General features: G+C 51.3%; 43 protein-coding genes and 1 non-coding gene across 44 annotated transcripts in view; 23 read left to right on the top strand and 21 right to left on the bottom strand.

The window, feature by feature from the left end:
- The window catches only part of crzA (putative C2H2 transcription factor Crz1), a 2,555-nt gene extending 1,989 nt beyond the window's left edge, over nucleotides 1–566 (bottom strand). Inside the window, exon 1 of the mRNA XM_025690259.1 lies at nucleotides 1–566. This exon is cut by the window's left edge and continues 792 nt beyond it. Within this exon, the coding sequence (XP_025548657.1) occupies nucleotides 1–478 (478 nt within the window). The 5' untranslated portion in view covers nucleotides 479–566.
- BO97DRAFT_165462 (uncharacterized protein) lies at nucleotides 567–1,074 on the bottom strand. Its single transcript, XM_025690256.1, has one exon. It carries the CDS (start codon nucleotides 985–987, stop codon nucleotides 655–657), a length of 333 nt encoding a protein of 110 aa, XP_025548656.1. The 5' UTR covers nucleotides 988–1,074; the 3' UTR covers nucleotides 567–654.
- A 1,645-nt stretch (nucleotides 1,075–2,719) lies between these two features.
- BO97DRAFT_479946 (arabinogalactan endo-1,4-beta-galactosidase) lies at nucleotides 2,720–4,004 on the bottom strand (the record flags this gene model as incomplete). The annotated part of the gene is made up of 2 exons (XM_025700720.1): nucleotides 3,520–4,004; nucleotides 2,720–3,448 (listed from the first exon to the last, which is right to left on the bottom strand). The coding sequence occupies exons 1-2, from the start codon at nucleotides 3,841–3,843 to the stop codon at nucleotides 2,720–2,722; spliced, it is 1,053 nt and encodes a 350-aa protein (XP_025548655.1). The 5' UTR covers nucleotides 3,844–4,004.
- A 1,075-nt stretch (nucleotides 4,005–5,079) lies between these two features.
- On the bottom strand, nucleotides 5,080–9,502 carry BO97DRAFT_165417 (putative serine/threonine protein kinase). The gene is made up of 2 exons (XM_025690255.1): nucleotides 8,294–9,502; nucleotides 5,080–8,192 (listed from the first exon to the last, which is right to left on the bottom strand). Exons 1-2 carry the CDS (start codon nucleotides 9,010–9,012, stop codon nucleotides 5,267–5,269), a joined length of 3,645 nt encoding a protein of 1,214 aa, XP_025548654.1. The 5' UTR covers nucleotides 9,013–9,502; the 3' UTR covers nucleotides 5,080–5,266.
- A 5,192-nt stretch (nucleotides 9,503–14,694) lies between these two features.
- On the top strand, nucleotides 14,695–14,765 carry BO97DRAFT_t221. Its single transcript has one exon. It is a non-coding gene; the product is annotated as a tRNA-His (tRNA).
- A 3,160-nt stretch (nucleotides 14,766–17,925) lies between these two features.
- Nucleotides 17,926–21,342, top strand: BO97DRAFT_436797 (uncharacterized protein; the record flags this gene model as incomplete). Its single annotated transcript, XM_025697811.1, has 4 exons — nucleotides 17,926–20,701; nucleotides 20,762–20,908; nucleotides 21,173–21,176; nucleotides 21,318–21,342. 4 exons carry the CDS (start codon nucleotides 17,926–17,928, stop codon nucleotides 21,340–21,342), a joined length of 2,952 nt encoding a protein of 983 aa, XP_025548653.1.
- On the bottom strand, nucleotides 21,314–23,345 carry BO97DRAFT_374566 (bifunctional chorismate synthase/riboflavin reductase [NAD(P)H] ARO2). The gene is made up of 3 exons (XM_025692942.1): nucleotides 23,084–23,345; nucleotides 22,632–22,993; nucleotides 21,314–22,575 (listed from the first exon to the last, which is right to left on the bottom strand). Exons 1-3 carry the CDS (start codon nucleotides 23,116–23,118, stop codon nucleotides 21,737–21,739), a joined length of 1,236 nt encoding a protein of 411 aa, XP_025548652.1. The 5' UTR covers nucleotides 23,119–23,345; the 3' UTR covers nucleotides 21,314–21,736.
- Nucleotides 23,346–23,663: 318 nt separating this feature from the next.
- BO97DRAFT_445398 (putative lipoate--protein ligase) lies at nucleotides 23,664–25,304 on the top strand. Its single transcript, XM_025698547.1, has 3 exons — nucleotides 23,664–24,727; nucleotides 24,788–24,898; nucleotides 24,979–25,304. The coding sequence occupies exons 1-3, from the start codon at nucleotides 23,711–23,713 to the stop codon at nucleotides 25,222–25,224; spliced, it is 1,374 nt and encodes a 457-aa protein (XP_025548651.1). The 5' UTR covers nucleotides 23,664–23,710; the 3' UTR covers nucleotides 25,225–25,304.
- Nucleotides 25,305–25,568: 264 nt separating this feature from the next.
- Nucleotides 25,569–28,486, bottom strand: BO97DRAFT_374562 (uncharacterized protein). Its single transcript, XM_025692941.1, has 3 exons — nucleotides 28,299–28,486; nucleotides 27,398–28,240; nucleotides 25,569–27,339 (listed from the first exon to the last, which is right to left on the bottom strand). The coding sequence occupies exons 1-3, from the start codon at nucleotides 28,422–28,424 to the stop codon at nucleotides 25,741–25,743; spliced, it is 2,568 nt and encodes an 855-aa protein (XP_025548650.1). The 5' UTR covers nucleotides 28,425–28,486; the 3' UTR covers nucleotides 25,569–25,740.
- Nucleotides 28,487–28,650: 164 nt separating this feature from the next.
- On the top strand, nucleotides 28,651–29,808 carry BO97DRAFT_396142 (glycosyltransferase family protein). The gene is made up of 2 exons (XM_025694072.1): nucleotides 28,651–28,937; nucleotides 29,005–29,808. Exons 1-2 carry the CDS (start codon nucleotides 28,857–28,859, stop codon nucleotides 29,770–29,772), a joined length of 849 nt encoding a protein of 282 aa, XP_025548649.1. The 5' UTR covers nucleotides 28,651–28,856; the 3' UTR covers nucleotides 29,773–29,808.
- A 168-nt stretch (nucleotides 29,809–29,976) lies between these two features.
- On the top strand, nucleotides 29,977–31,325 carry BO97DRAFT_165233 (SDR family NAD(P)-dependent oxidoreductase). The gene is made up of 9 exons (XM_025690254.1): nucleotides 29,977–30,182; nucleotides 30,320–30,406; nucleotides 30,467–30,529; nucleotides 30,590–30,697; nucleotides 30,749–30,800; nucleotides 30,852–30,940; nucleotides 30,995–31,057; nucleotides 31,113–31,191; nucleotides 31,237–31,325. The coding sequence occupies exons 1-9, from the start codon at nucleotides 30,180–30,182 to the stop codon at nucleotides 31,257–31,259; spliced, it is 567 nt and encodes a 188-aa protein (XP_025548648.1). The 5' UTR covers nucleotides 29,977–30,179; the 3' UTR covers nucleotides 31,260–31,325.
- BO97DRAFT_479939 (methionyl-tRNA formyltransferase) lies at nucleotides 31,236–32,790 on the bottom strand. The gene is made up of 4 exons (XM_025700719.1): nucleotides 32,500–32,790; nucleotides 32,370–32,440; nucleotides 32,193–32,320; nucleotides 31,236–32,132 (listed from the first exon to the last, which is right to left on the bottom strand). Exons 1-4 carry the CDS (start codon nucleotides 32,774–32,776, stop codon nucleotides 31,391–31,393), a joined length of 1,218 nt encoding a protein of 405 aa, XP_025548647.1. The 5' UTR covers nucleotides 32,777–32,790; the 3' UTR covers nucleotides 31,236–31,390.
- Nucleotides 32,791–32,958: 168 nt separating this feature from the next.
- Nucleotides 32,959–35,838, top strand: BO97DRAFT_374549 (uncharacterized protein). The gene is made up of 5 exons (XM_025692940.1): nucleotides 32,959–33,242; nucleotides 33,302–33,395; nucleotides 33,451–34,786; nucleotides 34,851–34,882; nucleotides 34,937–35,838. The coding sequence occupies exons 1-5, from the start codon at nucleotides 32,998–33,000 to the stop codon at nucleotides 35,714–35,716; spliced, it is 2,487 nt and encodes an 828-aa protein (XP_025548646.1). The 5' UTR covers nucleotides 32,959–32,997; the 3' UTR covers nucleotides 35,717–35,838.
- Nucleotides 35,839–36,462: 624 nt separating this feature from the next.
- Nucleotides 36,463–36,848, bottom strand: BO97DRAFT_165036 (uncharacterized protein). The gene has a single exon (XM_025690251.1). It carries the CDS (start codon nucleotides 36,763–36,765, stop codon nucleotides 36,529–36,531), a length of 237 nt encoding a protein of 78 aa, XP_025548645.1. The 5' UTR covers nucleotides 36,766–36,848; the 3' UTR covers nucleotides 36,463–36,528.
- A 538-nt stretch (nucleotides 36,849–37,386) lies between these two features.
- rho1 (Rho family GTPase RHO1) lies at nucleotides 37,387–38,332 on the bottom strand (the record flags this gene model as incomplete). The annotated part of the gene is made up of 5 exons (XM_025691991.1): nucleotides 37,387–37,539; nucleotides 37,599–37,733; nucleotides 37,825–38,022; nucleotides 38,163–38,190; nucleotides 38,265–38,332. 5 exons carry the CDS (start codon nucleotides 38,330–38,332, stop codon nucleotides 37,387–37,389), a joined length of 582 nt encoding a protein of 193 aa, XP_025548644.1.
- A 1,230-nt stretch (nucleotides 38,333–39,562) lies between these two features.
- On the top strand, nucleotides 39,563–39,980 carry BO97DRAFT_165043 (uncharacterized protein). Its single transcript, XM_025690252.1, has one exon. It carries the CDS (start codon nucleotides 39,700–39,702, stop codon nucleotides 39,943–39,945), a length of 246 nt encoding a protein of 81 aa, XP_025548643.1. The 5' UTR covers nucleotides 39,563–39,699; the 3' UTR covers nucleotides 39,946–39,980.
- A 2,261-nt stretch (nucleotides 39,981–42,241) lies between these two features.
- Nucleotides 42,242–43,578, top strand: BO97DRAFT_374545 (mitochondrial 54S ribosomal protein uL24m). Its single transcript, XM_025692939.1, has 2 exons — nucleotides 42,242–42,692; nucleotides 42,764–43,578. The coding sequence occupies exons 1-2, from the start codon at nucleotides 42,276–42,278 to the stop codon at nucleotides 43,400–43,402; spliced, it is 1,056 nt and encodes a 351-aa protein (XP_025548642.1). The 5' UTR covers nucleotides 42,242–42,275; the 3' UTR covers nucleotides 43,403–43,578.
- A 270-nt stretch (nucleotides 43,579–43,848) lies between these two features.
- Nucleotides 43,849–46,116, top strand: rtt106 (putative negative regulator of DNA transposition (Rtt106)). Its single transcript, XM_025694071.1, has 4 exons — nucleotides 43,849–44,156; nucleotides 44,307–44,669; nucleotides 44,733–45,089; nucleotides 45,154–46,116. The coding sequence occupies exons 1-4, from the start codon at nucleotides 44,042–44,044 to the stop codon at nucleotides 45,735–45,737; spliced, it is 1,419 nt and encodes a 472-aa protein (XP_025548641.1). The 5' UTR covers nucleotides 43,849–44,041; the 3' UTR covers nucleotides 45,738–46,116.
- A 3,639-nt stretch (nucleotides 46,117–49,755) lies between these two features.
- On the top strand, nucleotides 49,756–51,303 carry BO97DRAFT_351701 (casein kinase I; the record flags this gene model as incomplete). Its single annotated transcript, XM_025691992.1, has 5 exons — nucleotides 49,756–49,884; nucleotides 49,941–50,010; nucleotides 50,062–50,210; nucleotides 50,262–50,667; nucleotides 50,723–51,303. 5 exons carry the CDS (start codon nucleotides 49,756–49,758, stop codon nucleotides 51,301–51,303), a joined length of 1,335 nt encoding a protein of 444 aa, XP_025548640.1.
- Nucleotides 51,304–57,864: 6,561 nt separating this feature from the next.
- Nucleotides 57,865–58,889, bottom strand: BO97DRAFT_164623 (uncharacterized protein). The gene has a single exon (XM_025690247.1). The coding sequence runs from the start codon at nucleotides 58,589–58,591 to the stop codon at nucleotides 58,040–58,042; it is 552 nt and encodes a 183-aa protein (XP_025548639.1). The 5' UTR covers nucleotides 58,592–58,889; the 3' UTR covers nucleotides 57,865–58,039.
- Nucleotides 58,890–60,412: 1,523 nt separating this feature from the next.
- Nucleotides 60,413–62,316, top strand: BO97DRAFT_164631 (regulator of G-protein signaling domain-containing protein). Its single transcript, XM_025690248.1, has one exon. It carries the CDS (start codon nucleotides 60,847–60,849, stop codon nucleotides 61,963–61,965), a length of 1,119 nt encoding a protein of 372 aa, XP_025548638.1. The 5' UTR covers nucleotides 60,413–60,846; the 3' UTR covers nucleotides 61,966–62,316.
- A 558-nt stretch (nucleotides 62,317–62,874) lies between these two features.
- Nucleotides 62,875–65,467, bottom strand: BO97DRAFT_164805 (RUS1 family protein). The gene is made up of 7 exons (XM_025690249.1): nucleotides 65,073–65,467; nucleotides 64,862–64,977; nucleotides 64,795–64,807; nucleotides 64,644–64,707; nucleotides 64,228–64,568; nucleotides 64,109–64,153; nucleotides 62,875–64,016 (listed from the first exon to the last, which is right to left on the bottom strand). Exons 1-7 carry the CDS (start codon nucleotides 65,232–65,234, stop codon nucleotides 63,114–63,116), a joined length of 1,644 nt encoding a protein of 547 aa, XP_025548637.1. The 5' UTR covers nucleotides 65,235–65,467; the 3' UTR covers nucleotides 62,875–63,113.
- Nucleotides 65,468–66,155: 688 nt separating this feature from the next.
- Nucleotides 66,156–66,580, bottom strand: BO97DRAFT_351590 (alpha-ketoglutarate dehydrogenase subunit KGD4; the record flags this gene model as incomplete). Its single annotated transcript, XM_025691986.1, has 2 exons — nucleotides 66,156–66,439; nucleotides 66,505–66,580. 2 exons carry the CDS (start codon nucleotides 66,578–66,580, stop codon nucleotides 66,156–66,158), a joined length of 360 nt encoding a protein of 119 aa, XP_025548636.1.
- Nucleotides 66,581–68,276: 1,696 nt separating this feature from the next.
- Nucleotides 68,277–69,151, top strand: BO97DRAFT_351740 (mediator of RNA polymerase II transcription subunit 18; the record flags this gene model as incomplete). Its single annotated transcript, XM_025691994.1, has 2 exons — nucleotides 68,277–68,749; nucleotides 68,827–69,151. 2 exons carry the CDS (start codon nucleotides 68,277–68,279, stop codon nucleotides 69,149–69,151), a joined length of 798 nt encoding a protein of 265 aa, XP_025548635.1.
- Nucleotides 69,152–69,473: 322 nt separating this feature from the next.
- BO97DRAFT_407635 (putative DNA 3'-phosphatase Tpp1) lies at nucleotides 69,474–72,356 on the top strand. The gene is made up of 9 exons (XM_025695681.1): nucleotides 69,474–69,671; nucleotides 69,745–69,902; nucleotides 69,979–70,091; nucleotides 70,157–70,462; nucleotides 70,514–70,641; nucleotides 70,716–70,855; nucleotides 71,060–71,120; nucleotides 71,328–71,473; nucleotides 71,937–72,356. The coding sequence occupies exons 1-9, from the start codon at nucleotides 69,578–69,580 to the stop codon at nucleotides 72,099–72,101; spliced, it is 1,311 nt and encodes a 436-aa protein (XP_025548634.1). The 5' UTR covers nucleotides 69,474–69,577; the 3' UTR covers nucleotides 72,102–72,356.
- Nucleotides 72,131–72,734, bottom strand: BO97DRAFT_164389 (uncharacterized protein). Its single transcript, XM_025690245.1, has one exon. It carries the CDS (start codon nucleotides 72,631–72,633, stop codon nucleotides 72,316–72,318), a length of 318 nt encoding a protein of 105 aa, XP_025548633.1. The 5' UTR covers nucleotides 72,634–72,734; the 3' UTR covers nucleotides 72,131–72,315.
- Nucleotides 72,735–72,978: 244 nt separating this feature from the next.
- BO97DRAFT_164473 (uncharacterized protein) lies at nucleotides 72,979–75,034 on the bottom strand. The gene is made up of 2 exons (XM_025690246.1): nucleotides 74,508–75,034; nucleotides 72,979–74,398 (listed from the first exon to the last, which is right to left on the bottom strand). The coding sequence occupies exons 1-2, from the start codon at nucleotides 74,809–74,811 to the stop codon at nucleotides 73,203–73,205; spliced, it is 1,500 nt and encodes a 499-aa protein (XP_025548632.1). The 5' UTR covers nucleotides 74,812–75,034; the 3' UTR covers nucleotides 72,979–73,202.
- Nucleotides 75,035–77,063: 2,029 nt separating this feature from the next.
- BO97DRAFT_479928 (uncharacterized protein) lies at nucleotides 77,064–77,537 on the top strand (the record flags this gene model as incomplete). Its single annotated transcript, XM_025700718.1, has 2 exons — nucleotides 77,064–77,407; nucleotides 77,483–77,537. 2 exons carry the CDS (start codon nucleotides 77,064–77,066, stop codon nucleotides 77,535–77,537), a joined length of 399 nt encoding a protein of 132 aa, XP_025548631.1.
- A 1,164-nt stretch (nucleotides 77,538–78,701) lies between these two features.
- Nucleotides 78,702–80,264, top strand: BO97DRAFT_407632 (M20 family metallopeptidase). Its single transcript, XM_025695680.1, has one exon. The coding sequence runs from the start codon at nucleotides 78,823–78,825 to the stop codon at nucleotides 80,077–80,079; it is 1,257 nt and encodes a 418-aa protein (XP_025548630.1). The 5' UTR covers nucleotides 78,702–78,822; the 3' UTR covers nucleotides 80,080–80,264.
- Nucleotides 80,263–83,037, bottom strand: BO97DRAFT_396104 (glycoside hydrolase family 47 protein; the record flags this gene model as incomplete). Its single annotated transcript, XM_025694070.1, has 3 exons — nucleotides 82,086–83,037; nucleotides 81,355–81,999; nucleotides 80,263–81,296 (listed from the first exon to the last, which is right to left on the bottom strand). Exons 1-3 carry the CDS (start codon nucleotides 82,594–82,596, stop codon nucleotides 80,263–80,265), a joined length of 2,190 nt encoding a protein of 729 aa, XP_025548629.1. The 5' UTR covers nucleotides 82,597–83,037.
- A 492-nt stretch (nucleotides 83,038–83,529) lies between these two features.
- rpt4 (proteasome regulatory particle base subunit RPT4) lies at nucleotides 83,530–85,255 on the bottom strand. Its single transcript, XM_025695679.1, has 4 exons — nucleotides 84,880–85,255; nucleotides 84,378–84,764; nucleotides 83,861–84,317; nucleotides 83,530–83,792 (listed from the first exon to the last, which is right to left on the bottom strand). Exons 1-4 carry the CDS (start codon nucleotides 85,094–85,096, stop codon nucleotides 83,672–83,674), a joined length of 1,182 nt encoding a protein of 393 aa, XP_025548628.1. The 5' UTR covers nucleotides 85,097–85,255; the 3' UTR covers nucleotides 83,530–83,671.
- A 1,604-nt stretch (nucleotides 85,256–86,859) lies between these two features.
- aspf22 (enolase acuN) lies at nucleotides 86,860–88,410 on the top strand (the record flags this gene model as incomplete). Its single annotated transcript, XM_025691995.1, has 5 exons — nucleotides 86,860–86,983; nucleotides 87,045–87,101; nucleotides 87,166–87,505; nucleotides 87,564–88,004; nucleotides 88,056–88,410. 5 exons carry the CDS (start codon nucleotides 86,860–86,862, stop codon nucleotides 88,408–88,410), a joined length of 1,317 nt encoding a protein of 438 aa, XP_025548627.1.
- Nucleotides 88,411–89,479: 1,069 nt separating this feature from the next.
- BO97DRAFT_310078 (uncharacterized protein) lies at nucleotides 89,480–89,806 on the top strand (the record flags this gene model as incomplete). The annotated part of the gene is made up of 1 exon (XM_025691207.1): nucleotides 89,480–89,806. A coding segment is annotated over one exon (327 nt), but the record flags the coding sequence as incomplete, so codon positions are not given.
- Nucleotides 89,807–90,898: 1,092 nt separating this feature from the next.
- BO97DRAFT_396093 (eukaryotic translation initiation factor 3 subunit J) lies at nucleotides 90,899–92,409 on the top strand. The gene is made up of 3 exons (XM_025694069.1): nucleotides 90,899–91,065; nucleotides 91,181–91,254; nucleotides 91,440–92,409. Exons 1-3 carry the CDS (start codon nucleotides 91,047–91,049, stop codon nucleotides 92,145–92,147), a joined length of 801 nt encoding a protein of 266 aa, XP_025548625.1. The 5' UTR covers nucleotides 90,899–91,046; the 3' UTR covers nucleotides 92,148–92,409.
- Nucleotides 92,410–92,576: 167 nt separating this feature from the next.
- BO97DRAFT_407625 (14-3-3 adaptor artA-like protein) lies at nucleotides 92,577–94,622 on the bottom strand. Its single transcript, XM_025695678.1, has 8 exons — nucleotides 94,418–94,622; nucleotides 94,205–94,212; nucleotides 94,091–94,137; nucleotides 94,005–94,024; nucleotides 93,933–93,944; nucleotides 93,578–93,852; nucleotides 93,417–93,504; nucleotides 92,577–93,356 (listed from the first exon to the last, which is right to left on the bottom strand). Exons 1-8 carry the CDS (start codon nucleotides 94,427–94,429, stop codon nucleotides 92,997–92,999), a joined length of 822 nt encoding a protein of 273 aa, XP_025548624.1. The 5' UTR covers nucleotides 94,430–94,622; the 3' UTR covers nucleotides 92,577–92,996.
- A 1,918-nt stretch (nucleotides 94,623–96,540) lies between these two features.
- Nucleotides 96,541–100,220, top strand: BO97DRAFT_374504 (calcium-transporting ATPase). The gene is made up of 5 exons (XM_025692938.1): nucleotides 96,541–96,758; nucleotides 96,842–96,999; nucleotides 97,068–99,383; nucleotides 99,446–99,768; nucleotides 99,822–100,220. Exons 1-5 carry the CDS (start codon nucleotides 96,641–96,643, stop codon nucleotides 99,919–99,921), a joined length of 3,015 nt encoding a protein of 1,004 aa, XP_025548623.1. The 5' UTR covers nucleotides 96,541–96,640; the 3' UTR covers nucleotides 99,922–100,220.
- A 527-nt stretch (nucleotides 100,221–100,747) lies between these two features.
- Nucleotides 100,748–102,596, top strand: BO97DRAFT_351542 (putative l-fucose permease; the record flags this gene model as incomplete). Its single annotated transcript, XM_025691983.1, has 6 exons — nucleotides 100,748–100,882; nucleotides 100,949–101,049; nucleotides 101,115–101,332; nucleotides 101,394–101,738; nucleotides 101,810–102,040; nucleotides 102,235–102,596. The coding sequence occupies 6 exons, from the start codon at nucleotides 100,748–100,750 to the stop codon at nucleotides 102,594–102,596; spliced, it is 1,392 nt and encodes a 463-aa protein (XP_025548622.1).
- Nucleotides 102,597–103,286: 690 nt separating this feature from the next.
- Nucleotides 103,287–106,482, bottom strand: BO97DRAFT_163876 (non-specific serine/threonine protein kinase). Its single transcript, XM_025690244.1, has 5 exons — nucleotides 106,311–106,482; nucleotides 106,116–106,144; nucleotides 105,940–106,057; nucleotides 105,732–105,879; nucleotides 103,287–105,681 (listed from the first exon to the last, which is right to left on the bottom strand). The coding sequence occupies exons 1-5, from the start codon at nucleotides 106,362–106,364 to the stop codon at nucleotides 103,397–103,399; spliced, it is 2,634 nt and encodes an 877-aa protein (XP_025548621.1). The 5' UTR covers nucleotides 106,365–106,482; the 3' UTR covers nucleotides 103,287–103,396.
- Nucleotides 106,483–108,056: 1,574 nt separating this feature from the next.
- Nucleotides 108,057–110,146, bottom strand: cdc43 (protein geranylgeranyltransferase type I subunit CDC43). The gene is made up of 5 exons (XM_025698546.1): nucleotides 109,359–110,146; nucleotides 109,212–109,257; nucleotides 108,781–109,157; nucleotides 108,612–108,720; nucleotides 108,057–108,551 (listed from the first exon to the last, which is right to left on the bottom strand). The coding sequence occupies exons 1-5, from the start codon at nucleotides 109,947–109,949 to the stop codon at nucleotides 108,409–108,411; spliced, it is 1,266 nt and encodes a 421-aa protein (XP_025548620.1). The 5' UTR covers nucleotides 109,950–110,146; the 3' UTR covers nucleotides 108,057–108,408.
- A 132-nt stretch (nucleotides 110,147–110,278) lies between these two features.
- BO97DRAFT_407623 (uncharacterized protein) lies at nucleotides 110,279–111,346 on the top strand. The gene is made up of 3 exons (XM_025695677.1): nucleotides 110,279–110,473; nucleotides 110,587–110,988; nucleotides 111,084–111,346. The coding sequence occupies exons 1-3, from the start codon at nucleotides 110,336–110,338 to the stop codon at nucleotides 111,147–111,149; spliced, it is 606 nt and encodes a 201-aa protein (XP_025548619.1). The 5' UTR covers nucleotides 110,279–110,335; the 3' UTR covers nucleotides 111,150–111,346.
- Nucleotides 111,288–112,292, bottom strand: BO97DRAFT_407621 (CFEM domain-containing protein). Its single transcript, XM_025695676.1, has 3 exons — nucleotides 112,082–112,292; nucleotides 111,859–111,991; nucleotides 111,288–111,779 (listed from the first exon to the last, which is right to left on the bottom strand). Exons 1-3 carry the CDS (start codon nucleotides 112,166–112,168, stop codon nucleotides 111,439–111,441), a joined length of 561 nt encoding a protein of 186 aa, XP_025548618.1. The 5' UTR covers nucleotides 112,169–112,292; the 3' UTR covers nucleotides 111,288–111,438.
- Nucleotides 112,293–113,709: 1,417 nt separating this feature from the next.
- Nucleotides 113,710–115,795, top strand: BO97DRAFT_436768 (putative MFS transporter; the record flags this gene model as incomplete). The annotated part of the gene is made up of 7 exons (XM_025697810.1): nucleotides 113,710–113,752; nucleotides 113,808–113,941; nucleotides 114,007–114,396; nucleotides 114,456–114,968; nucleotides 115,031–115,439; nucleotides 115,496–115,663; nucleotides 115,725–115,795. 7 exons carry the CDS (start codon nucleotides 113,710–113,712, stop codon nucleotides 115,793–115,795), a joined length of 1,728 nt encoding a protein of 575 aa, XP_025548617.1.
- An 8-nt stretch (nucleotides 115,796–115,803) lies between these two features.
- BO97DRAFT_374492 (uncharacterized protein) lies at nucleotides 115,804–117,520 on the bottom strand. The gene is made up of 4 exons (XM_025692937.1): nucleotides 117,506–117,520; nucleotides 117,392–117,395; nucleotides 116,270–117,033; nucleotides 115,804–116,201 (listed from the first exon to the last, which is right to left on the bottom strand). Exons 3-4 carry the CDS (start codon nucleotides 117,020–117,022, stop codon nucleotides 116,148–116,150), a joined length of 807 nt encoding a protein of 268 aa, XP_025548616.1. The 5' UTR covers nucleotides 117,023–117,033; nucleotides 117,392–117,395; nucleotides 117,506–117,520; the 3' UTR covers nucleotides 115,804–116,147.
- Nucleotides 117,521–117,927: 407 nt separating this feature from the next.
- Nucleotides 117,928–121,110, top strand: BO97DRAFT_407619 (uncharacterized protein). Its single transcript, XM_025695675.1, has 4 exons — nucleotides 117,928–118,329; nucleotides 118,467–118,550; nucleotides 118,642–119,940; nucleotides 119,999–121,110. The coding sequence occupies exons 1-4, from the start codon at nucleotides 118,242–118,244 to the stop codon at nucleotides 120,940–120,942; spliced, it is 2,415 nt and encodes an 804-aa protein (XP_025548615.1). The 5' UTR covers nucleotides 117,928–118,241; the 3' UTR covers nucleotides 120,943–121,110.
- Nucleotides 121,111–121,540: the final 430 nt, after the last annotated feature.

Genomic DNA, 121,540 nt, shown 5'->3' with positions numbered 1-121,540 from the left:
GTCCGTGAGGATCAAGCATCAGCGGCGAGTCGTATTCGGGAGCGGCCGTGCTGTTGGGGCTGGGGTTCTGATAGAGGGCAAAGTCGAGATCGGCTTGGTTCGAATTCAGCAGTGTGGAAAAATTCTCCTCTGAAGGTAGTTGCTGCTGGTGCATGGACAACCCGGCCGACTGGTCCAATTGATGGACTAGGTTGGAATTGAAAGATTGAGGCAGCTGAAGGGTTTGGGAGAAGCTCTGCGAGGCCGGCGCCAGTGTTTGCGCGGAGAGATAAGCGGCGGGGTTGTAGCCGTAAGAATCGGGTTGGGAGACGTTGGAGAAGGCAGGAAATTGAGCGGTCGTTACGACCGAGACATCTAAGGTCAAGCCCGATGAGTGATCATTATAAGGATGTTGTGAGTTGTGAGCCGGACTGGCGCTGCGATTTTGTCCATTGGCGGGAGACGGCCCCGATTCGCGGAGCGTCTCTTGAGAAGTCATGATGACGGACGGGGAAGATCCCAAAAATAGATCCCACGCGATGGAGACTGTGATCGCGAAGAAAATAGATCAGATCCGATTGAGTCTCACCCAGCCGGGAGAAAGGAACAAAGGTTAAGAAGAGGCCGAGAGGGGGAAGAAGGGCAGGTTGTCGTAGGGTGAGGGCAGCAGACGAGTCAGATGCGGCGGAAGGAGGAGGGGGGGGGAGTGGAGGAGGGGAAGACAAGCAGGGCGGCAAGATGAGTTGAGTGGTTCGATTCACGGCCAGGCACAGCAATAGCACAAGGGGGGGGGGATGCGATTTGAGCTGTCATTCGCGTGAAGAAAGGGAGGCACCGTGGATCAGAGGGAAGAAAAAATGACCGCAGCAAAAAGAGAGGAGAGTTAGCGAGGCAGAGAAGTAGGAAAAGAGACACAGAAGATTCAGCCTCGTGGCGCAAGCATGAACGGTCGGTCTGGAGGTCTGGAGGGGGGGGGGAAGTTTCACATTCTCGGGCAGCAGGGGACATGCGTGTAGCAATCCAGCCAATTCTCCCACGGCTCAGCTGTTCCCAACCAAGGGAAGAGGAAGAAAGTCAAACTTGTGAGCTGACAAGCAAGTTGCAAAGGAAAGTAGTTAATTATAAGATATAGAAAACCCCAAGCCGGAGCAAGGGAGGGGGGACAAGAGGGAAGACAGATAGATTAATTAAAAGGGAGAAAGAAGGAAGAGAAGACAGCTGAGGCAGGACGGACAGGCGCCTGGATGCCTGAATGGGCGCGGCAGGCACGTGCAGATGAAGACGACCTCATTTTGTGACCCAATGATAATATCATTCTATAAGCAAGAGCAATAATCTACGTAAGTACGGTATTCTTCATCTATCACAGTATCCAATACTAGTCTATCCACGTACATGAGTACATTGCTTTCTGTGATCATCATTCTTGATCGCATCTCAATCAACCCCAACAGAAAGTTGGCGCATCCCTTCTGCGTGACGCCGGCCACTTCAGCTGCCGGCAAGGCAGATTTCCAAGATCGGCAACAGACTAATAAATCTACATTACGATGCGACTAGTGCATAGGACCTGTGGTCAAAGCACTCCGGAATATCCGAATAATCCTCAACTCTAACCAACTCCCTCCTGTACTCAGGGGGAGACTCTATGTGATCATTCTCCATTGTCCCAACGGGCGAGCCGCTATCGGGAGGAATTAAGGCTGCAACCGCCATGCCCAGAGTTGGGGGCGGGCTCCAGTCTACTGCGTCACAATTCACAAAGAAGCGTCGTTCTCTTGTTTGATCTCCCTGATTCCATAAATCAAGACAATTCGTAGACTCTTTCTGTTCTGGGATCGAGTTGCAGCAGGTCACTACTGCTCCCAGGTCCGAATCGATTCGCCCGCAAGGCAGTAAGCAAGTAAGAATGAGTTAGGTACCTAAGTTACCATCCCCAATTGAATAATACGGAAACCTATGCCCTCACTCCTTCATGCATCAAAGGAAAAACAAATCGAATTCAAAGGAGAAAAGAAAAATGTGCCCCCAAAATTAAATCAGGGCCTCGTATTCCTCCTGAGCGTGCGACAAACAAACCCCTCCATCCAATCAGTAATACCGGAGTAGTTAGTCGCGTTCTCCATCGCTCATCACTTACCAGAGACGGTCAAGCCACTCAGCCTCCCCTAAGCAAACTAAAAAGACAGCTCAGTCTGGCGTTGTGCTAGGCACTGACAGCTCTGGTTAGAATCTGAGCTTTCCCAGCAGAGCTCCGTCACGATCTAAGCCTTCTAAGGTACCTTGGTTCAAGCTCCTGGGCATAGAAATAGGCTTCGAATGCGACAAAGGGCTCAATTGCCGCACCGCGAGTGGGCAGCGGACAAGCTTTGGGTCACGTTTGCACAGCCCGCCCATGCGAAGAGAGGGTGAGATAAAAATAAGAACTAGAAGGAAAAAAAAAAAAAAAAAAAAGAAAGCGATTTCAAGGCAGAAGAACAAGAAGAACAGGGTATAACCGCTTCCTTGATTGTTCGAGGCTCTACTCCATGGTTTAGTTTATCTTTTATCGAAACCAAGATGAGCCCGGGCTTTTTCCTTACCCAGCCCTAATTCACCCGGCAGTACTAGTCAAGTAACCATTGTAGCACATGTCATCATCGTCCGAATTCAATAACTAGCTAAGCGAGCAACTGATATTCCAGCGGTTCCAAACGCATCGACACACTAATTCATCCTATCATGAAAACTGAGGACACCTTCAGAGCTCCCCGAGAGTATCAATGCTCTCGTACACTTTGTCCGTGGACGTGTCCACCATCAGATTATCAGCACAGCTCGACCCCAACCCAGCATTGGTGATCCAGGCCGGTTCCCAATAGTACACTCCCAGACCATCCGTGGTGGCCTCCACCACGGCGGCCAGCTTCTCGAGGAATTGTTGCTGGCCTGCCACCGAGAAGGGGATCGAGCTCAGATCCGATGGGAACGAGTACGCCGGGCTCGGGCATGAGACTGGCCAATTCGTTTCCACAACCACCACCGGCTTGTTGTAGGTCGACTGCAGTTTCGCCAGGCTAATCTTCAGAGATGCCAGAGTCGCTGACGCGCCGTAGAACGGGTAGTAGGAGACGCCAAAGTAGTCGAAGTCCGTGGACAAAAGCTCGCCCGTGGCCAGAACGGTCTTGTAAAAGTAATTCTGCTGGTCCCAACTCCAACCGTCATCCAGATGTATCATAATTTTAGGTTTTGTCGCCAGGTTGGAATCCTTTACGCCCCAGGCTCCCGAGTGCAGCAGGGCGCCGATGTTCGAGTAGCTGCTTGTCTCGCCAAGGGGCCAGAGAAGCCCGGCACGAATCTCGTTGCCGATCGAGATAATCTCGATGTCGATGCCGTTCTCCGCGAAGGTGTTGCAAACCTCGAGAGTATAGTTGTACAGCTGCCACTTCAGTGTACCGAGGTCGGTGGTGGACCAGCCGGAAGGGGTTGTCTAATCGTCACGGCCACGGTTAGTCCTTGATCCTTACCGACTGGGCTGTCCAGACAAAGGAAGCAACTCACCTGGTGGCTAGGGTCCGCCCAAGTATCACTCAGATGCAAATCCAGGTAGATGCTCATACCAGCGGCCTTAACCCGCTTGGCTAGCTCCAGGTTGTAATCCAGATCATAGGTGCCATCGCTGGGATTTACCCACAAACGCTGCCGAACAGAATTGATGCCAGCATCGGCGAGAATCGCCTCTAGTGCTTGGGTCTTGCCGTTAAGGTTCTTGTAGCTATAGCCCTCATCTTCCAAAAGGAGGAGGGAAGAGATGTCTGCACCGCGATAGGTGAGCGCGGCGTGGGTAAGCAAGGGCAGCGCAGCCAGCAACAGAGGAGCAAACATGTTGAGTGAGCTGAGCAGGAGTCTCAGTCTGACAGATATTCAGAAAGCAACGTGAGAGAGCCGGGATCCCATGCGAGACTATATGGGCTCCGCGAAAGTGGGATCGATGGGCAGATGGGCAGTCATGTCCACTTCGCCGACGGCCAGCCCGTGGTACGGAGCATAATCCGTGAAGAAGTAGGCCTCTCCATCTAGCGTGTCCCAAGTTCCTCAGGATTCTCCACGTTTTAATCTAACCTAGCCGAAGCATAACGCTTGGGTACAGTAGCCTGAGCTGCCAGACCCGAAGGGGATTTGAGTGAACTCTGAGCAGCAGAGTCATTGGTGGAGGAATAGGATGAGCGGCCGGTGGGGAAGGGCCGGTGGCACGCCGGTGGCCTCATCGTGACCTTGGTCAGAACTCCCAAACAACCTCGCTTAGCCAGTGAGGCAGGAGAAGTGGATGCGTGACAGCAGACAGTCAAGCAGCATACGTCGGCTATGTAGGCACTGGACACTGTATAGCGATGAGTGGGAGTGAGTGAGAGTCTCCGAGAAGGTCCGTCCTCGGCATGGACTACTTCTTTGGGCGGCAGAATCACCAATCCACCGCTCTTGGCTCGTTTCACCCTCTGTTTCACTTGGATAGGCCAGGGGCAGAGAAAACGTCTCTCACGCAGCAGTTCATTGATAATAGGTACTGTAGATCGGCTCGCACCTTGGTCATCAACATCAACATCATCATCAGGTCAATCCGTCATCTCAACACATCCGCGTCTTGCGCGCGCAGTCACTCAATCAAAAGCCCGACTCTAAAGAATAAAGCAAAACAGAGAATCATAATAAAAGGGTAAGCCACAGCAATATTCAGGTGCAATGTATATATCCTGATCCCACGTCCCAAGTCAATCACTACATACAGGAAATCCCGGACCCCAGACCCAATGCAACAAACAAATCGGAGATATATAGAAGCAAATGAGAGCGAGGTAAGTAGAGCAATCCCTCCTCATGCCTCTCGAGCAACAAGCTAAATGTGAAACCCAGACCAAGTATGATCATGCCACCCATGCAATTATATGTACAAGCAATGTATTCGTGGTCCAACAGACACGCAATCCCAGAAAAAGAATTCCCAGATGCCAGGGAAGAGATGCAATAAGCCGGTAAAGGGAAAGGGCGGGGAACTAGAGAAATAGAACGGGGGGAGAAATCCGTCCAGGGGAAAGAAAACGACTAAAATGATATACATGCAAGAAAGGGTAATCCCCGCCGAAAGAGAAAAAGCCCCGGCGGGAGAAGCTTGATCGAAAAGAGAAACCACGGTATTCATAGGGGGTCATTCTCTATGGCAACCGCGACGTCAGAAACTGGTGAGTAGGCAGGAAGAATCCCCGTTCCGGTGATTCGAGAAGGTAGATAATATAGGAAATGCACCGCTGAGTTAGGACTTTGACTGTCCGGGCCGGATAATAGGCTTCTGAGGCGTAGCCCTCTTTTTGCCAATCACAAGACCTTCGTCTTCCGAGTCTTCTTCAGACTCTTCCTCATCATCGCAGTAATATCGGGATTCATCGTCCTCGGTCGAGCGCGACAGATTGAGAGGCGGGGCTTTCACCGTGTCATCGGTACGGAGGATTGAGGGGATTTTTGCCGTGGAATCACAATCCCTGTCTCTCGCACCACCCTCTCCCGAGATGGAAGACGCCCCCGACACCACGGATGGGATGCTTGCATGAGATGTTCGCTGAGACATTCCACTAGTATACTCATCTACCGAGGACGAAGAAATAGTAGCAGCTGAAGGCGGTGAGGTTGTCAAACAGGACTCGCCGGAGATGAAATGTTCAACCGAGGGGCCGGTAGCCTGCGTGTAAGCCTCATACGGCGGGACAAGTGTATCATGGAAGTCTGATCCATGTGGGCCACGGGTCGGTGCAGGGTCCATATCGAATGTCGATTCAATGCCGCTCCGTCTCTTTCGTAACAAGGCTTCTCGGGTGATGTGGAAGGGCTCGGAATGTCTACCTGGAAGCTGATGAGAGCGGTTGCGTCGATGTCCCGGGGATGTGGACAATGAAGTGTCATGGGGGATCGAAAGCAGATCTTCATTGGAACGCAGGGCAGAGTGTTGCATGTGGCCGACCGCAGAAGTAACACTGACGACCAGACTGGGCTCGGAGTGGCGGTCGCTGTCTAAAGATGCTGTCTCGCCAGAAACAGACCGATCGAAGCGCCAGTCCTGGGGCTGAAGTCCACGTGCTAGCCGACGGCTTGCGCCGCCAAAAAGCCCACCCAGGCTGGTAGTTCCTGAGTGTTCTACGCGAACAGGCGTGCCAGTCCGTTGTGGCAAAGGTGAGTTCCTCGAATCATGTGGCTTCACGGTCTTTGCAGACTCGGCTGTGGACAGGGTTGATGTTGCACGCTCAGGTGGGTCGGGGCGCACGATCCGCTCATGCGACGGAGCAGACTCGGACTGAATGAAGTAAGAGGTCTGCTCGTCCCGGCCGACCGGACTCGCAGTGACGCTCTGCGATAGGGGGTGTTCCCCATCCCTCAGATAGCGAAATGAACGCGACATATCTTCGTCACCCCTAAGACTCAGACGGCGACCCTCCCAGAGTGACTTGCCAGAGGCGGAGTCAGCGGAAGAATTGTTACTAGGAGTCCGCTTGCGACCATCCTTCTCTTTCGATCGTCCGGTCAAGAAATTGGACCATTTCGCAACATTGGACCGCACCCGCTGAAATAGAGGTACTTTGCTGACAGCCGTTGTGACTTCTTCGTTCGACACTTCGATCTTCTTGCCCTTGCATTGATATCCCGGGTCAGTCTCTTCCACCCAAGCTCTGGGGTTGGGGAGGCCGTAGAGAATCCAGGGATGGTGCTTGATCTCCTTCACAGTGATTCGCTTTACCGGATCCTTGGTCAACAGCCGCTTCAGGAGATCATAGAGTTCATCATCAATATCTTCATACACCAATTCGTCCTCCATTCGCTTGCTGTAGTCATCGAAGCGCGGCCACTGGCTAGCGGTATCAGGGTCCTCTCCGACCGGCTTCAGACGTTTCCGCGGGATGAAGACCTCTTTCTTCACGATCGTCTGAAACATACTATATTCGTCATCTGAGACAAATGGTAGGCGTCCAAAAATCATGCCGTAAAGCGTAACACCTAGAGACCAAACATCGATTGCACCCGTGATCCGAGGAGGACTGCCGAGACTGTCCACAAAATCATCGCCTGTGTAGCACAATTCCGGTGCATAAAAGGCGGGTGTTCCAACGGTTTTGGACAGCTCCCGTGCGTCATCCAGTTCGGTCGCGTCCGTTTCTTCAATCTGTTCTTCATCCTCGTCTCTAATAGGTCGACCAAGATAAGATACCCCAAAGTCAGAAATCTTGACCCGGTAGTTACTGGTGACCAGCAGATTGGCTGGCTTGATATCACGGTGAATGATGCCTTGGAAGTGCAAGTATTCCAACCCCAAGAGCGAGTCTCGGAAAGCGTTACGCGCCTCAGCAAACGTAAGGCAGGGCACATACGACATATCATCGTCGTCACTGAGCCACTCGGGCTCGGAAGGAGCATAGCCGAAGCTGCTTGATGCGGTGCTGAATCTTCTGTCGAAAGAGTAATCTGCATATGCGCCATACATGCTACCTTCGACTGCGGCCAATGCTGCTTCGGGACCTGATGCGTAAGAATGGCAGGGAGAAGATTGATTTTCATCGGAGCTCATCAGGGAACGGCTTGGAATGCGGGCCACACCCGGCTCTGCATCTTGCTCTTCGTCGGACTCTGCTCCGTGTTCCAGACTCCAGGCTGGAATAGGAGCCTCTTGTGCAAAGGCCGCCTGCGCTTCGAGCCGTTCACGAGCCTTTTCGCGTTGGCGGCGGAGGTGCCGGGCAGTTCTGACATATTGCTGACTTTCTTCCATGAATGAGGGGGTCTCGGGAATACCGGCCTTTTCGCGCTCTAATCGGCGCTTATCGACATGCACGATCTCCCGCAGACCTCTCTTGCGCCAGATAATTTCACCGTTTTCCACATACTCGAGGACTATGTATACTTTTTGTCGATTGGGGTCGTCGATCACTTCCAGCAGACTGACCACGTTTGGATGCCGAGCCTTCTTCAGAATAGCAACCTCTTTCTTGACCTTATCTTCGGGATTGCCCAATTTTCCCAGGCGACGACGTTTGGAGTATCGCTGAACAATCTTGATGGCGACCTTCTGTCGAGTTGTGACATGTCGGCCTAATTTCACTTTCCCATGCTCCCCACGTCCGAGCTCCTCGAGGATCTCGTATTGGTTGATCAGCTTGTTGCCAGTGACCAAATCTCGGTCTACCTCTGCTGTATGCGTCCTGTTCACTGAGTCAATAGCGGATCTTTCGCCAAGTCAAGAATAGTCCAACACGGAATTGGACAAAAAAGTGACTTGCATAAGATGAAGGCGGTGACTTACTCTTTAGGCGGTTGTAGATGCGTTGGGTGTAAATATGGACTACTTATCCGGCCTTCGTCATCCGATCCGATCGGGGTTGAGCGAGGGCTGCGCACGGAAAAGAGGCCAGGGCTAGAGATGGGCGTATTGCCCGCTGTGCGCGCAGCACGTGCTGGAGGGAATCGAGAAGCGGCCTCGATCCGAGACGGGTACGAACTGCGGGTGCGTAGGAAGGGAGGTTGATACGTGGGATGAACCTGGGATTGGAGCACAGCGTATGATTGATCCGGGTAGACAGGATAATCTACAGTATATTCTCCGGGTGGAATCTCCGACTGTCCTAGATGCACCAATTTGCGGGTGATGAGATTCCGCGCAAATCCGCTGTGATCCGATCGGGCATCAACCACTGTATCCTCATTCAATGCCTGCAACGAGCTGGAAGACGTCCGCGTGGACGGGGATCTCGAGGTACTGGACGAATGATAGAGGTGAGGGAATGGGTGCCGAAGAGAGGGTTGTCCTTCTGAAATGTCTCCACATAGAGGAAGTTTGGCACTGGGAGGTCTAGTGACGGCTTGTCGGACATCAACCTCCGTTGACGTGGGCGACGAACTCAGAGCCTCATTCGGTTTGTCGGAAACTCGTCGATGTGAATTGTCCGACGTTTGTCCATTTCGGGCGACCATATTTACCAGTTCCTCCGACCCTGAGATCCAAGGAGGCCGGTCCATTTTCATGTTTTAGTTCTAGTAGCCGTTGTCGGAGATTCAGTTGTGCATTATATTCTTTCCGTTGGTGATGTGTTCAGATCTTCGCCGTAGGCGAGGCGTCCACTTTCGTTCTCTCAGGTTTGACCTTCTCACAAGGCCTCGGGATCAGGGGAAGCTGGGGTGCAACTCTGGTGATGCGGCCGGATGGGTCGGCATTACTTGCGAAGCTCGGCTCGGGGAGGAGCGATGGAAGCCATATGAGTCGAGCTGAGAAGAAGGGCGCCGGAAAACCGTGTACCTGACAACGGCGAAGACAGGACCAAAAACTCTTCACGTAATGAATTTGCTGCAGCACCAGGATGCAGCTGATGAATGCGCCCGAGGAATGCGCCCGGGGATTCGAGTGTAGAATTGCGTCAGGGGTCCGAGACGTCTTGCAGACCAGTTCTATGGGAACTTTCGAGTATAGGAGTTGTCGAGGTAAGGAATGTCGTAGATATAGTGTAACCGGGACGAAGACCGAGTAGCGGGACAATCGAGTATATAATAAGGCGTAAGACTTTCAGTCTGCACGATCAGGGTGGAGGAAGGTATTATACTGAGTGGGAGGAATTAAATTACGTGACTTTGAAAAGGAGGGGTAGTTTGGATATCGTCGGTCGATGGAGAACGGACAAGAATAAGAGAGATAAAACGTAAGTAGGAAATAGAATAGGAAAAGGAAAAGAAGAAAAGAAAAGGAGGGGGTTGTGGGGAGGATAGAAGAGGAGAGAAGAGGAAGAATATGGGATGGGGAGGAGGGAGGGGGAAAGAGAGAAAGTAAGAAGGAAGAGGAGGAGGAGGTTGCGGTGGGAGAGAGTTGACGATGCAGGGCGGAGATGGGAGGGAGAAGGAGGGAGAAATGGGTGTTGCTGGCTAAGCGGTTCGGCGGGTACTACTAAGAAAAGGAAGGGAAGGAAGGTCGGGTAAGTTGAAAGTAAGTACCAAGTCGGTGTCGGGTGAGTGGTAATGGAAGTGGGAGTGGTGTTCGTGGGCGGCCGAATAATGAGAGAGAGAGGGGAAGAAGATCAGTCAAGGTCAGGCAGGCTTTCTGTCAGGCGGGTGTGCGAGCAGATTGGGGGAGGGGGAGGGGGGTGTGTGGGTATGGGTGTAAGTCTAACTGTAGGTGTAGGTGTGGATGATGGAATTAATGGTGGTGTTGATAGTGGTGGTAGTGGTAGTGGTAGTGGTAGTAGTGGTGGTTTGGACTAGACTGTAGTGGTCATAGTAGTACTAGTCATAAACTTAGGAGGGAGAGGAGGGAATGAGCGAGAAGGGGGGGAAGAAAAAATTAAAGACCAAGGAGGGAGGGAGGCCCAGCAATAATACTACAAAGGTCGGCACGGGTACTGTAACTTAGTCAGGCCGTAGTCGCTCGCAATGACGGATGTTGTTTCTTGCTTACTTACTCTTTGCTTCCTACTTGTTGCAAATGCTGCTGCTATCATGGATTACTGCTATTACTGCTACTGCACTACGGAGTACTATGCTCGCTAACCTGGCTCACTTTACTGCTCATTACTGGTCAGCTCCGCCAGCAACGGAGCAAGCAGACCTCTCTTCCTAGATCTCGCCCATAGATACTTTGATAGAACCATTGGAACCATTGGAACCATTGGAACTGACGGCTGTGCTGTATAGAGATGTTGTTGAAGTATGGAAAGAGAGCGTCTGGACCCCATCCGGGATATCTATCTACGTATTAACCGGACGGTGGGGATGCTTGCCCACTAGGAGAGGCGGGTTCTGGTTGAGAGCTAGAGCAAGAGAGCGCGAGAGAAAGTGAAGGAGAGAGGGGAGAGATTTTTGGTATGTACAGGGCCTTTATTCCCTCTTCCATCAATAGTACTACTTGACGTATGCTAAAGGTACAAACGAGATAACTATGACGATGCAGACGGTGACTCTGTCGCTATCAATGATGACAGTCCTCTATAATGGCGGCTATTAAGATAAGGGGAAGCACCATCTCCCCTCCAGGCTCTTTCTGGCAGACTCGATCCTGTGAATGGAATCGATCCGTTCAACCTATGAATGCACCCAACCCATCCTCTTCCACCCATCGACCAGACGAGACCAGACCAGACCAGCCATTTCGGCCGACCATCCGGGTCTGCTTGGCATTGGTTGAGACCCTCCCATGGTAGCCTTTGGATTAGAGGACTGGGCCCCGACCCGCGGAGGCGAAAAAAAAGGAAAAAAAGGTAAAAAATACCAATACATAATAGCCTGAAATGCAGCTGAAATGCAGGTCAAGACAACTGGACAGGTGACGTTTTACCCTACTTCACTTGCTTTATAGACGTATGGAGTGGTTATTCTAATAGACATGTCAGCAAATAGGAGAGTTATTGAGGATGAACGGGGGATAACATTAAAGCAAGAAGAAAAAAAAAGACGAGAAAGAAAGAGAGATAGAACTAGGACAGCGAGCAGTTGGGCTGCAGGAGCAATCCAGAATTGCAACAGGGTAATCCGAGTCGCAGTCAACTCGGTGGCGGCGGTGTCTAATGTCTACAATCGTCTGCTCTTTCTCTCGCCTTGCCAAGCAATTCAACCGCGGGCCCGACCATTACGTAGGGGACTTTTCTCCGTCCCAAGAAGCGTCAACGAGTCAATGGCGCTCCCCCTCGTTCCTCCCATCCCTAGCACATCGCCCCAGTCCTTCTAATTTACAGCCTAGGGAATCGTGGCTTCGTTGTGCCTGGTCGATTCTTTCGCATTGTCTTTCTTGATAATTTTCTTTGGCGATTTTGATTAAAGACAAGCAGATAATGCCATTGCTGAAGGGAGCTAGCCTCCTTCAGCATGCCACGCACTACGTATGGTTCCTGAACCTGCTAGTTATCCCAAGTTTTCAATTGATTGATCGATCGGCCCTGACACATCTTATCATGGTAAAAAAAATTCTTTATTGGCGTCACTGACACCTGTCAATGTGGCCAGCCAACGAGCCTGTCAGATCTACCGACTCATTGTTCCATGGGTCATGTCATGATCGCCATTCATCCAACTATCTTCTCGCCGCCCCCATCCTTCTTTGCTACCCAGGAGTTGTATTAGTTTATCTAACGGCCACATCTTTCCCTGGACAAGCTCCCCATTGATGGCAATTCTGATCGGCCGTAACAGACTCGACCGCACCAGCCATTGGCCCAAATGGCATTTGGCTGCTCCCTGCTCCTCTGCTCACCGATAGGGCCTCAGTGCCCCTCCTGGTTGGGGAGGTCTGTGTTCTCCGCGAATCCCCCACGCCAGTACCTAGCTAGTACCAGGGTCAGACTGGTTAGAATTACGCTAATCACTAAGTACACACGAGCACTGTCCACGCTCGGGTGAAGAAAGAGAAGCATGCGGATAGCGGAATTGAGGTCGGAGCCCTCTTCCGCGTTCTATCCAATGTGAAACGACAGTCATTCCTATGTCCAATAATAAGTAGGTAGTTAATCTGGTGTCAAGTTGGAATATTCCCAACCATGGTGGCTCACAGGATAGGCGCTAGTCAGTGCTTCCTTGCAGTCAGCTTTGGTGGGAGGCTTGCCAGGTCTGGAAGGACACCCAGCCCCGGGTAAGCATCATGTTCCAACTTCAGACATTGGTGTTTCTTATTGTACCCCTGATGTAGGTAAAGAATGGTGGACAGGGAAGGATGAGTACCTACATCGACTGATCCTTCGATGCTTTGATTTGCTCATGCATAGCAGCCTGATTCGCTCCACGAGGTGTGGCTGCTTTAGCGGCAATCCCGCCCTCCGTCCGGTTGTCGATGGTTTGAAACAATACCTTGTTTCTTCTACAATTCTTTCTAGTCCCCCTTCCCTTCCGTCCTTGACTCGGGATAGTAGATTCGCGATAGTCTGTCGCGGCCTATTCGGTCGTCCCCTTGATCCGTAGGACAAATCCCCAACGAGGGGATTGGGAGGATTTGTACAGGGTACTGGGCTATAATATCTCTTTGCCCGGAATGATGAGTATGACTCTAGCAAGTGACAGAACCCTTAGTCCTGTCTCAGAGTTACCTGCCATCAAATCATCTGGTGCACCTCATTGGATCTCGGGAGGCACCGCAGGTGTGCTGCATGCATGCACCGTCCTCATTCCCATTCGGTCTCCCAACGTCATCGAGGCCCAACTTCTATATGTCGCATACTTGGACACCGACAGCTCCTTTGCATTGCACCTGGTGCCGTGGGGTGGGATATCGAGCCTCCATATGCTATTCCTACACAGCCAGGCTTTGCTTATCGCCTCTTACCTCCATGCGGGTACGGTGCATTCGCTGCCGTTTCCCTCCGGTGTTTGCGCATCCCCAGGGAGAACGGGATTGCTGTTCTTACCCCTGTTAGTCTTCTGTTAGTCTTGGTATTTCATTGTCCATACCCGTTGCCTCTCTTGTCATGGTAGCTAGTTATCTCACGGCGGTTCATCTGACCATTTTCCGTTGGACTGCGCACGGTCGTCCATTCTACTAAAATAGATTCGTCCCTACCTTGTTATTTGGTTTCTCTATTGATTGTGGTCACTGTGTCTTGCGATGCGGTGCGGGAAGGGAAGAATGTGGATTAGCTCACTCGTGGTTGGGGCCTAGGTCTGAACCCATCCCTTGTTGTGAGCTTGGTATAGATGTTGGCTATCTTTCTGGGCCATTCTTCCGTAGTTCCTTAGTTCGTGACGGTTGACCGAGTCAGGGGTATGTCCGAGTCGCTCTCGTTGTGCAGTATACGCTTACTGTTTCAGTAGTGCATGGGGCAGATTATCGCCTACATCCACACTGAGGAATTGTCCCCAGTATGTGTCGGGTCGGGGTCGCGGGGGGGTAATACTTGATGCACTTGGTATGTCTCGGTGTCTAGTGACTCACCCTAGTAGATATCTTGTAGGTCCTCCTGCATATGTGCATGGATCTCGTGGCTAGTGGGGGTCATCGATCGCCTCCATCAGTTGTATAAGATGCTCCGAGCTCTGCATCAGATGGCGGGCAGCCCATAGTGCCTTGCGCATGTCTCTTCTGTGTGTCCCTGACAGGCACGGGGGTAGCTTTATATGCGCTAGGCCGCGCCTTCATGTCCTGGTTCTTTTCACGGTCATCGAGTTGATGACTCCTGTGAGACCATGAGTCTGCTCAACCAGCGACGCATCAAGCCCTTGAAAGGCAAGGATTTTTGTGTATTCATTTGGGTTCGAAACGGTGACACTAAATGTTCGGTGCTGGTATGTACAATTCATTCCCGTCGTCACCTGGATTGCAATTGCTTGACATGGTGTGAATTGTACATTAGGAGTTGGCTCACCAGTCGGTTGTGCTACCAGTTGCATGGCGGCCGTTTTCGTCCTTGTTTTACCCTTGATGCGCCTTAGTTGGCATTCAAAGTGTGGAATTGGGGACGTTGACTCTATGGTTTTTTGAGCGAGACATATCTACCAATACAGACAAAAGGGTGCCTCGAGCATAATGAGGCCAATGTTCCGAGTAGATGACAATAAGGGTACTATCGGAAGCAGCTTTGTTATGAGACAGTCATTCACCGATCTCAGTATGGTTCTTATGCAGAACAGTCAACCAGGTATCATATTAAGTCGACTATTAATGATGAGGAAACATGCTCTGTACTGGGACGTATCATTAAGAGCGGGTTATAATAACAGGTTAAGCGGCTTTTAACAACAACAGGTGCTGTGGTCTAGTGGTATGACGTCACGTTGTGGCCGTGCCAGCCCCGGTTCGATTCCGGGCAGCGCCACTTCTTTTTCTCTGCTCAGATTTTTTTGGGCCCTTCATCATTCAATGACAGTTTCTCGAGGCAGACAGAGAACAACAACCCTAATCGAAGACTGATGCTATAGCACCCTTCAGACTGCATCACTCGCTCCTTCCCAACCGTCGGGCCTGTAACCCTGTCCGCCATTTATGATTCCAACTAGATGGCAATAGTTTGCTTCCACACCACAAGCATTCCACCGACACCACAAGATCAAATCCCACCAACGAAAGCTAACTCTTCCCCTTTACACCTGCGCCATTCCCATGGTTCCTAATCGGGAATCCTGCATAACCACTACTGCATCCGAGCAAAGCTCACTGGCTACCCAGGCTCGGACCAAGCTTTTTAGCACAGTCCTACACTCCTACGCTGTACCCCCCTCCTCTTTTGAATGTCAATGTTGAAAGCACCCATGTTCACTGGTTCATGACAACATCCTTCCGCACAGTCTCCGTACCGTACCAGACATCCCCCAAACCCTGCAAAGCTGCATCCATCTCACTATTGACTTCACCTGTCAGACTCAGACCAGCCACCATTCTCGGATGCCAAGATAACCACGGACCGTCTTCCCTGCAGATACCAACCCTCCCACTAAACCAACCCTTGCCTGACGCGGTCCGCGATAGGAGAAGGCAATGCAGGCAATATCAACACCGGCCGAGCTGACAGCCAGAGCGAGACAGTCCCCGTGCACAGTTTACTCGTCACATCATGTCAGATCATGCCTGCGCAACTTAGCAATAGTGTACTTACTTTACTGCACACGCTTGCCCCTGCATACTACCGAACTGGTCCTGCCGCAGCTCAGGGTGCTAAATCGCACCCAATCAGAGAAAGCACAGATACCTGTGACCTTCGGATCCTTCTCGTCACACACGGTTGGAAATGAGAAGGGACGTCGGTCCTGGTATCCCTAGGCAGATGCAACTCTATATCAGCCACCGTTAGTAGTTATTGGCGTCGAGGGCTGAGCCGTCAACGCCCCTGACCGAGCATAATACATTTTCCAGCCACACAGTACATCTCAGCTCTGCCTCTTGACTCGTCAGGGACAGCCAGAGTCGACAGCTCAAAAACCCATGGAGTCCAAGGCTGATGATCCTGCTGTACCGGATGTTGTCCTTCCTTGTCTTACATATCCTACTCACAGTGGCTAGAACCCAAGCGATGGTATCATGAGGCGAAAAAGCACAATTACCCTGGGAAGTTGCAGCCCAAAAGGAATGATTTTGAGGCATTTCCTTCGGTTGTCCCCCTCCATCGCGGCGTGTTGAGCGCATTAAACCTACAATCGGCTTCAGACTCGAAAACCACCAGTCCAATGCTGCGAACAAGCTCTGTCTATCTTACTGCAGGGATCATGTCCGTATCCGCCCAACATTGAATTGGTTCGAAGTGGTCGGTTATAGGCGCGTTGTCACTTGCATGTTTGACCCGGCCCTTTGCCACCGCACTCATTTTTGAGAAGTACTCGATGTGTCCCCGCTACCACCCCAGCGAAACACCCATAAGCCCCTGTCCATCGGGGAAACCAGGATATACTTTCACATCTGATAAGTAGACAGCCCGGGATCAGACAGACCAAAGCAGTTTTCGTGGTTAAGCATGCTTCGACAGCGCGGAAATGCCAAGGTGGATATGTGTCACCCGGCTGTCCATTATGCACCGGATGGCGAATCGTTCTCACACCTCTCTCTCACGGAACCCCCGATTTTTCATGATACGAAAGGAATATGGCTGATTTCTTGCCACAGCGCCAAGCCAGGTAGCGTTGGGACTGTACATCAGGCAGAAAGTCTCCCGATCTTGCGAAACCGACGCGCGGCCAATCACATTCCTTTTCTTCTCCCAAGCCAAAAAGAAACGCACTGGTTTAGAGTGGCAAGACTAAGATGATGAGTGAGCATATAGCGAATACCGGGTATGTGTAGTGACCTGGTAGGAAATTCCTTCCCAGGGGGGGGGGGGGGGGGGGGGTTTGCCTTGTTGTCCGTGAGCCCCCCGCTCGGCCTATGATGAGCATGAGAGAGCAGATGCAAGGCCCACGAGAATCTTCTCAGCCCTATCGGAGGTGTATCTGCCAAGTACTCCGGAAGTATTTTGAAGACCGAACGAGGTTGCTGCAGTTGGCAGGTCAACCTGCAGTTTGATTGGTCGACGCACCCACTATTTACATTAGATAAGCTTGATGGGAAGGACTTGGAAACAAGTACTGTATAAGCAGGCTGGTACTAGTAAGAGTAAACAAACATCAACAACAGCATCGGTATCAATTAACATTTGGGTGAGTATCACTCTAAGAGATGAGTTTCCTCTCCCTAATCAGTATAGAGTCTATCCGATGGGAGCCAAACGCCGGGTTGAGCGCTTCGAGCTGGTTGCCCCGTTTCAGCCGTTTCTCCACCGAGCCTGCATTCTTTCTCCCTCGCGTTGACTCGCATTGATAAAACTGTCAGATTCGGGACAGATAAGACGTGCCCAACTTAAAAAAAAAAAGGAAGAAGAAGCTAAAAGGTAATTTTCCCGCCTTGCCCCTCCCTCGGGTCAGTCTGGATCAACTCACCCACTCGCCTCACTTGACCCAGGAATTGGCCAGGATCTATGCTGGGAAATCTCATGCAGCCAGCTGCGAGGTTGCCAGTGCAACCGCCCGTGTTGACGGCGCAATCGTTCTCCCAGCCCCTCAATTCTTCCAGGCTTTCGCTTCATACTGGCTGGAATGGGTCCGATGAGGGACCTACGCATGACGATTGCATTAATCTCTTCATCCTGCCTGCCACAGACCCCTCCCTCATCCGGAGTCGGGCCCGATCGGCCGCGATTGCGATGTTGCCTGCTGCCCATGAGGTCTCATTCTTCTCCCTCAGGTCTAGCCACCAAACCATCTTCTGCATTCCTTCTCATCAGCACACTTCTCTTTCTCCTGTTCTGAAGTGTTCGCTCGGATCCCTGAAAGCTCGGTGATTTCAACCAGATCGGTCGGATTTGACGATCCTCGCCCATGTCGGCTGGTCTGGCCAACAGTCGTGCCTCTTCCAGATCGTGCTAGCGGGCTAACCGTTGCGCTAGATGCATTGCGACCTGTCTCAGATCAGCATTGCTTTCGACCTCACCTCAAGATCTCTCCCACAGACACATGGATGAATGTTGCCCACAAAGACACGGAATGCGCAGACCTGTCGGCGCCCATGTGGTGTTGACGCTTCTACTTGCCCTAGTTGTACTTTGCGCCGGTTCGGCTTCTGCGCTGATCCCATATACGCCGTCACAGCTTCTCTACAGCCTCGACCATAATGGTTCTTTTGCATACCTGTTGCACTCTACGGGGTCTAGTCAGAATGCCACCACGGAGCTCCTGTCACTGAACGTGTCGGGAGTCGTTAATACTGCGGATCCGCGTTACTCGACTCTGACCAGCCCATTACCTTTCCATGACCATGGGAATGCTTCGGCCTATATTCCCGTCCTTGACACATCTGGGGTTCTCAAGGTAGTCGCGGGCGATTGCCGGGCAACCTTGGACCAAGGCGCACTGTGGCAGTTTACACCGAAGACGAACGACTCCATCGGCAATGGCACGTGGGAGCAGCTGACAGTGGATATCTCCAGCATCCAGTCCAGCGCCGTTGATGATGGACCTAACTTCCTCTCGGCGGGTTTCGCATACGCGTCCACCAATACATCCGACAGTTCTGTGTACACATTTGGTGGCATGTGCCCGTTCACGAAGACCAAAAATCAGGCCTGGATGGCCGCTGCCAATTATTCTCAGACCATGCTTGTGCTCGATCCTCATATCTCCGGCGACTCCGTGTTCTACGACGCCTCCACGACAGGCAATCGAGCTCCTCCCATTGCGGAGGCCGGATTTACGATCACACCTTTGCAGGCGACCTCTGCGTACTTATCCAATGGCGAGTCGCGCAAGCAGCAAGACTTTCTCTTTATCGGAGGTCAAACCCGGGATGCCTTCATCAATATGTCGCAGCTTGCGGTGTTTTCTCTTCCGCAACATAGCTGGAGCTTTGTTAATGTGATGACTGCACCCACCACTTTTAAAACAGAACTCGCCGTCCGAGAATTCAATTTCGTCGAACCGAGATCTGGGCATACAGCAGTGTTGTCTCCGGACGGTAGCAAAGTCATAGTCTACGGAGGCTGGGTGGGGAACACGAGCGTGGCGGCGCAACCGCAGCTAGCGATCCTAGAGATTGGGGCAGATTATGAGGAATGGACCTGGAAGATCCCATCGACGAAGGGACCTGGAAACACAGCGGCGGCGGGGATATATGGACATGGTGCCACAATGCTCCCTGGCGGAGTGATGATGATCGCAGGGGGACATAGCATTCCGCAGCCTTCTTCCAAACGCTCCCTCACTGGTTCCACAGATACCTCGCAGATTTACCTGTACAATGTCACTGCGGGAGAATGGGCATCCTCCTACGAAAATCCTTACTCGCGAGTAGCCAGCACATCTGCATCTGGCTCCTCAGATTCACGCAAGAAGACTGGACTCGGCGTCGGTCTCGGCTTGGGAATTCCTGTGGTGATAGGCCTTGCGGTGTTCCTTTTCTTCTACAGCCGCAGGCGCTACAAGCGCCGTTCTCGGGATCAAGAACTGCGCAACCTGGCACTGGGAGCAGAAAGAGCTCACTTTTGGGGAGGTGAGGAGCCATTTATGGCGAGCAGCATGCGCAGGCCGTGTTCCGGAGAGATGGAAGAGAATACGGACTGGAAAAGTAAACGTGGATCTGGGCAATCGTCTATCTGGCACGACAAGGGAGGAGGAGAAACACTCGCAGAAAGCGCTGGTCTGCTCGGAGAATCATCAAGTCCCACTAAAACTAATCCGTCTGGTCTAAATGCGAGAATGTACCGGCCCCCAACCCAGTACAGCGAGTTTCGCAGAGGCGACGCCACATGCGAGATCCATCCAATTGATGAGCGCGAAGAAGACGAGGCAAAGAACGCCGGAACGATCATCACGCAGGAAACATATGACCATCCGAGAAGGCCAGCATTTCTGCCACCCCTGGGTGCCAACATCGGCTACTCTGCTGTCCCTCTCGTACCTCTCGAAATCATTGCCGGAGTCGGCCTCGAGCAAGAAGGGGGCACTGCCTCTTCCGAAAAAGACGAGCGGACTTCATCCAATCTGTCCGATTCATCCACCACGTCTGCAAGGTCCATCTTCCAAGCCCGCGCTCTCCATCTCCCATATATCTCCACCTCTAGCCAGCCGGTTAGCGGCCGCCAATTAATTCTGAAGCCCACCGGAGCAGAATCTACCCACAGCAGCAGCGGCGCCAGCAGTGACAACAGCAGCAGAGATGGCCCTCGCAGCCGGCCGAACAGTATGGCGCTTTCATTTGTCGAGCACAGCTACACCTCCGATTCCTACTCAACCGCACAGACTTCCATCTCCCAACGCCAATCCGAAGGCGAACATCTCCTCCCACATCAGCCACCCCAAGGACTTGAAGAGTCCGTCTCTCCCCTTACTCAAGCGCTCGAGCTTTTCCCGATGCCTGGCAGCAAACCCACCGCATTCCCCGCTGCAATCAAGCCTAGAACCTCTGAATGGATCGGCAGTAACGTCCGCCGCGTCCTCTCCCTCACCCGGCGCCGACCACCCACAGCAAATTACATTGAACCCGCCAATGCTTTCACCTCAATTGCCTCCGGAATTGACATTAATCTGGATAGACGAAGCACAGTCGTGGGCAACGGTAGCAGCCGCCCTTCCCACGCATCCTCCTTCGCCTCCGGATACAGGAATACACGGACCCCGCGTCGCTCTGTTAGCGCTTCTGCCGAGCTCTTCCGTCGCAAGCAAGGGGCCAGGGACTGGGGAGCCGGGAATAAGGGCTCGGTAACCCAACCCCCCTGGCGTGATGACTCCGGTATCGGTGACGAGCTTGTCGGATTATACTCCAATGGCCGTCGACTTGTTGTAGGTGATGGTGAAGAGGATGATGGCGACGAGGATTGGGATGTCGAGGGTGCAGCGGAGGGCCGACGAGTTCAGGTGACCTTCACGGTGCCGAAGGAGAAGTTGCGGGTCGTGAACGCTACGGCGGGGGAGTTGGATGGGCTCTCGGAGAGGTCCGTGAGCGGTGGGTTTCCTCGGAGAGCGAGTGGAATTTAGGTCCAGGCTGTGGATGTACAAGTCACAGAAGGGAAAGCTGGAGGATGTTCGAGTTGAATCAAGCGGGCTTATTTTCCCGCCTGTCCTCCCTCGCCTGGTCTCCCTCTTGTGCTGATCAGAAATTCCCCACCTGCGATGATCTGCTCTCCAGGGTCCCTCCGTCCTTCCATTTTCTGTTACTGGTTTCTATCTTGACTTGAGCTGGATATACGATGGCTATTTCTCTTTAAAGAGCGGTATGTATGTATGTACGCACGGACTATGTGGTGGATCACAGATACCAAGCTGGCACGGGGGTGGTTTCCGCGATTTGACGATTTTACTCTATTTCATGAGCCATGAGTGGAACGAAAATGTGAATACTCCAATTTTTCCAGAATTGAAGATGATGAACATCGTTGAAAATAGATATTTTACTGCACCGGGAGGGGTAGCAGTGCGCAATTGGGACAACAAATCCACCTCTAGAGGAAGAAATACACGTGGTGTCAGCGGTATAATTTGACAAGGTGAAGGCGATCTACCAGAGAGAAGAAACAAAAGGGAAGGGCAGATTTCATCAAAACTAACATGGCATGATATCGCTGCACTCTAACTTTCATGAATGGTGTCTCGAAATAAACAACAAGAGCATTATATAGGAAACAATGTAGTGTTGGAACCACATCAGATCAATGCAGAAAACAACTTTTTTCAAGCCCCTCCTTTTTGCTCGGTAAAATTTGGGGAGGGGAAAATGAAATAGTCGGATTAAATTCCTTAAAGATGCGGAGAGAGAAAGGGAAGCAAACGCTCCTTAGTTGGAACCGCTCAGGGTAGGGCGAGTGGGGATAGTGTTGGGCAGAGGGGGCAGAAGGCTCTTGGCGCCTTCGCGGGCATACTGAGCCATGAGGGCGTCCATGATGACCAGGGCGGACATGGCCTCGACGATGGGGACGGCGCGCGGGGTGACGCAGGGGTCGTGACGGCCCTTGGCCTCGAGGACACCCTCCTCGAAGGCGTAGGTGGCAGTGGTTTGGGCCTGGCCGATGGTGGCAGGGGGCTTGAAGGCAACGCGGAAGTAGATGTCGGCGCCGTTGGAGATGCCGCCCTGGATGCCGCCGGAGTTGTTGGTCTTGGTGGTGAGACGCTGCTTGGTCGAAGTGTTGGGGCCGAGCTGGGAGGCCACGTCGGAGACGACGAAGGGGTCGTTGTGGATCGAGCCGGGAACTTCACAGCCGCCGAACCCAGAGCCGATCTCGAAGCCCTTGGTGGCGGGAATGCTGAGCATGGCGTGGGCGATCTTAGCCTCGAGCTTGTCGAAGCAGGGCTCGCCCAGGCCGACGGGCACGTTGCGGATCACACAGGTGACGGTGCCGCCGATGCTGTCGTGGTTGTCGCGGAACTGCTCGATCACCTTGGTCATGCGGGCGGCAGCCTCGGCGTTCGGACACCGAGTAGGCACGAATGAGTCGACGGTCTTGCGGTCAATGGTCTTGATCAAGTTCAGAAACTCGGGTTGGGTGGAGGGGCTGGGGTGCTCGGGGGTTGGGGGGAACAGGTGTTCGTTGCCGACGGAGGAGACGAAGGCGACGATCTCGACGCCGTGCGATAGGCGAAGGTATTTCTCGGCAATGGCGCCAGCAGCGACACGGCCTAGGGGGTTGTTAGTAAATCTACCACCTCAATCTCGAAAGGGCTGCTGCACCCACCGATCGTCTCGCGAGCACTGCTGCGGCCACCACCACTGCTAGCCTTGACGCCGTACTTCTCAAGGTAGGTGAAGTCGGCATGGCTGGGACGGGGGTACAGGTCCATTGTGCTACCGCCGTAATCCTTGGGTCTTTGGTCCTCGTTGCGCACCATCATGCCGATGGGAGTGCCCAGGGTGACACCGAATTCTGTTCCCGACTGGATCTCAACACGGTCCTTCTCGTTCCGGGGAGTCGTCAAGGCACTCTGGCCGGGGCGTCTGCGAGTCATCTGAGGCTGGATGTCATCCTCAGTGAGCTCCATTCCTGGTGGGCAGCCATCGACAATGCAGCCGACAGAGCGGCAGTGTGATTCACCGTAACTGCGGGGTGGATGAGGCAGTTAGTTTGACCGTGACTTTCGGAACTCGTGTCTCATAACACACGAGGTAACTGGGCAGAGCAACACCTACGTGGTGACGCGGAAGTAATCACCCCAGGTCGACATGGTGGGCTGATGTGATGCGATGCGATGTCGGCGTTGAGATTTTTGCCAAGTGGGAGGATCAATCGGAGGTGAAACCGGGGGAAAAGGAGGAAATCACGGCGAGACGAATTGACAAACCTTCAGGGAGAAACAGAAGGGGACGAAGAACACGAGGGGACGAGAAGAGAATTGGAGTAGGGTGGAGAGTGGATAATAATGAAGGAGCAGGCGAAAGAAGAATGAATGACTGTGACTGACTGATTCATGGCCGATCGCGAGATCGTTCTTTGGAGGGGCAAAGCAATTCCGTACGGGCTTCCCGCCTTGGTTTTCTGCCGTCCTTTTGCTTGATCCGGTATAGCCCCCGGAGATCGGCTTCCACCTTACTCGATCCAGCCCGTGGAGGGTTTCGCTACTGTCAGTTCTTACTCGTCGAATCCGCAATACCAGGCCCAAACCAGCTATAACTGTATGTAACTCTTATAATACACTCTCACCGCCTTGTACGTACCCCATCGAATTTCTGCTTATCATCATCAATTATCATCATTGTCTTCCAAATCGATCAACAATTAAAGTCTAACATTGATTCCCAGCTCCTGGGCCTCTCTCAATGCGTCTCCTTTTGTGCACCTCTCCTTTCAGACTCTTTCCATCCGCTCACTTTCAATGGCAATTCAGATCATCAGCCGCCGCATTACGGCGGAATATTTCCTTCACAGGTGACCAGTTCGCGCAGCTCGCCAGCCGACCATCCTCTAAACACCAGATCTACCAATCGCTGTCCACAGACCCCTACGTTAACCTCTCTATTGAACACTTCCTTCTTCAACATGCACCCGCAGACTCCAGCATTCTGTTTCTATACATCAATCGCCCCTGCGTCGTAATCGGCCGCAATCAGAACCCATGGCTTGAAACCAATCTCCGCGTTCTGCACAACGACCGAACTGAACTTCCTCAAGACAATGCCAATCCCACAGCGCCCCTCTACGTCCGTCGCCGCTCCGGCGGAGGCGCTGTCTTTCACGATGAAGGCAATCTCAACTACAGCGTCATCTCCCCGCGCGCGACGTTCACCCGCAACAAGCACGCTGAGATGCTGGTACGGGCCCTCCACCACATCGGCGCAACCACCACCAGCGTCAACGACCGCCACGACATCGTGATGAAATTAGACAATGCCGGAGAAGGAACGGAAGAATCGGATTCGCAGCCGCGCAAGATCTCCGGCTCGGCTTTTAAGCTCACCAGGGAACGCGCGCTCCACCACGGGACCTGTCTCCTTGATTCACCCAACATCGACAGGCTGGGCTCGTTCCTGCGCTCGCCGGCGAGGGAGTACATGATGTCGAAAGGGGTGGATAGTGTGCGGTCTCCCGTGGCGAATGTGTCGTCTGCGTTCAGGAATGCGCCGGTCTCGTTCGAGATCCAGGATGTCATTGCGAGCGTCATGGGCGAGTTTGCGGGGCTGTACGGGACGTGCGCGGATGCTGTGCGGCGGGCGCAGAGGGCGCATGTTGTGGATGAGTCCGAGTTGTATGCTGGGGAGGATTGGGTTGTTGGGGCTGTGGGGGAAGAGCAAGGGTTTGGAGAGGCGGAGATCAGGAAGGGGATAGAAGAGATGAGGGTGAGTCCGCTCAATTATCTTAACACTGCACCCTTGGAATTACATACTGATGATGCACAGTCACTTGAGTGGAAATACAGCCAAACGCCCCGGTTCATCTTCTCGACAGACCCGATAGAAGGGGAGGATCCGCGGGAACGGCCCCCCCTACCGGCTTCTTTGCCGCCGTCTGTGAGTCCTTCTTTCAGCTCTGCCCCGATGATTAAGTGCCCCCGCTTAGAAATGAGCCTGGCTGACCATCAACTATCCAGACTCGCGCTTTCCTCCGTCTCAAACATGGCGCTATCGTCGAAAGCCACATCTCCACATCCTCGGACACCTCTATAGCCTCAGAGCAAGCAACCCGCGTACACGAGGCGCTGAAAAATCGCAAGCTTCACGAAATTCAACCGGATCAGTGGATGCAGATCCTCTCAACTCATCTAGGCACTGAGGAAGAGCTCAGTACTACCGAGGCGCTCTCGAGGTTCATCACGGAGAAACTCGGGTGGGCCTAGATGCCGATCTCTAGAGTTGTTTGAGTACCTGGTACAATGATGCATACTAGATTTCCTGTAAAATATAATGTATATTAGCGATCGCATTAGAGAGGCGTTGACCCTAAGATAAATGTCAAGGTACTTTCTGGATTGGGATTGGCGTTACGAACATATCGGAATGAGTTAAGATTGCTGTATAGATATCAGGCCACAATGTAGTGAGATTCCCTTTTCAGGTTCACCTCGACGAGTAATCGTACTTGTCCTATCATCTATCATAAGTCGTACATTTTGTCTGTTATGTACAATGCACGGAATTTCAACACCGGCACAGTCCAAAAGAAACTAGGATTGAACCCAAAGCAAGCAAGTTTGTCCCATCCGCCCTATGGAGTTCGCGGACTCATATTGGATAGTACAACATATCTTAAGCAAGCGAAAAAGGTAGCTAACCAAACTCCAAAAGTGCAAGCGCTCAAAGTAGAATGACGAGTCGAACGGAGTCAACCCAATGTCGATAGACGTAATTTGTAATTACCGTATTCCCCGCGCCGCCGCAAACCTATCTTTGAGTTTCGACTGACTGCGGGTGATGCGGCGAGCGGGCTCGTCCTCCAGACTCAGGCCCCCAATCCCTGGGCCTAGCTCAGATCGTCGAGGTGAGAACATGGTATCATTGCCATAGTGATCGCCCCGCCCGTAGCGGATATTTCGAATTGTGTTGTTTGTGGCCGACGTGGCGGTTGTCACGGTGGTTTCAGTGTCCGAGTCGCGGTCGAACGCGTCAGATACATCGGACTCGTTATCTTTCAAACTGTTAAGAGTGAAACTATGGTCCTTGGAAAATTCCCCGTCATATGGGGAGGGCGCGAATTTGTGCGGTGTTGCGGGCGACTGCGCTGAAAAGCTCGAGCTAGGGATAGTGGATGAGAAGGATAAGGCTGGCACAGATGGCTGCGAGCCAAACGACTGTACCTGGCTCTGGTGAGTGAGCACAGATGGAGACTGATGTTCAGATACGCGGCCATCTGGAGACGCGATGCGAGGTTGTTGTTGTGATTGGAATCCAGATTCATACGCCGCAGCGAGGCTGTACAGTGATAGCAGATTCCATGCCTCTTGGGCTGTCATGAAGACCAGAAAAAGCTTTCCGTTTCTGTCAAAATCTTGCCGCTCGTAGGCAACCCGCGGAAGTTTGCCTCCAAGATGAATAGCACCGCCCAGCTCCGCAAAGTAGAGGAGAATTTCCTTGCCATTCCACTGCATTATAGGATGCTTCATAGCCTCTAGGAGGGCGAATCCGGCAATAAGGCTGGCGCTGCCAAGCGATGCGATTTCAACGTAGTTGCCCGGAATCGAGAGTACGTCGTACTCGGATAAAGTCCAGATTGCAAGTGATATAAGAAGAAGACCCAATCGAAGGTACTGGTAAACAAAGTAGCCCCAAAGGTTCACCGGGTGGCGAGAGCGAGCATTAGGATTCTCATGGTGTGCTTGCCAGTCGTTTTCTTCTCCATCTTCAGGAGTTCTGATGGTGAAAGCCCGATTGAACAAGTTCTCGAGCCCAGTTGTTGCGGTATGATCGCTCGCAGGAAAAAACCGGGGCGGTGCAAACGCCGCTCCTGGATCGCCAGTGGTGCGTTGCCACGATTGCGATTGTGCAGGGGTACGCTGGAAAGGATTCCGCTCGACGACTTGTTCAATAGGTCTCGGGCGTCGAGGTTGGCGCAATTCCCAGGCGGGTGGCCTCGGCGCAGGGGGCAAGGAGCCATAGAACGGCAGGTCACCATCAAATACAGATTTTCGGTCTCTCTGGCGGACACTAATAGTGGGTGTGAGTTCGCGCTGAACAAACGAAGGAGTCCAATCCATGTCGTCGACTTCTGGAGGGGGAGTGAGAATGCTCGGTTCCTCGGGAGCTGCTTGTGGAGAAGCAAGCTTGTCCAACGGGAAACGAGAAGCTCGCTGCCGGAGTTCGTTATGAGAGGCTGCGAATGGTTGTCGAGCGTTACCAGTGTTAGGTACTGAAGTAGCTTGAGTCTTCCGGTTCGGAGTGGCTGAGGGGGTGTCATCGTTCCAGACGACCAGTGGACGGGTGTCGTAGCGTACAATGCGCCTAGAGATCGCAACAGACTGGACATAGAAGTCCTTCATTAGCGAGTTTAACACTGCGTCGTTCAGGGAAACGTACCAGGATGGTGAAGAAGAACATGAATAGATGTAAAGTTGGGGGGATGCTTGCTTCCAGTCCGCTCAAGGATGGCTCCCGAAGGACTGCCCAGAAGGCACACCGTACCACCATGACGATAAGCTGTACTTGATAGTACTCGCCGAGACCGACAAAGCGCCCACCCCTTCCTTCTACCTTCAGGCGCAGCTTCGGGTTCCACCATAGGGAGAGAATGCCGACAATGAGAGCAAATCCAGCATAAGGTGCTAGATCCATTGCGCAATAGCGCGGTATCCGACGAGTCTGGGCTATCTCACGAGCGCAGACCACTATCTGGGTCGAGAATGACAATTCGTCAGGGTCTTGCAGCGGTTCGGGTTCCTCAGCAGCCAATGCACTCCAGATATCCCAGCTGAGTTGACCAGCAACACTAGCCCAGTAACCCATGGCGCCGGCCCAGACAAGAAGGCTTCTCCAGTTCCATCGACGTGCATTTCTTGCCACCCTGCCGGCCTTGCTCCGATCCATCATCCGTCTCAAATGGTCTGCTTTAGCCTCGTAACTGGTTTGACGAATGCGCTGCTTCACTCGAGGCTCGCAAGCGGCGCAAACCTGCGGATAACGCTCCTCTAGGTTTTTGCGAAATTTTGGATACTCGCGTTCGTATGCGCTGAAGTTCGGGTCGTCGGAAGGTGGGAAGTAGGACGCCAAGTTATTGGTAAAGAGATGTTGGTTGCGGAGGCATTTGTCGCAAAACAAACTGGAGCCTGTAAAGTCGTTGGACTCGAAGCGCGGACTTGATGAATTGGGATCGTGGGCAGCGGAGTTTGTTTCAGTTGTGGGAGGATCGATAATGTCTCCATTCTGCCGTCGGTCAGCTATAATGAGCCCTGCTTCTACCAAAAAGGTAGAGGTGACCTACTTCGTCTAAATAATTGATGGCTTCGCAATGTTTGCAGCGCCATTTGCGGATGGGCTCTCGATCAGCCTGGGGTGAGCGACACCCACAGTAGAAACACTTCAGTCGCTTTGTAAAAAACGGAGCCATCTCCTGTCAAGCAGGGAAACATTGATGGCGGGGGAGAAGGGAAGAGGTGAAAGATAGATGGGGAAGAGTGATGATGACAATTTGAGGGTGGGACAAGGGAGAAGGAGTTAAGACAACAACAGCAAAATAATCGCCGAGGGCGGCACAGACCACGTGCTTGTTTAGTATCGAGGCCGCCGACAAACTGGCAACAACCATGACAACCGGAGTCCCAAACACCACCTCTCGCCATTGATTTCTGAAACCGGGAAAGGGCGCTGAAGGGAGATTTTGCTCAGCTTCTGAGTTGTGGGCAAGATCGTTCTGGAAGAGCTCATGGGGCTTATTGTACATCAACACACTTCGATTCGCATCCCCGCGCACCATCCCAGAGCAAACTAGAAAGCCAGCCAGCTTTCCTTGTCGCACCCCGATACCCGATCGCCAAGTCCCATGAATTCTTCCGTTCTAACCTGGACAAGCCTGCTCTGGGCTTTGGCCCTGGCAGGTGCAGTCTGTATCTCTGCAGCCCTAGTCAGTGCCATGCCGCACCTCGCTTGCCTTATTATAGCCAATGTCTAATACTCGATCTACTATACAGCTCCTTCTCTACGCGCTGCTCCAGTCTCACAAGAGTCAAGTTCCGAAGTGGCGTCCGAAGAATGGCCCTATCCATCTCTTGGTGGTTTTGGGCAGTGGCGGACACACGGCGGAGATGTTCTCGATGCTCCGGCGCATGAAACTCGATCCAACCAAGTACACCTATCGGACATACATCGTGAGCTCAGGGGACAAATTCAGCGCGAAAAAGGCAGTCGAGTTTGAAACCACATATCTAACACAGGACGCAGCTTCTGCGAATGCCAAGAAACCCGTCTCGACGAGCGGGTCATACTCTATTGTCACAGTTCCGCGCGCCCGTCGCGTGCACCAATCTTACTTCACTGCACCCTTTTCAACCCTCAATTCCTTCTGGTCCTGTCTCCTCGTGCTACGCGGTATACATCCAGATCAGGGCCCAGTTCACTCACGACCCATGCAGTCCCCTCATCCGGACATCATCCTCACTAATGGACCGGCTACAGCAGTCTGCGTCGTTCTGGCGGCTAGACTTCTTCGACTATGGCACGCCTTGAATGCTGTGTTTGGCTTCAAGTCTAAGTCTGACAGAAACGCCATCTCACCGGATGACTTCCGACTTCGCACAATTTTTGTAGAATCATGGGCTCGAGTTACCACTCTCAGTCTATCGGGTAAACTCCTGCTGCCTTTCGCGGATCGCTTCCTCGTTCAATGGCCAGATCTAGCGGGTAGGAAAGCGTGGACAGGCATGAGAGAGACCGAGTATGTCGGCACGCTGGTGGATTGAGAGGCAATTGACAAGGGTTTGCGAAGTATAGCTAGGTCTTCGATCTTTCATTTTATATCATGCCGTGTTCTCACTCCTCGATCGCATTTAACAATCTTTGTATCGGTCAATGGCAGGATTGGCAGTGGTCCGCAATACCGGTGATTGCCTGCGTGTAGTCATTAGCTGTTAAGCTTGTAGTGTCCCGAATGGACTGGCCGAGGAATTGGTTGCAAGTGCGGCCGAGCCGACACGGCCAGCATCGGGCAACGTAACATGCGCTATCGACTTAAAGATCGGCCAGCGGATCCTAGATAGCTGAAACCCTATTCCACTAGTATCGGTGGTTTCAAAGTACGTAGCACTGGCTGTGAGTGGTGCGGACCAAGGCTCTACGGCAAGAGGGAGTACTCTAATTTAAGCAACTAATGGTTAGTCGGTACTAGGTCCTAGGTACAGTACTACTGTTGGACAAACCCCGCTTCAACACGCCTCAATCAAGTCCGAGGTCACCTGCAAGTCCCCAGCTTGCGACTCTTTTGTCCCTCGCTGATTCGGAGGAGTTCAGGATGCCAGCCGCAAGGACGATTGTATTGATGCCGTCAAGAATACCATCGAGAAACTCGGTGGATTGGACATTGTGGTCTCCAACGCTGTGAGGGGCGCCCTACCTTTCCCGCCAGATGCGATTGACAATGGCTGACATCCGACGAAGGGCTGGACCAAGGTGACGGTGTTCAGTGATTTGGACGCTATGGATGATGACGACTGGGACAGGGTATGTGGATCTGGATCACATGGTGCCCAAACCAGTGTACATGCTAACAAAACAACCTAGTGCTGGACCACGAACGTCAAAAGCAACTTGTATTTGTTTAAGGCGGCACTCCCTACTTTCAATACCAACCCCGAGGGTGGTGCTTTTATCATGACATCGTCCACTGCGGTAGGTCGTTGATTAGACATTGCAAGGTCCGGCATTGATGCGCTTATGTAGGGTGCCGCAGTGACGGGAGGCAGTTTGCCATATGCTGTCACCAAGGCGGCCGGTAAGTTGTAGAATGTTTGAACTCCCTTCACATTGCTAAATCTGGCATCAGGCTTGCATCTTATGAAATGCCTTGCACAGACCCAAGGCAGCAAAGTCCGTGTCAATGCAGTATTGCCCGGTCTTCTCCTCACTGAATGGGTAAGTAGACCCAAGACTTGGAATGGCTAAGCAGAGAACTGAGGTATCCCGCAGGGCATGCGCTTTCCTCCCCAGGCAATCGAGATGTACAAAGACAGAGCTGTTTTGAAGAAGATAGTATAGTTTTCACAGTCCGAGACCTCGCTGCTGCTACTTATCAAGCCGCCGCTAGGTTGACCTGGACGACACTGCCAATGCATATGTCATGCTCGCACAGAATACGTCTATGACCGGACAAGCGATTCAAATTGGTGAGTGATCGAGCCGATGCCAAGCCCTCAGGACTAATTCTACAGATGCCGGTTTTGCCATTAGGTAGAAAGTTGGCCGTGGAAGATCATCTTCGGTTGTCAGTGCTCGGGCGCTGGAGTCGATTGAGATTGAGAGTGTTTGACAGATATAATCGGGTCAATAATGGTTTTAAAGCATCCGGATTCCATTGCCTTGTCTTCATAGGAGCGGTTTGTAGAAAGGTGTATAGCCCATGTCACCCGAATATAACGTCCGGTCACCGATCATCCGAGCCTTGCGAGCGGCTCGAAGAGCGTCTGCATTTAGTTCACCTTCAACTTTCATTTGGTGGATCCTGACCAACTTTTGGTCTCGAGTAAACACGTAAACGCCCTTTCCTTTATCCAGTTCAATGGGATGGGTGCCGTCTACGAACGGCAAGCCTGGTACAACCGAGAATTTACTACACCCTTTCAGTAACGGCACTTCTTCAACTTCGGTGAATATGACGCGCCTATGTTGAAAAACGGGTTCTTCACTAGATTTGCCATTGGCGACCACCGAAATGCCCCAGAGTGGGCCAAGCACTTGATGTCTTCTCTGAATCTCATGCAACGTCCACATCGTCCAGTTGATATGTCGGTCTTCTGGGACGATCTTTGCAGCATGAATTAATGGACCATCTCTCACTGAAGAGCGCCAGCCTGCATCCTTTAGAGGAGGAACGAACAGTCCTTGTTGGATGCCTTTAACGAGAATGTCCGCCCCCTTCGGTGCAACGAGATCAAGCAGCTCTTGAACTGAGCACGAAGCTGGGTTCGGTATGTCGAATCCAGGAGCTGGAGTCTGTGCTAGAATAGTACCGTGGTCAAAGTGCTTCAGGTCTAGCGTTTGCAGTGTGACGCCAGTTTTGGTTCTATCATGCAATAGTGTATGATGTAGCGGAGCGGGACCGCGGAAGCTAGATGTCCTAATTAGCAAGGCTGAAATCTCTGCCTACGAAGTCATGGTAGATGTGTACTCGGGGAGTAAAGAGGGGTGCACGTTAAGACCCCCGTATTTGGCGCCATTGATGATTCGCGCAGGTACGAATAAGCCAAACGAGACGGCGACGATAAGATTGATCGGTCCTTCGGGCAGGACGGGAGGCTAACAGCATTAGCAGAAATAATTGGTGGTGTCAACAGCCATCAATTACCGTCCAGTCGCGAAAGGTGTCGATCTCGTGGATAGGGAGCGATAAGGCTGTGGCGGCGGCTTTGATGGGGACTGACGCGCATATGTCAGTTATGAATCTCTTGGATGTATTTCTCGCGTGTGATTAGGACCTTCCCGTATAGTCTTCAACCCTCGCCCGACCCTTTTACCGGGTCTACAGACGACATCAATGGAGGCGATCCGATCTGGTCTAGAGACATGTTCCGCATTGAGCGCCTTCAAGGACGCAATACTGAACTCATCGGACCCGCAGAAGAGTATGCGGAGAGGGTCGTGGGCCTTAGTAGTAGTAGTTGCCAGACATCGACGTGCAAGCAATAAAGACAAGCGGACTGGTCGAAAGCCACAGAGGGTTCCTGGCCCCCGAGAGAGCAGTATGGCATGCATTCCGAGCTCCCGACTGCAATGGTACTTGAACAATCCATCATGGATTATTTACACGCTATCGTTGCTGTAGCTCCGGGAAGATCGCCGAATGCCGCCACGTGATGTCACCGCCTTCCACCTCCCCCAGGTTCAACCGGCGACTATCATTAATGATTCTCTGTTGCAGATACGGCGCTGCTGCTTGGTAGGCTGTGAGCTGGAGCTCACAGGTCGATAGCGCAATGTCTGACAATGTCTCCGCTTCGGTGACTCCTGCGCAGCTTTCCTTCCTCACCATCTACAATCCCCGCCTCGGACCGACCGATGAAACAATCCAGAATCAGATCGTCTTTTACACATCCAGGGCGGAACACTCACGGCAGCGTGACGGCCAACTCTCGGAAACTGGCGCCAAGGAATCCAGTGACGAGTGGAATGATAGACTGCGCCAAATAGGATTGGCCCAGGGGATAGTTGGCTTCGCCAGGTGGGGGGAAATCGCTATCGAGGACCACTGAGAGAACCAGGGCTGATTTGGGACACCAGGAACTTCTCGGAAGGCAGGGCCGTGGATTATGTGGACACAGAGAAGTCGCAGATTATCTTGCATGAGCTGGAGCAAGATTGGTGGATTCTAGCCGTGGGTGACCCATGTCCCCATATCCAATCGATAGCTGCTGAGATCGATTCTATAGTCCGTTGACCTGACTCGACTGCCAGTCGATTGGGCTACCTCATCTCAGCGGGCTGCTTCAGCTACCTCTAGCTTCGCATACTCTTCAAGGGAGATGTGCCCCCCACAGCTTTTGATACAACAAATGCGCCGAGCACATGCCATCTTCCTTTTACATCACCAATTTACACTCGACGCCCTTTACGATCATGTTGGCAGGTCCACATTTTGTAATATTCTCGACAGCTTCTGGTGGCGGTTTGCTTGGAGCTGGGAAATGCTCCTCACTGGGAATCCGCTTGTCGATATGTATGATGGCATCAAGCTCTCTGCTGGAGGCGAGCTAGGAGTCGGCGTTGGCGAGGAGGAATGGGGTAGCGGGGAAAGAGAGGTTTTGGAGGACTTCGTCGCTAGGACGGATGGACTTTTGGATCTGGTTGTCTCGCGGTTTGGAGACTCATGTCCCTCGTCTAGGGGGTCTACCCTGGAGGACAGAGAGGGGGAGTCCCAGAGCAAGAATTATGATGCAAACTTGTGGCTCGGTGCGGGCGTTGCCTCCAAGCCTTCGGATGGAGTCATTTTCACTGGAGTCGGTGCTCTTTCAAGGCACTCTGTTGTGAGAGTCTCTCAGTGGATGGAATGGATTTACAGATACGGCGTTGACGCCTATGGAGTGGGCGATGACCCGACTGCTCCTCGCCGGCGGAAAAGACGAAAGAAGCATCGGCCCAGACTTCCGGATGGGAGAGGATCGAGCAGTAAAGAGGTATTTGTTGCCCATTCTCAAGAAACTGCGACTCCAGATCGCCCGTTTTCACCTGGAATACCTCGTCCGCTAGTAATAGGGACGCCAGAGTCTTCACAACTGCCGACGGAGTTCAATATGAAAACAAACTCCATCACCAGCAGTGAGAGCTCGTCAGCACGGAGCGAGCGGGGAAGCGACTGGATGATGCCCGGGACGGAAACGTTCATGAAGTATCTCACACTCGGATATGGTTCGTCTTGGGGGCCATCGTCTAAGACTACCACTCCGCATCCTCGTGTTGGAGTTTTAAGACAAGAGGTTGGGTCATCAGCCTCAAAGCCAACGAAATCCCCTACAGATGCCGAGGAATCATCGAAGGGAGATCATGTCGACGTTGACGATAAGGACAAAATTCAGAATCGTGCCAGTTTTCTGATTGGCTTCCACCGTGAAACAAGCACTAGCACCTCGGACAGTCAAACCCATGATTATATCGAAGCTGAAAATCCTTCCACTGCTGAATCAAGTCACAAAATCGACCAAAGGACATTGCATGTTCAATTGACAGTCCCGTTCGAAGAGGCAATTCCTTTGGACGAAACACCTACGGGTAAAATACTCCATCCCCGGGCAGGAGCTTTGATCCACCCAATGGCTAATTTCTTGTGCTCTAGGCTCAGTCAAGTTACGAACAGTTGTCTATGTAGTACGTTCTGCTATACCTACGTATCCTTTCAATGGAACTCTGACCAGATTGCAGCACCAACCATTCATATGCACATTCCTCTTCGATCCCTCAACACCCTCCTTAGCCCAGCTATCTTTTTACCGCGAGCTTCACAGCCAATTGAGCATACTCCAAAAATCGCTTTGCAATTCCACATCACCAGCTACCGCTTCGAAGCGAATCGCTATGTCAGACAGTGCCTTCGATGCCAACACACCCCAGAGTCAACAGGTGTACAATTTCGTATACGACTCTACTAATTTAACAATTCGCTCTTCCATTCCCAACATACCCGAGCTGGGAGTTCCCAGCAGCATTGAGGCACAAGATGGCGCTATTTCACAGCCCTGGTCACGGGTTGAAAGCCTTAACATCCATCACCGGCTCCTGAGCACTTACAGCGAAACCCGGTCTCGACCCTTGGAGGTCGAAAGAACCTGCAAAACCAGTCGCGGCTGGTGGATCGTTTGGATGCGGATGTCCGACGATCCCACTTCGCAACCAGAAAAGGAAGGAACCCCGACCACCGAAACGAGCACGGGCACTCCAGCTGAGGCCAACATCAGTACTGGTGCTGGTGATGCTGGGGGCGCGCAGCAAGAGGCATTTCTCATCAGACGGTCAAGCGATCACGTCCCTCCATCAGGGCATGTCCGTAGCGGTAGCGGCTCCCGATTCTTTCGAGATCTCGGCGGTGCCTCATCACCGGGCTTACAGGCGGCAAGGACCGATACAGGGCCTGCGAAGCTTGTCGAAGGATTGGGCCTCGATGCCAGACGGTATATCGGCAATTTATTGAGTCTGAATAGATAGATTTGGCAAAAGGGCCCCCTGTTTTGTCCTTACGTAGATTCGAATCCCAGCTGTATCTACCATCTCTTCCCACAAGAACCGGCGAAGAATGACCATATTCAGTGTCGAGCATCTACATGAGCTAATGGAGCTTGGTGTGTCTTCCAACTATACTGCGGCCCTCGGCGATTTCTAAGTCCCAGGAGAACCACACAACATGTGGATGACATAACTCACAGGAACCTAGCAGTCAGTTCTTATACAAGAACATTGATTTGTCCCCTAAGCTATGCTCAGTGACAGCTACAAACCTGAACGACACGCCTCCGTGGACAAAAACGAATACGATATACCTTGTCGGGAGCGAGAGGACCTGGTGCTAACGCTATGACCAGCATGCCCTCTTCGTCAATTCATTCCCCCTTGTTCAGGGGAGAGATACAAAGCCGCAGAAACTGTTCGTATGTCCCAGCTCTGAGGGAGAGGCGGGGACGAAGAACTAATGTTCTTCAGTGCTGACGCAAATGTTCAATACTCGGACCACTCTTCTCTTCAAACGTACATACATACATTAGTGTTGATAATCTGGCTTGCACCATGCAATCTTGTATCGCCAGTACATACATACCTAAAATAGCTTGCCTGTATGCCGGATTTCCTTCTACAGTAGGTGTTGTTTACAGCCCTGAGCGAGTCGTATGGTACGTGCCTTTGGACCAGACTAGTGTTACTATCAATAGCATCGCTACATGTGCTTGATATTCAAGCCACGGAAGTGCAATGTGGAGTTGGTTCTTTCTACCTATGAATTTCTTGCTTCGCACAGTCAACAACTATTGTCGATGCCTATCAGACATGGAAAGAAAACAAGGGGGCATGCAACGCAGAGCGCGGAAAATTGAAATGATTAGTAGACAATGACACAAGTATGAGTTCTGTTTCAAGATTCTCTTTCTGCATGGCTCAACATCCATCGCGAAGGACACATGTATAGTTATTAGAATCGCGGCGACTGAGAGAACAGCAGAGAACAGGGGGAGATGTTCAAATCCAGTGACAATACCATGCATTCACTTTAACCGAAAATAAACAAAGATAACAGATTAGAACACAGCAGAGGGGGAAATCTGGTGATAAAGAAATTGTGCTGAGGGAACCCGACGGGCGAGACAAGTGGGAGGAACCATCCGACCGATGGCGGAAATATGTCGACTTTCTGAATCAACAGACCTCCTCCTAATGGCGATCGTACTCATGCGTAAAGAGAGGGCTGCCCGTCAACCTGCGCCACCTCCAACCTCCATAGCCCGTTGAAGCAAGGACCTCTTTTGCTTGGGGAGCAACCCGGCGCCCAATTTGCCATAGTGGATGATCGCGAACCGCCCTGGAGGCGCCTATGGAGAGCTGGTGAAAAAAGATAAAGAAACCCACAAGGTTGTGAAGACAAGACAACGCCTCCCTAGAAAATGAAGTCTGCAAAACAAGAAAGTCGACCAACTGCATAGCCAGATAATCCCATAAAGCTCATGTGCCCGTGATTGAACATTATCCACACTCGCATCCAGGCACAGATTGGAACACGCCAACGGAAGACCCCTTCGAGTTAAATAATAGAAACCAAATATTCGAGACGCTTATCCGTTCATATAATCTCCGCACGAAACAGACCTTTTGCGAAGGAAACAACTAGTTTACAGGATGGTGCACTTCTTCTTGCTCTTGTGGGTCTTGGTCAGGAGCGCAGCCCGGGTGGCCGCCTCGAAGACCTCACGAACACCCTCGTTGGTACGGGCAGAGCACTCGAGATACTTGTAGGCACCGATCTTCTTGCGAACTTCCTCACCCTGGTCAAAAGTCAGCGATCACCCAAAACTCAACTTGTTACCGCGCCAGATGGACTTACCTGCTCAGGGGTAACCGGCTTCTGGGAGGTCTTGTGAAGTTCTTCGATGGTCTTAGGGTCGTGGCGGAGATCCATCTTGCAGCCAACCAGGATGATGGGAAGACCCTGGCAGAAGTGCAGAACCTCGGAGATCCACTGTAAAATTCATTAGCATGTTGAGCCCAAAGGACCTCGATGAGATGCGCAGGCTTCATCCCCAAGGTCTGGAATGGGGGAAATGGCTCACTTTCTCCTGAACGTTGTCCAAGGAGTCAGGGGAGTCGACAGCAAAGCAGATCAGGATAACGTGAGAGTCGGGGTATGAGAGAGGACGGAGACGATCGTAATCTTCCTGACCAGCAGTATCCCAAAGAGCGAGCTCAACATGCTTGCCATCGACCTCAACATCGGCGACATAGTTCTCGAAGACAGTAGGGACATAGACCTAAGACGTTGTGTTCAGTTAGTCGGCTAGGAACGAAAGGCTAGATTCACCGCTCCATGAGTTGTTTCGCATCGAGCATGAAGGGGACAAGGGACAGCGGCGTCGGGAAACCCAGGGGAGGATAGGAGGCGGAGGCTCACCTCAGGGAAAGTGCCCTTGGAAAAGACACTAAGGAGAAGATATGTAGTCAGTACGTGCCATTTGGCCCCTAGGATGGAGGCGATCAAGGATGGAAAACTTACATCAACAAACAGGTCTTACCACAGGCACCATCACCAACGATGACAAGCTTGCGGCGAATCTCAGCCATCTTTAGTAAGGGAAGAAGGTCAGTAAGTGGGAAAGCAGAAAATAGGTTGGTATAGCGATATGCGACAAGAGAAAAAGTGTGTTTGGTGGAGAATAGGGAATGGAAAAAGGGAGGTGAGTAGTTGATGGGGAATTTGGATTTTGGGAGGGGGGGGGGGGGGAAAGAGAGAGAGGAAGAGAGAGGTGGAGGTTGAAGGTCGAGAGTGAGAGAGAGAGAGAGAGAGAGAGAAAGGGACAAGTCAGGCGCCCGAGGAAAAGGGTTATCACGTACGGTGCACGGGAGTAGGCGCAACGGGCGCGGATTAAAATATGGGAGGGAGAGTAGGGGGTGGGGGTGGAAGAGGGAGGAATAAAAGAGTCTAGAATCGGAAGAATAAACCCAAAAGATGAGTTTGGAGAGAGAGATTATGAGAGAGAGAGTCCAGTTGTAGAATAATCCCTGGATGAAAGGGAGGGAGATAAAGTTGGAGGGATGACGAAGAAGAAAAGAGAGGAAAGAGAGAGGAAAGAGAGGAGGAAGAGGGAAGAGAAAGAAGAATGGATGGGGGATTGATAGAGCCTGGAGAGAGGATGGATGGTGGTACCTGGTAGGTAGTAAAGGGTACTACTAGGTAGGCAGTTAGTTAGTAGTGGTAGTGGTACTTAGTGGTAGTGAGTGGTGATTGTAAGTACTTGCCAGGTTATAGTTAGTAACTAAACTAATGCTCCTGCTCCTGCTGCTAACTACTACACCTAACTACAGTAGCCCGTTGCTCTCTCTCTGCTGCCTGTTCTGTCTCGGCTCTTGCTTGCTTGCAACTGGTTTACTACTTATCACAGAACTAGTAATGGTGATTGATTATTGGGGTTGGCCTGAGGACTGACTGACTCTTTCCAGGTCATTTGCTGAGGCTCTCTCTCAGTAATCTGAAACAATCTTCCACACCTCCGCCTTCCTCTCCCCAAAGTGGTCGAGATACTATGAATGTGGCTGTGACAGCCTTGAAGTGTTTATACTTCCCCCTTTCTCCTTTAACTGTTTGTTGTCTTTCCTTCATCATGCTCTGGCTTCTCCTCTTTGTCAGCTGCAACCTTGAACCATTTTCTTTTTCCATCCAATATTCTTATGGATTCTTTGATAGAGATTATTCGAATGGCTGAGCGTCTTCCACTCTTTTCCCATGACCTGACCTCCTTTATCTAGTCGCGTGTCCTTGTGTCCATCACTAAGTTTAACTACGTTGTCCGGTCAATCTCCATTGCTTACTTAGCTGCCTAATCTGCTTAGTTAACTACTTGTCTTCATTCCGATTAAAGCCACCGTGGCTGAAGACGGGAGCGATTACGACGGGTGACTGTCAGGTAAGATAGAGTCATGTATGGTATTGTATGATACCGGACTCAACTCAATCAACCGCAGAATTCCCATCCGTAAGTACAACTATGTATAGTATTGTGGTCGACCCCTATTCTAAGCAGGTCCTTTTGTTGTCATTAATCTTAGGAATTCATTCCCCGTTCCGACCGCGTCGGCTCTGGTTGTATGTCGTCATTTTCTTTCTTTCTCCCCTGCTTGACTTGAGAGTGATTGTCGTCGTGCCAAACAGCCAGGACTGGAGACAAAGGGCTTTTTGAAAGCTTCGAGCTCCCATCAAATCCTTAGAGGGCACTCACTAGGGTGTCTGTGCAATCAAGCCATAATGTATCAACCATTTTTACCTGCGCTATCCGACGTCTTGTCTGGGTGATCTTCGCCGTTATTTTCAATCTTACTCACATTCATGATATCTGAATTACCCTGAATGCAACGGCGGTGGTCAATCGTTGCAAATTCGCGTGAGATGCTTGAGATTCTTGAAAAAATAGATCGAGACTCGAGATGATCACCCTCCATGTAACTTTTCCTGGGGGTGGAATGACATCAAGTCCTGCATTTCGATATACTCGTCAAAGCCGTATGGCTAGCCACGGAGGTTGGCCCTGCAGCTCCATACTCTATGCGGGGATCGCCGACTACCCTGGATAGCTGGCAACGAAGCTCGAGAACGGCTAGACAGTCTTCCTACCCTGCTCCATAGCCCTCCGACAATCCCTGCTGTTGAGCTGTGTTGCCCTTGGGGAAACTCCTGGCTATACTACTAAGAGATTGACAGACATGATTTGTTGTCGCCAAATATGTACCTTTGGTGATGTTCAGTAGCACTCACTCTACTTCTTCAAAGTTCCGAAGGTGAAGAGACAATGCACGTTTTCACTTGAGGGGACTTCCAAGGGGAATCTACGTCTGCCCTGTGACTGTAGTAAATTATGAGTACTCTGCAGATCCGCTTTCCGCTCACTTTTACCGACGACCGATCCCAAAGATATGTCGCGGTGCAAGTGGTCTTCGATACAACCTAGATCATGCTGTGATCAGTTGCATGTATGTACATACGTACTCTCCTCCCCGGTCAACGTCATCTAATGGGGCTAGAAATCCTCCCAAACAAGTGCGGCCCCTGGCAAAGCCTGTGTCCAATACTGTGGCTGGTCCCTATTCTCATTCAAATTCGGGAAGAACCACGATGCCGGTCATTGATGGTCATGGCGATGGTGTCAATTTGCACCGTCAACAATGTAAGATAAAGTATATCATACTTTACGATCACGAGGTAAAAATACACTCTCGGGAGAAGCCAAACCTACTTACGTACCGCTTCCGGCTATAGCCTTGCCATACCACTCTCAGCCACAGATAGATAACTTGGCAGTCGCCTTGCAGTCCCCAGTGCAGCAAGTGTAAGCACTCAGTGGTCGTATTAGCTTTTCAGATCATCACACAATGGCCCGTCCCCAATCAGAATCGCAGGCCTGCTGCACTAATGCTGTACCAGTTCTAAGTTGGCCAGTCGTTGATTGGATCGCCCGCACCTACCGACTCACATTGCTTAGACCACGACGTTTGGTTGGGAAGATCCTCGGGAACGCCGTACATGGTAGCTGAAGGGTACATCCACGGTGGCTAGATCGACAAGGGCCCTGGATGACTGGCTTTTGATAGGGATACAGACTTTCACTGTGGCGACATTTACGGACAGTATGTCTCGCAATATGTGGAGAAATACATGCGCTGGCGACCTACCTGGCAATTGTACGGTTGGTGCAATCGGACGAGGCTTTGTGTTCAGTCGACGGTCGAGCCATGGACATCTATGCGAGTGTGCGCTACCATCTGTCAGATCACAATTCAAGAAAAAAAGTAGGTTCCTAGGCTTCAGACTGTGAAGAGTCTCGCAGGCCAGTGAATCTCATTTTGGCTTGGGTTTGTGACAGAGCCATAGTCCGTATATGGTCTCTGATTTGGTCGTCAACCGGCTGCAAAATAACTCATCCGATCTCTTTCGATGTTGCTGCCAGAAGCACCTATTAATCTAGCCAACCTGACTTGTTGTGGAGCGTGCGAAGCAGCTGACAATGCGGAGAATATTCCATGGCCATGGTGGTTTGTTCATATCCCAAACTCGAGTCATTGCTACATGCTCCACGTAGTCATGAGAGATGGAGGTGGTTGTCAGGTAGCCAGACCCAAAGCAGAGTATCCCCATACCACCCTTGATCATGGTGCTTATTCTCTTCCAGGTTGGCATATCAGCTTATCTTGAGGTCGATATGTATAAGCTACTCTGCCAACGGATACGAGAGGCGCAAGCTTGTCACACCTGACTAGAAGAATTATATAGCCACCGGGGCCTTGAGAATACTAGTACAGCCAGTCCATAGAATGAGTGAGCATGATCATTGTAGCTCGGCCGTGCACAACATGGATATCTGACTACTGACTGATTTGGAGGGGGTAAATATGATTGGCTGCAGAGGGTCAAGTCACGTGACCAATACTGGGCCGCAATTTTCCCTTTCCCCGACATTCATTCCGGCCGCAATTCAGCGGAAAAGGACGGCCATTGCTGGCACCGCAATATATCACCATGCAAAAAGTTATTCAGAGAACGGCACAGGCCCGGAACCAGGCCACGCGCAAGGCCATCCGGGCGGCCAAAGCTGCCGAACGCGAAGAGCTCAAGGACACTCTTCGGCAGCGATTCGCCTACAAGCGCCTGGAGCTCGACAACCTACGCGAGGAGAAACTCCGTCGCCGTGAAGACTGGATGCGTGGACCTCTGGCCCCCCAGCGTGATGCCGCTCTCGCAGGAAGCAGGTTCGGTGCCCTGACTCCGCAGGCATTGAACCCTCCGAACATTCCCAAGCATCTCCGACGAAAATACATCAACATCGCGGCGGGGGATCGGGTATGTATCATGAAGGGCAAGGATAAGGGCAAGATCAACGAGGTCATCAAGGTGGATGAGAATAACGAGACAGTGACGGTGAAGGACCTCAATATGGTATTGTTTGCCCATGCCCCTGCTCTGGACCAGGAATCTCGATTGACAGACCGGTGTCAACCCTCAATTAGGCCGATGTCTACTTCCCCGAGTGGTTGACCCAAAATTACGGAGAAAAATCGCCCTTCCAGTCGGTCAGCATCCCCTTACCCTTGGACGATGTCCGTCTCGTGGTCGCTCTCGACGACCCAACCACCGGCCAAACGCGAGATGTCTTGGTACAACATGTTTACGGCGGAGAACCCATCCTTGAACGCGGCTATGGAGTCGAGACCCCCAGACACACCAGGTATATTGCTGGCGAAGACATTGAGATCCCGTGGCCCAAGCCCGAACCTCCGGCGCCAAAGGACGAAGAATGGGATACCCTCCGCATGGAAGTCGAGACGCCAACCTGGCTGCCATCACTCAGATATGCGCCTTTCCCCGCGTCGGTCATAGATGAACTTCGCAACCCTTATTCCAAATACCGAACTAGGCACGAACCGGAATGGGTGGAGAAGAAGAGGATGGAAGACTACAAGCGCGAATATCTTGAAAGCCAATCTTTGTTGACCCCCAAGGGCGAAGCCCACCGGTTGAGGATCGCCGCGGCGCAGGAGCGCCGTAACGCTAAGCGGGATGCTGATGGAAACTACATAATGGACTCGAAGACACATGGATTCATTGAGAATTTCTTGAAGAGCAAGGTTGCCACCAAGATCGCCTGATCTGTCTGGTGGTAATGTGTTATGCATCGGCTGTCGGTCACTGACGAGGGAATGGCGGCTTTTCTTTGGGGTCAAACCCTTTTTGTAATTTCGCGCGATTTTTTATTTTTTATCCACAATGGGTGTGTGTATACAATAGTTCTGCTTGTAGCATAGAATATGACTTTTATTCAAATCACAAAAGAATGAGGTTTGTGGAGGAAGTGGAGAAGAAGATTGGCTCGATGAATGTGCTAGTATCTCCGCAAGATAAACCATTGCACCAAGAATGGGGATGTTAAGCAGTGTCGGGAAGAACCTTTTATTGAAGGCTGTTTGTTACTCCGTATTAATTTTTGAATTGCATTAAGTGCGCGCTCCCTCCCGGTCGACCAAGCCGCCAGGGGAGGTAGGTAGGAGTGCAATCCTTTCTTCAGTTTCTTCCATCTCCTACTATACTTTACTAAAATCCTAAAAGCTACCTTACTTAACTCAGCCTACCTTGCGACTTGATCCGCAACGCAAATCTTCTGCTTGCCCATCTCCAATTGATTTACACACTCATCTGATGCACTGTGGCCTCCACGTCTTCTCTAGACTTACTCATATATATTCATCGCTCCTGGATTAGCCGTATCTACCTATCTTTCTTCTATCATTATGGCATTTGCCACAATAAATTCCTCATCCTCAGGTCCTCCACCCAGGAACCCCGTCATCGACGACGCCTTCGCCGCCGAACCTACCCTCCAAAGACGCGTTTACGATGCGATCGGTACGTGAACACTATCGACCACTGCGAGAACCATTCACATCCCTCCCCCGCCTCAACCTCCACATTTTGCTCGCAAAGGCATCAATTGTTTCGCCAGAGCCTAGGACAGAAAGAACCATTAACTCATCGCTTGTTCTTTATTCTAAATAGGACATACCCCCCAGCATGCGCCGCTGTTCGAAGACATTGCCAGATATACCTCCAGCCTGCTGGCCAGGACTGCCGCCAACACTCGCGTTCAACCCCGCGAGGCCGTCAGCGACGACGGCCCTGCCGCAAAAAAACGGAAGATCCAGAATGGTGGGGAGGGCCATCCAGCTGCCGCTGCGCAGCCGTCCGCGGGCGACCTGAAAGCCGATGCATCGCTCCAGTTTTACATGCAAGACGTTTCCTTCGCTGTGCCGCAGCGGAAAAAGCTTACGCTGGAGATCACTGCTGGGGCCGGCGGATTCCTCCGCGCAAGAAACCAGGCGTCGAAAGAGGTAGAGTTTGGGGTCCAGTTGGACAGGATCCGTGAGTTATTCTTACGAATATATCTTCGAGTGGCATTTACTAATGTGTGCTCGTGGTCGCCAGGGCACGTCTTATGTCTACCAGTTCCGGAAAAGAATCAGCGGCAATTCAACTTTTGCATCATCCCTCAATACAGCGATGGCATCAACGCCTCTCCGGAAGGTGTAGCTGGTCTGGAATCTATCGTGTGGACGGTGGCCGATGGGCCGCCTAAGGCGGCGTTCTCAGGAACCGGACAGCAGCTTGGAACAGGCGAAGGCGAGACTGCGGAGAAGGTGGTTCAACAGGTTTTGAACGATAATCTGGTGCGAACCAAGGTTATCCGCCCGGATGAGCGGCAATTTGTGAGCGCGATGCCCGAGGCTCATCGCAAAGGGGAGAAGGCCTTTCACGTCAAGGCGTTCCGCGGCAGTAAAGATGGTATGGCATCCAGATATTGGTGGTCTAACAAGCTACGATCTCGACTAACAATGTTCCACCGTAGGGTACCTTTTTCTTCTCTCTACCGGCATCCTCTTCGGCTTCAAGAAGCCCTTGATTTTCTTTGCGTTTGAGAACATTGAGTCGATTTCCTACACATCTGTCTTGCAGCGAACATTCAATCTTAACATCCTGGCCCGGCCCACTGCCAGTGATGAGACCCAAGAGTTTGAGTTCTCCATGATTGACCAGGCCAACTTCTCCGGAATCGATGCCTATGTCAAAAAGCACGGTCTACAAGATGCTAGTCTCGCAGAAGCTCGTCGTGCGAAGCGTTACAATGGAAATGGGGCTAAGACCGAAGAGGATGCCACTGCTGTTGCAGAAGGTGCTGCAGAAGAAGAAGAGAGTGAATTGCAGAAGGCACAGCGAGAGCTTGAGGACCAAGAGGACGAGGATGAGGAGGACTATGATCCTGGCAGCGACGTTGACACCGATGGAAGTGGCAGCAGCAGCGAGGAAGACGATGAAGACGAGGACCAGGACGAGGATGGCGATATGGAGGAAGAAGACGAGGATAATGGTCGAGATCTTGTGGCGGACGAGCTCGGCAGCGAAGCGGAGGATGTCCCGGCCGATGAGTTGTAAGAGCTCACTTTATGAACCCTGTACGATCGAATTGTTGCTGCAGTCAGGCCAACGTAACGTGAGCCCGATTGAGTTTCCCTTCAATATCCCCTAGATCTCGTCATCAGTCGAGGCGTGGCGGTGAGTATTCCTTGGAGGGTTTTATCTAGCATAGAATATCTAGCCATTGGACGCGAGCCTTGGGTACTGAGAACGAGCGCTGCTCACGTCGCATTGCACCTGACATTGGGAAAGCCGTTTCAAGGCTGCATAAGAGACGTTTCAGACAATGGGGTTTGGCACCCAATGAATTGTGGATCATGGACGTGTCAGATGCATCGCGCCGTCACCAATTGATGTGCCGCCAATATCTGTAAGTCGATGTTATTATACAGTACTCCGTACAGAAGAAGCAGTAGGGGCCTTCCTTTCACTGGCACTAGATCTTTCTTAAGTCCATTGAGCAGGCTTGACTATCCTCCATTGAGGATAGCGGATTCGCCGTAACGACGACGCCCGTGATCTCCAGATCTTGAGCCCTAATGTAAGTGATGCTCATGTTCCGCCGACAGGGCAAGTTCGTATTCCATCCGAACCTAGTGTCGTGGGTAACCGTGGGGGAACAAGGTTGATAGTCTGGAGGAAGTGGAAACGGTATGATACTGTACCTACGACCGGATGGATACCATTGTTTTACTGAATCAATCATTATTATTGAGTCTCGAATCATACTCGTACCTCGAGACCTCCAGCAGACTACGTAGTTTTACTAGGTACGGAGAAAGAGACTCCGTTTCACAGCTCCACCGGGTTCCCCTCTTGACTAACCGGGATAGTCGTAGCTTCAAGCCCTAAGCGTGGTGGCCCCCAGGGCGCAGCCAGGACTGGTCAGGGGCGCAGTGCCAGCGCAGTGAGTATCAAGCCATTCCTGCCATTTTCTCCGTGGGCTTCTACGGATCACAGCCTCAGGGATTGATCGGTTGGAGTTTGGGCAACCAGTGAGATGGCAAAGCTAAGATTTTGGGGAGCAGGCGATTTAACTAGCTCCTCATCTGTCAGCACCGGTTGACAGCTACAGATACGGGCCATAATTGGGTGATGAGAGATTCTGTACCCATGGAGGGGGGGAAAGAAGAAGAGAGACATGACTGGCGTCTGTCTAATTGTCTATGGTCCTCAAGCTTTCCCTCACAACTAAGAACGTAAAAACGTGTGTACTATCTGTCTTTCGCTCGCTTCTGCCTCCTCCGGTTGCCGGCGACAGTTCGGCTCTCAGGACCGAACAGCGCTCATCTATTCCCAGTTGGAGATGGGGTCGTCTCCTCAATAGTCATAATCAAAATAATAATAATCAGAATTCTGCTGGGTTTACTGATCGGATAACCGATCGATAGGTACCTGGCACTAAGGCACAACCCACTGGCACTAACCCGACCGATTCTCCATAATGGCATGAATACGGTATCCATCCATCTTGTCCATCCTCATTCCACAGCCGGTACCTGTCCTGTCGGTATGATTACGGGCGTCAAACCTGCAGGAAAGTAGAATTCAGTCACCGTAGTAACTACGCCCCCAAAACTGCATGTAAGGTTCTTTTCTTTCTCCCCCTTTGGCTTTGATGGATGAAAAGAGAGTTGGTTTGAGTTGAGTCAAGTCAAGTCCAGTCGAGTCACCCAGATGAATGTTGCTTTCTTGCTCCGCTTCACATTGTTCCCTTTCCTCCCTCCCCACCATTCCTGGTGGCATCATACCGATACCTGTTGAAGAATTGCTTCCCTTTTCTTTCCCGAATGCCTTTCGAGATGGCCGGAACCGTCTGGGAGAGAGGGGGGGGGGCGGCGGCGGCGCGTCTAACGGTTTAATATCTTGTTGAGCCGTTCTCCATTTATAGAGCCAATTTGGCCCAATCTCAGCGAGCTCAACGCTAGAGGCGCCGCTAGTGACTCCTTCCCTTGTGCCCGGGGCGAAGGTTCCGAAGTTTCTTAGCGGTGAAACTCCAGATTGCACTGTTTTGCCTTCTCTCCCTCTCTCTTTTTCTTTCTCTCTTATCTGAAATTCTGAATCAATAGAACATTCGACCCTGCCGAAACTTACCTGTACTAATCTAGTTACTTCGGCGGTAGCTTTTGGGGGGCGGAGGGGAAGAAAAGAGGAGCCTGCCGTGTGCCCGTCCCGGTCCCAGTTCCTGTTGTGGTTGAAGAAGAAGAGGAGGAGGAGGAGGAGGATGATGATGATGTTAATGCTAATGTTGATCAATTGATATCATAGAATTGACTTCCAAAACAAGAACAAAAACCACCCACAGGTGAGATTCTAGAATATTTGGACTCATGACTTTTCACCGTGGTACCTTACTGACGGGATGTGGATTGTTCAAAGCATGCACCCATGCATGCATGGCTTGTTCCAACTGTCTCAAAGTAATCAAGACAAGCAGGATGGGGTGGTATCAATACCCCCGGAACCGTCCGATTACCGCCCTTCATCCCCTATCGTTTGGGGCCTTTTCGGCCATCACCGCCCGGCTAGTCCCCCTTAGTCGGTATTCCATACCAGGTGTTACCGTACCGACCGGCAGAAGGAGGGAAAACTGGGCAGAATGAGGGGAGAGAGGAAGGGGGGGGGGGGGAAGAGAAAGACTGCCCAAGCTTCAAGAACAGCCCGTCATTGTGTTCATTGTAATATTGTTATTGTGATTCTTCAATCTGTCAGTTTGTCGAAAAACGGATTGTCCGGATCGAACCCGAACAAGCCAAATCAAATCGGAAGAAGATTAAAGAAGAGAGAAGGAGGAAAAAAGAGGAGCCCAAAAGAGACCCAGACCAGGACCGACCAAACCGAGCCATACCAACAACTTACCAAGCCTAAACCAGACCAAACCAAAGAAGCCATCGCCTCCCTCCGTCTCAAACTACTAGACTAGTAGCCATAGCGAGTAAGTGAATAAGTGAGTGCCTGAGGGAGAGAAGTCGAGTAAGTAAAGTGAGCACTGGCATCGTACTGGCACTGGTAATTGACACTGGTAACTGGCACTGCACTGCTGCAGCTCTTCTCTCCTCTTTCTCCTGCTTCCTCCTGCTCCTCACTCTTCCCTCCTCCTCTTCCTCTCTCCGCCTCGTTTTTCTCCTCTTTCTCTCTTTTCTCTCTCCCTCTCTCTCTCTCTCTTCCTCCTCTCCTCCCTTTTTCCCCCTTCCCCGTAGGCAGGCCGTAGCAGTAATTGGTTCATACCAATCTTGGTGTGTTCACTGCTCACCTCCGTCCTCAATTCGCATCCTCTCATCTTCAATCCTCCTATCCTTTTCTTCCATTCGGCTTCGGCCTCCCCAATTACCATCCCATCTCCATCCTACTGCCACGCGCTCGGTCGACGCTTCAGGGGACTTTGCATTGAATCTCTCTTTTCCATTCGGTTATCTCGATCGCCTCCGTGTCCCAGCGCCGAATTTCCTCCTCCCCTTTCGCGTACCGAACACACCTTCAAACTGTCAGTCAACCTACAGTTCCTCCCCCCTCCCCCCGGAAGCCCTGGTTCTTCCCTCCCGTCACCACCAAACCAACTTCGCTCGACGCCGCTTCGCCGCCTCCCTCTTCCTCCCCCCCTCCGAGGCGAGGCTACTTCTGCAACCTTTTGGCCCCCTCCCTCCTCCCACTTCTCCGAGTCTTCGCTCTCGCGATCGTTTGAGCAGTCGTCCCGGCCCTTCGCCTGTCACCTCCCGCAGTCAGGATCTGTCTGGACACTAGTCATCCCTGCTCGCTGGGTCTCCTCTTCATATGCAGGGTCGAGCTTGGTAAAATATCGGGCTTTCTGTGAGACACCTTCCCCGGACCCATCGCTTCGCCTCTTCTTCACCCCTCCCTGACAGGCCCTTGTCTGGGATCTCTGCTTGTTGATCGATGGCCCGCCTCATCGATTGCTTGGATTAGTTTGTCAGGCTAACATCACGTGTGAAGTCATCTTCTCCAAGTCCTCTGAAACCCGTCTCCGATATCTGACCTGTCTGCGGTCTTTCGTCTTCATCGTCCGACTTCCGCAAACATGGCTTCCTCATCCTCCAATGTCGTTGGTGTCCACTACCGTGTTGGCAAGAAGATCGGCGAAGGATCGTTCGGTGTGATCTTCGAGGGCACGAACCTTTTGAATAACCAACAGGTGGCGATTAAATTCGTACGTGACATCGCGCATGAAATAACAAGGTGTGCCCCCCTGCTAATGATGAGCAGGAACCTCGCAAAAGTGATGCTCCGCAACTCCGTGATGAATATCGGACATACAAGATCCTTGTCGGGTGCCGTAAGTCTTCCCTAAGTCGACTCGGTCAGAATTTGGACTAATATGGTGCAGCTGGCATTCCCAATGTCTACTACTTTGGCCAGGAGGGCCTCCACAATATCCTGGTCATTGACCTGCTTGGACCCAGCTTGGAGGACCTGTTCGATCACTGCAACCGGCGGTTTTCCATCAAGACCGTTGTCATGGTCGCCAAACAGATGGTGAGCTTCATGCTGCTCTCTACTTGTGGCCTTTTCTAAACCTCCTCACAGCTCTCCCGAGTCCAAACTATCCATGAGAAGAACCTGATCTACCGTGATATCAAGCCTGATAACTTCCTCATCGGTCGTCCCAATACCAAGGCCGCTAATGTAATTCACGTTGTCGATTTCGGAATGGCCAAGCAATACAGAGATCCCAAGACAAAGCAGCATATCCCCTACCGTGAGCGGAAGTCGCTGTCCGGTACAGCCCGCTACATGAGCATCAACACCCATTTGGGACGGGAACAATCGCGCCGTGACGATCTCGAGGCGTTGGGCCATGTGTTCTTGTACTTCCTGAGAGGTGGACTCCCCTGGCAGGGTCTCAAGGCTGCGACCAACAAGCAGAAGTACGAGAAGATCGGCGAGAAGAAGCAGACTACTGCGATTAAGGATCTGTGTGATGGGTTTCCAGGTACTAATCTCCTGCCAACTATTTAACTTACAAACACGGCTGACCTGACGCAAAGAAGAGTTTACGAAATACCTGACCTATGTTCGCAATCTCGGCTTCGAGGACACCCCCGACTACGACTACCTCCGAGACCTCATGACGCAAGCTCTTAAGAATACTGGAGATGTCGAAGATGGAGAGTACGACTGGATGAAACTTAACAATGGTAGAGGCTGGGAGTACAAGTCGTACTCGTCACAGCAACACCTCCACAACAACGCCCTCCCCAACTCATCTGCGCGGGAGCTTCACGCTCAACAGCTTCGGGGTAGTCGACCGGGAGTGACTGCCGACCGTTTAAATGCGGCGCAGCCTCCCCCTCCGTCTCCGGCCAAACCTGGAGCTGGAAAGACACGCGACCGGCCAAGCGTGTCCGGAGGAATGGCCCCGAAGCGACAGAGCGGAGGTCTTGATGCCACGCCAGCGGCTTCGACTCAAGCACAGTTCCAGAACTCAAATGCCAACATTTCCGGGCATATGGGCAGTCCTGCCAACCCGGCCAAGACCAGCCAGCAAGGCGCCGGTGGTCCGGCGAACAATGAACCGCAGCCTACTTTCGTACAGAAAATGATGAAGGCGCTATGCTGCGGTAGGTGACGACATTCGTCTCTCCGTTTTGCGCTGTTCCTTTGCTTATTCCGGGTCTCTCTCCAGGTTGAGTAGAAGGAATCGGACCGCGAGCCATTCTGTACTTCTACGAAATATCCTGGTCATGTTGGTATCTCGACTTTCTTTCCTTCTTCGCTCTTCTTCAACACCCCGGGGAGGTCTGACAGGCAGCATGCGATTATACTGTGTTATAGCCCAGGCACCTCCTTTCCATTCCATTGTGTCGTACGTGCTCGGCTATGCCGAAGCCGCTGCTGCTGGCAGGGGAAAATACGATTCCGGATCTGGAGAGGGCCCGATATGTGTTTCTTTTCTTATGTGTGCATCCATCCCGGGGTCTTGTTGGGGTTGTTGAGTACCCGGTTCACATCAACCTCACGCTTCTTCTCATGTGCCAAGGTTCTCTGTCTTCTCGCCCCCGAAGAGGGAGAGTCACTTTTCTCTCCCATCCGTTAGAACGACCCTCCTCCGCCCTTTCGTCCTCCTTTTCATCATCATTTTCAACACTCTTTCATGGTGCTACGGCTCGGAACGGCGAACTTCATTAGTGATTTCTCTTTCTCTCTCTCTTTCTTGTGTCTTGCGTCTCGCATCTTCGGTCACGAACCATTTTAATACTAGAGCTTCGTCTTGTCTTGTATCAAAGAACAAGATCGCACTGCTGTCTGCCTCTCGCTCCTTCTCTCGCTTGACCACATGTGCGCGCCCCTTCGCCGCTTACATCTTGACAATTCACGCCTGCGTCTTGGCCACTATGGAGGCTCACCTGGCGCCGTTTATCGGTGGTAATCTCTAATGAAAAGGGGGACGCAAGCAAACCAGTGCAGCAGGCAGGGTTACCTTCAGCGGAGAAGTCATGTGCGTGCATAAGTCACCGTGGAGAATCAAGGTCAGAAGGATTCTGCTTTATCTAAACCGCATTTTAGCATTTACCTATGTGTTTGAATACGCGTACCCACTCTGCATTGAGGGGTATGTTTTGCAGGACAGATGAAAGTCCCTCTTCCATCATCGGTCAAAGGAGTTCATGCGATCAAGCTAAGCGGCCTGCGGCTGTTTATACATCTTTTTCTTCTTCTGGTTTCTCTTTGTTCAAACGCTGGGAGATTCGACTATCGATTTCGAGAATTTGACTCGGATTTCAGGCCGTGTGTGCGTGTGCGGCTGTGTTTTCTTGCTTATCACTGTTGCTCTTTCTAGTTGGATTCCTGTCACCGTCTTCTTCACCTGTGCTTATTTTCTCCTCCATTGTTGCTATCACCCACCCTTTGAGTCTAGAATTCAGCCGAATCGCTTCTACTGTCCTCGTCTTCCAAGCGTATTTATTTTTGCATTGCATGATTCAGACCCCTGGAGACCAGGACCATTGGTGCTATTGGTGCCGGTAGAAGGACTAAGGCCTAGAATTGGGATCAAGGGTATCTACATATAGGTTCTCTATCTATAGGCCTATTAGGTACATATCTCTGTTGGCATCAGTCGGTCCGTTAGGTTGGGGCCATAGACAACTTAGCGTCACCCGTTCCTCCTACTTGCTCGAACATGTCATCCCTGACAATAGGTCTCGTAAAGGACACCACCAATTGAAGTAGGAAGACCCGGTGCCAGTGTATCGTGAGCAGCATACTGCTGAGTGGACCGGCCGTTGGGCGCACGCTTTTAGCCCTACCTAATACTGCCTGATCTGACTCCAAGTCTTGCTTTGCCGGTCTGCTGCTGTCTCTTTGAGACTTCCCTGTTGCAAAACCCTACCTCGTTAGACGCGCGTAAGACAGGCTTGAAGGGATGGCTGATAGGCAGACAGTCAGTCAGTCAGTTTGGACTAGCCCAGATAGTCTCGGTAGGGCAGAATACTGTAGGGGGGCTAATCTCAGGGACTATTGGGTCACTATGTTCTTATATGATCCGGTACATGGGGATCTATTGCTATCTACATCTTTGTCACGGAGACTGTGCGCACTCCTAGTCTAGCATAGCAGCCGAGCAATAGTCCCAACCCGAGCTAAACTTGTTTGCCAGCTGGTAGCGGGTGGTTTTTGATGATGCTGATGTGGATGAATCGGGGAACGAGCCGGTCGAACTTGAAGGGGTCGCGAGTAGGATGTTCAACGGTTGGAGTGCCACTAGGCAGATTAAGTGCATTACCTGATTCGGTTGTACGCATGAAAAGAGCATTTGCTTTGGGATGCCCGCCAGGTGGGTGAGGCCGCCCAGAGGTCAGGGGGTGATATGTATCAACACCATCCTTGTCACCATCATCGCCATCACCGCATCTGATGAGCACTACCTCCAGAACAACAATGTAATTCATCATTTTATTGGAAATGAGTTGTACTTCCAGCTGAAACCAAACCCGAAGATCATTCAATCCGCACACCCACCCATTATTTCTTTTCTGCCCTAGGTCGACTATGCAGTGATTTCCCCACCATTTCTCACAGAATGAAACACATCGAGTCTAGACCAAAAAGGGACAGACAGACCGCAGGCATCATACCACAACACCTCCACCACGACGTGACTGTCTGATGATGATTCTTGCTAACTACCGAATAGTGTGTTGCTGATCATTCATCCCCTCGCCTATTCTCTCCACCTTCCACTTTACCTATCGCGGGTCCTGCAGAATTCAGTCCCCTGCACCCAAGTGATAAATTCTGGTTTACCGGTATGTCATGGTCATCCTTTAGTTGGGGAGGTAGTCTGTCGCAGACAACAATTGACAGTGACCGGCGGGAGTGATCAAAACCGGCCGGAGGAGGGAATTGTGGATCTGACCAACTACATCCTAGGACAGACGTTCTTCGAAGCCCATAAGCAACAACTGACTATCTCTCGATGGACAAGATCATACTGTCTTGAGTGTGGTCCCGCTCTCGACGTGGAATGATCTTCTTGTTCATCGATCCGGGCTTGGCACCTCTATTTATTTATTAACTCGGTGGTTCTTTTTCCAGTATTTATATGTTTCATCCTTCTATAGGGTAAGTGACCGCGGAAGAGGGCTGGATATATATCGGCCTCGGTTGACGGGAGGTAAGCATAGTTAGTTAGCTAGCGAGCCCACTACTGTAGCAACCTTGAACCTAGAGCCTACGGTACTGGTAGACTGGTGAATTCCACCACCGGTAGGAGCTGGGAGCTGACAGTTGGCCTCTAACAACGTGGCCCTTCAGCTCAAGCTACCGTGGGCTGCTGCTATTCTTGCTGTCAGTTCGGCCTCCTCCGCGGGTGTCAAGAGGAGCGTCGCCATTGAGGCCCTATAGGAATACACGTGGTCACGAGCGGGTCTGGGTATTTCTCCCCTCCCAAGGCACCTTTCTTACTACAAAGATGCAGGCAATTTACAGGGAAGATGGTTCAAAGAGGTTACCCGTAGCGAGGCCAATCTGGACAACTGGGAATTCAGGTCCATATTAGACCTACGAGGAATTGCCGAGGCTGGGACCACCAGCAATCAAAGTTCTAGACAATGCCATCATCTGGGCAGGACGATTTAGGCATTCGGTGGGCGGGTAGAGCCGACAATCGTTCACGAGAAACCAGCCAACGTGCGCCTGAGAATCCCTTCCATAGGCGTTTCAGTGTGGCTTGAGTGGGCTGACTGACCATTACAGGAGTACTTGATTTAGGTAGGTAGATACTATGTGCTACTAGGTGCCTAGTGTAGTACAAATCTCCGTCGCCACACACTTGAGGCACAACCGTAGGGAGAGAATGTCAAAACTCTGATAACGAAGGTTAGTCCGCTTGCGGTCAAGCGGACTACGCTACTACGCCCCAGGTAGGTTTAGTGTTAGCCGGGTAAGCTTACTACTCCTCCTGATAAGAAATCGCGTCCATGGTTGTTTCGCCACCTTCTGGAACAGAAAATCATCCGTCTCCTTATCGGCGGAGGATTCCGGGATCTCCTGGTGGTTTGGTGGTTTGGTTGTGTGTTACGGTCGGAAGTTGCTTCTTCTAATATCCTATCCTAGGCTGCAATCGTCGTGCTGAGTGGCAAGATGGCGAAAGGAGAGAGGCTTCCATCTTCGTTCTAGAATGGACAGGTTTGGATTCAAATCCCTGCGGATTTGCCCTTGGTCTTTGTGTGATGATCTCGTAGTCCCCGGTCTCTAGTCAACTACAAGTAAAGGCGTATGATCAGATGAAGTGGCTTTGCTTTGGTGGCCAGTGGCCACCGAGGGTGGTTTAGTCTTCGTGCTTTGGTGGAACATGGGTTTGGATGATCATCACAAGATTGACAAGAGGTTAATTTAGGACTTACTTAGAACTGGTAGTTAGACTACCTAGAAACTGTGAACTGAGTTGAAGAAAGAAACAGACAAAGTTTCGCCAGGGTCAATCACTGCCTGCAAGTGATCGGCGAGATGACGTGAAGGAAGCTCAGGGAGTTGTGGCTGGTTCAAACTCAACTGTTTATTCAGTATTATGTTCTACAACTTCCAGGCTCTACCCAAGCTGCAGCAGCAGATCTGGTTTGGTGCATTGATGGCAGCCGAGTTCTTCGCGCGCCTGTGGTGTCACCCGATAGAATGTTCTGTGTGGCTTCTCTGTCGCCCTGACGTATTTGTCTGACCGGCGCCCGGTCGGCCAGGTTGCACGGCAGGACTTCCAGAGTCGTCGGTACACGCAAGCCTCCTCCTCCTCCTCCTCTTTATTATCACCCAACTGCAAAGGGTAGACAGAGTGATAGAATGCAAAACAGGTTGTTCGTCACCCCAGTATTATGTGATCCACTGATTCCTATCCCCATCGCACGCCAAGGTCTGGTAAAGCGCCCCGAGACCCATCGGTGTCTGGTACTAACAAGCTTCTCGACTCATTTTTCGACCCCCTATCTACACCACCAAACCCAAAAGGGTAATACGTTGCTCATCCCGAGTCCCGTCTCTTCTCTTTCTGTGCTTTTGTTGTACTCGTGGAGTAAAAGTGTTTGCTCGCCAGACGCGCCAAAGAGATTGAAAGGTGGAGTGAGTGTCTGTGTGGGGTGGGGTTCTTGTATCACCAATCTGAGGACCCTGTGGATTCGCCGGAATTCTTTCATCAGCAAGTCAGACAGCTCTCAGTCTCTATTGCCACTCACTGGCTTGTCGGCTTATGTACGAACGGACCGAAAGCGCCCCTAATCGATTAGTTCGACGCCGCAAGGGAGTTGGGCTGGCCCCTCCCCGGTCTTCCCCCCTCCCTCCCTTACTGTCCGTCCTCAGTGTCCTGTCTGTCCTCCAAAATGGGGCACACCATCCATCCACCTTTACGTCTTCTGCTGTTTTCTGGAAAACCATGTTACCATGTTACCTAGCCATGACCCGGCCGAATCCCCATCCCTCTCTTCTCAGACATCACCACCACCATTATACCCACTTTGGGCACCACAATACGATCAAGAGAATGGGGAGGGGGAGGGCCGTCCGGTCTTCTTTATGAACTACTACACCGTGACACAGACACGGGCCTGCAAGCCTGCAGGCCCTTGCAGCAGGAAGGCGACACTGGCCTGGGGAGAGCTAGCTGCAGGCAGGGATGTTCACCGGTGATACCACGCCGTCGTTGTCGACCGGCTCCGGCCCCAGGATTTTGTGAAGGGTTACATGAGGATCCCAGGCTAATCAAATAGTCTAGTCAAAGGCTCAAAGCAATGACGGAGGGGCTGGCTGTCTCCCACTCTTTGTTTTGCTCGGGTAGTAGATCCACCCAGCACAAACCAAGACTACCATCAGACTAATCCCTAGAATAGCTTAGTGCCTACGTGAGGATAGTCCAGGCGCACCTGGGGTCAACGAGGTCGAAATGCCCGCCCTCAATTCGCAGTCTGTTTCATTCGTGCTCAATTTGCGCAATTGAGTGCCAGATCGGACTCCCTCTCTCTTTCTCTTGCGCTTAATCCTTTCCCATCCTTCTACGCTTGCGCTCCTTCTTGCACTCCTTCCCTCACAAGTTACAAACCCCCCTTACCTGTGGCTGCACAGCCTGCTTGGCGTCCTGCAGATCCTGCGCCATTCGAGCCAATCAATGCGGGGGCAGACCCAGTCTGCACGACCGCCGTCAGGCCGTCGTGCGCCTAACGAAGAGTCGAATCAGTCATGCCATTTCAATCAGGACTCTTAGGCGTTTAGGCGAGGGGCCGACCGACCGGAAACTGTCTCTCCGGGCCCGGGTCCGGATCTGTAGTCTGGATTGCATCGTCGGATATCTATGAAGATGGCGGCGGGTGCGCGCGCGCGCGCTTCTTGGTTCTTGTGTAGGTCGATTGCCTGCGTTTCCGACGCCATGGATTGCGGGATCCTTCTGGAGGATGGCCATGTGTTTAGTGGACAAGGGAGCACGCCTGGGCAATGCTAATTAATGTACGATGTGAGCCACGTAGGGAGGGGGCCGCTTCCAGCAGACAGAGAACCTTAGAAGTTAGTACATGAAGACCGGACGACCAGGTACATACCTCACAATCCTAGTTCCTTAGCCACTTACCTAGTGGTGTACCGTACAGTACAAGAAGTAGTCAGGAATCCAAATAGGCCCTGAGATGAGACTGCTATTCCAGTCCAGACTAGCACACCTCCATACGAACCCGCTTGTCACTCCCTCTTCTAACCGCTTCAGCCAAAACTGGTGGGATGGTTTGGATCAGAGCTTTGCTGTAGGATGAAACAGGGCCGCGATCCATACAAAAGGCTGCTCGAGGCCCCCGTTCGAGGGCGCTTCTAACGAGTTTGCAATCACAAATTCACCATTCTCCAGAGTAGTTCTTGTTAATTGGCATGCGATAGCACTCGTCTGGCAAAGAACCCTTTTTTCTTTGGGGAGCTTCTCTTGGAACGATATTGGAACCCTTCACGCGTTCTGTTCCCCTGTATGAGACGACAACGGGACTTCTGCTGCCTTTCTGCATTCTGCAACCGACATAAGCTCTGCGATCTATCAAATTCCCTCGGTCAGGGCTGAGCGATTTAATCCTCTTTGCATCTGCACCGTTGGTCATATTGACCTTTGAACGCGCGTTGTGGTGCCTTTCAACCCCTTGCTTACTGCTGGATCTCCTACGTACTTGCATCTTGAGGATTTTATTTGCGCATGGTGAGTGGAAGCTGCTCTTGACCTTGCTTTTTTTTTTTTTTCTTGTTTCGTTCCAAGACCTTTTTTCCTTCTGTGGTAATTTTCTAGAACACAGCTGTGTAGTATGTTGATATTGTGATTTTGATTTTCTCGACTCCTGTTTGGTTTGTGTTGCGTGCGCGCATTGTTTCACATGCCGGCTTTTGACAAGCTTGTCTGTCATGTTTCTTCTCCCCTTTGCCCCTCTCTCTCCATCTCCACTCAATCCACAATCAAAACAACAACAACATCATTGTCATCGTCATTTTGCTTGGGCACAATCTAGAATAAAAAGAAAGAGGAAGGGAGGAAGGAGGGGCATGGAGAGGGCCGGACCGAGTCATTCAAAGGGCGAGAACAGAGAATCGAGCCAACCGAAGCCGAAACAGGTGTTGATTCTTTACCGTCGCTGCCCGGTTCGATCTTCCATCTCCGAGACGAACCATCCGTCTACTTTTGCACCGGCAGAGCGATCACTCAGACAGGCAGAGAGAAAGAAAGTAAGAAAGTAAGAAAGAAAGAAAGAAAGAAAGAAAAGAAAAGACAAGAAGGCAGGCAGTCCGAGTTCATTGTTGGTTACTATGGGTCTCCCACTCATTCATTATTCATTGATTTTGAATGACGAAGATCCATTCCAACTGTTTTTCTCTCTGTTCCTCGGGAATTCTCCACCTTGGAGGGCTTCCAGAATCCAGATCCTGTTCGAGTTGTCTGGTCGGATAATCATTTCAATCCCAAGCCGCCTCTAGTCTCGAGGTTATTGAGGCATGACGTGATCCCGTCATTGCATGGACGATACCATTATTTGCTTAGCCGCGTAGTGGTTTCGACTGACCCGGGATGGTGAAAGGTGGTAGGTGGTGAGGGAAGAATGGACGAGGTCTCTTCTCGGAAGTCTTCTTTTCTGGTGGGAATTGAGAAGTTGATTGCTGTTGTTGATCCCTTGGGTCGCATGTGATAGACGATGGCCGGATGGTCTCTGTACCTGATCATCATCATTCCTCATATGTGAGACCATTGTTGCCTTGTTGCCTGTCTACCTGTCTATCTGTCTACAGTACAGTGCAGCAAGTGTTTGGTGGCATCATCCATTGAGCGCAATCGGCCATGAACCCCACCACTTTTTCACTTTCTCACTTTTTGCTGGGTTACGATCGACCGGGAAGTCTCGTCTGCACTTGATTCGTGGTTTGGGAGTCAGGGAGGCAGCATCCCTGGGTCTTTGGCTTTCCAACAGCCAACGTGGTTGCGTTGCCAGCCTTGGTGTGAGTGGGCCTCTTCCCCACCCTTCGGCCCACTTCTTCCACTTTTCTCTGCCCACTCTTTTCGACGCTTCCGTGCAGGTTTGGATTTTGGTGGAAGTTTGGAGTCTTTTGGACTAAACTAAACTAAGCCCTGAAAAATGATCAGCAAATGACTGAACTGAACTGATTGACTGGTCTTGGTCGGTCTGTCTGTCTGTCTGCCTGTCTGTGTCTCGGTCTCGGTCTCTGTTTGGCTTTGGCGCGCGCGCTCGCTCTCTCTCTCTCTCTCTCTCTCTCTCTCTCTCTCTCTCTCTCTGCCTTGTTTCATTGCCTGCTTCCACTCATATTTCCTCTCTACAATCCACAGTCCATCCAATTCAGATCTTCTGCCTGTGGCGTCATCCCTTCTCTTCTGCCTCCGCCTCCACCCCCCACCCCCCTCTCAAAGTTCCTTTTTGGGTTTTCAATTTTCCTTTTCCTTTTCCTTTTTTTTTTTTTTCTTTCTTTTTTTTCTCTTGCCTTTTTCTTTTCTTTTTCTATTTTCCCCCTACTGATTGATGTGCAGGCCTTAACACCACATCTTATTATTTTCCTGTTCCCCAAATTCTTTATCTCATTATTCACGCCTGTCCTGTCCTGTCGTCTGGCTGTCTGCCTACCTGTCTGTCTTCCTTCTCTTCCTTCTTTAATCCTTCTGGAATTCAACACACATCCCCCTCACACCCCCCCTCCCCTTGTCATCCACACAAATTCTCCCTCCCTCAGAACTAATCAATTTCTTTGTTCGCCTGCCAAACAGATCTCATTCCTTCACTGAGACTTACTCATACAATCGAGGTCATCATTCATCGAATTGCCTGCCCCTGCCCTCGGCGCACCCGCCTTCACCTTTCGACACCGCCGCGGCTGCTGTCTTTCATTCCATTCACCGTCCTTCCCGCTCTCATCCGCCGGTACTCGCATTCATAACCGGGCCCGGTCTCGATTCGCAAGTGGCTGGTGTCCAGTGTAAATACGAACAGACCCTGGGAAACGCAACTACGAGTCCGATTCCAAGCCGTTGACAAGTCTCTCCCCCCCCGGGACACGCAACCATTCTTCCCTGTCAAAACCATTCGACAAGTGCGGGGAGGATTCCAGGGTTCTCGGCACACTCGTTCATCCCACCCCACGAGTCAGTTACATCCTGGACGCGATGCTCAAGAAGAGGACTCTACATCCTCCCATCCTTTTTCGGCATCACACTCCCACTACGACGCCTGAACTCTCTCCGACGACTTCTTCATCGGACAGCGACTCGGACGAGGACATGGACTCGCCCCGTCCGCGTCCGCTGAGTCTGACCGTTCCCCCTGGCGCATTTTGTCCCATGCGTCCCTCCTTAGATGAGGTGCTTGCGAACACCGCCCCTGCACCCTATACCCTCAGTGCCTTCATGGCCTATCTCTCCCAGAATCATTGCTTGGAAACCCTTGAATTCACCCTGGAGGCGAAGCGGTACCGGGAAACATACAATGCTCTGAGTCGCCAGCTAAATCAATCGCCGATTGCCACTGAATGTCCCGAAAGTCAACATCTGCGCATGCTTTGGCAACGACTCCTGACAGCCTATATCATCCCCGGCTCCCCGCGCGAGATCAACGTCTCCAGTGAAGTACGCGAAGATATCCTTCGATATGCCAACCAAACCCCACCGCCACCCCCGGAAATCCTGGACGTTGCCGTCAAACTCGTCCACGACTTGATGGAAGAGTCGATCTTCATCCCGTTCTTGAACGCCCATGCCACCGCCGCTCACGTGTTCCCGTTATCAGAGCCACTTTTCCCCCACGAGGAGGACATCACGGTTGTCTCGAATGCAAGTCTGGACGATCACACCGTGAAGCGGGTTCGTTCGAAAGGCCGACGCTTATCACCCCGTTCGTCTAAGGAGCTAGGCTCCCCGGTCTCCGTCGGGTCTCCGACCGGCCACTCCACTCGCTCGAACTTTTCATTGAGTGCGATGACGTCTTCCCTGAGCAAGGCAGGCCATCGCACGTCGAGTAACGTCACCAGCGCGAGCGGAGAGTCCGCTTCGGGCGGCGCACTAACGGACGATTCGGGAAGTGTGCAGTCGAATGTGAGTGCGGGCGAACCGATGACACCGCCGACGACACCGCCTTCGAGTGACCCTCATTGCATGCAACTTGGCCACAGTCCGAAGCGGTCTGACAATCCCTGGAAGAAAATGGGAATGAAGTTAGGCTTCAAGAAGCGCTCGGGGAACAGTGGTTCTGGCAGTCACCATTTCAAGTTGAACGGCATGGATGAATGACTGGCCGTTCGAGCCCAGCAGACACGGCCTGCTTTACCCCGCAAGCCGAGCACTTTCTGGCAGACTGTGAAGCTTTGCTGCTGTCCTCTATGCGGATCGCAACCTTTCCTCCACCCCTGATCCACCTATTATGGAGTCTTCCCACGAAACGGCTAGCATTCTTCCACCTTCCCTTCCTCCGACAGACTCGACACCCGCGAAGCTATCTCTCAAAACGTTAACAATGTGCCTACGACTGGTTTTCCGATTTATCTAGCCAACCTTCCTCTCCAAGTTGGAGTCCGAGAGGATGACGACGACGATGGTGTAATGCATGTGCATCTCTAATTTTATATGTTCCCGGTCCGGGAAAGCATCTTCACAACCGGCGTTTCTCCCTTGTTCATTATTGCTCAACCCAGCGAGCGGATTCAGCGAGCATTTTCGATATTTTCTCATGTGTCATCAACAAAACTCATATAGACAGGGATTCGAAATGGGGTGGTATTCTGGAGGTTTTTGTATTATTTTTTTTTCCGTTCTGGCGTTGGGGTGTCGTCATGTGTCAAATTCTTTTTCCCCCTGTCTCCTACGTGATGTGATGTGCCATGGCCTTGACGTGTTCATGGTTCCGAATGAGTGAGATATCGGCCAGGGCCACCATGCCGGTCTCCCTCAGTTACCCTTCTCCGTGTTCTATATTTACCTTTCAGTCCCCTTCATATGGTCCTGCATCCTTGGCATAGCATGATATTAGCATTAGCATTAGCATTAGCATTAGCATCGCTGCACTGGTGGTCGGTTAATAGATACCCATGGTTTGATGCGTTGTCAACAGTGTGTTACTTCTTTGTAGACTTGAAATCTCAGAGTGTAGACAGAGTACGGATGCTCAAGAGACAGACCTTGATTGCAGCCACTGGAAAAAAAATTGCAGAAGATACAGGCTCGAAGGCTTCGTGGATGGATCTCACAGGCACATATCCAAGCATCCCGACTGTATACCTCCCAAGGCCATGCTCGGGCGAGAAAGCTATATAATAGCACAGCGGATGCCCCGCCCTCTGAATAAATCTATGGGAGCATGGACTATGCTTGAGGCTAGTGGTCTCCCTATGGCCGCAAAAAGGACATTGCAAACCAATCTTGTGATTTACTGGCTCCCCTTTCTAGCCCACAATTCTCCTCCCTGGCCTCGTCTCCAGCGCCCCAACGGTGAGATCCCACCCTGCGTCTTCGAGAGCAGCCATGTACCGCTCGAATCGGCCGTCTCGATTGAGAAAAGAGAGTGTTCGGTGGAGAATGTCGAGAATGGAGCTGATGCGTTTATTCTTCTCCGGTTCGGTTCCTCTCCTAGACGAAGGGACCGAGGCAGAGCAGGAAAGCACTCGTGCCGCGAGTAAGGCGTGCAACCAGCCTTTCAGTTGAGACTGTGGGGTGCAGGTGGATTTCAGAAGGATGTTGGCGTGCCATTTGTTCTTCTTCCCAGGCTCGAGGAAGAGGATGTAACGTTCGTCTGTGAAGAGGGCGGAGAGGTGCGGCAGGGGGATGCCGGTCTTGAGGGACTGGGAGGATCGGCTGGTCCTGACTGTAAGGGAGGAAGAGGATGAGGGGCCGGGGAGGAATTGGGAGAGGGAGACGCCGATACGGCAGGTGCCGATAGGGCGAGAATGGAGATGGCGTGCGGCGACGGTCTCTGGGATAGTCCATCTGAGGATGCCGTCTTCCTCGAAAATCTTCTCGTGTTTCGCGACCTGGGATGGGGTGAGGATCTGCAGTCGCCAGGGAACTGCATTCTGGTTTTGTGGGAAGGAAGTTGTTGTCGTCTGGAAAAGTGGTTCGCTATGGGTGCTAGGACTAGTGCCGGGGCTATGGTCCATGAAGCGCATGAAATCCTCGTCAGAGCTGACCAAGGTGGAGAAGACAATGTTTGCCCGTTGCCTATTTAGACTGGTCATTTGGACAGAGCGTACAGCTGCGTAGTTCAGACTCAAATGAAGCGCCAGAAGCATAAGGAGGGCGATCCACGTTGCAGCGAAACCAGTCACATGCGAGACGACGAAAGAGCCAACCTTGTTTTTTTCGATCTGTCAGCTAGCCCTATTCATGCATGTATGCATGTAGTGTGCAGGGTACGGAGAAGGATGAAATGATAGTCGCTTACCAGCATGCCAACGAGCGAGATGATAGTCTCTTGCGATGAATCTTTCTGTTGTAGGGAAGGTATTAGCCGGCTAGGCACAGATAGCGACGCGCCACTACGAAGCTAGGCACAACACTCACGGCATTGACCTCCGCCAGATTTCCCCATTTAGAGAAGTGCGCACTCAGGCTCGCCTTGGAACTTCCGCCTGCGACGCCGCATAGGGCGCGAAGAACGCCGGCCGTGCTGAGTACAATGACTCGGAGAGCACCTGCCGGGATTATGGGTGATAGACAGTCGAGGATCATGGCCAGATCGTTGAAGACGTCAGCAGCAAGTCGGTACTTCTTGCATTCCGGCTCCAGAGCGGTACCGACCCGGTGCGCGAAGAGAATGGTCGCAATGCGGCCGGATGAGTCTTGGAGGATATGAAGAAGTAAAGCTGAGGTTGGCGACGCATCCGCGTTGCCCACGCCCACGCCTGTGAAATGTTCATCAGTGTTGATTCTATTGCTGCGGCAGAGCGAGTACATATGGTATGTATATATGTACCAACCTTGTAAAACTGCTCTGGACGACAGGAGGCCAGCGATCGAGCTACTGAATGCCTGGAGGGAGTCCTTCGCGAGCCAACATTAGCGCGTTTTCGTCTGTATGCGAAGCGGGTAGCTTGTAGCTTGCGATGAACACGCGGCTAGCAAACATACGAATATTTGATAGCTGTATTATTTGTTAGTCCAACACGAGGACCAAAGATGAGGAGAGAATGCTTACTAGGTATAGTCTTCAGTCACACTATGCGGATAGCCCGTGGGAAGAAAAACATCGGCGAGGGTGTCTAGCAGTGCCTTGAAAGACCACGGTGTTGTTGGTGTGTTAGAAGGGTTACGCTGGCAGCACAATCAGCTTTTCTGATATGCCTTCAAGCAATTAATGCGTTTCACATATGCATGCAACGGAGAATGGCGAGGTTGTCTCTACCGACCAGAAGATCTATGCGCCCGCTACTTGCACGGCACTTGTCATGATTTGATGGATTAGAGTCAGTTGACTCGGTATAGATATAGGTGACTGTAGGATGGTTGACTTCGTCCACTTCCGTGAAGGTAAGTGGTTTCAAATCCTTGAGGTCGCTGCCCAAGGCCATACTCCAGATTGCAACGGAGGTGCTATTGTACTAAGCCTGTCTTAGCTGTAAGAAAAAAAGATAAAGAAAATCCCCTGGTGATGGTTGGAGGGAAGGACGTCGTGCATCGAGGACTAAAGTTGAGTTGGTTGCGTGGCCGAGACCGAAGCTTAGCCTGTAGGTAGCACGTGTGACAGAGATGCGATTGGCCAGAGAGCATCTTCCCCATCAACCCAGAGCACACAGTCAGTGGGAGAGGAGTAGGCTGGCTATATTTACGATAGAAATAATCAGTAATTGAAGTCAAGAGTCTGTAGAAATTTAATTCGCATTTGAATCACACGGGCAAATTTGCCCCAAGACTCATTATAGAGACCAAGCATCTCTATGAACAACCTCCCTCCCGCCCCGGAGCCAGCAGACTTTTCCAATCCGAATCAACGAATTAGCTATGCACAAGAGTCTGAATAGAATCAAATAGCTCTCAACATGTTCCAAAAAGACAGAACAAGAAAATTACCCAACATGTAGCACGCCCCCCCCCCAAAAAACAAGAAGCTCAAAAACCGCTAAGCATGAAGACTAGCAACCACCAGCGCCATGTTCGTATCAGAGAATGCGAGAAGCAGAGGCGGAAAGAAGAGAAGAGAGACCGGAGTAGCTCCGAGTTGGGCAAGCCAATCAAACGACCCATCACCAGTTTTCGACGGTGACTCCGATCCCGAATAAAGTGACGTGCAAGTTGAGATGATGCGATGAAGTAATATTACCAGGTGGCCTCACGGCTCCCCTGTAAGCTCTCCCCTCAAGAGAGTCGAGCAGGTGCCGTGGTCCAAGCCATGAAATCCTCATCGCAAAATGACATCAGTCGTTCTGCATCCCATCAAATGTTAGATTGACCTTTATCGTCGCGTCATCTCCTCATTGGACATTCTTTGGCATCTAGGCAAAAAGGCTGGCACCACCGGTCTCGATGGCTTCGATCTCGGCCTCAGTCCAGGGCAGACGGTGGAAACGAGTGGGGAGCTCAGCACGATCGAAGAATTCACCCTGCTTGGGCTGGATGGGTCCCAGAGAAGCGCCGGGGGCGCGGCCGATGCCCTGAGAGAAAGAGGCGCGACCGAGGGGGCCGTGCTGCTGGGCCTTGGAGCGATAGGCGGCGAAGGAGTCGGGGAGGACACCGGTGGGGGAGGCCGGGTGAGGACGAGGAGTATGGTCAATGGACTCTGGTAAGACGCGCGTTAGATAATGCACCTTTTGGAAGGTCAGACAAGAGAGAATGAAGACCTACTAGGCACAGAGCGCTTGCCAAGGAAGCGAATGAGGGGGGTGCGAGCAGCGTTACGAAGAACCATAGTGGCGTGCATTGTGAAAGTGAGAGGAAATTGGTGGAATTTGTATCGACAGGGAAAGGTGTAGGGAGGGAGACAAAGCGCGTCGAGCTTTCCGAGACTGTCCGCAGCGACCGAAGCGGGCGGGTGATGATTGCAATTGGAACGTCGGAGCGGAAGATTGATCGCAAGAGATGCAAGCTGGTGAATTCTAGAGAAGACTTCAAAGTGTTATATAGACAGTAGAAGTGATTGAATGACTGCGGAGAAGGAAGACAGAGGAGAGGAGGGTGGAAGAAGAGGAATTGAATGAGAGAAGAGGGATGAGTAGAAGAAGAGGGGAGAGGAACGAAGGAGGAGGGGAGAGGGAGGGAGAGAGGGGGGGAGTGGGAGGAGAGGAAAAAGGCGGATGGAGCAGTAGTACGTCGGTCGAGGAGCTGTCGACGTCGGAGAGCGGAAGCGAGGGTGTGGGTTTTTTTTTCTTTACGATAAGCTCTGGTATGGAGGAGGAGGACTAACGAGTACTGAGTAAGTAATATCGTTTATTAATTGTCAACGAAAGCCACCAATCCACCACCCGCCGGCCGCCGGATTTCACCTCCCGAACAACGAATTTCTTCCTCCGGCCGACTGCCTTTCCCTCGCTCTCTTTCCCTCCAGGCGGAAAACATTCCTCTTTCAGTGGTATGATCTGACAGCTGGAGTGCTGGGGAGGGGGCCTCTGGGGTCTTAACTCCGAAACCTTTGAAGTTTGAAGTTTGGACAGGATTATCAATCAAGCCACCGACAGCTGGAGCCTGGAGGGAGGGAATCCAGGGATGCCTTTCCCCTCATCTTTTCCCCAAATCAACAGCTCCGAAGGGCATCGGGCTGCCCCGAGCTTTGCCTAAACCCGCAATCTCGGTGAAGGAAGCAACTCAAGAGTCGCGAAAGAGTTGGAGGACTCGTGTCTGACTAGGCTGTGAAGGCTGCAGTCCGGTTGGTTCGGTCACTATGGTGTAACCAGTCTTATCAAATTATCGCTTGTCCATCGTCTGATCGTCTGTCTGGCGTGATTTCTTCCCTCTTCTGGGTGTTCATCCCCGCATCATGAATCCCCAAGCAATATTGAGTATGGAGTACAGTACATAGAGCCTGATTTCATGCCAGCTTACCTAATTAGAAGACTATAAAGTTATATACCTAGTACCTACTGAGGTACTGCGCAGCCTTCACAGTGTTCTCATGTTTTTACTCTTCAATAAATTCTCCGCCATCATTATTTGACCTCTTAGACTCATTACTACGCCGTATACAATATCGTAGGAGTACCACACATCAACGTACTCGTACCACCCAAGAGTACAAGGAGACGACCCGGAAGAGTGCCGGGTGGAAAACTTCCCTAATCAAGATCAAGTCATTGTTACCGTGGGCCTTACCATCATCTTACCATCACCTTACCATACCGCCGCCAGGTGGACACCACCATCAATCTTCATCCCGGTTTTACCCGTTTCTTGTCCTTCTAAGGCGCAAGAAGTCAAGGCTCTAAGGCTTTCGTGATCGGAAAGGAAAGCTTACCCAAATTTCCCCCAAAGTTACGCCTAGCACCCAAAGCACCCCAAGCCATCATCAAAACACGCGGCGCCGAACTTGCTAGACGGAGTTAGGCAATTTTATTCCCCTCCCCTCCTCTTTACCCCAGGTTCTATTCTTATTCGTCTCGATCCTCCGATTCCCTGTGATCATCATGCATGAGCTTCTCCTCTTCGCCTCGGTTCCCGCCCACCAGCATCATGAGCTTCTCCAACAGCTGGCCGGCTTGACAGCTATGCAACCCCGTCACCGCTTGGAGAGGCGGTTGGTTTTCAAGGCCTCCCGCAAGCCTGGTCTGGTCACCACCCGCGTGGGAGCCAGTCAAGACCTACAGGGCGCAGACATGCAACGTTTGAATAAGATGTTGAATGGTGGCATGTACTTCACCCAGGTCGTCGGCGCCGTGACCGAGGCTGATTTGGGCGCCACATCGTCGGCGACTGATGTAGATGTGTCCATGTCTGGAACTGATGGGCCTTCTTACTGCTACGAAAACCAATCCTGGAAACTGGAGTTCAGGGACATTCCCGAGGCTGGTACTCGGTCTGCTGTGACCACTCGCTTAATGGCAAGTGCAAGCTTGCCAAAAGGTGATATCGCAGTTCCCATGAATGCTTGGGGCTATAGGTCTGTCTTCCCCATGATCTTTTGCTTGCTTCCTAGTTTGCAGCCGGAAGACCAATCGAACTGACTATTCGAGTTAGCTTTGTCACCGAATACATGGTAGAAGGAGATGTCTTTGTCCAGAACGATATCGTCATCTTTCTCCACCGCGTTCTGCTGTATCCTCCGGCGGGGCCACAGGAAGCACATGGCCCTCGACGGAGCCTACCAGCTTATCACGAGCTCACCCCGCTTGAGCGAACTGGCAGCTATGTCCTTCAAGCCGCCATCACTGTTCAAGATGGAGGCAATCAGGAAATGATGAAGACGGCTTCTCAGCATTTGTTCGGGCTTCGAGAGCAGCTCAAGTCAGCCGTCCGTCTCGAACAAGCGGACCGACTGTCTCTAGATACTCGAGCAAAATAACTGATGCGTTCTGGCGCTTGGTCTTTCGCAATGTTATATACCCCCGGAGCTATAATGGCTCTCTGTTCTTGTGATTTCCGCCTCTATAATCAGATGTATGTCCGATTTTCACCGATTCTTCCTGTAGAATTCAATCATGTGTAAGATTAAACAAGACGTAATGAGGAACGAAAAAAAAAGTACTGTTTTTGATGCACTCGATGTGAGATACTAATGATTGGTGGGTGGATATATGGAGTGCCCATTTGAGCATGTGACTTCGTGATGGCCTCGCGTGTGTCGGCGCGTTCCCTTCCGCTTTCAGCTCTTTCTTTGGACCGGCGGCCTCCCATCCACCAGCAACGCAAATCGTCTGCTGAGCCACACCAATTGTAAGCTATCACCTAAAGTACGATCAAGATTATTTCCCGCTTGCAGTACCTCAGGATGGCGGGTGCTGGGGCCACCAAGCGAGCAGCATCCCCCAGTCGCGCTATCTCTCCGCCTCCGGTCAAGAGAAAGGTGGAATCGACTGTGACTAGTAGGTCACAATCCGAGTGCATATCACAATTAGCACGAGACTCTACTGGAAATCTTTTCTGACAGTGCTGTAGAGAAAGCTGTCTCGTCGTTCTTCACCCCCACCTCACAGAAGAAGCCTCAGCAAATCACATGGCGGGTGGTGAACAACAGCGCTGTGATAGGTAAATATGTCACTGAATCAGAGCGCAAACCGGCCGCAGGAAAGTCCAAAGTCGCTGCCTTTGACTTGGTAAGCTTTGATTGAAAGGCCGGGCTGAACTTAAGTGTGGGGACGAGCCTCGACGCTGACGGGGTTACCGACACAGGACTCGACCCTAGTCTCGACAGCGTCGGGAAACACATTTCCGAGAAACTCGGCTGACTGGAAGTGGTGGCATAGCAAGGTGCCCACTAGACTTAAAGAGCTGAATGAGAACGGGTAGGTAATGGGATGGCGGATGCTCTTCCATCACTACGAAGGACTCCCGATCGCTGACTCCACAGGTATCATGTGATTGTCATCACGAACCAGAAGAAGATCAGCCTCAAGAAAGAGATTAAGGCAGGCAACAGCGAGTCAAAGAGTCTTACAAACTTCAAGGAAAGAGCTGCTGCTGTTATGAAGCAACTGGACATTCCAATGAGTATCTACGCTGCCACAGAGGATGACAAATATCGGAAACCCAGAATAGGGCTATGGACAGAGTTCCTTGATGATTATGACTTTGATGTTTCGGGTGTTGACCTGGCTAGCTCTGTCTTTGTTGGAGACGCCGCTGGACGGCCGAGAGATCACTCACAAGTAGACCGGTAAGGCAGACGACTGATTGAAAGTATTTCCCTCGCTAACGGCGGTTTGAGTGGATTCGCTATGAATGTCGGAGTGTCTTTCAAAACCCCGGAAGAATTCTTCCTGGACGCTGATCCAGAACCACTCGTGGAACCGTTCGACCCGTCCGTATATGTGCGAGAAGCACCTGGTGACGATGGTATGTCATATAGCGCAGTGTGATTGCGAACCCGCCGCGGGTCTACCCTTGGTCCCCAATAACAGATGGTGCAGTTTCGCCTCCCTTCTCTGCCGAAAGCCCACTCGAGTTAGTGATCTTCTGTGGCAGCCCAGGGGCCGGGAAGTCAACTTTCTACTGGGACTATTTAGAACCCTTGAAGTACGAACGAGTCAATCAGGACCTCCTCAAAACTGTACGTCTACTATCTTCTACCTTGTCCTAGATTATCTCACCATGGCCCATCTGCATCTGTCAATATGCATACCCCAATGAGATCCGAGCGAATGAGCAAGGGAACAACAAGAAAAGCAATCAAGGCCCTTTTACTGTGCCTTTCGAATTCATACGGGAAGGTGCCATGTAAACAGAAGAATGACTAACCGATCCTTCGCAATAGCGCCCGAAATGCATCAAAGTGGCAAAGGAACACCTTGCAGCCGGCAAATCCGTGGTTGTCGGTGCGTACATCCCCAGCATTTTCCTGTCGCTTAACCCTTGCATGTTACGCCGACATTTTGCATCCATCCAGCGTATACCCTCGCTCCAACCACAACCCCTCTCTGTGTCCCGTCCGCATCACAATCCTTGCACGAGACCTAGTCGACTGTGGAGGACGTCAACTGGATCTTTTGCTGACCTCTGGTGGCATGCTACACTCTACACAGATAATACCAATGCCGATGCAGAGACCAGAGCCCACTGGGTCGAAGTGGCCAGGGAGTTCAAGATTCCGATTCGCTGCGTATATTTCACTGCTTCCCCGACCCTCTGCCGGCATAATAATGCGGTCCGTGCCGCTAATCAATCCCTGGTACGTCGCACATCTATCTGGTCTAGCTTGGGGCGGGGGGTTTCTATCTTTTCCCTCTTCAACAGCGTACAGGGTACAAGATACTCAGTACCGAGCAGGTACCTCTCTACCCAAAAAGCTCCTGCTCAGGTCTACCGCAATGCCCGCCACGAGCCTGGAAATATGCTTCACTTCAGGACTATCTGTCCTTGCTGAGCTATCTTTGTCCTTCCTCAAACCCGCATCTCCCACCGCTATCATCTTTTTCTTAGTTCCCCGTTCAATCAGGGGAGCATTGTCCTTGCCGGGCTGATTGATGTTACCTTCGTAATCTTGCCATGGTGTACCCCGCACCTCCCCTCATCTGGACTCGCCCTCTGCTCTCCCCTCCTCCGCCCCTCCAAGTCCCGGGAAACTAGACACTTGGACGAACACTTACTAAACATCTCCCGCATGTGCTAACTATGCATGCATGGAACTGCAGAATCCTGAATCTCGGACTCTTGTCCCCGGCATCGCCTTCGGGGACTTTCTTCGTCGCTTCAAGGAGCCTTCCATGACCGAGGGTTTCAAGGATATAATTCAGGTGGAGTTCCAGTTTCGTGGCGATGAGGAGAAGAAGCGTCTTTGGGGTCAGTTCTGGGTATAGCAGTCGTGTTTGCTTTGTCATGATGCATTCCTTGAAGCCGATCAGTCGTTCGTGGTGTATGTTGGTTCGAACGGCTCGGTTCTACCCTGACAAAGACAAACCTGCTCCCCTATAGATTTCTATTTCTGATTTCCAAAGTACCTGCATCTACAAGACTGTAACTAGCAGCAAGGACTGAACAGACAGATGGGGAAGTATTGCTAACCATAAAGTATCATCCGGATGTTATGTCGGTCAGGGAATGTGGAAACCCAAGGCAGATGCAAATGCGAATACGAGCTTTATATGTACACGAATATGTGATTGCTTCCCCCCCGCCTCCGCCGCTTTGGACAAACAAACCAGCCGAAGATAAGGAAGTTGCATCGAGCGAAATTCTATCTATGTATGTGTAAGGATGTAGCCATGCGAACTTTTTTCTGCAGAACCGATCATGTAAGATATATGCCTCGAGGGTATAAGACGCAAAGAATGCAAAACCGAGCCCCCCTCCTTGGGTTCCCAACCGAAAAGGCCGATTTTCTTTTCCCATTTCTTTCGTTAATTTTGGATCATGTATTTTCTTTTTTGCTTTCTTTCTTGAATGATTTCCCTCGAATCATGCGGTCCGACTATCGGTAGATTCGATCTGTCGCCGCTCTTGTCATGCTTATTAGTCGTGCACACACACATTAAGTAAACTTTCCTGGCAAGGCAAGGAACTTGATGCAAGGTACATATCGTCGAAAAGGACATGAATCGAAATGAATATGCGTACGCACAAGAAGTAAAAATGCTGGGGCGGACAGAGTACAGCGCTACCGTTACATATCTGTGCAAGCAAATAGCCGGAAGGACGCAATTTCAACAGGTACACTCAAATGTATCAGTCAATCAGACATTAAGGAATGGACTGTACTCTGCGAGACAGTAGTCACAGGTACAAAAGCAGGTCATCAATCATCATTATCAAATCACAGAGTTCATAGGCGAAAGACAGAGAAATCATATGCATTGGTCATCATGCGCTGAATCGATCGAATCGTTCGAGAGGCGTGGTAATCGTCAGATGTTGTACATCGGAGCCTCCCACAGTTGAACATGGGGTCATTAAGTGCAGAATCAGGACCGAATCACGAGGTCCTGGAAAAATTTGACGAAGTTGCGTTTGATTGAGCGGCTCCGACACAGGCCCGATCCGCTGGCGGCGGGTGCAGTTTTCATCGGCCCGACAATCTCGCCATCGCCTAACTCGGGAAACTTGTCGTCATGCAGGCGCGGGATTTTGACCGGATCGCACGGGTCGCAATGTGAGCGGACCAAGTCTAATCGCGCACCTTCTGTTACTCTTAGGTGAGAGAGCATCGCTCCATGATGACTCCTCCACTCGCGGTTGATCGCCTCCCATTTTTCCTCAGTCAACTTGTAGATCGTCGAGGTGATACCATAATGTTCCCCTGTTCGCACAAGATGACGAGCGAAATTGCATTGCGCAAGGTCCCAGTTGGTACGCAGTTGTTGGAGCGAATGAATGTCACTGACTTCGGGCATATAAGGCTCGGGTTGGATAGTGAAGTTGGCGTGTCCCAATTTGTTCGCCCATTCGTCATTGGGATCTGAGAGGGTGAACGGAGGCGCATCCCCCGACACTGTCCGCACCGTGCTGGCACGCGGACGACTGAAAGAGGCAACCGAGGGCTTAGAGGACAAAGGCGGTGACGGCAGGCCGGCCAATCGCCTGTCTGACACAGTGGAGTTGTACAAGGTATCGTCAGTCATGTCAGCCACAGAAGGTGATTGCAACGGGGAGTGAACGCGAGAAGCGACAGGGTAGGATGGCTCATCCCCCATGAAAGGCGGAAGCAATGGGGTTGTTGCCTGCGGGCCCGATTCGTCCTGACTATATCTGCTCGTCCGGACAATGTCAATCGGCTGCGTGCCCGAATCGCTGATTTCCTCCTCGAAGATTGTCCGGGCCGGTGATGGTGGTACTTGGATGGAGCTGACGCGGCTAAACGAGCCTGTCACGGGGCTGACGATGGCTGACGATGCTGAGTTGGTCCGGGAACGCAGGTAAGTTGGGAATGCATCTGCCCCATCAATCCCATCTGAGGCCCGTTTCGATTTCCACCTCGTGGAGATGGTGGATATTCGAGATCCAATGCGGGAGAGTCCCTTGGCTGAAACGTTGTCAGAGCATCGATTTTTGGGGGAATGGTTAAAGTCCATGCCAGAATCTGTCAGATCGTAGCTATCAGCCGGATCAAAGGAGTCGAAGCAGGAGTCCTCCACCACGGACAGTCCTTGATCAAAGTGCTCTGTCGGAAGGGGGAAATGTTAACTTAATTTCTACTAGTAGGTGGGGAAATTTCGAAAAGAAGACGGGACGGGACGGGCACGGGGCTGGGAGCAAGGGCAACAACATACGGAAGTATTCCTCCTCGAGATCTCGGGCTGGTGCCCCACAGGGCTCTTCTTTTACTCCTGTCAAGGGGTTGCGCGAATTACTCTCCATAGAGGTCCCATGTCCCGGGGATGAGACTAACGACGAAACGGAGCTGGAGAAACGCGTGTGGCCTTTGGCCGAGAATAGCGACACCGCGGGTGAAACGGGCGTGGAAGAGGTGGTAGTTAAAGGCGATTGAGGCTGGCGGAACGCAGAACACGATTCTGCCATAGTTTCAGAACTGTCGCACCGCCGGGTGTCGAGAAACTGGACGGGTTTTAACATGATCGAGAGGAAGGAACCACTGGTGTGGTAAAACCTAGCGGTGATTGAGCACGAAGGCCGAGCACAAGAAAGGCGATGGTGAGGCTTCCACTTCACGTGCCAGTGAAGGGCAACACGGACGTGAGGAGTAACAACACAGGACGCAGGGGAGGGGAGAGAGTCAATTTGAGACCAGACAAAACATCATCCAAGAAGAAGTGAAATCGTGCCTAAACTAATTCAAGTTTGTTTGTTTCAGCTGCGCACAGTATGCCAGACAGAAAGAACAGGCTGAAGAACGAGCGGGTATTAGGTGAAAAGTAAACAGCTGAATTCCCCGAGGCACGGCGGAGGCCAGGACAGGCTCTGGCTGATGGACTAGGATGGCTACTGGTAGTAGGAGACGTGGCGTGGCGGTGGGATTAATTGAGATGAGACCAGATCACTTCCACACTAACACCTGGATGGATGCGACAAATTAACAGGTGGGTGGACCAAGGTGAGGCCGAGCAATCCGTCCGTCGTCTGTCCGTCTGTCCGCCCGTCACGATGCAACTGATGTTGAATGACAGGGCTTGGCCACTGGGGGCAGATAGCCGGGCAGGGGTTAGAAACGTATGCGATCAATAATTGATTGATGTGAAGGATGCTGATGCTGAGAACGACAGGCAAAGACCGACGTGGAGCCTGTCAGAACACGCAGGTGACGAACAAGTGGCCGAGGGTTGAGGGAGGGTGGTTGGGTGAAGCCCAAAAAGCACGGCGGGAACAGCTCAGTAGGCTGCCGGCAATCGGAGGGCGTTGAGAGGATTGCGGTGAGAGAGAGAAAAAGTATGGAGGGAGAGCTAAGAAGTGAATCCTTCCGTCTGATGCGATGGGATGAGAAAAAGCCTGTGGAAGATGAGGCAGAGAAGGCGGAGGAGAAAAGAAAGAGGGGGAAAGAAGAGGGGAGTAGAGAAGAATGAAGAAGGAGGAGGAGGAGGAGGAGACTAGGAGGAGAAGGAGGGAAACGACAAGGTTGAGGAGGGGAGAATTGGAGATGGCATGGATAATGGATGGATGGATGGATGGATGGATGGATGGATGGATTGGATGGAGATGAATGGATGGGCAGCAAATCCAGACAACAACAGACAAGAGACGAAGCACAGACAAAAAGTTTTTCTACTTACTTGAAAACTTCTAACAAGATATGAATCAGATACTACTGCTACTACAACCTAACTACGTACAGTTACCATCAACTAAAAATATAAGAATATGTTAATAACAACCCGAATTAATTCCAGAAGGGTTTATGGATGTTTTGATCATCGAATCATCAGTCTTTGCTCTCATAGATTAACGAATGAGCTTTCCTCTTGTCATACCCAACTATTCTTCTTTTTTTTTTCGCTTTATCTTTTTACTTTTCTTCTTTTCTTTTCTTCTTTTCTTTTGAATTGCCTTGTCGGGGTTCTTTACGACATTCTCGCTATCGGGCTCCAGTGAGAACCATGGGATAAGAGACAATCTGCATTGTCACTGGTGTTCTAGGTGGCCAAGCTCTCTGGTATCCACATGGAAGATTTTTTTTTCTTCTATGGTTGATCCAGCAATTGACAGGCCGAATTAGGGCTGTCGACAGCACAACGTAACGCAACTCCGAAGGAGAAAGAGAGGGGAAACGAAAGATCCTAAAGAAAAAAAAAGGAGGGAAAGAGATAGAGAGAGAGCTTTGAGCTGAACAGATCCAAAACACATACCAAAGTTGGAATGACTACTAGCGGGGAGGGGTTTGGCCCAGGATGGCAATTGTAACTAACAATTGTGTAGACTGTGTGCCAGTGTGTGTGTATCTGCGACTGACTGTCTCGCTCCGTGGTGTTAACGAGCCATGGATCTGATCTCTCGCTCGCCACGGCTCGTCCTTGTTCTCTGGGCTTCTTCCTTGATATTGGCGCCAGAGAAGAGACACGGTCGAGTGACTACTCCGCGGGAAGAGAAAAGAAGGTTACTGCCTCCCACGCTGTTCCTGAGGAAATTAGATCATGGCAAACCAGGTACAAGTACGGAGTAAAAGTAAAGTTATTACAGAAAGGGACCGACCGACAGCTCAAGTGATCTATCTTGTCCTCCAAGCTGTGTCTGTCTGAGACTTCCTAAGATCCGTTTCAACGGCAGCGGCGCATCGTTGTGAAAGGAAGATCGACATGACGGCCGGACGAACAGGAAAACTCAGCGGCCAGAAGGGCGTCTAGACTCTGACCGACTCGCTCCATCAAACGGACAAAATGGACCAAATGACTCCAGTGGCTGGTGGATTCTTCGTCTCTTCGGGCTTGAAAGTATTGTGCGACCCTGCTTGTCCTGCGAGCGCTGCCCCCTCCTCCCCATCCTTCTCCATCATCATCATTATCATCATTCCCGTTCAGTCATGGCTGGTAAAGAGAGAAGTATACCGAAAGTACCATGACCTATCACGCAACCCTTTGGTATCCGATCGGTTCTATTGGGTTTATCGGTCAGCAAGTGGAAGGACGAAGTGTCTGGCACTTTTGGCCATGGACAGTGTGGTGCATCCCTCTCTATCTGCAGCGAGCCACAGAGAGGCTTTGGTCACACTGCTTCTGTGGATGTGTGCACTTTAAGTTGTAGTCTGTACTAGCCTTCCCCTCCTCCACCATGATCCATCTCTCTAATCTCTATCTAGATCATGGTCTATGCTCCGATCTGACTTCGATTCGGGAGCTGCTACGACGGAGTAGGAGCCTGGAGCCTGCAAGATTACTAAAGTAGTACTAATTAACTTAGTAACTTGCCTTCCGACCACTTCCATCTGGTGCCGACGTCAGGCCCACATGGCCCAGCGCCAACCGGACGGATCCCTGCTCACTCACTTTTCTGGGCTATGGTTTACCTCACGACCTTTGTTCAAATTTGACTTTGCCGGATAGAGAATGCCAGACGAACGGGTGGAAGAACGGCGCGTTTCCGTGAGCAAGGGATCTTGGCACCATGTGCCCACAGTCCAGATGATCGGGTTGGATAGTCGGCATATACTGTTGTTGCTGCCGCCCCCTCCCCCCCCTTTCGCTCACCATCGACTTTATGTAGACCGACACATGTAGCCTGTAGTTATGCATGACTGTTCTACAGTATGCTTGTTTGACCAAACAGGCAAAACAAGTGAGGGGGTGATCATTTCCATATTAGTGAGTGATAAGAAACGAGCTGAAAGTGCGGCCGAGTACGTCATGGCACCCATCCTCCAGCCTCGGTGGGTTGGCGCCGATCTCGGCTGTCAAATACTGCATTGCGAGAAGTCAATTGTAAGGAATACATGATCGACCGATAGAAACCCCTACGTCATAGGCTCCGGAAAAGTGTGAAGTGGTCAAGAATCATTATTCTATCTGAGAGGAATGCTTCAGATCAGCAACTGTCCGACATTGATATGATACAGAAAGGGGTTAAAGCTCAGTACTAATTTTTCAGCTGAGGCAGGTTGGTTGTTGATGTATCGAGGTATCATAGATAAGTAGTTATCTTGCCCTTGGACAGTGCTGACTCAGAATTGTAATAATCCAATGCCTGATCTTATGATGCCGTACAACACCATTCTGTATCAGGAAGGCCATTATGAAGTCCACTCCACGGTCGGACGGGCTCACCTCTTACCACCGCGGTCACACTCACGGCCACAGGTCCTCGGTCACTGGCAAGCACCTGGTGTACTCACGGGTTCATTCCAAGTACTAGAGAACTAGTGGTATGGACATACTGTACATATGCAGCACATGGATAGATGGGCGATGTGTCCACGTGATATCCCTCGGTGCCTGATGATACAGGCATCATATGCTTAATCGGCTTTATCTCCGACATCTTCTCACTGTCTTCATGCTAGTACTGAGTAGCATAGTACTAGTATTGAGTAGTTTCAACCTAGTCACTCTGGTTTGACCCTCCAACCCTTTCCTCAATTGACCATCTTCCACTCCGCTCAGTGATGAAAACGATCCCTCACTGCTCATTCCATTGGTTGTGAACATGAAAGCTCCATTTTCCCTTCTTCTAGCAGCTGGCCTGACCGCAGCTGCACCCCAGCAATGGCCCTTGTCGTTCACCACCTCTGATCCATCCGACATCATCAACGCATCGCCTTTCCTCTCTTTCCACCGCGACCTTGTCCAAATCCCCTCCGTCTCTGGCAACGAAACCGCCGTGGGGATCTTCATCTCTAATTTTCTCGAATCGCACAATTTCACGGTGATCAAGCAGCCCGTCCCCGCTCGCGACCAGGCAACGGATACGACCACCGACACCGGCCGATTCAATATCTTCGCCTACCCGTCCTCCTCTCCTTCGCAAGATCAGCCCGAGCTCCTTCTCACCAGCCACATCGACACGGTACCTCCCTTCATCCCCTATACCCTCCATGACCACGGGAATCGTTCCTCCCTCCTCATGGCCGGCCGGGGCACCGTCGACGCCAAAGCTAGCGTCGCAGCCCAGATCTTCGCTGTTCTCGAAACTTTGAAAGAGAACCCAGAGACCAGCCTGGGTCTTCTCTTCGTTGTCGACGAAGAAGTTGGCGGTTTGGGCATGCGCGTCTTCTCAGACTCGTCGCTGAACCCGACCCCTTCGCCCTTCCGCACCGTCATCTTCGGCGAACCCACCGAGCTGGCCCTCGTGTCCGGCCACAAGGGCATGCTCGAATTCCTGCTCGTAGCAACCGGTCAGGCCGCCCACTCTGGCTACCCCTGGCTCGGTCGGAGTGCGGTCTCCGCTCTTCTGCCTGCGCTCTCCCGGCTGGATGTGCTGGGCGACATCCCCGCTGAAGAGGGCGGCCTGCCGGCAAGCCCCAAATATGGCCGGACGACGGTGAATATTGGGCGCGTGGATGCCGGTGTTGCCGCGAATGTTGTCCCCGCCAGGGCGCGCGCGGAGGTCGCCATTCGACTTGCCGAGGGCACGCCGGACGAGGCGAGAAAGATCATTGCCCAAGCGGTTTCGGACGCCACGGATGGAGATGAGGACGTCTACTGTGATTTCGAGGTGTACAGCGGAGGGTATCCGCCGCAGGACTTGGACACTGATGTTCCTGGATTCGATATTATGCCGGTTAATTATGGCACGGATGTGCCAAACTTGAAGGTCTCGGGAAAGGTGAAGCGCTACCTCTATGGTCCGGGAAGTATCCACGTCGCGCATGGCGATGACGAGGCAATCACAGTTGACCAGTTGGAAGAGGCCGTGCGGGGATATAAGCGGCTGATTGACGCTGCGTTACAGCGGGGAAAGTGAGTACTGGTACAGGGTTGGAGGTATTGTGATGATGAATTACGAAATGTTGGTTCCCATTTGCATGGAATGTACAAGAGAATGGAAATGGCTCCAAAGCCAAGCTGCAAGCTGCCAAAACGTGAAAGTTTTGAGTATCCAAGATATACAAAGTCGTCAAGTAGATTAGCACAACGAATAGAAGGGTTACATCTGAGCTAAATGCTCCATGGTCTGTCTCTCCTCCGTCCGACTCTTCCTCGTCCACCCTGTATTCAACTCTCCGGTGGGCTTAAAACGAGGCAAAGGATGCGCCTCGGTGTTGAAAACATTGTCCTCCAACGAGATGAACTCTCGATCGGAGAACAGCAGGTAGAAGTATTTGAGAGTCTCTGCCATCCAGAAGCTTTCCATATTGTCCCTGGTGGTAGTAGGGAGGGTCTTTGCGTTCGAAAGAGAAGTAAATCCCGTGATGCGGCTCGATCCGCCAGGGACCGGGGATCCTTCTCCTGTTTCAGTATCGCGACGGCCTGTCTCCACGACAGCGGTGTGTTTGACGAAAGACTTGAACATCTCCCAGCCCCAGTGTCGGTAGGTATCATCTCCGGTGATTCGGTACATGTAGAAGAGGGATTCAACAGTCTCGGGCCGCTGAAGGTTATGACGGTCCATTCGCTGGATTTCGAGGTCATCTAGCCAGGTTCTAGTGGACGAGTCGCTTGGATCGGATGCTGCGGGAATCGGGTATAAGGGCTTTGAAAAAAGAGGAAGGTCACCTTGCGATGATGGTGTCTGGTCATTCCTGCCGGTGACAGCCGTCGAATCCGGGTACATATCGGCTTCCATAACCCGTGGGTCGTCGACCTTGAAATACGTGATTTCAGGGGCAAGGCCAGTTTCTGTGACCAGGTACGTGGCCCAGCAAGTTTTGGTCAGTTCCCGCGCCAGGCGCATTTCCTCCTCCTGCCGTTGGCCCCAGCTTGGAGATTTGCGTGCCTCGGAGAGCGGCCGTCCTCCGGTCGCACCGAGAGCGATCGTACCTGGGAGGAAGCAAACCAGGTGATCCATCTTGGGAGACAAGATGCCATCTAGGCCGTGAGGCCGTTCACCGAGCACCGTCAACCGGGCGTTTTGCGAATAAGTAAGCAGGTACTTGCGCATGCCGACTAGGGCTTCATCCCACATCTCCTTGTAGATTGGCTCCTGTTCCGACGTTTGCAGGTACTGCTTGATAAGATATTCTGGGCGGCCCGTTAGCTTGGACATAATAATACCAACTGCTTACACCTGGGAACTCACCGTAGTAGGAGTCGCCTCTGCTACCGAGGCGGATGTTCTCACCCTTGAACTGGCCAGTCTCGGGGAAGACGTAGATGGGAAGCAACCCACCCTTCATTTTCTGTGCGTCAATCACTTCCATAACTTTTTCCACGGAGCGCCAATACTCCGCCTCGCCCGTCAACTTAGCTAGGTACTTGAACTCTAGCTGAACAGTGGTCGCTTCGGCCGTGGAGGCGGCGCCATCGTCGATATAAGAGGGGATGCCCGTCGAGGTATTGAGGTTCACACTCGAGTAGGGGATGCCTGTGGTAGATTCAAAAGCGCCCAGGAGCCGGTCGGCTAGGTCGGTCGCTTTCTCAATATACAAATCCTCTCCTGGTGCGCCTGCATCGTCGTCGTTGATGGGCGCAAGATCCGGGTACGTAGTAGAGAGATAATGGGCGGAGAGAAGACCGCCCAGCATGCGAATAGTAGTTTCGAAGGTGTTCACATCGTGGTTTTGGTTATACTGCAATGAGTTATGGATCCAGCTGCGGGCGTGCTGCACCCGCGATGTCAAATTCATAATCATCAGCGTATCCAGCGCATCAACAATTATCCAACCCATACCCCCCGCGACCATATGTCGGCCATCCTTCGCAATCGGGTGATATTCGTCGTAACCTGTTCAACGAGCAAGTTTCAAGGCTTACGTTAGCTTTTCAAATCTAAAATTGGTGACGCCACGGTTCTGGGCGTCTAGAACTTACCCCAAGCATTACTTTCATACCCGTCCCAACTGACAATGAACGCGTCGCGGACCTTTTCCCGCCTCGAATCCCAATCAATATGCTTTGAGGTTGTGCTGCTCCCATCATATGTCGGCTCGGAGTCGTCGAAGGTTTGCAGCCACTTCCAAAGCTCCTCGCCTCTGGCCGAGTCGGGAGTGCTCAACTGCGGCCGGCTTGAACCCGAGTAGTACCACCAGAGGAAAAGCGCAAGCAAACACAAGCCGCCATATATGGTCTTTCTCCGCCTTGTACGGGGCCCTGTGCGCCGCGGGGCAAAATACGGCTTGTCTTTATACATCGGGAGCGTGCGATCGCCGGCGATCGGAGTGTTCAGATTGATGGTGGTGGTGGTGGCAGATGGCGAAAACCCATATCCCGGCAACCCGTTGGACCCGGGGCTTCGACTCGCACGCCAGTAATTGTTCTCGAATGGTTGTTGCTGAGAGGGAAAAGAGGGATCGCTCCGCGGGCCCTGGAAAGCCATGACCATTACCGACCCGCCAAGGCCTTGCTACTAAAATACTATATCTGTCCTCTACCAGATATCCGATGTGGTAATTAATCAAACACCCCACGGACTGGATTCGGTGTTCCGAATGATGGGGACTCAATACCGTCACAACTGATTACAGTGTGTTTGTCCGCTTGGCTCAACATGAATCATGAATGGAGAGATGGCAGTAGGCAAGAAAGGCAGGTTGACCGAGTAGGAATCGGTCTTTGGAAGCTCTAGACAGCAAGCACATGCAATAAATGCAGCGGTCAGCCAGATGCTATGGGCACGAGACAGTGGGATAGACGTCGAGAACAGATTCCAGGGGATTTGCAGAGTAAGTGAGAGGGAAGTCACAAACGAAGCAAGGAATCCACCCACAATGCTGGGGAGGTCTGCTGTGGGCGACCGTGATGGATAGATCAATGGATGGGTAGGTAGGTAGGTAGGTAGATAGGTAAGTGAGTAGGTGATTGAGGGGTCCTGTCTACCTCTTTGGAGCTAACAATTGAAGAAAAAGTGTCCAGAGAGGCCGCGTAGACTGAAACGACCATCATCAACCTAGAGTCAGTGAGGATAAATTGGACGCGTGTAATGTCTCCGACTCTACGGTCATGGATGCAGATCCCTGGCCAAGGTATTTATTAAGTATTTCGGGGCGTCAGTCCGCCTTGGCAATCTCCTCCAGTTGGTTGGTCGGCTGGCTGATGACTTCTACCTCATGGCAAGTAACACTAAGGTAAACTACAGCATAGACTGCTCCCTGCAGTCTTGACTCAACAATAATCGTCTCAAGGACATCCTTTTTCCCGAACAGGGTCCATTCCAGGGTCTGTGTTCCACTTTGCGGACTTACAATGGGACTGTGTGGAGCTGAATTGTCCCCCTCAGCCAAATTAGGCCTGCACTCCATCGAAATGAGCACTTGCATGGGCATATGGGATTATAAAAGAGCATTGATCTAGAGTTACATTATCCAGCATCAATAGTAACGGACATTGCCAGTGTGGGTGCAAAACAGCTCTTTACATCATGACGGCTAAGCCCGACGCGGTCATTCATCGAGATGCATTTACAACTTCTGGTATTCAAGCTTGCCCTCCAGCTTCTTCGCTTCAGCCACCTTCCGAACAGCCCGGTTGAAGTCATCCTGGTTGATCGCATCGCGGTAGTCCTTGATTGCAAATAGACCACTAGACCAAAGTCAGTTACGAACATCGCAATAGAGAAGCAAGTGAATGAACGAGATCGGATCACTTACGCCTCGGTGACAACGTTGCGAAGATCGGCACCATTGAGACCGTCGCTCATCTTCACCACGCTCTCGAAATCGATCTCTCCATCCATCTTGACAGTGCTAGAATGGATCTTCAAAATCTCCAAACGACCGACCTCATTAGGCAGAGGGATCTCAATCTTCCGATCCAGACGACCAGCACGCAAGAGAGCCGGGTCCAGAGTGTCCGGCCGATTCGTGGCCATGATGATTTTGGTCTTGCCCAGGTAATCGAAACCGTCCAGCTGGTTGAGCAGTTCCATCAATGTCCGTTGAATTTCGCGATCCGCAGAGGTACCCTCAGAGAAACGTCTTCCACCGATGGCGTCGATTTCGTCCATAAAGATAATGCAAGGCTCGTGTTCCTTGGCGTATCCGAACATCTCTCGTATCAACCGTGCGGACTCACCAATGTACTTATCGACAATAGCAGACGAGACAACTATATAAGAAAAGTGTTAGTGATTACGAATGCAGGTTCATGCATGATTGGTATGCGTACCTTTCAAAAAGTTGGTCTCCATTGAGCTTGCCACAGCTCGTGCCAGAAGCGTCTTACCCGTACCGGGTGGCCCGTAAAGCAAGACACCCTTAGGTGGTTTGATGCCCACTCGTTGAAATAGTTCGGGGTTCTTCAGTGGCAATTCGATCACCTCTCGTAGCTCACGGATCTGGTCGTTCAAACCACCAATGCCTGCAAAGTTGATCTGACCCGGGTCTTCCAGCGACATATTATATACCAAGGGATCGACCTCTCTGGGCAGCATTCGCATAATCGTCAACGTAGTCATATCTAGGGCGACACGCGTACCCTGCTTCAGCTTCGCCTTGTCGACCTTGGAGCGGCAACCGACGACATATCGAGGCCCGGAGGAGGCCTTGACAATAACTATAGAGGTCAGCCCCTGCACAATCAAGACCAGCGAGTTCGTTGCCGACGATATCGACGATCAAATCCCAAGTCTGTCTGTTGGCGAGCGAAAAAAAAACTCAAGTGTACCTACATCTCTCCTCGTCGAGCTGCTTCAACACCTCACCGATGATCTGGCCAACGCTCTGCAAAGCCTTGATGTTCTCCTCGGAGATGTCGAATTCCCTCTGCAGATCCTTGATGCCCATTCGCAGGGACTTCAGCTTCGACTCCCATTCCCGCAACTCCAGCAGACTCCGCTTGTAGTCCTCGAGCGCCTGGTCTCTCTCTGGATCACTGCCGCTGTTCATGATGATGTCAGGCGAGAGGATGAACCAGACACGACGATGGATTCACAGTACCCTCCAAGCGCCCAGAAATCAAGAAGAAGAAAGGGATGACGATGACAGATTAGGATCACAAGATAGTGGTTGATGGTCTCTTAAGTTCACACGCCTACCAAGCTCGGGGGAGCTGTCGAGGAGCTCGGAGCCCGGAGGCAGCACCAGGTCATCCAGGTCATGTGACTAATGAGCATGGCAAGAACTCTTCACGTGATGAGCCGACCATGTGAGCCTCGTCGGTCAGGCAGCAACTGGCTCGGCTCAAGCCGGCCCGGCGCCGCAGTATGAGATATCCGAGTCAGAACGTGACTCAGGCATCAAGGTGTCTAACCAATCGCTTCCGCTGCCCGGCAACCTTTTCGTCATTACGCAATGGAAGTTTCCAGACCGTCGCAGCCCAAGTCGGTCTTTTGAGAGACTCGAGAATAACGTAGTGAGAGAAACATGCAGCATGTTCATCGGTCCAATTGCATGATTTGCATTCACTGTATTTGTTGATTACATCTTCGAGGAGCATCATTCATCGCTGCATGCATTCATCAGTTCCGACAATCTACAGCCATCATAAGTATATAAGTTATAGTACAAGTATAGTCTATAGTAGTTTATATTTCATAGTACTCTCAAGTACAATAATGTACAACAACGTACTTAGTACAACGAGTTCCGGGAGATGTACAGTACACTACTCCGTAGACTAAGTACTACCCTGTACTCCGAGGGTACGCGGAAGATCTCGCTGGAGAACGACAAGTGAAGAGAGGAGAGAGAGGAGAAAGTCAAAGGTTGCCCCACCATTCCATGGAACATGGGAAAGATTCGGAGAGAGAAGGAGATCAGAAGGCTGAGCTTTCCCGGGGCAATTCAGTTGGCCAGTGTCTCCAGAGCTTACAAGAACCCAACCCATCTTCCTTCTATTTGTCTGTCTCTCTTCTTTCCTCCTCCCCCTCCCTCAATTGTTTCTTCTTCCGCTGTTCCTCTCCAACGGTCCAGTTTTGTCCTAGGATTTTCGGTAAGTCTTCTATTTATCTCCTCACACCCACTTTCCCTTATCCCCTTCATTTTCGTCCAAAAAAAGTACTAGATACTACTACGACTGTTGTTATTGTTGTTATTGTTGTTATTGTTGTTATTGTTGTTATTGTTGTTATTGTTGTTATTGTTGTTATTGTTGTTATTGTTGTTATTGTTGTTATTGTTGTTGTTGTTGTTGTTCGTTTTCATCCCACCTGAGAGGAAGAGCTCAACCCCGCCATCCCACCATCACCACCGCCGCCACCAACTGCAACCCCTCTTCCATGTAGTTACACACTACTCTACACAGTGGCTGTGGTCGTGGTCGCCACCAATCCTTGGGGATTGACGGAGTAATGCTCCACTTTCACCGGGCTTATTGTTCAAATCATGTTATGTGATTTAGAATTATCAACGGTCGGTCTGTCTGTCTGCCGTGCTGTGAGGCTGGCCCATCATTCATTGATCGGATCTCTCCACCTCCTCTCCGTCAGTCATTTTGGGGTGCTCGGTGAACAACAACCACTTGAACCCCCGCTGCTAGTCGTCCACAGTCACACCCAACAACCATCCAAAGCACTTGTTTTTTTTCCCTTGGCCCCCTCCCCCCCCCCCCCTTTCTCCCTTTCTCTTATATAAACGGAGCTTGGCCTCTTTTTGCCCGTTTCTTCTCCAGTCAAAACTGATTCATTCCTCCCCCCCTCAGTCTTATCAACATGCCTATCTCTAAGATCCACGCTCGCTCCGTCTACGACTCTCGCGGTAACCCTACCGTCGAGGTTGACGTCGTCACCGAGACCGGTCTTCACCGCGCCATTGTTCCCTCCGGTGCCTCCACTGGTCAGTTTGCTTTCCTGCTTTCGCCTACTCCGAACTAGCGAAATTGACGATTGAAACCTAGGTCAACACGAGGCTCACGAGCTCCGTGATGGTGACAAGACCAAGTGGGGTGGCAAGGGTAAGTTTGACCATCCTCTACTTCCCATGATAGATGCATTAACTCACTCTCCTTATGCGATTAGGTGTTTTGAAGGCCGTTAAGAACGTTAACGAGACCATTGGCCCCGCCGTCATCAAGGAGAACCTTGATGTCAAGGACCAGTCCAAGGTCGACGAGTTCCTCAACAAGCTCGATGGCACCGCCAACAAGTCCAACCTCGGTGCTAACGCCATCCTCGGTGTCAGTCTGGCCATCGCCAAGGCCGGTGCCGCTGAGAAGGGTATCCCTCTCTACGCTCACATCTCCGACTTGGCTGGTACCAAGAAGCCCTACGTTCTCCCCGTTCCCTTCCAGAACGTTCTCAACGGTGGTTCCCACGCTGGTGGCCGCCTTGCTTTCCAGGAGTTCATGATCGTTCCTGAGTAAGTCAGCGGAGTCGAGCTCCTTCTAAAACAATGCAAACTAACACTTTCTCTCAAGAAACGCCTCTTCCTTCTCCGAGGGTCTCCGCCAGGGTGCTGAGGTCTACCAGAAGCTCAAGGCTCTCGCTAAGAAGAAGTACGGCCAGTCTGCTGGCAACGTTGGTGACGAGGGTGGTGTTGCCCCCGACATTCAGACCGCCGAGGAGGCTCTTGACCTCATTACCGAGGCTATCGAGCAGGCCGGTTACACTGGCAAGATCTCCATCGCCATGGACGTTGCCTCCAGCGAGTTCTACAAGGTCGAGGAGAAGAAGTACGACCTCGACTTCAAGAACCCCGAGTCCGACCCCTCCAAGTGGCTCACCTACGAGCAGTTGGCCGACCTTTACAAGTCTCTTGCCAGCAAGTACCCTATTGTCAGCATTGAGGATCCCTTCGCTGAGGACGACTGGGAGGCCTGGAGCTACTTCTACAAGACCTCCGATTTCCAGATTGTTGGGTATGTATTCTGACTCCCGGACCAATGACTCGGTTGCTAATACGAACACAGTGATGACTTGACTGTCACCAACCCCGAGCGTATCAAGAAGGCTATCGAACTCAAGTCTTGCAACGCTCTCCTTCTCAAGGTCAACCAGATCGGTACCCTCACCGAGTCCATCCAGGCCGCCAAGGACTCCTATGCTGACGGCTGGGGTGTTATGGTCTCCCACCGTTCCGGTGAGACCGAGGATGTGACTATTGCCGACATTGCCGTCGGTCTCCGCTCTGGCCAGATCAAGACCGGTGCTCCTGCCCGTTCTGAGCGTCTTGCCAAGCTCAACCAGATCCTCCGCATTGAGGAGGAGCTCGGTGACAACGCCGTCTATGCTGGCAACAAGTTCCGCACTGCTGTTCAGCTGTAAACGCAGCAATGTTTCCGCAGCGCTTTTAAAGACCCTATGACATTTTTGACATCCCTTCAAAGGGGGCCTCGTCTCACTTCGTACAGCTCTGGTGGGCGGGTTGCTATACGGTCAAGGAAGACCTTGATCAATATTTATGATGACGAATACAAGGCCATTTAACGAATAGTGGCATATAATGGAGAAAAAAAAATCCTTTTTCTTGTTTATCCCCGGGTCTCGCAAATGCAGCTCCCATAACCTGTGTAGTATCTGTAGAAGAAAGTAGGATCGAATGAATCCAAGTAATTACATGGCCTACATTCCCTCCCAACATGGCTGAGTCGTCAACCAGAGTGACAGGTTCTAACAAATCCAGTTGCTCCAATGGTGCATCCATAGTATGAGAAACAAGACCTTTTCGTTTTAACGCTGCGTCCAGGGTGTGTGGCAGCAGTCGGTCGTGATTGGTCTGATGTGACTTGTCCTATTCGAAGAGCTAATTCACCTATGTACGAACGTTAACATGGTATAGGACATTTTGCGACACTTAGGAATTTATTGATCCCATGCAAGAAACGATGCACCGACGCTGGTCGACGGCATGTTGAATTGAGAATTGCTTTGATTGGCAATGTTTTATATGATGTTTCGCTTCATGTCTACCTAACTCCGTACAACCTCCAAGATAACGTCGGGTAGATATAAAACCAAAATTGGATGCAACAAATCATGGGATTCAGGAATGGCAGTCGCTTCCACCATGAGCTCAAAAAGATTAAGGACACTCGGCGAGGTGCTGTTGACAGATGATCCAAAGTCACAGTCTGAACATTCATCGGTTTCGTCGGAGGAGCCCATTCTTCATCTAAACCTGGGATATGCCCTGCGCCAGTACTCTCTTTGGCAACGGCTGCTCTCTAAAGTCCACCCTTTCTATGGTACGACTTCAGTCTGACTCTAAGGATCGATTGACCCTAACAGTAAGCTCAAGCGGTCAAATGTAATTCCGAATCTCCGCTTTGTCCGAGAAGATATCTCATATACTAGACCCCGGAGTAACCCTTGTCAGATCGTCTTTGCTCCCTTCTGCAAAGCTGAGTCATTGATCACTTTTGCTGCTGACAACGGAGTGCGTTTGATGACCTTCGATGATGAGGATGAGCCGCACAAGATCAAACGCTGCGCCCCAAACGCACGAGTCATTCTCCGCATCTTTACAGATGACCCAAGTAGCAAGCTGCGTCCGAGCCAAAAGTTTGGCACTCCTCTTCACACCACATCAGGACTCTTGCAACTAGCCAAGTCCCTAGGTCGAGATGTTGCGGGCTTTATCTTCCGGGCTGGCTCAAACTCCAGAGAATTATTGGTATATCCGCGAAGCGTGGCTGACGCTCGCCTGGTCTATGATGAAGCGATTCCCCCAAGGTTTTCGGACTTTGGTAATCAATGTGGGCGATGGATTCACCGAGTCCGAATCCACTGGTTAGGCTTCTGTGCTGGCAAAAGCGCTCGAGGACTCCTTCGGGCAGAGGATGCAGTCGTGGGCGCCTCTTTGCGAGTACCAGAAAGACGACGCTTCTTGATCGCGTTATTGGGAGAAGGTTCATGCTGACTCCCAGCGAAGAATTATCTACGTTAATGACGGCGTATAGGGAAACCTAAATTAACACGCTTATCGAACCTCCGGTACCAGCGCCCTACCGAATTGAAAAGCGACTGGGAGATATTTTCTGAAGAGAGTCCTGTGGTAGCTGATCGTGGAATTGAGGAAATGATGCAACAGCCTTCAATATAGGAGAAGGCCTATTCCTATGTCATCTAGGGTCGTACTTTAATCGGCGGACTGTGTAATGACGGTCTGCGAGCTGCCTGATATCAATTGTAATGACTGGCTTGCATTACCCGCCATGGATGGTAAGTGAACGGTGTTCTGTCCATGAAGTATCCTGTCGTTGACGCCCACCTTCATTAATGCAGCGTACTCACATAATCTGTGCAACCTTGTTTAATGAATTTCCTGCAAGATCCAGATCAAGCTATGTGTGCTTGGACTCGATCTGTTGGACTAGCGATGGTGCTCTTCCAATTCTCAATATTTCTAGGAACTCTGGAGCATCGCCTTGTCCGATTGGTACAGTGAAGGTACTATAGGGGTCCAAGTAGCCTTGTTGGGTATACATCAAAAGTTCACACAAAGGCGCTGTTACCACTAGGGCAGCTACTGCACGATGTGGTAGTAGTGATTGGTTCTTATGGATCATTTCCAAGGTAGACCCTGGCTAAGACATCTTGGGGCGATTAAAGGCAGAACAATAAAGGATTTGTCTCCCTTGCGATCAACTGTTGTCGTGCGGTGTACTCCGTGCAGGACCAAGAATAAGTGGAACTCACTGTACTAAATTGGGCACCAGTTGTCCACACTGTCAGTCACGTGATTTTCCGCTCTGCCTGCCCCACGGTATCGATCAAGCAACCAGTCAGTCAATCAGTCCCTCTAAAGTTCCTACTCCTTCTCTTCTTTTCCTCGAGCATCGCCTCGGTCACCGACACCTGTCAATCAGACACACACGCTTATCGCTGGACTATTGACTGGCCACGCGAGTCGCTGCAGAAATTGCTCATTTTGTCTAATATTGACCGGATTCTTGTCCGCCATGGCTCCTTCAAAGTGGGGTATGTTCTACAGATGGGATTTTTGTGGCCCATAAACCAACACCCGCCTCCCCTCTCCCCATTGATGCCATATTCACTGGATCGCTTTGTTTCACACCACTGACGTCTACTTCAGACGATGAGGAAGAGAGTGTCTCCCCTCCTCCTGTGGCTGCCCGTCGCAAGTTCGACGATGAGGAAGAAGACGACGTAAGTTCATTTTTTTCCCTTCCTTTGTCTCTGTATCTCCCCGTGCTCCTTGTCTGAGGCTTCGCTATGACAATACTTTGGCTTTGACGATCACGCTCTCAGCTCCTGATTATTGTGTCACCGCAAAAGAGGGGGTATCTACAAGACTGGAAATGATCAAGCGCTAACGGGAGTATAATGCCTAGGTCCTCGACTCGTGGGACGCCGCCGAAGACTCCGAAGTAGAAAGAGAGAAGGCCGCCAAGGCTGCTGAGGCCAAGGCCAAGGCCGAAGCCGAAGCCGCTGCCAACAAGAAGAGCAAAGCCCAGCGGATACAGGAACACAAAGCAACGCGGAAGGCGCAGGCCGACGCCTCAAGCGACGAGGAGAGCGAGGAGGACGAAGCCGAGCGGAGAGCCCGCCTCCGTAAGACGGAGAAGGATTCCGACCTGAAGCACGCCGAGGATCTGTTTGGCGACATAGACCTCAATCGCATGCGCAACCGTGGCGCCCCCAAGGCCATCGTCATCGGCGACTCGGCCGACCCTACCCAGGCGATTGATTTGTCGGCCATGCCTTTGTTTAAGCCCACCACTAAGGATCAATTCGCTCAGCTCACCTCGACTCTGATCCCTCTGTTGACTGCGCACTCCAAGAAGCCCCAGTATGCCTTGTGGGCTCAGGAATTTGTCAAGCAGCTGGCCAAGGAATTGCCTAGCGGTGATGTCAAAAAGATGGCCTCTGGTCTGACAACGCTCAGCAATGAGAAGATGAAGGAGGAGCGCGCCGCTGACAAGGGTAACAAGAAGACCAAAGCCGCCAAGACCAAGGTGTCACTCGTCGCTGCCAGAGACAACCACATTGATTCCAACTCTTATGATGGTGACGGCTTGGATGACGATGACTTCATGTAATTATCGAAACTTGCCGTGGCCCTTCTCCTTACTCCATCCTTCCCACTATTTTCTTTCCATCTCTTGTGCATTCTCCTCAGCTTTTCAGCTAGACCGGCCTTGACTTGTCTCTCATGTGCTCCTTTTCTGTATATTCGGTATAAAATTATCTCCATGTTGTCAACACCCTATTATCATTTTGTCCCCTTGGCCTTGCGGTCCTGCTTCTGGTAACATATCGTTTCTTGCACTTACACATAGAATTTGAGTCCGTTGTAGTCGCATTTGTCCAGGGAAATGATCGGCTCTACATTGGAGTAAACATTTTACTGAGAATGGGCCCCTATGGTCATGAGGAATACGCGCCCCATGCGGATTTGATAAATACTGCTGAGGTGGTGATAGATGAAGCTGTCGACTGCTATGTGTATTTTCGACATAAAAGAACTCAGTACAGGGAGCTACCAGAAAGCCTTTCTGGATGAAGGGGTCCAAGGGACCGATTACTCTGGTCGAGATTGAGAACCTCAGGACTCTTGGCATTGTGCGAACGAAGAAACAAGGGGGAAAAGGGGCGCAGTGAATCAGGAACCGGAAATAAGACATTGTATCTTGCTGGAGTGGGAATAAAGAGAGAATAAAAGAGAGATAAATTCCACTCAGCCCCTTTTCGTCGCGCTCCAAATATCAAACTCCGCCGACCGACCCACACGATCCCGAAACAGTGGAAGACATGTGCCGGTCTAAATCAGTCACGCACTCAAAGCAGACCGTCATAAGCACTTCCAGATACTAGTCGTACGTTCCAAGCAGGCACGCCGATGACACAGCACGAGAGGTTTTTGATACAACAAGGAAAGGATCCGTCGCTCAGGATTCAGGGGCAGCAGGCTGGGTCTCCTCAGCTTTATCCTCAGAGGCAGCAGCGGCCTCCTCCTCGGGCTTGTCCTCTCTGGGAGCGGCAGCGCCCTCGGCCTCGTTGCCATCAGAAGAGGTCCACAGGGTCAAGTTGTCACGCAGGAGCTGCATGATCAGAGTGCTGTCACGGTAGCTCTCCTCGGAGAGGGAGTCAAGCTCGGCAATGGCGTCATCGAAAGCCTGCTTGGCAAGGTGGCAGGCACGGTCGGGGGAGTTAAGGATTTCATAGTAGAAGACGGAGAAGTTCAGGGCAAGACCCAGACGGATAGGGTGGGTGGGAGTGAGATCGGTCTGGGCAACATCGGTAGCGTTCTATTATGAAGCATCAGTACGACTGATCTTCAGGCAGGCAGCTGGGTGGTTGAAGGATACCTTGTAAGCCTCGTGTGCAGCGGTAGCGGCAACCTTGCGCTTGTTGCCAGAGGCGAACTCGGCGAGATAGCGATGGTAGTCACCCTTCCTGCGAATTGCAAATACATTAGCCGCTGGGCAACCGCGATACCAGCTTCGCCCTCTGCAAGCAAGACGCTTACATTTTGTAGTAAAAGACCTTGGACTCGCCAGTCTCGGCCTTGGGGATGAGGGACTGATCCAAGACATCAAGAACGTCCTGGCAGACCTTCTCGAGTTCGGTCTCAATCTTCTGGCGATAATCACGGATGATGGAAACGTGCTTCTCAGAGCCCTTGGTTTCCTCCTTCTGCTCAATGGAGGAAATGATGCGCCAGGAGGCACGGCGGGTACCGACCACGTTCTTGTAGGCAACGGAAAGAAGGTTACGCTCGTCGACGGAAAGCTCGCCTCCGATCTGATGCGGGGTCAGCCAGACGGACAAAAAGGGGGAAGATCACGAAGAGTCCTCGACAATCGAAGGGAGGAATTGCATACGTTGGCGACTTCCTGTCAGATACTTAGTAACCACAAACGCTTCCAATAGTCAGAGTCGAAGACATTACTCACCTTCATGTACGTGACCATCTCTATAGACGGGTAGCGATCAGCACGTCTAGTCGATACCACTTAGGGACTGACATTGACAATCTTACCATCGTAGCGCTCAGCCTGCTCGCAAAGGCGAGCGAGAAACGTCTTGCTAATGGGAGGGAGAAACTGTGAGTTGTTGCATAGGGTTGTTGCTGGAGACGGGTCTGGATCCTTACCTCTCACGCTGCAGGTAAAGGGGGGAGAACGAGTTAGCAAACAATCCAGTCGCATGCGAGAAGGTAAGAGACCGGGGATTAAAACGTATAGGCGACAAGAACACATAGCAAGAGCTAGGAATATTGTGGCCAGTACTGATGCTTATCATCCAGACCATAGGGGAGAGGGGTCAGGCTAGGGGGGTGGGAGGGGGGCATGGGGGGACAACATACCTCAGAAGTCATACTTGGCGACTTGACACAGATTAGAAGGTTGCAAACGGAGTTGGGTGGTTCAAAAGCAGCCAGCAGGGCAGTAAGATGAAAGCTTGAAGGTCCGAGTAGAGTACGGAAAAGAGAGAAATGGGATGGAATGAAGATGGAATCACGAGAGGTTTCGCAGATTGGTCTTCACAGCAACGAGCGATGGACGGTGAAGGTGACGACCGGCCAGCTTTAGCGAGAAGCGGGCGCCTCGCGTTTGCTATGTTTGCTTCTCTCTGGCCGCCTGAGGCAGCAGACCGCACCTGACCATGGTCACGCGCTCTACGGTCACATGCTCTGATCTGTTTGTCACGGGACTGGGAGGATTAGGTACTGTACAGTACATCGCGGCGGTAGATAAGTTATTCTAGAGTCAATAGTCATGACTCGTTTCTGGTGCAAACAATACATTATCTCCGCCTGAACCAAACTCTACGGCGGGAAGCACTCTTTTGTATATGCTGTGGAATACGATGCACATCAGCCAGTACGAAAGCCCGTGTTATACTCTATCCCTAGAACACAATCGTTGAAGAGCGTTCTGAACTGGGAATTGCCGCGCAACCATATTTAACGTCAACTACAAGGAATTTAGGGTGTTCCCACATGCACGAAACAATATTGTCTGCCAATACTGTTAATAGAGGTGCATACAACATGCCGCGGCCATAGTCAATATGACCACTTACAGACAAACGACTTTGTCTGGGCCGATTCTCCACCAACGTTCTGTTTACGGTGCAGCTGGGCCAAATGCCCGCCATTGAAGCGAACTCTGGCGCCTCGATTCGTGCCTTCATTGAGTACATTTCGAAGGTGTGAAGCCGGTGAAGCACAGTCGAGAGGAAGACCCCATATGAGATCAAGCTTGGTCCAGCGAGGAAGGAACTCGGACCCTCTGGCCTTCTGCCCTACAAGGTAAAGGCAAAAGGACACTGCACTTTCTTTCCAGCCGGAGAAGGCCCCGCCACTGAGAGAGAGCATTGAGTCTGGGTCCAGGACCCAGTGCGCACTTGAAAGTGCGAAGCTGCGAATACACAAATAAGACTCGGCAAGCAGAAAGATCGTCTATAGGTATGCTACAGCCCACCCCCAATTCCGGATTCCCAGCCCTAGGAGACAGGGCCATGATGGAGCAGATGTATCTTTCTTATAAGTACGGAGTAGGTTCAAGGCATCATCGTTTCAGGGTGGAGCGCCTGCTTTGAATGGTTCGGTGGTTGGTTGAGCTGAGCTCTAGTAACGTATTGTACTCGTCTGAGTGGAGGCAGACCGAATGCTGGCTTGGGGTATGGTACTGTTAACAGTATCATCACGGTATGTCAATCACTCTAAGCATAATCGCGGTGGGATATGAATTGCTGCTGGATTGAAGGGGGAAGTGCTCTGTGCCTTGAGTTGTGAGCATTTATTAGCAGGTCCCAATGTTTAATTACGCAGTACCATCCATTGATTAGCAGAGCCCCTGAGTTTCCAAGCGAAGGTAACTACAAGAACAGGCCGAAGGCTATGGCCCTCTGCTGGCTGAAGCACCAGGGCGAGGATGGTATGGTATGGTTCAGCCCTGCCGGTTTGGTATCGGCAATTGTGACGCCGCGCCGACCGGGGACCGAATGGAAAAAGACTGGATCCAGCCATTCCAGCCAGACACAAACGCCCGCCAAGGAGAACACGTTGAAAGTGCCTGAGGGGACCAGTACCACTAAACCACCTACCTATTATCTGCCATCACCCTCCACCTCTCTCTTTCTCTCTAATTAGTAGTCTACGTTGGTTATATTATGCTACGAAATAGTCACTAGTCTCCTATCCCATCCGCTAATGTGCCCTCGTGTTATTATGAGAACGCGTATCATTGGATCCTATCATCCTACCCTGCGGCTCTCTCGCATATATTAGAGTATTAGTATTTGCACCCACGGACCTAGGAGGTATTTTCCAGATCCTTCCCCTTCCCGGGTTAGGACTTATTTAACTTATCACTCACTAAGCTCCAGGGTTTCTGGCCACTTGGCGTTCATGTCTTGATCTGGGTTATATCCCCGATTTCCACCTTCTTTCCACCCCCCCCGCCTCTTCTCCCAACTTCACCTTTTTTTTTTTTCCCTCTCTCTTCTTCTCTTCCTTTTTCTTCCTTCCCTCCTTGCTCCAACTCTTGGTCACCCTCACAGATTACTGGGGGCTCTTACCAACATGGAGCAATCATACCTCTCTTCCCCAGCGGAAGTGCTGGACCATTTCAAGGTTACAGAAAGTTCCGGCCTGTCGCAGGATCAGGTTGTGGAAGCCAGACAGAAGCATGGCCCCAATGGTATGTTATCACATTCTCCGTGGTCGATACACTGTCAGAAGCTGGTCCTTTCAGAGCAAGCTGACCTCGACCTTGTCACCTAGCCCTCGCGGAAGAGCCACCAACGCCTCTCTGGCAACTTGTCGCAGAACAATTTAAAGATCAGTTGGTTCTCATTCTTTTGGGCTCCGCTGCTGTGTCTTTCGTCCTGGCTCTCTTTGAAGAAGGTGACGACTGGTCAGCCTTCGTTGACCCTGTTGTGGTATGTTATCGGGGACTTCTTATGCGAGCCCGTGTCAATGGAGGTTACTAACAACTGCTGTACACTAGATCTTAACTATTTTGATTCTTAATGCTGTGGTTGGTGTCACCCAAGAAAGCAATGCCGAGAAGGCTATCGCTGCCCTTCAAGAATATTCCGCCAATGAAGCTACGGTGGTTCGTGATGGCAAAACCCAGCGTGTCAAAGCGGAGGATCTGGTTCCTGGAGATATTGTTCACGTCGCGGTGGGAGACCGTGTCCCGGCAGATTGCAGACTGCTCGCTATTCATAGCAACAGTTTCCGAGTTGACCAGGCAATTCTTACTGGCGAGAGCGAAAGTGTTGCCAAAGATGCTCGTGTCATCCAGGACCAGCAAGCGGTCAAGCAAGATCAAGTCAACATGCTTTTCTCCGGTACAACAGTAGTCAATGGACATGCAACGGCTATCGTTGTCCTGACGGGTGGATCGACAGCTATTGGTGATATTCATGAGAGTATCACCTCCCAGATCTCTGAGCCGACTCCTCTGAAGCAGAAGCTGGACGACTTCGGCGACATGTTAGCCAAGGTGATTACTGTCATTTGTGTCCTTGTCTGGATCATCAATATTGAGCACTTTAACGACCCGTCTCACGGTGGCTGGACTAAGGGAGCCATTTACTACTTGAAGATTGCGGTGTCACTAGGCGTGGCAGCTATTCCGGAAGGTCTGGCGGTGGTAATCACCACATGTTTGGCTCTTGGTACTCGCAAGATGGCTCAGAAAAACGCGGTCGTCCGTTCACTTCCGTCAGTGGAGACACTAGGTAGCTGCAGTGTGATCTGCTCCGACAAAACCGGCACCTTGACTACGAACCAAATGAGCGCAGAGAAGATTGTTTATCTCAACGAGACTGGCACTGGCGTCGAGGAACTCGACGTTGAAGGTACCACTTTCGCTCCGGAAGGTAGAATTTCCCGCCAGGGCAAGGAGCTGCAAGACATTGCGGTTTCCTCGTCTACCATTCGGCAGATGGCGGAGGTTATGGCTCGCTGCAACAGCGCAACCCTCGCCCACGATGCTAAGACCGGCGCTTTCTCTTGCATCGGCGAGCCTACTGAAGGTGCTCTTCGCGTGTTGGTCGAGAAGATCGGCACTGAGGACTCTGCTGTCAATGCTAAATTGTTCCCTCGTCCTGCTTCCCAAAGACTTCATGCCGCCAGTGCCCATTACGAAGCCCGCTTGTCCCTCAAGGCGACTTATGAATTCTCTCGTGATCGGAAAAGTATGTCGGTTCTTGTCGATACTGGCAAAGAACAAAAGCTCCTGGTTAAGGGTGCACCGGAGTCCATCTTGGAGCGTTGCTCTCATGCCCTTCTCGGTGCTACTGGACAGCGCGTCTCTCTGGTAAAGGATCATTTGGATCGCCTTTCCGAAGAACTGGTCGGATATGGAAATCGTGGTCTCCGCGTAATCGCACTCGCTAGCGTGGACAATGTTGGCACCAACCCCCTGCTGTACAACGCCAAATCTACGGACGACTACGCTCAGTTGGAACAGAAAATGACTCTTATCGGCTTCGTTGCGATGTTGGACCCTCCACGTGTGGAAGTTGCTGCCTCGATTAGAAAGTGCAAGGAGGCTGGTATCCGTGTGATCGTTATCACTGGTGACAATCGCAACACGGCCGAGTCCGTTTGCCGTCAAATCGGTGTCTTCGGAGAAGATGAGGATCTAAAGGGTAAAAGCTTCACCGGAAGGGAATTCGATAGCCTATCGTACAACGAGAAACTCGAAGCGGTCAAGACTGCGTCGCTGTTTTCACGTACCGAGCCTAGCCACAAGTCCAAGCTTGTTGATCTCCTGCAGTCCCTTGGCCATGTTGTCGCGATGACCGGAGACGGTGTCAACGACGCTCCGGCTTTGAAGAAATCAGACATTGGCGTCGCCATGGGTACAGGAACTGACGTTGCTAAGCTTGCCGCTGACATGGTCCTGGCTGACGATAACTTCGCGACTATCACCGTGGCTGTTGAAGAAGGGCGTTCAATTTACAGCAACACTCAACAATTCATTCGGTACCTTATCTCATCGAACATTGGTGAAGTCGTGTCCATCTTCCTGACTGCAGCCCTGGGCATGCCAGAGGCTCTGATCCCTGTGCAGCTTTTGTGGGTCAACTTGGTCACCGATGGTCTGCCGGCTACGGCTTTATCTTTCAACCCCCCTGATCATGATGTCATGAAACGCGCCCCTCGCAAGCGTGATGAACCCTTAGTTGGCGGCTGGCTCCTTTTCAGATACATGGTGATCGGTACCTACGTGGGTGCCGCTACTGTCTTTGGCTATGTCTGGTGGTTTGTGTACAATCCCGAAGGGCCTCAAATATCGTTTTGGCAATTGGTAAGAAGCGCGCCCCCAGCTCCCCTCAACATCGCTTGACTGACCCTCTCCTCTCGTGTCAGTCTCATTTCCACAAGTGCTCGTCCCAGTTCCCAGAGATCGGGTGTGAGATGTTTACCAACGATATGTCGCGCTCCGCATCTACCGTGTCGCTTTCGATTCTCGTCGTGATTGAAATGCTCAACGCCATGAACGCTCTTTCCTCCAGTGAATCACTCTTCACATTCGGCCTGTCGAACAATCCGATGCTGGTATATGCAATCATTCTCTCCATGTCATTGCACTTTGCTATTCTCTATGTTCCTTTCTTGCAGGGCCTGTTCTCCATCGTACCCTTGGATTGGATTGAATGGCAGGCCGTCCTGGTTATCAGTGCCCCTGTTATGTAAGTGCCTCTCCTTTCCCTTTCCATGTCATTGCTTCTCTGACCAGATCTAGTATCATCGATGAGGTTCTGAAGGTGATGGAGCGCCGGCTGTACAACAACCTCCCTGCCGTTGCACGCGTGGAACAGAATGGCAAGCCCAAGAGGGCGTGAGGAGCTGAACGATGAAATGATGACTGAGATCTCGGTGGTTGCGTTGATGATATATAGATTTCTTGTCCCTCCATACGCTTCGTGTTTGTTGTTTTCGCCGTTGGGCAGTTGATGGCATATACCTATAACTTTGGCTGGTTTGGACGTATAGAGAAAGATGCCGATGATGTCTACAGCGAAGAGCCTAGCGAAGTCTTGTTTCATGAATTTTATGGACCCTAAACCTAGACTTTGTCCTGTTTGATCATTGGCAGTCAAGACTATCGCGGGTGGCCTGGATATGTAGTAATTATTTTCTTCTTGCTAGGTAGACCATACAGTAACTGGGTATCGATGAAGGAACTAAAGAAACTAAAGGGACTAAAGGGACTAGTTAAGGACTAGTCAGTTAAAGCCAACTCTGACAAACATTGATCGGATGGATCATTTGTTCAACCCCACCCTAACTTTTGCGGAGAAAAATCCGGGGTTTGCCGCGGCTCATGCAATCTGTCTGGAATGTATGTGGCCATGGCAATGATCACTAGCACGGGGAAAGGGGACTAATTTGAGAAGAGACCTGGGCTAAAAGATGCACCATAATAGCCTAAAAGCCTTGGTTGGATATATGCCTGTCTGGCTGTCTCACGGCGTTGTGGCTTTCTGTATACCCCTCTCCCTCTCTCTCTCCCCCATTCTCCCTCTTCCATTGCCTCTCCCAATTGTTCCCCAGAATTGCTTTTATTCTTCTTCTTTCTTTCTTCTTTCTTCGTGGCTCTCGCTTTCCCCCTCCTTCTTGCCATCTTTCTTCTCGTCTGTATATGCTGTTTATACTTCAACCAACCAAATGGGAGTCATACGCTTCCTGAAGACCCGGACGGGATTCAGGGTCGACAATAGCCAAACTACATCGGCTGCCGCTCTCACCTTGCGCCAGAGCATTTGGCCCTTAACCCTCGTCACGATTCTCTTTTTTCTATGGGTGAGCACCGCAGAGCAAGGTGGACTCGTCGTGGCGTTCGCTGCTCATTTATTTTTATAACTGTAGGGGTTCGCCTATGGGTTACTCGATACTCTCAATAAACATTTCCAGAACACGATGCACATCACTCGTACACGCTCTTCTGGGCTTCAGGCGGCTTATTTCGGGTCAGAACCTCCCTTGCATTCTACGTCTTCTATAAAACTAGGATCGTTCAGTTAACAGCCACAAGGGCCTATCCGCTGGCGTCCCTGGGCTATGCGAACTACATGCTCCGTCATTTCGGCTACAAGACTGTGTTTATTTTCGGACTGACTTTGTATGGTATTGGCGCTCTTTGTATGTGGCCTGCAGGTTTGAATCGTTCATTTGGGGGATTCTGCGCAGCCACCTTTGTCATCGGCTCAGGCTTGGGGTCCTTGGAGACGGCTGCTAACCCATACATAACTGGTGAGTTGAATTTTTGCGGATAGGGTGAGCGAGGAATGTTTCACTAAAGCCGCTTGTCTAGTCTGTGGCCCACCCAGATATGCTGAGATCCGAATCAACCTTGCCCAGGCTTTCAATGGCATAGGAACCTGCGTGGCGCCAGTACTTGCCTCATATGTCTTCTTCACCTCCGTTGACGACGATGTCAATGCCCTAAAGCGTGTTCAGTGGGTTTATCTTGCCATTGGCATCTTTGTATTTGTCCTCGCGGGCATCTTCTTCATCTCTACGATTCCCGAAGTGACCGATGAAGACATGGCCTTTCAGGTCGCCGAGACACACGTGGACGAACAGGAGAAACCGCTATGGAAGCAATATAAGCTCTTCCACGCCACATTGGCGCAATTCACCTATACCGGCGCACAAGGTATGCCTTACAAGACTCTAATAGATAACATGGCCTCGAACTTACAAACTAACTTTCCTGTACAACGTCAGTCGCTATTGCCAGCTACTTCATCAACTACGTCACAGAGACATGGCCCGGCACTTCCAGTGCCACGGGCTCTAAGTATCTAGCCGGTGCCCAGGGAGTGTTCGCTGTTGGCCGCTTCGTCGGTGCTATCCTCATGAGATTTGCCAAGGCTCGCTGGGTATTCTTGGTCTACCTCTCATGCACTGTTGCGTTCATCGCGGCTTCTACCACGCAACAGGCCCGGACAGGCGTCGGTACGAGACTTCTCTCCTTGTACCCACTTCACACGCATATATACACACATACACATCGAGAAGAAATCCCCTGCCCTTCATTGTCTCCCACATTTCCATGCAACCCTACCTACCGCTTTCTCTCCATCCCTGCCCTTTTCTTCCGGTCCGACCCCGTCGTGTGGAAACAAACCAATTGACAAACCAATCCCCAGCAATGCTCTTCTGTACCCTTTTTTTCGAATCAGTATGTTTCCCCACCATCGTTGCCCTCGGCATCCGCGGCCTGGGACGACACTACAAGCGCGGCTCCGGGTTCATCATTGGCGGCGTCAGTGGCGGTGCTGTTGTGCCCCCGATTCTCGGCCATGTGGCGGATATGCGGAATAGTACGGGCTTTGCCATGATCGTGCCGACTATGTTCATGGTCGTTGCCTGGACGTATGCCGTTGCAGTCAACTTTGTGCCTGCATACAGCGAAACGGTCGACAAGGTCGGCGCCAGTGATATTGGGCTTCGGGAGGAGAATGTTACGCCAAAGGATATCGAGGAGGCGGCCACAGCCAAAATCGGGTAGGGGTGTGAGATGAAGTCTCTGCTCGAGAGTAGATGCAGCGTGATCATATTCTCGTTGACATGGGCCTAATCTCGCTCTAGTTGAATGTTCCTTCTCGCCTATTGATTTATGGCTATATTGTTTCAATCTGTATTTTGGGGGTTTGTTCATTTCCGGCATGACTACAGTAACCTTAACTCCAACCTTTACCGAAGGAGAAGAATATCCTAAGCGTCTAGAAATGCTTCGTGCCTGTTCTACCGGCCTCATGAGCCTCAGTCTGACTATTGCCAAGATGTATGGACAGACAAGCTGAATATATACGGACAGCTGGATGTCTCTAAGGTGATTGCGGATCCAGCAGAAACTTAGGGGACAGATGGTGTTTGACAAGGGAGGTAGGCAGGTAGATAGGTATAATAAAATAAAACATTAGAATACAAATGAAAATTTGCGCGAGGTGCGTGATAAGATATGACTTGGGATGTGCCCCGAAAATGAAAAATCGGTCCTCTCTAAGATCAAAAGTCTGAACAGCAAGACAAAGAAAGGAGGACTTCAGTGCAGAAGAGTACAGTACCTTCCCAGCCCGGTTCATCATCGCGTTGCGCAACCCGTAAATCGAAATTTGTCCAAAAGTCCTAGCACCGTAGAGACGCAAAAGGGGGTATAAATAAGGTGAAATGTGTCAAAAGAACAGATTGAATTGGAACGTGTCAAGGTGACTCGAGTAATACCCAACCGCCATTGCTCGGAGGACCCAGAGAGTCGTTTTGCAGGAAGGGCTGTCTCATAGAATTTCGCGTTGTACACGAGCATGTCTATTCAGTGACAATTGAAAATGGCGGCGTTGTTAATGAAGACGAGCGTGGTGGGCGAGAACTAGAGTCAAAGTCCGGAGCGGGGGCTAGAACCGGTTTGCGAGTGGGTTCAGGAAGCGATCCGTCCGTATGTTCATGGCCACGGTAATCACCCGATGTCGCCCTATCAACTGGCGAGCCTGGATCATCCTCTAAGCCGCTAAAGGTATCCACTTCTTCAACGTCGTCTTCCAAATCTTCCTCTTCCTCAATAATCTGGCTCTTCCTTGCCGCAGGCCGGACAGGACCTGCGATCACGGAACTCTCAGCATAATCCACATGGGAATAATTTGAAGCAGCCACGCCGCCAGATACCATCAGGTTAGCAGTATGGATCATGGGGCCTTTGAATGCGGATCGCTTGCGGCGGGCGAATACAAGACTTGAAGAGGGCGAATAAAGTAGCGGCGCCGGGGCTGCCTCGTTGAACACTGTGTGAAGTCTTCCGTTGTGGTCGTCCAGGTCGCGAATTCCGGCGTGCGTCCCTCGAACTAAGCGAATGTTGCTCGGAAAACGAGCAGAGGCACTTGGCGTCGTGGGCAGGACTTTTACAGAAGAATGAGGTGATTTAGTGATCCGAGCGGTCGGTGTGGAGGCCGATCCGATGCTGTTCGAGGAAACGGACGAAGCTTTCGAATGTGTATGAGTATGATGAATGCTGCGAATAGAAGAGACAGAAGAGGATGTCGATTTGCGTCCACGTAAGCCTGCAGACGATCGTCGGTAAGACCCCCTCGGGGTAATCGGAGAGGGTGATAGGGAATTCCTATGGGGTTGGCTTGTGCTCAGGGGCCGAGGTTGCCGGGGGAAAGAGTGACGATGGTTTGGATAGGAGGCACTGCTAGGAGCCAGACTGCTAGCATTCGATGAACGCTTCACCTGTGTTGGTGTCAACAAGTCGCTTTGGTGCCCAGCGGCCGCAGATGAAGATGTTGGTTTTTTGCCAGCCTCTTGACCCTTTCCCGGGCTTAGCCTCTCCGAGAGAAATTTGCGATGCCCACCTTGTGCACCTGTAGTCTTTGCGTGTGGCGATTTGGCCCTCTTTGCAGATTCCACAAACCAGTGCTTAAGGGATGCTAGCTGGCTTATGATTGGGTACTGACGGCGACCAGTGCGCCTTCTGAAGAGACCGTTGTGTTGCGCCAGCTCTGGTTGCGAGGCGCTCGCATGTAATGTACTTGGTCGCCGGGCTTGATCCTTTGGAGGCGGCAACGGACGATGTCGAGTCGAGCTGGCGGAGCGTACTGAATCTTTATCGATAGGCGGAGGAGGCGTGCCGGAGTCGGGAGAATGCACAGGAACTGGCTCTGGGAGCATAGGCAGCTCGGGTACAGCCAGCTGAGATGGCAAGCTACGCCTGTTCCTCCGCCCACGCTCCTGGAGGGGGCCATCAGAGGATGCGTGCCCCTCCTCATCAACTTCGACCAAAGCTGCAGAAATCTTCTCCAAGCGACTGCTTGTTGCGCTGAGACGACGAATGTTTTTGGCCTCAGCTTCACGTTCACGGCGCTTACGCTCTCTCTTGCGTTCTTTGCGTTGCTCTTTCTCTATTAGCAGTGCCCACCAGCCGGCGAGGGGGTCGCATCGTTGTGAGAGAACGCTCTCCACAATCTCATCGATATTCAAGCCTGCACTTTTCATCCGCTGCAGAGTTGTCTTTTCAAGTGGAGTCGAAAACGGTGCTGGGCGTGGGATCTTCAAAATCGCCAGCTGTTCCGAAGCATGCTCAGCGAGAAATGGGTGCCCGAGGATCTCATCCAAACTCGGCCGGATCAAAGGCCGCTTTGACAAGAGCAGGCTGATGAGGGCTTTAGCATCATCGGGGAACTTTTCATTATACACCGGTTCTTCGTTGAGAATGCGGGCCTTGGTGACTTGGTCATCGTCGTCATCGAATGGTAATTCCCCAGCAAGCAGTGCGTATAGAATGATCCCTAGGCTCCATACATCCACTTTTTCGCCAGCATATTTCTCGCCTTTCAGCATCTCGGGGGCGCTATAGCATACTGTGCCACAGAAAGTCTGCAAATAGCTCGCCTTCCCTTCATACTCTCTTGTGAATCCAAAGTCACAGAGCTTGACATTTTCGTGCTTGTCGAGTAAGATGTTCTCTAGCTTGAGATCGCGGTGAACACAAGATTTGCTGTGGACATACGCCACAGCCCCGACCAATTGTGTGAAAATTTTCTTGACTTTGTCATCAGGGAGTGGGCCATGCTGGAGGAGATGATTGTACAGCTCATCACCTATTCATGTCAGAGTTTGCCGACGGCAATGCAGTCCAGTTTCAACATACCTGGGCAATATTCCAGAACCAGCCAAACCAACTTTTCTGTCACAATGACTTCATAGAGGCGGGCAATATGAGGGTGAAGAAACTGACGGTGATGGTGAATCTCGCGCGCCAGGTTCCTGTCCTCCTTATTCGATGACTTAAGTACGACCTAAGCAAAGTATGCCTTAGATCAACTCCATGCAACGTCCATATAGTAAACAAGACCTACCTTGGAACCATTGGTCAACTTATGAGAGGCAAGGTAGACCTTGCCAAAGGAACCTTTTCCTATCAACCGCCCGAGGGTATAATTCCCTACAGTCCGGAGGTCCTTCGAGGAAAACTCCCTGTAGACGACAAATCTTCTTAGCAACGGTGGCAATCCTTGGCAAGACAGGTACTCACTCTAATAACTCATTGTATGAGTGGGCAAGCTGTTATGCGCGTGGAGTCCTGATTAGTGCCATGGACCAGTTTGTACGATATAGGGGGAGTGCGTGCTAACAACGCGAAGCATATGTTATAACAGCTTTTCATGCGCATAATGTATTGCCATCAAAGCGAACATGGGGCAGGCATGCCAGAAGAAAACAAGCATACCTTCTCCTTTTGTTTCTGGGCTTGGACCTCCGCTCTTGTCCTAGGAGGTGGCATGTGTTTCAAGATTTTTATCTCCGCCTGGCGGGGAAAAGTCCGCGGAGGTGAGAATTCGCGAAATTTATGTCGAGACGCTTTCTAAATCTAGACTGCCAGTAGATCCATCCAGCAGGTTATTTAAAGCGAGAAAAATTGCACCGATATTGACAGTGAGGACGAGGCTGGCGCGGCGGAGGAGGGAGAAACAGATCGGAACTCGGGACTGATACGGAGGAGAGTGTGGATGATGCGGATCAAGGAGGCGTAGATTCAGCGCAGTAGATATACCTGACGAAGGAAAGCTATGAATCGAGGTTGAAGAGGAGTGTACGACGAATCCCAACGCTTTGTTCCGCCGCAGCTGGTATGGTAGAATTGAAGTGCAGAAAATTGAAAGAAAAAAAAAAAGAAAGGAAGGAAGTAGCTGGATCAATATCCGCACAAGCCGAAAGCTGCTGGGAGCACGGAGATCAAGATGGATGACGATATAGGCTAAGAAAGAAAGACAAGACGTTAGCCACGCTGGAAGTCACCAGTGTATAAGGAACTGGTAGTGTAACAACCAGGGAGAGAAGCACTAGCCAACGGTAGGGAGGAGGATATTTACTGGATCACTTGTTGGAGAGGAGCAATTGTGTCAGGCAAACACATACCACACAAGGTACCAGTTAGTTACTAGCGCAATATCTGGAGGGGGTTGCAAGGTCAAAAGGGGAGTGGCAGAGGATGTAAAGCTGGTTTGGATGCACCAAGTCCCAAATAGCGGGGGGTTTAGTCCAACATCGGATTTTCGAAAAGGAGGGACAATATAATTAATGGTAGGGAAGGAAAGAATCAAGAGTGGGTGGTCTAATTGGGGTGGGAGGGGAGGGGGGAAAAGAGACACCGAGAGAGAGAGGGAGGGAGGGAGGGAGAGAGAGAGAGGGTGGGCGAGAGGCACTGACGACAGCAGGCAGGGGCATGTGTGCATAAATGATGATTAAGACCCTTTCACAATCGGGTCTCATACTCAACATCGAATTAGGTTGGATCTATACATGAATACAGTCTGGAAATTCTCAAGTGATTATATCACCCAAAGATCGGGATATCAACTTGACTGATCCGTCCAAGTCCTGTTCAAACTCGTGCTGCTTGTCTTAGATATCAAAGACATCTCCGCTCACCAACTATGGACGGGATGATAATGATGATGGCAGATGGAAGGAGTGTTTATTCTTAGCCGCCCGCCACAAATTTAGCCGTGGGGGAACGTGGGCCGCTGGTGTCATGATTCATCATACCTTCAATTATTATGTGACCCTCTTAACTCGCAAGTATACATGGTATACATGATATCTCAGTTTCTCCTCCATTTGATGACTTTCCCTTCTGTCTCTCTCCCTTTCCCAAATCATAGTCAAACCGGAAAACGATCTAATGTCAACCGTCCCGTATCTGAACCCGGCAACGGGCGTAAAAGACTTAGGCTAGTCTCGTTTAGTCTAGTCTCTGGTTACCTCACCATTGGACCCCTGAAGCCATACCGCTTTTAATCATCATCTTACTTATCATCATCATCATCGCCGCCGCCGCCGCCGTCCGCAACGGGCTGCACGGAAATTTCACCTGACACGAGTCTGATTTTCCTCTCCCTGACTAAAAATCCACTAACTAATCCAAGCAGTAACAACATCACACCCACCTCCTCACTTTGGCCTAAATCATCTTGATGGACAAATACCTATCTAGTAGAATAAGTATTCATTACTCCGCACACGCATTTCCAACCTAAACCAGTATGACAATAAACAGAGTTCCCCCGCAATAGTCCCGTTCCCACTTGCCATGAATTTCTTATGGGCACTGATCGTGATGATGATTGCATCCTGCTGGTGACATATTATTAAGACTTCAAGCGACCCAAGAAAATGTTCGAGGATCACGTGAGTGTGCTGGAACAAGCGCACGGGGACTCGTTCATTAGTACATATATCACCCAAATGAAGTAGAAAGCCGAAAAGAAGGGGGTATCGTCTTTAAACAATAAAAAATCCCGTCCGCTGGTCTATCACACACTGGCTCAAACATTTCCTCGCCACCAGGGAAGGGAGTGCAAGTGGTCCACTGCCCGCTGGCTGATGCACAACGCTGGATCGACCGAGCCCAGTCCTTGTTCGCCTTGAAACGCGAGGGCAACTAGGCCAAAGTAAGAATGTAGAAGATCTGCAGTGCGGTCGCAAGTTAGCACAAAGCAACCAGCATTTTTGCATATGTCAATCGCACCTGGTGGTTCCCCTACGCCTTTCCCAAACCCCCCAATGATGTGCTGCGTCTTGTCCAAAAGATATCGGTGGTTCCGATCCGCGTCGACCAAAGATAACCGGTCCACCATCTGTGCGCGATAGTCAGATCAAATATCGTCCTTCAATCAACCAATTATCGGAACACCCACAACCAGAGTTGCTAGATTCCAGAAGGAATAACATGTATCGGCATATTTGTTGCATCGGCCATTGAAGCCGGCCCACCGTAATGACGCCTCTGTGGGCAACAACAGAGCAGGCAGTTCGTCCACCTCCGCATCCAGGTCAGCTTCTTCGACTGCCACTGTCGGTAATGGCTTGTGACACTGGCTGATCTCGATTTGTTCGTCGCCCTCGTCGAAATCTTCCTCCACTTCACCAAGCTCTGCCGTCTGTCTAGAGACTAACCATCGGACCAAAGTCTCAAACTCTGTAGCACCAGGTGAGAGAACTGCCGGCAGATGTTGATTCGTCACCATGCGACTCAGAAATGACAGAGTGCCAATGGCGCAATATGTATGGCCAGCTGTAATCGCCATCAGTTAAATAATTGCTAGAAAGGGAGAGAACTCGAACGTACAATGTGCTTCGCAAAACGGGGCTTCTCCCATTCCGCCATCATAAGCCTGTGAATACCCTCGGATCAGCGGGTGCTTTTGCAGACCGCACGCAAGGCACGCTTGAGCTGTGTGGGAGGAGAATCGCAAATAGGTTTCGGAAGCCTAACCTGACAAGCCTGAACAAAGGTTGCTAATTTGGTAACGTCGATATCCCGCAGCCCTTGTATATCTGCGCCATCTTTCCCTCGTAGGATATATCTCGTCCCTGCCGCGCAGCAGCAGAACCGTAGATCTCCACCTCCCTCAATCTTGCCTCCTGGCCCCAGCACTTCGCCGAAACTCCCGTTCTCACGCTGTAACTGGGGGAGCCACCGCAGGCACTCCAGGCGCTTCACCCGCGACAGGTCATCGCCCAGGATGATTAGAATGACGAGCGCAAAGAAAGTGGATGGCACGTTGGCTGGATCCCAAGCTTCATTCACCGGCGATCGATTTTCTACCCCAAAATCTGTTCCTGTAAATCCTCGGAAGCCCCCTGTAGGCACTTGGCATTGATAGATCCAATCGACGTACCCTTGTCGCTCTTCGGGGGTGGTTTTGTCCTGGAGAACGCCCAGGATGTCGAGTCCGGCAACGGTGAAGAAGGCGAGAAGCATGCGATTGGAGTCATTGAATGTGTATGGTTCTGGCAAAAATGTCTTAAGGCATCGGAGGAAGTATTTGATGTGACGCTCCCTGTTGAAAATGACTTCAGTCATGATGTCAGCCTTGGTTGGTCAACGACACTGGGTTCGGGTGCGGGGAATCTTGTTCAAAGAGCTCTGGCGATATTGGACAAGGGAGAATTGCAGCCGCAAGAGAATTGACAGAAGATGGCTGGCGGATGGCAGACACAGACAGGCCCTTTGTCTACTCCTTTAGCCAAAAGTTTTCGCAGACGCGCGGTCGACCCCATACCAGACTGCTTTCTTGCTGTACTGATCCGTCGGCGAACGGATTTCGATCGGAGTGTAGCCCCACAACCAGGCGGGACGGATTCCCCGTGCTGCTCTCGACCTCGGAAGACATACCACAAGCCTGTGGATAAATCTTAACAGACTCTACCACATTCAATTGACTGTGCCCACGACGGCAATCCTTGACCATGGGGTTCATATCCTCCAAGGTCCTCATTCAGGCTCACGCCATCCTCTTCATCGTCCTGGCTGTTCATTTGATGAGGTCTCCCGAAACCATCACAGACTCCGACGTGGTATTCATGCTGGGCGAGCTTCTGCATTTGGTACATCCTTCTATCTCCCTGTCTCTCCCTCCCTCCCTCTTTTCCTCTCTCTCTGTCCGATCTCCTCTCTGAACATAAGGTTGCTAATTATTCCCCTCTTCCTCACTGACCAGGATGCCTCACTATCCTTTTCCCGCCCTGCAGCCCCATTCGCCCTCTGCGGAATTCTTCTTATCGTTGACGCTCTTGTCGATCTCATTCTCGTGACTAAAATCCCCCAAACAAATGAAGTCCTCACCATGGCTGAGGCTGCACGAACTCATGCCCCAGGCTCCGTGGCTGGGGCTATGCGCGCGAATCCTTTCATGGCTCGCTTAGGCTCGCTTTACTCTGAGATCTGGACCTTCCTTTCCGCCGCCCGCTTCTGTGTCTTTTTTGCCGTCTCGTTCTTCATCTATCAAAGCCCACCATCTGGGTGGGGCATGGAGAGCGTACGCGATGTGTTGGGATTGGCTCAGCTCAAGGATCGGGTCATTTTCACATTTGGGTTCATGGAGATGATGTTCTGGCTCTGGGTATGTTTCCCTTCCTCTATCTTTCTCTTCCCCCGAAAATACTTGTATAAAGGGTGCCTTCGCAGTGCCTTGGTGGTTGCTAACCTCTATCCTAGATTTTTGTCACTATCCGGGAGGAAAAACAAGCAGTGGCTTCAAGGTTCGTAGAGCGTGATCAGTAGAGGGCTTCGAGTTGATGGCATTTTTAATGGCTTTTACGAAGCATTTGCAGGATATGTAGGTGCAGGGTGATAGAGAGTAATGCTCGAGTTAGCCTTATTGATATTACAGACATTAATGGCCTCCATCGAGTCGCAATGGACTAAGTTCTCAGGAGGCCTTGCGACATAAGGTGAGAACTGAACCCTAAAACTAAAGATGTCCCACTGCGAATTGCGGGGGGAAACCGCGAAAATATCATCTCGTCAAGCCTGTCTTGATCCCCAGTTTGTCAATGTACGCACTCTGGCCCTAGGCGAGGAATGCCAAAAGAGCCACACCCATGACCGCGAAGAGACTGGTGTCAGCGCCTGGCAGGAGCGAGACCCCGGCACCCGTGGCAGTGGAGCTGCTCCCAACACTCGTCTTGGTTGCGGTCGTTGCCTGAATATTTCCAGACGCAGACTGGGTGTTTGTGCCTGTGAGGGTGGTAGTGGCAGAGGCAGTGCTTTTTCCCGGGGCAGTGGCCGTAAAAGAGGTGACAGAGGCGCTGGTGGCGTTGGTGGAGGTGATTGAGTTGGCACAACTAGCACTGCTAGGTAGACCGGTCACGCCAGCACCGCTGCATAGCTGCACTGCAAAGGCGAGCGCAGCTAAGAGGGAATCCATCTATGATTAGCAAATCATCGTCGATGCCGTGTGATGTCATGCAAATGTGGGAAGGCCGGGTACCTTTCTCATCCTCAGGCGAGCAGGACTTCGCAACGCAGCAGGACATGTCACTGATGAAAGACTTGGTGCCGCAGATACAGCCGACATCAATGAGTTGGCAGGTCTTGGGAATAGCACCAGTCGCACATTCTCGCTAGAGCCAGTCCATAACATTGATGGTTGGTCAGACAGTCATTGATCTTGGGGCGGTTGCCATGATTGTAAGGAGGAAGGTTCAGCTTACAGCACATGGTGGGAGACTGTCCATGCCCTGAGCCACAACGGAGGCCAGGGCGCTGAGGAAGGCAATGGCCGTGTTATAGAACTTCATTTTGAGGCTTCGTTACAACCGGGGCTAGCGAGCAGGAAGCAAATGCGGAATGTAATGAGGACCGTTTTGAGTGTTCTATTCAGAAGTATGGCCAGGGTGGGTAGCCAGACGAAGGGAGTTTGAGAAAGGTGGGAGACCAGGTGAAGAAAGAAAAGCTACGCAGGGCGCTGGTGAGGCTTGCTGTTCCTTACCTTCTGATGGGTTCTAGGTTTGCGCCATTGGCAAAGAATAACACCCCAGGTTCTGAGACAATGATTTGACTGAACAAGCCTTGTTGCACCATCCAAACACTGTGATCAGGAGGGGAAGGAATGGCTTGACAAGTCAACATCTAACCTGCTGAGGTTGTACGGGGCTTCAGTGGGGATTCGTGAATCACAACAAACAACCTTACTGGACAAATGACATTACCCTTGCTTACGAGTGCTGCTTCATTGCGATGGTATTCTAGAAACCTGGAGATTGGATTGACTTGCCATCCCAACGTATCAAATTGTAAGTATGTATAAAAGAGGGATGAATGAAGAGAAAGAGGGAGCCTGGAGGGGAGAGCTGGAATGGGTTGCCGGGCTGCACTGTCCATTGCTGTGTTATGCATGTTGGTGTGGTGTACTGGCCGATTGAAGGCGCGTGACTGGCTCCACTCAGCCTGCTAATCATTTTAGAGCTCCAATCTTAAAAACGCATCCCCCACACCTCTGCGTTCCGTGGAACCATGGATGATTTACTACACCTAGGTTGACAACTTACTGTACAGGACATACCGTACCGCTTGGATAAGTTCTTTTATCCGGTGATGACCTGTCCAAAGGACAAAAGACGTCTGCAGTTTCCAACTCGAGACCATGGAAATTAAGATGCACATGCAGGACCGTTTCCACTGTTGTAAGGGGAGTGGGGGTTGGACCCGAGCTATCTCAAAGTCAGGAGAATAACGGAAGATTATGCGGATATGTTTAGTACCACGTCCCATAATTCAGGCCATTGCATGTGAAATTAGTCAAACATCTAAGTTCCATGCCATGATTGATACCAGTCCCGGTTGTTCACAGCTGTACGGAGTAGTGTGATATCCTTTTTATTCTCCCAAGAAAATGCTCCTTACAGGAATGGCATTTTTGTGGATGTTAGTACTGTAGTACATTCAACAACCTTGAACCGTTACTGGCCATCCTTCCTGGTCTTCGGCCGAACCAATTTCCAGCCGTCTTGAACCCACTGAACAGATCCCAAACTGGTCTGGTAACCAGTGCAAGCCCTTGCAGGGTCTAGAGCGGTGCTTCATTTATTTCAGAAACACACGCACGATGGTTTCCTCCGGAAATAAACTTTCCACCTGGACCGTCTACGTAAGTCTAGTGAAACGTCGACCGGTCGCGCCGTCTGAGACCACTACAGGTTTGTGGCTGTTCTACCTTTAAGGGAGTTAACTGCCATGTACACTGCACTGCTTACCTCTAACCCGTCCCTCTCCCTTACTGAGCCGTTCCAGCTGTCTCGAGAAGCCTTTGAATAGGCAGGTTTATCAGTTCACAACTACGATGGGACTTGGAGTGTTAGACATCAGGGATACGTATGTGCCAGGTAGGCAACTTCGCTCTTTGAGACGAAATCAAACAAGGCTGAAGATCGCGAGCAGGCACATCGGACATCCTTCAGACGCAGTGCTCTTACGATGATGGGCCGCCTGATCCTAGATTGAAGTATGACCGCACAGGTGCAATACCGATACTACTAGTCCCTCAACCAAGCGATGGTCCAGATGATCCGCTGGTGCGTTAATGCGAAAGCGGATAACCGGGGTCGTGGTGACAGCAACTGACGAGTTAGTGGACTAGAATTGGCCACTTTGGAGGCGCGATGTCATACTGTTCGCCCTCTGCTTCGTATCAGTACTTTGCGCGACAACCAGTTCTTTGATGGCTGCCAATACTGTGACCATTGCCCTTGACTATGGAAAAAACTTCACGTCGGTTGCGCTTCTTACAGGATATCATCTCTGTGGGGTCGGAGTCGCAGGCATCCTCATCGTACCCACCGCACGGGTATGGGGCAAACGTCACTTGTTTCTGTTGGGCAATCTTTTGATGATTGCCAGCTGTGCCTGGGCTGGGGCCAGTAAGCATAATTATCAAAGCCTTCTCTGGGCACGGATCTTCCAAGGGGTTGCGCTGGCGCCCTTTGAAGCTTTGGTCAATGCTTGTGTCGGCGATCTGTTCTACGTTCATGTAAGTGGGACCAATTCTTGGTAGTTCTTGGAACCGACGCTCATGGGATGTATACTTAGGAACGGGGTAAGAGGATGACACTGTCCAACGTTGCCTTGTTTGGTGCTGCTTTCCTCACACCAGTTCTAGCTGGTAAAATCACCCACAGTCTTGGATGGGATTGGACATTCTATCTAGTGTCTATCTTTACAGCGGCAGCACTTCCTCTTACTTTCTTTTGTGTCCCAGAGACTGCTTTTCGGCGCTCGGAAGAACCAGGTTCAGAAACATTCAATTTGCATGACCGCCGCTTGGAAACTGGTACGAGATCACGGTCACAAATGGATGACGACTCCCGAGTCCGTCGGGAACCAGATGAGCCAGTGCAACATGTTCTTCCTGTCATTGGCAGACCTACAGAAGGGCCTCCATCCAAAGAACTACCTCAAGACGCGCCAACTGAGACCGGCGCGCTCATGAATGTTTCCTATTTACAGACCCTCAGGCCCTTCAATGGCCGGAAAACAGACGAAAGCTTTTTCAAGCTTCTCCTGCGTCCTTTCCCTCTTTTCTTCCACCCGGCGATTTTCTGGGTAAGTTCTTACATACAAAGCGACATGACCGTAATAGCGTCCTGACACCGAGCATCCTACAGGCATGTTTGATTCAAGGCGTCATTATTGGGTGGACCGTATTTATCGGGGTCGTATTGGCGGCCATCTTCCTCGGCCCTCCGCTGTGGTTCAATGAGGTGCAGACGGGGTACCTCTACACTGGTGCTTTCGTCGGATCCATTCTAGGTTTGGTTATCTCGGGTCTACTGTCCGATTGGATGAACCAGGTGATGATTAAACTTAACCGAGGACGATACGAGCCCGAGTTCCGAATTCTCCTGATCGTCTTTCAGCTAGTTTTCAGCGGGGCCGGCCTGTATGGCTTTGGCCTCGTCGCCGAGGACATTGCAAGCTACGGATGGCTCGTAGCGGATGTCTTCTTAGCGCTGGTCGTCATTGGTATGGTGATGGGCGCAGTGTCTAGCGCGCTGTATATTGTTGATGCACATCGTGAGTGAATCTATGCTTGATAGAATATACTCAAGTGGTAACAGACAAGCAAATAGGGGAGATCGCCATCGAATCTTTCACCTGCATGCTGATCTTCAAGAATCTGTTCAGTTTCGTGTTGACGTTTTTTGCCTACAATTGGCTGTTATCGAACGGCATTCGCCCGGCGTTCCTGGCGATTGGTAGCATCCAAATGGGAATTTGCGCTCTGAGTGTTCCTATGTGTAAGTGGACATTACTGGTGCTAATGAAAGTAATACCGCTATCCTGCTGACAAGGAATCAGATGTGTTTGGCAAGTGGAACCGCTTCTTTTTTCACAGACACGATATACTGAAGACCCTGCATCTATGGTGAGGAGATTGGGGGGCTCGTCGAAATCTTGAGCGCATCCGTGAAATAGTATGACTTCTTCTGGATGAACATGGCACGAACATAATACAGATTTTGCCATTCTCAACTCATATCGACACAAACGGAGACAAAATACCCCCGACAATTAAACCAGCAGAAAATGCCCGACACTCCGGAGGCAATCCCAGCGCCTGGCAGGGGAAAAAAGACATGTTATTGCTCAATGTGCAGTCAATTATAACGCCCGTCCACGATAAGGAAATCCAAAATTGCATTACAACAAGTCGGTCGTTAGAATCATGGTCGTCATCGTCATCCAAAAAGCATCTCCGCCTTCATGCTCCTCAGCACGGGATCAATAATTCGACGCAAACACCGTGTCTGACGCGATGACCGCAATGGTCGCTACCTGAGCATTCAAAGCATTGTTAGTTTACTCTGTGCGCGATTCAGGAACTCGAACAAACGAAACCGTACCAGAGCCAGATCCACCCCGGGTGTCACAATAACATCCAACACAGGCCTGTAGCCCACGCGCGAGGCCGGCATCAAAGCCAGCTTCTCGTTATGGCGTATACTCTCCCTCACCTCGGCGATCTTGCGGTCCCCATCCACGATGTCGAACAGAGCGAGAACATTCCCATGCCGTTGCACCTCTAGGGTCAATACACGTTCCTCGGGCTGTTTGCCGTCGACGGCGGCGACGTTATCAAAGGTGATAGTGAAGTTCCCTCCGCGGGTAGTCGAGCCAAAGGAAGCGGCAGACCGACGACTTGCCCGACGCCGCGACCCCGTGGCAAGTGGGGAGTAGGTTTTGTCTTTGCGGGAGGAGCCCGGGAGCGTGACGGACCAATTATTGCGGAAGGAGAGGCGTCGGTGCAGTTCGAATAGCGGGAGTCCCGAGGCGTCGCGGAATTCGCGGCAGGGACGGTGAGAGAACTTGCGTCCGGTGGCGGTGAAGAGGGTGATACCGTCGAGGTCCTCGATCTTGTATGCCACGGCAGATTGGGCGTCGCCTTGCGGGCGCACGACCAGGGTGGTCTTGGTATCGGTGATTTGGTCTGCGCGGATGGCAATCGGACGGCCAGGGGCTTTTAGGACTCTACGTATTTGGAGGCTGGAGCTGGACGACGCAGAGGAAGGTGAAGCCGAGGAGAGGAGAGAAAACAACGGGAGTAAGGCCTGTTGTTGATGTTGTTGTTGGCGGCGGTGAGAGAGAAACCAGAACATGATTGGGAGGGTAGCAGTAAGGATGGGGGGGATTGTTTGTTTTTACTACTACTACTGGCAGGTATAGGAGGAGGGAGCAAGAAGAGAATAAGCGAATGACTGACAGGGTGAGAGTGTGTGAGCGATAGAGAGAGGGAGGGAAGGGGGGAGAGAGGGCAGGGGGTCGGGGGAAGAGGGAGAGACAGGGAGAGAGAGAGAATAAAAGATTTCTCAATCACAGCCAAGAGGGGGGTGGACACGAGAAACAAGGTGAGATTTATAAGATTACCCAGTCTAGTCTAGATGGGGTCAAAATGGGGTAGTTTAGCAGAGGGAAGTGGCCCTATAAGCCACAATAATGTCTGAGAGTGCATGATGCCATACCATCACGGGGCGCTGACCTCGACTTGTCCAAATTAATCCCGCTGTAGCCCCATATTCCGAGGCTGAGCAGGGAGGAAAATGAGGAGACTTCAGGAGAGAGCGAGCAAGACTCAAGATGTAGGGGGGGGGGGGGGAGGAGGAAGGAGGGGAAAGACTGGAGGCCTGAAGGAATGAAGATCAAATTAAAAATGGACAACCTCCACTTTTTCTTTCTTCAGAAAACAGGCACCCGGTTAACGTAGTAGTCTATTCAAGATGGGTGTACTGTCCAGTACATACTATACTCACACATGTGTACAGTACAGTAAGAGATGGGGTTGGAAAGTCAACTGGTAAGGCTGAAGGAGCTGCAGCAGGAAGAGAAGAAAGCTAAGAACTGGCAGCTCTTCATTAATTCTTAGCAAGACAAACGCAATGCAAACGGACGGAACTCTCTGTAGTTTGACTGCAACAACTGTAACACTCTTCATGATGACATCAGCTATCCAGAGCTGATGTCACTGTTTCTCTCCTTCTCTCGCTACTCCATATCCACGGATGGACCCGGAGTCTCTTTATCCCCTACATATTCGTACTGGATAGAAAGAAAGTACTAAGTAAGAAAGTGAGTATGATGGCCGGGGGGTTACAGCCAATCTCCCATCATCATCATCATCATCATCATCATCGTCATTAATCATAATGTTCTTTCCCCTCCTTCCGAAGAACTTTCTTCTTCCCTGCCTCATTTTTTTTCTGTTTTAACTTTATCCTCTCTCTCTCTAGGATTTCTTTCTTTTTATTTCTTTCCTTTCATTCTTCTTCCCCTCCCCTCAAGTAATGTCTTGTCCATCCTTGCGGTGGTCGTTATCTTATCATGGCCACTGTTGAACAACCCACCACCACCACCACCACCACCACCACAACGCTACCGCGTTCCCGCTCCGTGCGTCTTGCGGGTCAAGGTAAGTAAGATCGGCGCCCCCCTCCCCGATCGCCTTGCTTAATGTTCCTCTTGCATCAAACTACCAAATACCATGTCTAACAATTTCGTAATAATAATAACAACCATAATAATGAATTAGCTAATGCTTCTCTCCAGCTGCAACCGCCGCCCTGTATGTGACCCATCCGGAGCGCAGATTATCGGTGCGTGAGCCTTCCGCCGCTGAAACAGAACGTTTGAGTGAGTTTCCCCTGGGACCTTGCATGCAAGGTGAAACCATACCGTCAATGGCCTCCTCTTCCTCACTAATACGTATCTGGATCTACCGCAGCCTTGAAGGCGACCGGTTCCCGTCCCGGCTTCAGCCATGCGTCAGCTGTCGCCGCCCTCGCCCACGCCAAGAAGGAAGCTGCCGCGATTCCAGTTGTCGAGCATCAGCGTACATTGGAGTCGCCTAGTCAGGAAGGCTACAAGGCGGCTGCCTATGTCTTTGGAAACCGTCGTCCATCATCGGCTCTCTCACCCAGTTCGTATGAGTCCAAGCAAGACCTGCTTGCAGCTGGCCCGACGGCTGGGCGTGGTCTACCTGATCGAGAGAAGGCCCTTCGTGCCGCCACCGGTGCGTTAAGCGGCAGCCGGAGGCGAGCCGACTCGGAGCCTTCTGATACTCCTCACGCAGGCATGAGCACAGATGAGGTCCTCGGATATCTCGATAGTTCTATGGAGGCAAGCCGGATCCAACATATCGCTAACACCAATGCACGTCTTTATACTGCGTCCCCACCGGTTTCTCCGGAGCAAGAAGATCACAAGCGGAGAAGTGTCATGCAAGCTGCTGCTCTGTCCATGGCTCGCGAGATGTATGCCGTGGTGGAGTCTAAAGAGCAGGGTCAGGTAGGCCACGCTCGCTGGGGGTCGCAACGTTCCCCCACGGGGGCAGAGCCCATGGTTCTTCAGCAGGCCTTCAGCTTGCAGGATGCCGCCCAAAAGCGCGCGGCTGAAAAACTGGCCAGCATGCAGGATGAGACAGCCATTTACCGGGAATACTATGGCCTCGAGCCCCAGCCCACCCGATCCAGCTTGCAGCCTCGCCGACGTAGAACCTCAATCGACACGGATGTCTCCAGCGGGGATGCTGATCGAACACTGGAGATCCGGCATCAGATGTCCAGTCTCCGCTCGAGACTCAATGCCGTAGATGAGAGAAGGGAACAGGACCGCGCGCTTTTGATGGAAGCTGCAAGGAAAAATGTAGACGCCACCCTCCAGAATATGGAGATGAGGGTCTATGCGGAGACTGGTCGCGCCCCACCATCCATGCAGAAAGAAATCGAAGAGGCTGCACTGGCACGTGCCATGCTTGAAAGACAAGAGAGACAAGAAGCAGACTCCCAGCACCAGGGGATTGACCGAGTGAATATCAGCTCAAGGCGGTTCGTGGATATGTCTGACGTGGAGGCCCTGGCTCGATCCCGGCTACAGCCCACATTCGACGAGATCACCGACCGCGCTGAAAATCAACGCGCGAGAGAGCTCGAGCAGAGGCTGGACCAGGAAGAAGCCCAACGCCGAGAAGCCATGTATCGCGAACGCGAAGCAGAGACCAAAGCGGAAGAGAAACGGTTGAGGGGTAAGTCCGTTGTCTGACATGAGAATCGTTCCATTTATCCACCTCTGACAAGATATAGACTCCGTAAGACTTGAGAACAAGTCTAAAGAAGAGAAGAGCTGGTTATGGAAAAGGAAGTCGAAGCGCTTCTCCGACCATGAGCAAGACACGGCGGCTGGCCCAATCTATGGAGTGGCTGAAGAAGCATCAGCCGAATCAGCACCGCACTCTAACGCCGAGGTCAGCGCAGATGTCTCCGGTGCAGTAGCTGAGCCTGCCCGAAACGATACCGTCGCTAAACCCGAATCAAAATTCAAGTCTTGGTTCAAAGGCCGCCTGAGACGTCGCTCGAGCTCTACCCAGGCCGAAGCTTCCAAGGAGTCGAATGTATCTAAAGTGGGCACCGAAGCGTCGCGGGTCGCGGACTCTACGGAAGAAACGGGCCCAGAGGAAGCAGGGGAGCCTCTTGGCGCAGGCGAAGCTAAAAAATCTCAGACTCCCAGCGCATCCGAGCCTGTGCAAACTATCGAGGCTGGTCAGGGACGAGCCTGGGAAATCGCTCACCCTGATGGTACATCTCCTGAGATGCCAGAGCTTCCAGCCACGGCCGAAGCTCCCTCCAAAGGAGGGGCTCTGGAGGAAGAACCCCGGAGAGCGGCGCTTCAGTCCCATCCCATGGCCGAAGCATCCATCGGTGATGGCAATGCATCAAGCCTTCTCGAGAACGTCTCGGCTCAGCAGGCTTCCAATGCCAAAGACGTGCCCGCTGGCGAGACGAGCCATAAGCGGTTGGTGTCTGGGTTCAAGAAAATGGTCTCTAGAAGTTCAACCGAAGTGAAGACAGATGGGGCTGCTAGCCATGATATCGCCCGAAGAAGCTCGGAAGCAATTCCCAAGCATACAGTAGAGCGAGAAGACCGACGGGCAAGCGTGCCTGAGCATGGCCTAGCGCTGCCCTCCTCTGCAGCAAAACGCACCAGTGATGGCACAGGCCGCGAGTCGCGATTTTCTGAGAGATTGTAGAATGAAGCTACGTGTTGGCTGATGTTTTGTTCCTCTCTGATACCTATTCTTTCTTTAGTTTTGGTTTCTTTCCCAGTTTCGTTATGTTACTCTTTCCCTGGATCTAAGCTTCATTCTGTGCTTCTTGATCTTGTTACTTTAGTCTTCTCAATCTTACCTCTTGGCATTCTGTCTTTGTTTATCATATCTAGCATGCTTTTTGAGTCCCCTGTAGTTAGCTAGTTTAACAACTACACACTCTGTAACGTAATCGGTAAGCGAGTGGTCCATGTAGGCGAGTGGCCCATCTCCGTATTCCATACAAAATAGCTAGTTTCTAAAGCTAAATATCGCAACAACCATAGTACTTGAGAGACTAAGTCTATACTATATAAATATTAAGTATATCTTTTATATAAAATATCTCTTTTAGAAGCTTAAAGTCAATACTCTTAATATAATCTAAAAATTATCTTAAAATACATATATTACCAAAAATACATATCTATTTAGGTAATTAAGATATATTAGAGATTATCTCTTGAATAGTATAGATTAGTATGATAATCAGAATCTATAGAACAAATTTTATAAGGTTTCATTAGGAAATGGTTGAGAT

The sequence above is a fragment of the Aspergillus homomorphus genome (genome assembly GCF_003184865.1).
Source record: "Aspergillus homomorphus CBS 101889 unplaced genomic scaffold BO97scaffold_37, whole genome shotgun sequence".
NCBI lineage: Eukaryota > Fungi > Ascomycota > Eurotiomycetes > Eurotiales > Aspergillaceae > Aspergillus > Aspergillus homomorphus.
The sequence above is the reverse complement of the archived record's forward strand: the minus strand, read 5'-3'. Positions and strand labels throughout refer to the sequence as shown.

Coding starts and splice junctions, on each gene's coding strand:
- BO97DRAFT_407623 (XM_025695677.1), top strand. CDS start 110,336: ATGGGGTTCATATCCTCCAAGGTCCTCATTCAGGCTCACGCCATCCTC. Junction 110,474..110,586: donor TGGGCGAGCTTCTGCATTTG/GTACATCCTTCT, acceptor CTCACTGACCAG/GATGCCTCACTATCCTTTTC. Junction 110,989..111,083: donor AGATGATGTTCTGGCTCTGG/GTATGTTTCCCT, acceptor CCTCTATCCTAG/ATTTTTGTCACTATCCGGGA.
- BO97DRAFT_396093 (XM_025694069.1), top strand. Junction 91,255..91,439: donor ACGATGAGGAAGAAGACGAC/GTAAGTTCATTT, acceptor TATAATGCCTAG/GTCCTCGACTCGTGGGACGC.
- BO97DRAFT_445398 (XM_025698547.1), top strand. CDS start 23,711: ATGCGTCTCCTTTTGTGCACCTCTCCTTTCAGACTCTTTCCATCCGCT. Junction 24,728..24,787: donor AGGGGATAGAAGAGATGAGG/GTGAGTCCGCTC, acceptor GATGATGCACAG/TCACTTGAGTGGAAATACAG. Junction 24,899..24,978: donor CGGCTTCTTTGCCGCCGTCT/GTGAGTCCTTCT, acceptor TCAACTATCCAG/ACTCGCGCTTTCCTCCGTCT.
- BO97DRAFT_407619 (XM_025695675.1), top strand. CDS start 118,242: ATGGCCACTGTTGAACAACCCACCACCACCACCACCACCACCACCACA. Junction 118,551..118,641: donor CGCTGAAACAGAACGTTTGA/GTGAGTTTCCCC, acceptor GATCTACCGCAG/CCTTGAAGGCGACCGGTTCC. Junction 119,941..119,998: donor GGAAGAGAAACGGTTGAGGG/GTAAGTCCGTTG, acceptor GACAAGATATAG/ACTCCGTAAGACTTGAGAAC.
- BO97DRAFT_165036 (XM_025690251.1), bottom strand. CDS start 36,765: ATGCATGGTATTGTCACTGGATTTGAACATCTCCCCCTGTTCTCTGCT.
- BO97DRAFT_479939 (XM_025700719.1), bottom strand. CDS start 32,776: ATGCATGCCATACTGCTCTCTCGGGGGCCAGGAACCCTCTGTGGCTTT. Junction 32,441..32,499: donor GTTGAAGACTATACGGGAAG/GTCCTAATCACA, acceptor TATGCGCGTCAG/TCCCCATCAAAGCCGCCGCC. Junction 32,133..32,192: donor CACCCCTCTTTACTCCCCGA/GTACACATCTAC, acceptor TAGGACATCTAG/CTTCCGCGGTCCCGCTCCGC.
- BO97DRAFT_164389 (XM_025690245.1), bottom strand. CDS start 72,633: ATGGGAAAAGAAAATCGGCCTTTTCGGTTGGGAACCCAAGGAGGGGGG.
- BO97DRAFT_407632 (XM_025695680.1), top strand. CDS start 78,823: ATGAAAGCTCCATTTTCCCTTCTTCTAGCAGCTGGCCTGACCGCAGCT.
- BO97DRAFT_165417 (XM_025690255.1), bottom strand. CDS start 9,012: ATGAAAATGGACCGGCCTCCTTGGATCTCAGGGTCGGAGGAACTGGTA. Junction 8,193..8,293: donor CATCTACAACCGCCTAAAGA/GTAAGTCACCGC, acceptor CTCAGTGAACAG/GACGCATACAGCAGAGGTAG.
- BO97DRAFT_374545 (XM_025692939.1), top strand. CDS start 42,276: ATGCAAAAAGTTATTCAGAGAACGGCACAGGCCCGGAACCAGGCCACG. Junction 42,693..42,763: donor CGGTGAAGGACCTCAATATG/GTATTGTTTGCC, acceptor ACCCTCAATTAG/GCCGATGTCTACTTCCCCGA.
- BO97DRAFT_407621 (XM_025695676.1), bottom strand. CDS start 112,168: ATGAAGTTCTATAACACGGCCATTGCCTTCCTCAGCGCCCTGGCCTCC. Junction 111,992..112,081: donor ACAGTCTCCCACCATGTGCT/GTAAGCTGAACC, acceptor GACTGGCTCTAG/CGAGAATGTGCGACTGGTGC. Junction 111,780..111,858: donor CTCGCCTGAGGATGAGAAAG/GTACCCGGCCTT, acceptor ATTCCCTCTTAG/CTGCGCTCGCCTTTGCAGTG.
- rtt106 (XM_025694071.1), top strand. CDS start 44,042: ATGGCATTTGCCACAATAAATTCCTCATCCTCAGGTCCTCCACCCAGG. Junction 44,157..44,306: donor ACGCGTTTACGATGCGATCG/GTACGTGAACAC, acceptor TATTCTAAATAG/GACATACCCCCCAGCATGCG. Junction 44,670..44,732: donor GGTCCAGTTGGACAGGATCC/GTGAGTTATTCT, acceptor CGTGGTCGCCAG/GGCACGTCTTATGTCTACCA.
- BO97DRAFT_165462 (XM_025690256.1), bottom strand. CDS start 987: ATGTCCCCTGCTGCCCGAGAATGTGAAACTTCCCCCCCCCCTCCAGAC.
- BO97DRAFT_407635 (XM_025695681.1), top strand. CDS start 69,578: ATGGCGGGTGCTGGGGCCACCAAGCGAGCAGCATCCCCCAGTCGCGCT. Junction 70,463..70,513: donor GATCACTCACAAGTAGACCG/GTAAGGCAGACG, acceptor CGGCGGTTTGAG/TGGATTCGCTATGAATGTCG. Junction 71,121..71,327: donor CGGCAAATCCGTGGTTGTCG/GTGCGTACATCC, acceptor CACTCTACACAG/ATAATACCAATGCCGATGCA.
- BO97DRAFT_165043 (XM_025690252.1), top strand. CDS start 39,700: ATGATACCGGACTCAACTCAATCAACCGCAGAATTCCCATCCGTAAGT.
- BO97DRAFT_396142 (XM_025694072.1), top strand. CDS start 28,857: ATGAATTCTTCCGTTCTAACCTGGACAAGCCTGCTCTGGGCTTTGGCC. Junction 28,938..29,004: donor TCTGTATCTCTGCAGCCCTA/GTCAGTGCCATG, acceptor TCTACTATACAG/CTCCTTCTCTACGCGCTGCT.
- BO97DRAFT_374492 (XM_025692937.1), bottom strand. CDS start 117,022: ATGTTCTGGTTTCTCTCTCACCGCCGCCAACAACAACATCAACAACAG. Junction 116,202..116,269: donor CCGGGGTGGATCTGGCTCTG/GTACGGTTTCGT, acceptor TTGAATGCTCAG/GTAGCGACCATTGCGGTCAT.
- BO97DRAFT_374549 (XM_025692940.1), top strand. CDS start 32,998: ATGTCTGACAATGTCTCCGCTTCGGTGACTCCTGCGCAGCTTTCCTTC. Junction 33,243..33,301: donor GGGATAGTTGGCTTCGCCAG/GTGGGGGGAAAT, acceptor TTGGGACACCAG/GAACTTCTCGGAAGGCAGGG. Junction 34,787..34,850: donor TTTGGACGAAACACCTACGG/GTAAAATACTCC, acceptor CTTGTGCTCTAG/GCTCAGTCAAGTTACGAACA.
- BO97DRAFT_374566 (XM_025692942.1), bottom strand. CDS start 23,118: ATGTCGACCTGGGGTGATTACTTCCGCGTCACCAC. Junction 22,994..23,083: donor GATTACTTCCGCGTCACCAC/GTAGGTGTTGCT, acceptor TCCACCCCGCAG/TTACGGTGAATCACACTGCC. Junction 22,576..22,631: donor CAGTGCTCGCGAGACGATCG/GTGGGTGCAGCA, acceptor ACAACCCCCTAG/GCCGTGTCGCTGCTGGCGCC.
- BO97DRAFT_164805 (XM_025690249.1), bottom strand. CDS start 65,234: ATGGCCTTGGGCAGCGACCTCAAGGATTTGAAACCACTTACCTTCACG. Junction 64,978..65,072: donor GCGGGCGCATAGATCTTCTG/GTCGGTAGAGAC, acceptor TTGTGCTGCCAG/CGTAACCCTTCTAACACACC. Junction 64,017..64,108: donor TCTCGCTCGTTGGCATGCTG/GTAAGCGACTAT, acceptor GAAAAAAACAAG/GTTGGCTCTTTCGTCGTCTC.
- BO97DRAFT_407625 (XM_025695678.1), bottom strand. Junction 94,025..94,090: donor GCAGGCTGAGCGCTACGATG/GTAAGATTGTCA, acceptor ACCCGTCTATAG/AGATGGTCACGTACATGAAG. Junction 93,357..93,416: donor CTGCACACGAGGCTTACAAG/GTATCCTTCAAC, acceptor GCTTCATAATAG/AACGCTACCGATGTTGCCCA.
- cdc43 (XM_025698546.1), bottom strand. CDS start 109,949: ATGACTGAAGTCATTTTCAACAGGGAGCGTCACATCAAATACTTCCTC. Junction 109,158..109,211: donor CCCGTTTTGCGAAGCACATT/GTACGTTCGAGT, acceptor TGGCGATTACAG/CTGGCCATACATATTGCGCC. Junction 108,552..108,611: donor AGGCGTAGGGGAACCACCAG/GTGCGATTGACA, acceptor ACCGCACTGCAG/ATCTTCTACATTCTTACTTT.
- BO97DRAFT_163876 (XM_025690244.1), bottom strand. CDS start 106,364: ATGCCACCTCCTAGGACAAGAGCGGAGGTCCAAGCCCAGAAACAAAAG. Junction 106,145..106,310: donor CCCAGAAACAAAAGGAGAAG/GTATGCTTGTTT, acceptor CGCGCATAACAG/CTTGCCCACTCATACAATGA. Junction 105,682..105,731: donor GGTTCTGGAATATTGCCCAG/GTATGTTGAAAC, acceptor TGACATGAATAG/GTGATGAGCTGTACAATCAT.
- rpt4 (XM_025695679.1), bottom strand. CDS start 85,096: ATGAACAGCGGCAGTGATCCAGAGAGAGACCAGGCGCTCGAGGACTAC. Junction 84,318..84,377: donor GGAGACCAACTTTTTGAAAG/GTACGCATACCA, acceptor TTTCTTATATAG/TTGTCTCGTCTGCTATTGTC. Junction 83,793..83,860: donor CGCAACGTTGTCACCGAGGC/GTAAGTGATCCG, acceptor ACTTTGGTCTAG/TGGTCTATTTGCAATCAAGG.
- BO97DRAFT_374562 (XM_025692941.1), bottom strand. CDS start 28,424: ATGGCTCCGTTTTTTACAAAGCGACTGAAGTGTTTCTACTGTGGGTGT. Junction 28,241..28,298: donor CCATCAATTATTTAGACGAA/GTAGGTCACCTC, acceptor GACCGACGGCAG/AATGGAGACATTATCGATCC. Junction 27,340..27,397: donor TGTTCTTCTTCACCATCCTG/GTACGTTTCCCT, acceptor TTCTATGTCCAG/TCTGTTGCGATCTCTAGGCG.
- BO97DRAFT_165233 (XM_025690254.1), top strand. Junction 30,530..30,589: donor ATGATGACGACTGGGACAGG/GTATGTGGATCT, acceptor AAAACAACCTAG/TGCTGGACCACGAACGTCAA. Junction 31,192..31,236: donor CGGACAAGCGATTCAAATTG/GTGAGTGATCGA, acceptor CTAATTCTACAG/ATGCCGGTTTTGCCATTAGG.
- BO97DRAFT_164623 (XM_025690247.1), bottom strand. CDS start 58,591: ATGACAGACAAGCTTGTCAAAAGCCGGCATGTGAAACAATGCGCGCAC.
- BO97DRAFT_164631 (XM_025690248.1), top strand. CDS start 60,847: ATGCTCAAGAAGAGGACTCTACATCCTCCCATCCTTTTTCGGCATCAC.
- BO97DRAFT_164473 (XM_025690246.1), bottom strand. CDS start 74,811: ATGTTAAAACCCGTCCAGTTTCTCGACACCCGGCGGTGCGACAGTTCT. Junction 74,399..74,507: donor TCTCGAGGAGGAATACTTCC/GTATGTTGTTGC, acceptor CCCTTCCGACAG/AGCACTTTGATCAAGGACTG.
- BO97DRAFT_374504 (XM_025692938.1), top strand. CDS start 96,641: ATGGAGCAATCATACCTCTCTTCCCCAGCGGAAGTGCTGGACCATTTC. Junction 99,384..99,445: donor AAATATCGTTTTGGCAATTG/GTAAGAAGCGCG, acceptor CTCTCGTGTCAG/TCTCATTTCCACAAGTGCTC. Junction 99,769..99,821: donor GTTATCAGTGCCCCTGTTAT/GTAAGTGCCTCT, acceptor GACCAGATCTAG/TATCATCGATGAGGTTCTGA.